This window comes from Calonectris borealis, chromosome 1 (assembly GCF_964195595.1).
Source record: "Calonectris borealis chromosome 1, bCalBor7.hap1.2, whole genome shotgun sequence".
NCBI classification, from domain to species: domain Eukaryota; kingdom Metazoa; phylum Chordata; class Aves; order Procellariiformes; family Procellariidae; genus Calonectris; species Calonectris borealis.
The window spans coordinates 201,756,626-201,900,804 of NC_134312.1; the positions used below are offsets into that span (position 1 = coordinate 201,756,626).

The 144,179-nt window shown below is 45.1% G+C and overlaps 1 protein-coding gene across 11 annotated transcripts; it reads right to left on the reverse strand.

The window, feature by feature from the left end:
- Positions 1–41,407: 41,407 nt before the first annotated feature.
- LOC142077820 (E3 ubiquitin-protein ligase rnf213-alpha-like) lies at positions 41,408–107,506 on the reverse strand. Of its 11 annotated transcripts, none has more exons than XM_075140013.1 (69): positions 107,398–107,506; positions 106,181–106,358; positions 104,977–105,059; positions 104,501–104,597; positions 103,912–104,039; positions 102,168–102,231; positions 101,542–101,581; positions 101,143–101,211; positions 100,853–101,029; positions 100,010–100,224; positions 99,041–99,315; positions 96,877–97,082; positions 95,861–96,034; positions 94,475–94,673; positions 93,560–93,624; positions 92,969–93,164; positions 92,486–92,605; positions 92,290–92,388; positions 91,940–92,068; positions 91,530–91,734; positions 90,556–90,735; positions 88,859–88,990; positions 87,411–87,988; positions 86,226–86,391; positions 85,812–86,029; positions 85,105–85,242; positions 84,397–84,576; positions 81,999–83,469; positions 81,019–81,212; positions 80,195–80,350; positions 75,831–79,400; positions 74,797–74,930; positions 74,557–74,652; positions 73,132–73,247; positions 71,441–71,569; positions 70,714–70,778; positions 70,112–70,262; positions 67,303–67,444; positions 66,906–67,079; positions 66,108–66,241; positions 65,739–65,896; positions 65,268–65,471; positions 63,942–64,132; positions 62,919–63,039; positions 62,409–62,509; positions 61,689–61,862; positions 60,990–61,165; positions 60,814–60,910; positions 60,614–60,728; positions 59,793–59,976; positions 58,397–58,608; positions 57,696–57,797; positions 57,278–57,493; positions 55,816–55,897; positions 55,375–55,409; positions 55,181–55,275; positions 54,653–54,803; positions 54,336–54,501; positions 54,078–54,169; positions 53,401–53,655; positions 53,058–53,193; positions 51,897–51,980; positions 51,473–51,641; positions 51,144–51,339; positions 48,315–48,392; positions 47,572–47,772; positions 47,280–47,369; positions 46,712–46,872; positions 41,408–44,219 (listed from the first exon to the last, which is right to left on the reverse strand). In XM_075140013.1, the coding sequence occupies exons 2-69, from the start codon at positions 106,284–106,286 to the stop codon at positions 44,042–44,044; spliced, it is 14,991 nt and encodes a 4,996-aa protein (XP_074996114.1). In that variant the 5' UTR covers positions 106,287–106,358; positions 107,398–107,506; the 3' UTR covers positions 41,408–44,041. The 11 variants fall into 11 exon arrangements, 10 of the variants coding, with proteins under 10 accessions (XP_074996114.1, XP_074996117.1, XP_074996115.1 ...); XM_075140016.1 differs by having other exon boundaries at positions 102,168–102,225; positions 104,977–105,062; positions 107,398–107,489; XM_075140014.1 differs by having other exon boundaries at positions 87,411–87,985; positions 104,977–105,062; positions 107,398–107,489.
- Positions 107,507–144,179: the final 36,673 nt, after the last annotated feature.

The window sequence follows — 144,179 nt, forward strand, 5'->3', positions numbered from 1 at the left end:
GGACTGTGGGAGAATGCACGAGTACCTGCAAATAGTGTTTGTAGTAAATCCATACCACTTTGATCATACCTTGATTTTATTAGCATTATGATACTAATAACGACCATAATGCACATGTAAGCTGGGACTCTGGATTTCACATGAATATCACTGGTTTAGAAAAATCATCACATTTTGAAAGATAGAAAGCAAGATAGAAGACAGAAAATTTACTTCATACACTGTTGCCACTGTTTGTTCATCTAGAAACGTCATATTTAGGTCCTGCTGCTTTGATGTTCTGGGTTCAAAATCATCTGAGAGGAAAGATAGGACATTCTCTTCTCTGTGGAGGCAGAGCTGAATTAGATTTTCAAGTCTGAACTGTTCTTGCAGCTCCACATCCTCAGGGCAGGGCCCACTGGAGGCTTGGAGTGGGCTTTTTCATCAGTTGTTTTGATGCAGAGCCGAGATCCTGGGTGGGTCCCAGCTATGGCATGTGACCTGACACACGGACTGAAGGCTTTTATGTTGGAAACCTTGTGAGAATTGATTGGGTTTGTGATTCTGAAATTGAAGACCAATCAACATCTTGATTGGATACCCTCTGCTTTATAATACTGTCTAATAATATGTAAGATTTTCCACTCGCACCATATATTGCAAAGTGCTTTGAATTCACATTATTATTCCTTAATAATTCTCTCCCACAGTATTTTCTTACTATTGTTACTGCTACCTGATATAGTTTTAAAATTAAGTTATTGGCAAATCTGTATCAGTTTATTGTGATGTACTGACTGCTTCTGTGTTTCTCCGTGTGTTTCTCTTTTGGTGTGAGTTTTGTCTTTATAGAGCTTTACATTGTTCAGGACTTGCTGACATAAAGGACAATCTGCTTCTTCTATTTATTCAATTATTATTTATTGTTTGTATTATTGTTACACTAAAAGGCTTATTAGTAGTAGATTGAGGACTTATTCTAGGTGTTGTACAAACATAGAATGAAAAGAGGATCTGTGTCCCCTCCATAGCACCTAACACAGAACAAGAGAAGATAGATGGATGCCACAGTCAGAGGCATGTGATCAGAACAGCCATTGGTTTTGGAGATATGAAATGAGATATTTCAAGATTTATATGTAGACAATTCCATTTTTCTCATTTGAAAGTGACTTTTCTACTGAAACTGTATGGTGAAAAAACCAAAATCATCAAAACCGAATTGAAATCTCTTTTTAAACCCAAGTCATTTCATCTTTTTTTTTTTTTTTAAATTGACATGAACACTTCTTATCCTGATTTGGAGTGGAGAATTTCTTTCAGTTCTTGAAAATTTTCCCCAGGTGGGAAAATTATTTCCAATCTGCCTCTTCCCCAGAGGACAGTGAGACGAGGGAAGGCTCGTCGGGTCTTGTGGCACAGCCTGCACTGACACAGGGTTGCGTACAGTAAACTGTACAGCTCACTTTTCATAAACATCAAGCAATTTTATAGTCAATCTCCCTGATTTTGACTTCTTCCAAGTAATACTTCATAGCAATTACTAAGCATGCCACTAGTGCTTTTCAAAATTTAGAGTTAACCACGTTGTAGGTGACCTGTCTTAAAGGACAGCTTCTCTCTAGAAGTACCGTGAGAAGCAATGTTATGAACAAACTGAAACCGTGGCTCACTGTGTAGCATTTGAGAGGTAGGATGTGGAAAAAGCCCTGACACTGGTTCTCTTTTTCTCTTGTCAAATGTCAGGTTAATTTTAGTTACCACTATTGCTTTTACATGGTGTTTGTTCTGTCTGTAGTTGGTCTGAATTTCTTAAGCACTGTAGACTTGAATCTAAGGCAGAGTTGACACTAAGTAGGGTTGATTCTGTGTTGGCAGAAGATTTGTCATTGTTTAGACATACTGTTGTGGGGTGAAATCTCACCATCTATTTAAAAGTGACAGTGTGAAAAGATTAACGTGTTAAAGAGGCATAATGATTTCCGATTTGATGTTTTAGTATGTCCTATTGCAAAATTTGCTAGCTTGATTGCTGTGTGTGCAATTTGCCAAAATTATGTATACAAAACATGTTATGAAAGGGTGGCATCTTAGGTAAAGGTGAAAAGACAGCTCAGAAATGCTTTCCTAACCCAAATATATATGCCCCATGCTAGATCTACCCTAAAAAGGGATGATTAATCTTTTAAATGTGTTGAAGTCCCCAAAAGTATTGCTGTGTTTCACTGTCTGTACAACATATTAACTACAATATATTGTGATCGCCACCCTGGTTCAAGTAAAAATAATACTGCAATTTTTTATTACAATCCAAAATGAATTTAGTGCAGGTCTAGAGGAATGTACATATGCCAGATGGAAAGCTGCTTCTCTGTCAGCAGCAGCATGTGGGTTTTCAGTAAACGAGGACATTTGGTGATGTTTCAGCTTTCACAGGTGAAAGGTAAGAAAGATTTACATTTATACATAAACATGCACAGCATGGGGGAGGCTCGTCTGCCTCACTGCTTGCGGCAAGTGTTCAAGCGAAAATGAACACTTGTTAAGAGTACTATTTTGGGAAGTGCTAAAAGTCTGTGCTGATCACTGCACCAATGGCCCCAAGAGCAATACACCTTAGATGTATGCCACAACACGGTCTGGCTAACAAGTGTATCCTCAGCTTCAAAGGGTTATGGAGTTCAGTGAATTGCTTATTGATCAAACATGAAAGAGCTCAGCAGCTAATGGTGGAGGTTCCACCATATACCAGAAACATCCATACTGTGTCCTAGGGAGAGACACAGGTTGATAATGAAACAACATTAGTGCAATTACTAACCCAGCAGGAGGTAGGGAGGTGGGAAGAGTCTGGGCCGTGTATTCTTGGTACCAGAGCACTTGTGTTTCTGCTTTTAATGAAATCCTGTCCAATTTGGGATAGGCATCTATTGCAAAATCCTCAATGAATTTGTCTTACTGGAGGCAAATCTGTCTCGGTGTTTGCTGAGGGGGTGAGTGCAGAGCCACTTTCTTTCTGGGATAGATGGGAGAAATAGTGAGCTGCTTGGTGTCCCAGATCCACGTGATGCTATAGGATCCTTATTGTTGGGGATGGCAGGAATTGCTTGATGGCAACATTAAACAGCTTTGATTTTAACTTGTGTCCATTTGTGGGTCTTGCGCCTGCTAACAGTCCTGTGTAGCGGGTGTGTTCAGGGTTCTGTACCTAGGTGTTCTGCATGAGGTTTATGTTCTCTTTGTATCCTTGGGTAGTTTCTCTCCACTGGGATTTTGGTTGGCAAAGAACCAAACTGTGTGTCCTGGTTTTGGCTGGGATAGGGTTAAATTTCTTCCTAGTGCTGTGTTTTGGATTTAGTATGAGAAGAATGTTGATAACACACTGATGTTTTCAGTTGTTGCTAAGTGCCGTCCTAGTCCAAGGACAGCTCCCGTGCCTACTGACTGAGCTAGGTACACAAGATGGGAGGGAACATAATCAGGACAGCCAGCCCAGCTGGCCAATGGGGTATTCCATACCATGCGACGTCATGCTCAGTATATGAAGGGTAGGCGTGATCCAGGAAGTACCGATCGCTACTTGGTTATCGGTCAGCACGGGTGGTGAGCAATTGCATTGTGCATCACTCATTTTGTATATTCTATCACTATTTATTATCATTATTCTCCCTTTTCTGTTCTATTAAACTGTCTTTATCTCAACCCACGAGTTTCTCTCACTCTTACGCTTCCGATTCTCTCCCCGTCCCGCTGGGGTGGGGGGAGTGAGTGAGCGGCTGCGTGGTGTTTGGCTGCCTGCCAGGTTAAACCACGACACTGTGCCAGTTTGTTGAGCGGAGGAATGGTTCCCTACCATGGAAAAAACAAATCCCCAGGCTGCTTCTTAGAGCTGTAACCTGTTAGAGACAGAGCTGGGTGTTCCTGGCACAATCTAATGTCATGTTACAGGGAACCAAGAGAGTACTGAAAAGAAATCACGAGGCTCCTGTCTTTGCTTCTCTAAATCTTACTCAAAAGAGAATCACTTGTTCTCACATTTGCTGCTTTTATTAGGTAGCAGAGAAACTTCAACGTAAGAGACAGTTGCCTGACATCAGTCAGGCCATGAATTTAGTCTTACCTCTTTCTGCAAGAGGCGTTGCTAACCAAAGATTAGAACCTTGCAGCTTGGGCTTGGCTTAGCTGTCTTGATAACAGTTTACAAGCATCTTGCCAAAATATTAGCATAATATGTACCAGGACTGGCTCTAGGCATATCGCTGCATGAACCAAGCCTCTTTGTACGCTTCTCCAAACGTGTTGCTGAAGGCTACAGTTGCGGGAGGATGATGCTCCAGTAATGGTTTGCATGAGCTTAAGTTTGTATCCTGCTACCTGAACAGAGCTCACAGCAAGCCTGAATGAAACTTGCTGTTCTTGCCTCATTTTCTGTTAACATGTTTTCAGGATCATCTGCTAGTATTACTGCATGTATATTTGCATCACACTTAATCAGTATGATTAATCTGCTATTTTCACACAGGTGACAATCTTCTATATTAGGAAAATGCCAGGTCCTTGTCTTAGATGTCGCAACAACTCTCCCCGTATCAGTCCTTATTTTAAGGATTAATTAAATTTCATTGAAATGATGTCATACCCTGGGATTAACCCTCTTTTTATTTGAGAGTAGATTAATGTTTCCTTCTTTAATATGATTTATTGCTTAGCTGGGTGAGAGTTATGTGTCCGGAAGAAGGCTAAAGTTTAAAACAACAAATAAAAATGCAGCCTTCTGGTCAAGGGCAGAAATTTGTAAGATACCCAGTTTAGCGCTCTCTAACCATATTAAGACCGTGACTTCATTCTAGCTAACAGTGGTGTGTCTGAGCTGGTTTAAAACTAGATTGCTTAAGTACCACTGGCAGTTTCAATGTGCCAGCGTGGTACCCCGCATGACCTGTGAAACCTGACGGCATGACTTTGGGGAAGTTCTAGTGATTCAGAGAGTTTCCCCGCTGCTCTGTTGCATGCCACCGACACTCGGCACCAGTCTGACTGCTCAGGCGTGTTTCTCAGCCCACTCGTGGATACCTAAACTATCTACTAGGGCTCCAAGGAGTCTGAGAGAGAATTGGTCTTCTTCCGGATCACCACTAGTTCTGGTGTATTTTTGTCTCTACTTTTCCAGCTACCCTAAAATCACTCATAGCACTATGAGTATTAGTACTTTGAGAACTGCATTTTTAAAAATAAAAATTAAAAAAACTATATTACACTAAAGCAGAAGATGTGAGAAAGTCATTGCTTTAAGGTCAAATACACAGGAATATGTGAGGTTTGTTCCTTTTCATTCAGCTACAAAGCTCTGAGGTTGCTCACTGAATCCAGTTCTTCAATGAGTCTCACCCTCAAATTTGCTTCTGATTAGTTTTCAAACTTACGTCACCATTTTTCTCCAGAACCCTTCAAGGAAGATATCAAGGAAGCCCTCAACTGAACCTCCATAAAGCTCTTTGGTCTTTTGGAGTACAGTTTACAACTTGGTATGTAACCCTTCATAAAGTAGACACTGAAAATGAAATTTTATATCAACATATTAGTTGTGTATCACTTCCAAGACAGAATGTTTATAAAAGGGGGAAAAATGTAAGTGCTGCTGCTTTATATAGAATAGTTACGAAGATACCAAAATGAATCTAGGAGCAATAGCACATGGGTGTTAAATGACTCCTCTCTTTCCCTGTGGTCCCACAGGTCTTCCTTTCTGACACTGGGATAGCATGATGTGTGCCAGAAAGCTGATAAAACCTCAAACAGTTAGTTCTGTGCTGTTGGCCACCTCACTGATCACTGCACGTGAAATAGCATTTTACACTGAGCAGATGCTGTTGCCAAATCTTTACTTTGGAGGTGCCTGGTTCAGCTGAGAAAGCGACTTCTCACTATTCATTCCTGGCCCGATGGCACTTGTACTTCACTGCTCTGTTGTGGGGAATGCGTAGGAAACTGAGCCTTTGGGAGGCTTTGTTATTGTAAACCACAATAACTCCGGCTGGTACTGGAGTAAAGATATCTTACGCGTGCTCATATATTTTTAAGAGCTCCAGCTAATGCTTGGGGGAGGTTTTATATATATATTTACATATATATACTTATATATATAAAAATATAAAATTAAATACTTTCTGCATATTCATTTGTGAACTCCTTGTTTTATTCAGTGAGTAACAATCAAATGAGGTATGTTTTTAAATGTCTTTTTTTTTCACTGGACCCTGACATCCATGTATTATCAGGGAGGGCGGCATTAATTACCCATACTGTGTGATGTTCTGCACCTATTGCATGTGCTATTTATTGCTTTTGATTCTCAAGAAGTGCAGTACTTAACAGATATCTTGAAAAATTGTTTCATCTTGCCAGATTTTTCCCCCTATTTGATGAATGTGGTTTCGACAGGAAAGATTTTGATAGAGGGTTCTTTTCCCCCCCTGCTTGCTGATTTTGTGCCAGGCTTTATGAAATGCTGATCTGTTTTTCTGTCCAGAGAAAGCATTCAACGATGGTATCAACATTTAAGGGAAAAATGATTGCTCACAGAGGTTATGCACTGGTGTTCACTTCAAATGCTTCAACTGCTAATGGGTTTTGCATTAAACTAAAAAAACGTTATCGCAGGCTTATTGCACTAACTTGCAAACCAGCCAGGGTCATGTTTCTGTTAATTCTGCACCCGCACTCATTGCAGAAGACTGTTGCTATAACTGGTGTTCATCACAGGAGCTCCGAGGTGTGTTGCTTTTGGATAAAGTATCCTCAAATGCTGACACTTTTGGCAGCATGGGTGTCTGCGGGCGACCACTCCGAGGAGCTGCGGTGCAGGGCTGAGGGTGCCTGGCTCTGTGTGCAGCCCCGTCCAGGAAGCGGGTGCTCCCAAATGGCAGCTCAGAGTGCTCAGAGTGACTGTCCCACCATCACCTCTGTTTGTGCCGAGTTCGTAGCGCACCCCGCACATGGTTTTGGTCCAGGCCAGCTCGTCCAACCAGGCCAGTTGGACAAAGCCTGGTTTAGCACAGGCCTGGGACTATTCCCTGCAGGCAGCTTGGATGAGGCCACTCTGTTTTAGTGGATGGAGGGTATCTACACGGATGTGAGCAGTACTGCGCCAGTTGGTCAGATAAGAGTCCCTGGCATGTTTTATTTACTTGTACAGATGTGATGTAATGGATAGTCAAATGGGCCTCACTATCTGTATTTTAATTATCCCTCTGTCATATGGGTTTAGAAAGTATTACAGAAGTGCTGTGAGAATAAATACATTGAGAAAACGCTGTGAGATGCTCAGAAAATGTGGCTACCAGGACTACTTAAGCACTATTGATCAAACTGGAGCACTGTATTTAATGAATCTCTGCCATTTCTTTTCCTACTTTAATGTTCTTGCATGCTCAGCATAGATGACACTTAAAAAGCATGGAGAAGTAAATGTATATAAGCCAGCTTCCCCAAAGTAAATGACAGGAGAAAAATAACCGTGCATACAAGGGCATGTATTACTATATTGCAAAGCATGTGAATGTTTTAATTGCTGTTGGGAGTGAGTGAGCCTCTTGTTGTTCCTACCTGTTGTTCCTCTTTGTTCCCCTGTTTGACATAAGGAAAAGCATTTATAAGGCCCTCTTAAAAAACAGTGTTACCATCCAAAAAGCAGCTCTTTCTGCATCCAAGGAGTCCTTTTGGTCTCTCCTGCAGTACTTTTAACACATAGCCTGACTGGAAGAATACAACGCGCTGGTCCATCCCTGCTGGCCCAAAGGCTGCCCCGATCATGTAGACACAGACTGAGCTGTGATGTGCCATACACTGGAGCTCTTACAGCTTCATTATTATAACTTATTAGGTCTCAATCAGCTTAAAAACAACAACACTTGATTGTGCCAAGTGACAATGTGTTTGCTTCACGACTGTGCTCTGCTCTGTATTGTCTCCCCTCCCAGTACAGTGCCTGGTTCACGGACAATGTCCCCTCAAAGCCCTTTCTGACCCTGGCCTCAGCTTCCTGGGCCTCCGCTGGTCCTGGTGTGGTGTGCGATGGAAGATGTCCTCTGCTGGAGAACATCCTGGACTCATGAGGCCCTGAAGGGCCATTGCCGTAGCCAGGCGTACTCCAGCTCCCTCAAGGTCAAAGGCAGTACCGTGGTCTGAGAGAGGAATATTTAGAGCCCTGAATGTGCTGGAGCTTGTTTAATGTCAGAGGAACTCTCACACACTAGCAGCTAAACAAATACCAAACTAACTGCAGACTCACAAACGTGGAAAGCCCTTCCAAGCTGAGGTTTTAGTTAAGAATCGCCATTCCCAAAATATCCATCTAGCTTGTCCCATGGGTCACCCCAGCTATCTACTGTATTAAAGAGACCAGGAATTACTGTCTTTTCCAAGTGAAAATATGTGGCGGTGTCAGCATCCTTTCTGAGGTAGAAGGCCAGGCTGAATGTTTCCTTTCCAAATTAAAGGTCAAATGTGCCAGCAGAGAATTGCAGGAGCCAGAGCAAGATGCCGCTAATCAGAGATCTGAAGCATCTTGGCTCAGGGTGAAGCGCGGGCCAGAGGAACAGCGATCTGAAGCCCTTCTCTCTCCTGTCCTGCAAGATGTCACGGCCCTGAGCTCCAGCTCCTGCGCAGCACGCGGGCTCTGCCCGTGGGCCTCCCTTGGTCTCTGCGCAGCAGATTGCCCATCCCTCGTACTCAGCAGGGACGAGCTGCTAGGAGCCCTTTTTAAGTGATTATTTTGAAGGGCAGCTGCTCAAGGGAGGTGGGGTGGGAATATGGTTGGGAAATATGTTCACAAAATTACCAGATTCAGTTGTTGAAAAGTTGTGACTCAGATTGCCCTCCCAAATTGGTGCTGTTTTCTTTAAAACACCGATATTTTTCTTTTCTGGCCCTCCCTCCCCACTCCCTGGCCATGTCTCCGTACTTTATTCCCCCATGGCAAGAGTTAAAGAGTCGATTAATTTGCACTAAAGGCCAAGCTCCTCACCGGTCCGCTGGCCCCGGGCTTTGAGCCAGGAATGGGCAGGAGCCAGGATAACAGCGGGGCAGGTGACACTGGGGACTTCAGCCGCAACCGAGGGTGGAGAGTCCACTCCCAGACCTTTAGGCGAGTTCAGAGGGCAGAGGGAAAAAGCAAAAGCAGGCAGCAAAGTCTGTTTTAGCAGGCTCAGAGGAGCAGGGCTGAGGATGAGGGACTCAACGATCAGTTTTGTAGCTCTGTGCAAATCTGAGGAGGCATTAAGGAGCGTCAAGGTGTTTGTGATATCTCCTCCTTCCTGACTCACTAGTGGGATTGCCTGTGGCAAGCACTCACCTTACTTTCAAAATTGGTCCAGGACTGGGATTTTTTTTCCTGAGAATAATTAAGATGCCCAGAAAAATATGTTTTTTCTCATGTCTTTGCTGATGAGTGCCGTCAGTCTGTTGCAGACATTTTGTCTTGTCTATGTCAGGATTAGACCTGCTGTTAGTTGGTGTCATGCATGGGCTTGCTCCGAGTCCACTTTATACTGCATCTTGCTAGCTAGACCTGAAACACCATTCAGATAAACTCCAAATGAATTTAGGAGAGTGCAGTGCCTTGAAGGGGACGCTGGTGACTGGAGCCAATGCTGTCAGGACATTTCTTTTCCACTAACCCTATTAGTGAATAAAACCAGTGCTCATCACTCATCTTCTGCAAAACATGCCCCTTAAAGATGTCAAAAATTGGTACATAAAATCAGATTTTTAAAATTTGGACTATCATTTATTATTTCTTTAGTTTTTTTGGCTAAGAGGATTGTGAAAAAGAAATGGAAAATGGGTGAGCCCTAAAAACTGAATAAAAATCTTTTTTTCCCCCATAGGAAATGTAGCTTTTCCATTAGCTGAACTCCTTTCCTGGTGGGTCAGTTCCAGCAGCAGGGCTGAACTCTACTTGCATTTAACATCTCTGAATGCTCCTGTGGTCGTTATTTGCAGTGATACCCAGATCTAATTTGTAGAAACAGTAGGCAAGAGAGGGGAAATTCAGTCTGAACATTTTGTCCTTGAAATTATGGGCACAAACTTAATAACATAGCTAAAACCTTAATTAATGTTATTTTCAATCCCCTTTCTGAACCAGAACTATTGACATCTCCGGTGTAATCTTCTGAATGCAACCCCACAAAAGCCTTCGCCCACATACCCGGTTGTAGGAACCAGAGCACCTGAATACATCCTTGTTTGTTGTCCTGTTCAATCAACCTTAAATACCAGTAGCTTTGCCTCAGCAGCAGTGCCTTGGGCACAATTCATCATGCTCTGTGCACTGACTCAGTACTCTGTACTTTGCCATGAATCTAACCTTCCCTTTTCTTTCTTCAAAGCCCTTAAGGGCGAAAAGCAATTTGCTAGTAGTAGTTCTGCTTTTTTATGGATGGAGAAAATATTCTATTTATTTCTAGAGATGTACATTTACCTTTCATGTCCTTTTCCTTTTCTTGTTAGCTGAGAAGCTATTGCAAGAATTTCTTTTTCCCTCAGTGGATTTTTCCACATAATTAGTGAGAAATGGCAATTGCAGTGTTCACCATGTTTTGTGCTGTGGACAAATCACATTCAAGCACTGCAAAAAATGTAGTGTCATTTCCCACCGAACATAATGAGCAATATCATATCACCTAGATGGCAATCTGTAAAGTACTGACTTGCTTAGGAGCTGATGCAGAATGACAATTTAGTGGTTGATGTTCTCTGTTTAGCCACAAAGCCTAAATAATATAAATTTGTAGTCCACAAGATGATGTATAGGGCTTAATCTTTATTTCACAGAGTCCTTCTGGAGGGGCTGTGATGGTTTTGGTCTGTCTGAAAAGGTGGCTATCAAACAACCTCAGGAGTGATGGCTATACAGGGCAAACGTGGGCTAGCTTTAGCCAGCCGTCTCAGGTACTAGTAGCAGGCCAGCCATGATGCTTGTCGTGTGCCGCCCGTTTGCACTTTGTGCCAGCCTGCTGATTGAAGCTGGCAGCTTTTGGGATGCAGATAAATTCCCATTAATAGTGGAACTCGGATCAGAAACCTAGTCATTTCTAAAATTACTGCATCTTGAGAGGACTGAGATAAATGGGCATCTTGGAGGATAAAAAGTCCTCAACCCCTTCAGTTAAGCCTTCCAGCGAACACACCTATGCTTTTGTTGAGATAAAGCAGCAAAACACTCACTGCCCTGTTTACTGTCTCCCCAAGCCAATCAGGTAAAGCTGAGGACTCAAAGTAAAGGAAGGTCATTAATTACCATACAAAATCCTGGTCCCCCCACTGAGCAGTGTCCCTTAAACAAAGCAACAATTCATTGCTGCTACACCATGCAACATTTCCTCATTCAGTTGGTATGCAAGGGCATGTGTCGCATGGCAGCAATGAAATAGGATGCAAAGGTGAAAAAAAAAATTCTCAGTCATTTACTGTTATCTGTCTGACAGCCCTAATAACAGTAATTTAATAAATGATTCAGTATTTTTTACAAGAGGCAGTAAAAGGTCAATTCTTCACTGTTAAGAGAACGAGACTTGTATCCCAGATGTCCAGTGTGCAGTACATGTACTATGTGCAACATCCCGAGTATAAAATCTGAGTTTAACTCTCCTGGCCAGATTCTGACTCAGGAAGGGTACGAAGGCCTGATCTCACGGTCCTTCAAAAACAAGGAAATGAGTCCAGTGGACTTACGTCTAATACAGATAAAGTTCTAACATGGATTAGTTAGGTTAACTTCAACCTCTGTTGAAGTCAATGAAATTGCTAAATATTTACCTGAGTATAGCAGAATAGGAAATCCAGCAGGTTATTTCTGCAGCGTCCCTTAGTTCTCAAGTCTGCAAACTCTGGTCATAGGAGGTGCTCCTTGCTATGTATTTAGAAATCAGTACAACAGAGCTTGCTTTCTACTCGTGCCTTTCATTGTAAATCAACTGTGATATTTAACAGCCAAAGAAAACTTCGACGCCTTTATTGAAGAAGCCACTTAAACAATTACTTGTTAGGTTATATGAAATAGCATAGGAAGTCAACTGCTGTTTGTTTAAATGGAAACAGAATCAGTATCTTTTAAACAGATGTTTTTCCTAGCAGTGTCAAAGCTGTGGATGTCACGGGACATGCAGTACTCCTAACTCCTAGATGGGAACCCAGGTGTGATATCGGACACACTGGCCCCTTTTCTTGTGCTGTTTCCTACAGAGCTGATAATTATAGCTGGAAAAAACAGGGCTGGATGGCTCCTTACAGGTCACCTACAGTTGTCCTTTTACCCAAGGAAAAATGAACTGTAACTATGCCATCCCTGAGACATGTTTCTCCAATATGTTCTTAAAGACGATGAGATGGGCAGGGGTCAGCTGAGGCCTTGTGCTCTGAGCAGGTTGTGGGTATCTTCCACAGCTTTCCTGCCCGCTCACCTCCGGTTTATTCATTCCCAGGCTTATCTGTGTCTTTTTGCAAGAGTTTGGCTTCTCTTCATCCTGTGCTTCTCTCTAACCGTACCCTTTCCTGAGCAGTGCTTCATCTTCCTTTCTCATATGTGTGTCTGTAAATGGGAATTTTGGAAGTATGGAAGTATATCCATTATGCTAAGGAAAACCAGAAATGTTTTTTCTGATTTTATTGGGTTTTTTTTCTGTTCCTGTTTTTGTTGTCTTTGTTGAAATGTGTTTCAACACAGGAGTTTGGGAAAGAAGGGCAGCGCTTTTCATCTTGGTTTGGCTAATTCATAGCAAAGTCCCCAGCTGTACTAATTCAAAGCCATTATCATGCCTCTCGGTTGTCTGTTTCTTCTCTTCAGCAAGATAGAAAAAGACAAGACATAATTGTCCAGCATTCAGGGCAGGACTCAGTTTGAGATTACGAAACCTGAATGTACGGGACTGAGAGCTCTAGTGCCAAGGATCCCACTGTGAGCAATGGCATCCCAGCTGAGACATCCCTGGGGTGGAGGGAGCTGCTCAGCGGCCAGGTGCTAGAGACCTGCATGCCTGGTTGGGTGCCTGCACATAGTGTCATTTAAGGTGCTTGGCCTCCAGCAGGCCATGGTCCCTGTAGGTCATGGGGCTGTCTGCCAGCTCCGCAGGAAGTCTCGGGTGTCCCATGGCATCCCAAACAGCACTAAATCCTCATGTATGGAAAACCGACTCAAGCAGTAGGTAAATATGTCAGGGTGAACTGAATGATTCTCTGGGGTCTGCTGGCTGTACTTCCTCAGGATTCAATCCAGTTGTCTGCACATAGGTGCCTAGTGCGGATCGAGATGTCCTGGAGTATCCAAGACATCCATGTGGGCTGGTGCATGTGGCACAGGACCTATAGGAGACTAATGCCCTCTGTAGTAGCAGCTGGGGAACAGATATGTCAGATGGCACTCAAAACTTATCTGAACAGAGTCCTATATCCCCACTGACCACAGTGGGCCCTAGGTGCCTAACTCACATGTAGACATCTCTAATGTCTACATGTAGACAGAGCCTAAATGTACATGGGTGCTCTGCAGCTGCTTGCTACCCTGGGTTAACTACCCTTATCTCCTTAGCTAACCATATCTTGAGACAGGGGCATCAGCTGGTAAACCCAGAAGGCACTTTCACTAAATGAACCCTGTTGTGACTGCAGGGTACATCCTTACATTTGAACAAAGGAGGCAAATATAATAGAATTATGGACCAGAATTTTTAGTCTTTACTTAGGCAAAACAACGTTCAGGGTTGTTGGCAGTGCTGGTGAAAAGCACTACTTCACATTGAATAATTATTTAATACTGTGTAATCATGCTAAGATATTGCAGTCATTTCCCAGGAACTAGTCTCTAACCACAGAGAATGATAAATTGACTGACATCCATTGATTTGTTTATGACAGTGTTTAAAAAGTAGAAGTTATTAAAGCACTGTTTTGATCAACAGGACTTCACTGATTATATACCTCATCTATCTCGCTAGGTTGACTTCCCTCTACATTATTAACTCTGAAACTTGGCTTCTTCTAAACAAAGAGTTATTTCTAACTCTAGTATTTCCATTACGCAGTTAATTCCATCTGTTTTCTCCACATGTGCTGGTTACAGCTGAAAAGTCAGTGTTGGCAACACAGTATTATGTGAAGTGCTGAATATGGGAGATGAGGTACCCAAAACTGCTGACTGATTAGTGGCAGACTCCCCTCATATACTGCAGTGGAGAAATAAATGTCACCAGGGCACAAGGTCACCTGGGACATTTTCTCCACGCCTCTGAGACCCCCTCTGTGGGATCTGTGCCGGTGGGACATCGAGGGCAGGGCAGGCAGACTTCACTTCACCTAACTTCAGTCATCTAGAAGTAAGGTCCAGGCTAAGGTTGTGAAATAGCCTCCATCAATAGCCAGAGAGGCAGAGGAAGGCATTTCAAAGGGAGATTCACTTCCCTCATTGACTAGTTCCCTCAAACTTAATGATTAACTGAGGCTGGATATCTAACTTTTAGACAGCTGAAGTTATGTGACACGAATACCTCCAAAGTCCTAAATCTGTAGGAACATTTGCAACAGCTCTGGAGCCTTTTGCTCGGTACTTGGAAAATTGCGGCATCTGCTGTGATTTTAAGTAAAGGCCTATTGTCAGTAAAATTGAGGCTTCAGTAATAAGCCTGACATTTAAAATTGTGTTAATGAATTGAAAGACCTGGAGAGACCATTTAAAATTACATGCCTTTCTATCTGTGCACTGAGTCTGGTTACTAATTTCTGCGTAGTTTAGCAGGATACTCAGCCTATTATCTTACTCATTTCATCTGGAGCAGAAATCAAGACTGACACGTGCCACTGCACATATCATTATCAACCACTGCCACTCTTTCTGCAGTTGCCTTAATTGTACTTCATTACTTGTATCAGTATCTTGTATTCCAGGATTTAAATAAAATTATCCTAGTTTTAAAGGTAGTAGTGCAGAGGCTAGTTTGGACTTTGGTTTCTCTGGAGACTGTTTAATGGTGAAAACAGATTGCCAAATGCAGAAAGCTTAAAATTTTTTCTTCTATCTGGTATTAACTTTTTCTAAGTGTGATTTTAACATTTGTTTTCCAATCCAATGAATCATACGTAATGGATTGTATTTGGATCATCACCTCTGATTTTAGAGATTTTAGAGTTAGGTTTGAATATCCTAAAAGGATGTTGTTTTTCAGTCATATGAGCCTCCGGCTTCTTTTCGATGGCACCAAGAACCTTAATTTTCCTCTTTGGGTTCCCTTTACAAATACAGGGTCATTGGTTTAAATAAGAAAACAACAGAAGTTCTAAGAAATGGACAATTGTTACCAGCTGTGCCCTACATTTCATTATGGTTACAAAGCATTTTAGGAGTCTATGGAATGATCAAATACTAAAATGCAAATCTTGGCCAATACCTTTCAAAGCTGACAAATCGTTTGGGACATCTTATTTCTTAAGTACACACTGTGACACCTTGACTAAAATTGCTGGATTTGACAAATGTGCCAACTCTCAACCTCTAAAAATCAATTCCTTTCATTCAGTTGAATTAAAACTCCAGAAACATTGACTGCTAAATGTACTGTTCTTATGTTTAGGAGGCAAAAGGCATGCTTCTTCCTTCCCATGCTATTTTTTCTATCAATCAGATTAATGAGCAATCTTCGTTTAGATAGAGATTTTCTGTACAAGTTTTCTTTTGACCTTGAATATTAAATTGGGCTCTGGCAAGCAACACCGGTAAGGATTTAAATATACATATTTGGGATTTCAAGGTTTATTTTTGTATTTGTTCCTTTTATCTGGTGCCAAGAAGTCTTTTATTGCAGAATGATTTCTCAACTCCTTTCCAATGAATATTTAAAATTCTACCTATGGTAGGGAACGATCTCTCTTTTGATAGGTATGTTTCCAATATCTTCTGCCCATTTCCCCTTCACATCCCAGTTGTAGTGGCATAATTTTGCACTTACGATCAACAACAAAAATTCCAATTTTCAACTGCCATGTTAAGAATCTGATTATCTCAAAGCAGAAGAAACAGGTGGCTCATCTTCACAAACTGTGCATTATCAAGTTCAGAGAATAGAGTTGTGATATTAAGTTGATTAAGGCTGCTTATGATTTAATCTCATATCCAGGGCTTAAGTTTTTCTTCAATGAGAGGAAGAAGAAATCCACCACCCATGACTCCAAAAAGTATTTCTTAGCAGAAAGACCTGTTACTGGAAAGACATACGGCCTATTATTCTTCTTATTTTGATGTGTAAGTCTGAGCGCTCCGTCAGACACTGCTTCTTTTCAACACATCTTTCTGTTTCCCTGTTGCTGCTAGTAGCTGATGGGAACTTCACCTTCTGATGCCAAGCTCTGTTTGTGGTGGGAGGACTTTTTTCCTCCTTTGATTATGAGTGAGCCTCAGCTTCAAAGCCTGTGGCTGGCCACTATTGGCTCTACGACTGAAAGCAGCAGCATTCCCCTTATATGCCATTCCCTTGCATACCTGAGGTGATGGCTGATGGGCCTTTTTGGTGCAGAACAGCTTGGTGGGGAGGGCAGACATGGCAATGTTCTTGCCCTCCAGCATGAGGCAACTCTGCTGTGTCCTGAGTGAACAGAGCTTGAAAGGGTTGATGAGATTTGGGAGATTGTGAGAGACTTTATGGGCTGGTAGGTAAAAGCAGGCCACTCTCTCTCTTTCCTCTTGAGCTTTCCTGCTTTTTCCCACTGCCCTGTAACCCATCCTGGAATAAAAGTGACAGTGCAGGAACAGTCAGTCAGAAATAGCTACTCTTGGATTAGTCTCCCATCAGGAAAATCAAGAATAATTTTTTCTGATTTTTGGAGCAGGAGGCTTTGTGCCATCTGCAGATCAGGTCCTGTATCCAGTTTCAGGTCCAGTTTCTTAAGTTGGCCCTCCGATTCTGAGGTCACCAGAATCAGTGACTGCTCTTTAAAATGTGGACATTAATCCCAAATGCTTCACACTGAGAATAGAGTACGCACAACTGAGGTTCAGTGGAAGAGACATGAATATTAAGAGATTAAAAGAGATGACTTAGTGGATTTGTCTGCCGTTACTCAGAGTGCATCACTAAAGTGGACCTATAGTTTCAGCTTAGTTGTGGAATTTGCATCGTGATGTGAACGAAGAGGTCACAGACATGGTTTGCCAGACGTTGCAATGAGCACATCCCCTGGAAGCACATGTACAGGAACTGATTCGTTGACTCACTGAATTAAATTGTGTTTTAAGAATTAAACTGACAGCTGCTAAGCAGCTAAAAGAGAGATGCCTATTCTCAAGTGCTGATAGAAAGAATATAGTCATCATCTTTAAAAAATGTACCATTACAGCATACTTTGTGACAGGTTTCACTCCCTTACACTTCATGAATTATTAGCAAGTTTGACAGCGTAGGAAGCCTTTGATCAAACCACTCCAGTGCTTCAACATTGCCCCAAAATGGCAGACAGGAATTCCTGGAGAAAAATGAAACAACTTTCCTCCCTGCTTTGGACCACAGTGAGTGGGAGTGTAATTGCTGTTCCCACATAATTTTCAGCAATTTTCTGTTTGTAATAATGGAACCCTTTTTTCTCTTTTTTTTTTTTTTTTTTTTTTAAATCACAAAAGAACCAATACTACAGAGAAGATAGTTGTTTATAGGCATACTTTTTGTACAGGCTGACAAGGAGCCAGGCTCTAGCTGCCGAAGTCAGTGCAAAGCCTCCCATTGAGCCTGATGTCCCGCACTGGCAGACGAGCATGAGCCCCGGTGTTGCCCTGGGGTGACAAGTGCCTTGCCAGCAGGCACCCACCAGAGACACTCCTGCAGCTTTTTTGTTATTATCAGAGGCTTTGATCATGGAGATGAACTTCCCAAACTCAACACATCCTGGCAGCGTCTTAACAAGATAATGGGTCTGTCTGCCCGTTAGGTCCTAGGTAGGTTTTTTCTACTCATTTTCACAATGCTTTACAATAATTGTGCCTCTTCCCTTCTCTCCCCTCTCATTTCTTTGGTGAAGTAACAGGGTCTGTAGCTGTCTGTTTGAAGAAAGCCCCTTCCCTGCTTCTGAAGACAAGGAGACGGTATTTTGGGATAACTTTCCAGTGTTAAACCCTAGTCTGAAGGAGCTTATGATTCACAGGACACGTAAAATGCTACCCACTGTTCACCACCTCTCACTGTTATACAATCTCTCAAATCTGATAAACACTTCTAGGGCTTTGTCATATTCTCTTTGTTCAGGTACGTGAATAGTCTTCTGTAGGATAACACGTAAATTGATATAGCTTGACTCTCATTGTACTGCGGATTTAAATCCCCATGGAGGATCCTAGTTTATCAGAGGTGAGAAGTCTTCCATTTGGGAAAAAAAGGGCTCAGTTCAGTACAAACTGCTCTCTAGTGAGGCTAAAGGAAAACAAGAAAACTATTTTAATGAAAAACTAAAACTGGGAATAAAGAAAAAGGTTCGTCATCAAGACTTTGAGGCAAATAATAGAAAAATCTCACTTCTAGGCCAGCAGACCCAGGTTGCTGCAGGAGAAAACAGTTTAATGGCAGAAAGGCAGCAAGCTATCAGAAGGGGCAGTTATCCTGTAGGTAAACCCCTTCTAGCCAGTGCGGACTCTGTACCCACTTGCACTGGAGATACTCCCTTTGGGAGTGCCATGGGGAATTTCTCCCCATGGATGGGAAGAGGCAAGCTAAAATGGAAGATTCTTTGGCTCTCAAGCATGTAGATAACTGGGTTTGTGATGCCTGCTGGACGCAACACTGGGAGATCTCCTAGATCCCTACAGAGACCTGTAGGGAGTACCTGCACGATGGTCTGCCTTTTCCCAGTATGCCCCAAGAGTCTCCCTAGAGGTCTGCGGGATGTGCCACCACTGCACCCAGCAAGCATCATGAGCCCAGTTATGAAGGAGGGGTAGAAGCATTGGAGGTGAAATGGAAGCTGTTAGGTGGGAGGTCAAGCACCAGGACCCCATGGCCATCTTAGCTGAAATGCTCCCAGTGCCACATGATGGTTCAGAAAGACCGAAAATCAGTCTCAGGTTGTGATTTAGGAAATGGGAAAAATAAGTGATGTAGAGTTCACACTCGTTGGAAACTTTTGAAAGAGAGGTATCCTGTTTAGGAAATGTGGTCCTACATTTAGAAATGTTAGAAATGGATGGTGGCATTGAAAATTGAAAAAGTTGTATAGGAGATTAATAAAGATCTGTGAGAAAGCAAAGAAGTATAGCATCTGGAAAGGCATGTCCTCCTGGGTGAAGGCATGAAAAACTCTACATCTTCAGCTGAGTGATAGTGTAGAGACTGATAACCCAGGAGAGAAACAGTGAAGATCAGTCTGAAGAAAAAAGTCCTATTTAAACAAGGTGCATGCACACACACGCGCGTGCACACACACACACGTTACTCTATCAAGGGGTCTGCGCTTCCATTGAAAGCTGAAATCAGGGAACGGGTATATTTGCTTTTAAATTTGGAAGTTGACATAGCAGACACCTCAGAACTGGAAAGGAAAAAATTATCATCTTTGGGACATTGTAACACCTAGGAAAAAATTATTAAAAAAAAAAAAAAGGGTGTCTGCCCAGCTCTAACAGTGGTGCTACATGTTAAGGAAGACATGCAATCAAATCAGATAAATAAGTTAAGTGTGTGACTCAAAACACAAAGTCACCATGGATAAAAACTCCAGATCTAGACAGCAAAAACACAGGGTTATGAGTATACTTCAGACCAGGATGGATGGAGAGAATGACTGTAATGTACTAATAGAAATTAGAGAGATGACAAGTGCAGAAAACCCAGTAAGAATGAGATACGTGAGTTGCTTTATTTAAATTAAGTACCTGCAGTGTGATTGCAACCTGATGCTGGGAATACATTTGTGGACTGCACCATAGAGGAGCTAGTCAGGGAAAAGACAGGTAAAGCAGCAGCTCTCCAATGAATCTGGAGCTGTGCACAGGCCTGGTTTTAAAATATTACTGTCAAAGCCACAATGTTCAATTTAAAAAAAACCAACAACAATATAAATATGATTATATTTGTAAAGAAACAGACAAAAGAGTGAGATGTTCACAGGTGACATAAGAATTGTCTGAAAATACCAGAGACTTGAGCAAATGCATGATCCCTCTTAATAGCATCTGTAGGAAAACCACCAAAAAAACCCACCATCAAAGTATTGTGGTTCAAGAGCAGGGTAAGTAAGGCATCCTTAAAAAATTGAACTTAGTGAAAAAGAAAAGTAGAAATAGACATTAACTCTGGAAAGCAAAATATAAAATCATGGTAAAACAGGCCAAAAAGAAACACAGGGCGTAAGGCATAAAAATGAAGATACCCTTTCTTAAAAACACATGAAACAAGAAACCTACCAGAGAGTCTATAAACACTCAAACTGCTGAAAGAGTATGGGTCTGTAACAGAAGAAGAGTATGAATTATTATTTGCATTTTTTGTTTTAGTGGGGGAGGTTGGTGTTTCTTTAAGGGCATGAATGTTGGAGGATCACTCTTAAACCAGACCACCTCAGGATCACAGGATGGCTCAGGCTGGGAAGGACCTCAGGAGGTCTCTGGTCGAACCTCCTGCTTATGGCAGGGTCAGGCCTGAGGTCAGACCAGGCTGCTCAGGGCTTCATCTACTCTAAGATTAGTAGAGAAAGTTTTACAACTTAAATGCTTAAATCAGTGGAAGCAGCTTAGTGTTTGTGAAAGAATTTAAAGGGCATTTTGAAGTTGCTAAATAATAAGTTGTTATGAATGCCCTGTTGATTAAAGCTGCCTTAGGGACAGAGAACCAGAAGGTGACAAATGTGGCTCTGATTTTCCACCTGGATTTTCCAGGTGGTATCAGAGATCTGTGGGCCGCCTTCAGCAAACTGAAGGGTAGTGAGGAGGATCAGCAGATACATGGACAAACATGGACTCGGGAAGGACCCGCAGATCTTCTGTAGAGTTCATGGCTAAAAGCCAGCGAGCACGGGAGCTAAGGCAATCTTGTTCATGTATTTGGGTTTCCAGAAGGCTTTCAGGAAGATCCATCACTAAAGACTCAAAGATTCAAAGCTGCCAAGGATTAAGGAACACATTTGCTCATGGATTAATAATTCATTAAAAGATGGGGAAAAATGAAGCCATGGATATAGAGGTATTGCAAAGACTTCTGAAACCTTTGTGGGAGTTATTAAATCTCTTGCTGGAGGTGGGGAAGTATCAGATAAGTATTTTGGGGAAGGTCATAGCTGTACTTTCATTTAATAGCATTTCCTTCTTGAGTGACACATGACAAATGAAACAAATGTCTCTTAGTTGCATAAAAGCAGTAGTACATCAGGACCTCACAGGATTTCATTCAGTTTCTTCTTTTCCAGTTTTGGTCCAGTCAAGTCTTTCGGTGAAATTGATTCTGAACTGTGAAGACTGGTATTTCTACTCTGCCATCTAAAAACTTTACTTCATTCCTTTTTTTTTCCAATGTACTTGGCTAATTAACTGATTAAAGAGGCTTTTCTTTTGAAAAAAGAAACTCTTTTCATAGAATCATTTAGGTTGGAAAAGACCCTTAAAATCATCGAGTCTGTAAACAACACTGCCAACTCCACCACTAACCATGTCCCTAAGCGCCACATCTACACATCGTTTAAATACCTCCAGGGATGGTGACTCAACCGCTTCCCTGGGCAGCCTGTTCCAAGGCTTGACAATCCTTTCAGTGAAGAAATTTTTCCTAATATCCAACCTAAACCTCCCCTGGTGCAACTTGAGGCCATTTCCTCCTGTCCTATCGCTTGTTACTTGGGAGAAGAGACAACACCCACCCACCTCACTACAACCTCCTTTCAGGTAGTTGTAGAGTGCGATGAGGTCTCCCCTCAGCTTCCTCTTCTCCAGGCTAAACAACCCCAGTTCCCTCAGCCGCTCCTCATAAGGCTTGTGCTCCAGGCCCTTCACCAGCTTCGTTGCCTTTCTCTGGACACGCTCCAGCACCTCAGTGTCCTTCTTGTAGTGAGGGGCCCAGAACTGAACACAGTATTCGAGGTGCGGCCTCACCAGTGCCGAGTACAGGGGCACGATCGCCTCCCTGCTCCTGCTGGCCACACTATTTCTGATACAGGCCAGGATGCTGTTGGCCCTCTTTGCCACCTGGGCATACCGCTGGCTCATGTTCAGCCGGCTGTCAATCAGCACCCCCAGGTCCTTTTCCTCCGGGCAGCTTTCCAGCCACTCTTCCCCAAGCCTGTAGCATTGCCTGGGGTTGTTGTGACCCAAGTGCAGGACCCGGCACTTGGCCTTGTTGAACCTCATACAGTTGGCCTCGGTCCATCGATCCAGCCTGTCCAGGTGCCTCTGCAGAGCCTTCCTACCCTCGAGCAGATCAACACTCCCGCCCAACTTGGTGTTGTCTGCAAACTTACTGCAAACTTACTCGATCCCCTCGTCCAGATCATTGATAAAGATATTAAACACAACTGGCCCCAAAACTGAGCCCTGGGGAACACCGCTCATGACCGGCCGCCAACTGGATTTAACTCCATTCACCACAACTCTCTGGGCTCGGCCGTCCAGCCAGTTTTTTACCCAGTGAAGAGTACGCCTGTCCAAGCCATGAGCAGCCAGCTTCTCCAGGAGAATGCTCTGGGAAACGGTGTCAAAGGCTTTACTAAAGTCAAGGTAGACAACATCCACAGCCTTTCCCTCATCCACCAAGTGGGTCATCTTGTCATAGAAGGAGATCAGGCTGGTCAAGCAGGACCTGCCTTTCATAAACCCATGCTGACTGGGCCTAATCACCTGGTTGTCCTGTACGTGCTGTGTGATGGCACTCAGGATGACCTGGTCCATAACCTTCCCTGGCAGTGAGGTCAGACTGACAGGCTTGTAGTTCCCCAGATCCTCCTTCCGGCCCTTCTTATAGGTGGGTGTCACATTTGCTAATTTCCAGTCAACTGGGACCTCCCTGGTTAGCCAGAACTGCTGATAAATTATTTTTCTTCTAGTTAGGCTCCTGAAGGTAAATACGATAATTCTAAAAGTTGACCTGGCTGGGGATCACAGTAACAAGCATGCATTGGTATGTCCCATATCTCAAGACAGGAAAGTGCCCTACAAGACAGCCCCTGGAGCTGTAGAGCACCATCACCTCTGCAGCTCCGCTCGAGGCGGAGGTCTGTGCTGCAAGCTTCTCTGGTGGCCTCCACCCCTTTGCATGAAGCGTCCCTGGGTCCTAATGTCTCCCACGGCCTGCATTGATCTCCCAGAGACAGCGTCCAACATGTTGGTGTACATGGGATTTAGAAGTTGCTGTGATGGGCATCCCACTGCGGGCCAGTTGTGCCCCAGTCGCTATGGGGACATGGTGCAGAGACCCCTGGTGCTGAGGTCTGATTGGCCACATCCTGATGCCTCAGGGCCCACGGGACAAGCACTCATGCATGGACCCAGGCTGTCCTCCAGCTGTGGGAGGAGTGGCAGGAAGCCACTGATTTGGGTATTCGGGACCCATTGGGCTGGCTGGTGGTGCAATGCTCAGAAATACCATTGGCCCTCTTCCACAGCTTGAAACAGGGGTTTCAAACTCTGCTTCAGGTCCAGAAAAGGTGAGGGCAAGGGACCAAAGTTATCTCCTCGGCACTGAGGAGGCTGCAGTGGGAAGCAGAAGAGCTCAGGCTCCACTGACTTCCTCACTGCGAGCTGCAATGAATGCAAACTGATCATCTTCCAATGAAAATTTTAAGAATGATTAAAAAAAACCCTGATACATGTTTTGTTATTAAAATAAACCCATGAAAAATTAAAGTAGGTCGTGACGAAAACTTTCGAAATGTGTTTTCTTTTTTTGTGCAGTCTACATCATGAAGCTAAAAATGATACTTATATTTCAGTGTTGCTGTGGTTACTGATACTATTCTTCTGAGTCTTCAGAGGAAATGAATTTATTGTATTAAGGAGGAGACTGTATATAGAAGATATCCTCTGACCTTCACGATGGTTTCATCTTTATTGGTCTAACTTCAAAGTTTCATGGCCTAATCTGCACTTAGCTGAAGTAGCTGTAGTTTCATTTTTCTGTCTTTGTACAGATAAGTTTAAATTCTAACAGACAAGGTTGAAGGTTTTAGCCTGAACTCCCAGAAGACAGAATTTGTTGTTAATTTACTATTGTTTCCCAATCTCCGTGAGATAAATACCTTGTTGAATGTCCTGGTAGACTTTCCCATTTAATTTGATGAATTCCATATATTTAAGAATGCAGAAGGATTTTTTGTAGTAAGGATGATCTTACAACCAAAAATATTTGTTCTTTGAAGGCTTTTTCCATCCCCTTTCTCTCAAGCCCACACTGACTCCGTGTGCTATTTGCTGTGAATCACAGCACCACAGGATAGCTCAGGCTGGAAGGGACCTCAGGAGGCCTCTGGTCCAACCTCCTGCTAATAGCACCGTCAGCTCTGAGGTCAGACCAGGCTGCTCAGGGCTTCATCCAGTTGCGGCTTGAAAATCTCTGAGGATGAAGTGTTGGTTCCTGCCCCAAAACACCTGTGACTTCCATGTACAGGAGAGACAAAAAGGCAGAAGAGGAGCCAAGTCACAGGAGGGGATTAGAGGCATACGGAGAGCTGGTGGCAGAGCCAGGAGCAAAGGCCTGATCTCTGGTACTCAAGTCCAGTCAACAGAAGTCAACAAACTCTTCTATAGACACTGATTTTATGTAGTTTCCAATTTCTCCAGAAGCAACACAGCTGTGCAGCCCTTCACTGTAGGCAGGCCTCTCTCTGGGGTGGTGTCTGTCATCGGGGCATGCAGTCATGCGGCAGTTGAGAAGACCATCTCATAGCTTTGGTGCCAAGACCACTCAGGCACATTTAGGCTCCCTGTGCTGGGAGTGGCTGAGTCCGTTAAAGCAGACTTGGTTCTGTGTTAATCTTCCTACCTGGTGGTGCTGGATGGAGTGGCTTCTGGCTGTTAGTGTGTGATGGTGGAGCAATGCCCCAGGGGAGGAAAGATAAGAGGTGCTGCTGCTTGACAATAATGCCTTTCAGCAATGGACTGCAAGCGGTTTGGTGTCAGTATGTGGATGATTTAAAATAAGGAGACATGCAGAATTGGCCTTGTTCTCAGTACGTTTGGCTGTAATCGCGCTGCGCTGATGACACTTAGTTTAAGCTAACGCGTTAGCTGCGTTCGGAGCCTACTCGTGGCAGCTTAGAGCTAACGCACGTCTTGTCCTACAGTCTCACTAATGAGACCATTTGTTTCTCAGCTGGAGAAGGTGAAAGCATATGCAGTGATTTAAGACTAGCACAATATTGTAGGGACAGCTCAACTTTGTCTAAACTTAGTTTAGCTTAAATCAAATGGGTAGTTGTTTGAATTCACACACACAATGCTTGTGTTGTTTTCATTAACTCTGTTTGGAAATCACTCTAGCTAAATCAGGGCATCCCCTGGTGTGATATAATGAGGTCTCTCCTCAGATGAGTTACACTGATATAAAGAAGCTATACAAGAATGGTCGATGCAGCATAAAACTGTCTGTAAACAAGCCTTAAGGCACAGCAGATTAAGATGGCCAGCTCAGGGATTTGCACTGGTTTAATTAATTCGGTCTGTTAATTGAATTCCATTAAAATACAGAAAGTTTCGATTTTAGACAAAGTCTCGCGCCCTGATCTTCCATTCAGGCCTGTCAGTAGTGCTGGTTAAACTGCTTTTGGTGAATGCTTCATTTGCAACAGCACAGTGTTGGTCATCGCCAGACTATTAGGGAGTATGACCCAATTTGCCAAATGCTTTCCCTGAAAAGCACTTTTGGGGACTGATGATGAGGTGGTCTCCTATTTATGATCTCTGAGCTCAGTAGCTATGGCATGACTCAGGGTGTGTAAGACCCAAGTTCACTTTGAATCCTCTGTCCAAGGGGATGTGAACTGATAGCTCCTTGGCTGAGCAAAAAGCTTCCTCCTCCTCCGCCTCAAGAGCCGTCTGCCCTGTGCTCACCACAGTAATGCCATTTCTTGTGGGGTTGGTTCATGCAGCAGCTTGGAGTATCCTGGTTGTGGCTGCTCTGAGACCAAGGAAAATTAGAAGGAGGGAGTGGGAAAGCAAGATGAACATATTGGCTGAAGTCAGGAAACACAGGTTTGTCAGTGCCCCTCCTGTTAGTTAGGTGGCCGTGCCTTGTCTGAGCAACAGCTGCGGGCTATGCTGGCTCCTCCTTAGACATGGGGTGATGCTGAAATGTGGACTGGAAGAGCCATAAAAGGGGCTTTTCTCTAGAAACTAATGTGAAGGTCTGGTGTGGAGAGACAACCTCATGTTCTAACTCATTGGGTCACTGTGTTTCCACCGCTGTTTACTCGTGCCATGTTAAAAAATCAACCAACCAACAACCAAACAAAAACCTAGGAGTTTTAGGCAATGGGGTAAGTCACTGTAACTGGGATGGGTGTGTGGTACAGAGCACAGCAGTTATTTCTGTGAAATGTCTACTTATAAAAATGTAGGAAAGGACCTTTACACCATGGACAAGCATATACATTTAATGTAACTTGATTAAGCTTCATGTGAATGGTACACATTTTCTTATATGTTCAAGTTCAAATACGAGCAAAAAGAAATAACCTGATGAGTAAACTGCAGCATCTCCAAGGAAATGCTGCTGTGTGCTAGCTCCCTAATTCTTGCTCCAGTAGGTTTTGCTGGCAGTGATGATGGCGCATCTTCTGAGGGTCTAGAAATTCAGCTGAACAACCATTTCTTTTGTTTTGTTTTGTTTTTTTTTTTTTGTTTATTTCACCCTTCCCTCCCCACCCTGAACTTTTTTGTTCCAAAACTTTGCCTGAGGCACATTACGTGTGCCTCACAGGAGTAGAAATTTGGGTGACTAACCCTTCCATTTTCCTTCTCAGGTGGTGCTCTCTGGCTAAGTGACGATTTCCCAGGGCAGCACATCTCCTGGGATGCCTCGTGGCGGTGGCACAGCTGCTTGCCATCGAGAAAGAGATGTGATACATCCCGGGAAACACAGCCTCCCCGAACAGCCTGGCTCAGGGAGAAGGGAGCAGAGGGTCTTCATCTGGGGCAAGGTTGTGTTACATCTTAGAGTGCCTGTTTGGTGCAAAGTGGGAAATACCTGGTGTGGAGCGGTTGATAACCATGTTTCATGGGCTTGCAGCTCTGAGGTGCTGCCAGGAGGAGGTGAGACCCTTTCCCTGCCTTGGAGCCAGACCCTGCGTGAGGGGCGAGAGCCCTTTGTTTCACCAGTTGAAGGAGAGATGGGATAAGATGCCAGGAGGTGTGTAGCAGACAGACATATCTCCTCACACTGCTGGTGCTGGCTGGCTTCCCCTGTGTCAAGGGCTGGGCTGCACGTGGGGCTGAGGTCCGCTGAGGTCCGCTGAGCTCCGCAGCCTCCAAGGGGTTTGCACTCTGCTGGCTTTGGCACGGGATGTGCTCGCAGCTGCGGTATGCAGGCACAGCCAGGCAAGAAAATACAGCAGCACTTCCTTGGAAATTCTGCAGTTTACTCATCGGTTATTCCTTTTTGCTTGTAGTTGGCACTCTGTAAGAAAGCACGAACCCAGCTGCACCCATATGCTGTTGCACGGGACCAGCGTTGCTGCTGGGGCACCCCGGGATCCCTGGGCCTGCTGGGGTGGGCGCTGGGGCATTTCTGCAGCTGGGCAGGTCTCACGGGTGGGTGTTCGGGTGGCATCTCTGGGGATCTCCGGCCAAAGGGGCGGCAAGGCGGGTTCTCCTGCGGCCCCGGGCATTGTTCCCGCTGCTCAGCGGCGGCTCTGCTGCGCACACGCCGGGCATCTCGCAGAAAAAGCAGAAAAAGCAGATTCGGCGTCTAACAGGGTTTTTTCTTCAGCTTTTAGGACGGCACCGTCTAGCGGGCTGTGTGAGTATTACTGACTGCCGGAGGAGATCCCGTCCAACGCATCCTTTCTCACAGCCGGCGGTGGAGGACAGGCAGCGCTGCAGCATCTCCCGCACCCGCTGCGGTCCGGCCCCGGGGGCGCTGCGGTCCGGCCCCCGGGACGCTGAGGTCCGGCCCCGGGGGTGCTGCGGTCCGGCCCGGGGGTGTTGCGGTCCAGACCGGGGGTGTTGCGGTCCAGACCGGGGGTGCTGCGGTCCGGCTCGGCGGCTTCATGGCCTCAAACCCAGCTAATGGTCTCAGCGCAAGCACTGTTCCCCAGCCTGCTGCAGGGCTCACTGCTCTTTGTATCCCATATCCTCAGGGAAAGGATGGGGATTGTAATCCATCATTCAAACTGGCATGGGGTAATATTAATAATTCTCCCTAGTCATGCTTTTTTCTTTTTTTCGATCCTGGTGGCTTTCTAGTGCTACTTCTTACTCACCCCAGCCTCAGATAGTATTTTGCTCAGGTTTTTAAGCTCTCCCTAGTCCCCAGAACGCATGGAGAGGAGAGGAAGAGGGAAAAGGCGAGGAGAAGCTGAAATCGTTGAGATGTGCCAATGCAGATACTGCAGATGGAGGGGAAGGAGAGTGCTAAAGTCCAGAGGCTCATGCAGTGCCCCTGTGCCTGCAGAGGTGTTAGGCGAAATGTGGAATAGTAATTTCAGGATCATAGGACAGAAGAGACAAGAATTACTCACTGAAAAATGCAAACTCTGAAAGCCCTGAGCCACCTAATGTTATTTTGAAGTTGTCTCTGCTTTGAGTGGACACTGGACTACATGACCAGCAGAGGTCCGTTGCAGTCTAAGTTGTTCTGTGATTCTACAATTTTGCTCTATGTCTGCATTTTAAAACAACAAAATTCTTCTTTGATGACATATGGTCTTTTGGGAATTATATTACTGGCATTAGCCTCATAAAACTGACCAGTTACTTGTCTAAAGTACTGACACATCTGTCTGCAGCATGGGCAGATTTCAAATGTTACTGGGGTCATCTCCCTTCCTTGGAATTACAAGACATTTTCTGACAGCTTTGGAAAAGAAAAGAAAACTACACTGCAGAGTCCAGCTGTCAAATTAGGGCCTTGTACATTGACTGCATTCTTGAAACTATATTTTAAGTAGAGAAACCTATTTCCTGATCACCAAACAAACTCCACGCAGGGCAGAAATGAAACGTTTTAGATTTGAGGGAGAAGGACACAATGGATATTTCCTGGCTCTGCAGAGTTCGTAGCAGCAGTGCTCTTCCATACAAGCAGGAAGAAGATCTACAGATTTCCAGAAAGACAGCAAGTGCATGTTCCAGGTACAGTTAAAGGGAGTAATAGTTGAATTTCCAAAGAAAAACTGAAGGTCAGAAGGCTAACAGTGCCTTCTGTTAGCACAAGCAGCATGCAGAGGAAAATCAGTTAACTTTTGAAATCAGTTGGACTCAAGAGCAAAAATTGGGGGTGACATTGTTTGTCTCCCCTCCCTGCTGGAGAAGCAATCCTGCCGGTGATTTTGTCTCCTGGCAAGGGTTCAGGGTTACACACGGGTTTTTTGAAGGTGCAGTGACCAAAGAGCTATCAGTGCAAGCAGATGAGATTGAATGGCAGAGCTGGGCCATGTTGCACAGCTCAGGATGCTCTGCTCGGTCCCGCTGTCCTCTTCTGTGCCTGCAGTGGGTATGGGGTTTACTGCTTCCCCCCCATTTCACAGGCATGATTTGGAATAGCTGCATATGCTTATGTTTATAGAATATCAGAAAAAAGCACCGTTGTGCTTATTCTGCATAACCAAGATATACAGAGTGGGGAGAGGGAAGAGAAATCCCTAGAGGAAGACCATGTCTGTAGCTGTCTGCAGCATTACACAGCTGTGGCACTCCCTGCTCACTAAAAGCAGATTTGCCCTTCAGTAGTTTCCGCATTATAAATGCTTAGGAAGAAAAGGATGAGCTTTGCAGAGATTCATGTGATTTGGGGCAAAGCAGGTGCCCAGACGTGAGACCACACCAAGTATCAAGGCAGGACGGCACCGGACCCCTCAGACCCACTGGCTCTGTCCTGTCTCCAGCAGCCTGCTTTTCCCTGGGGTGACATGCCCCCCACAGCATCGCCCTGTGTGCCCCCCAGGGCAGAGCAGCCCCCTGAGAAGGGGGTCAGGGAAGGGGCTGGCGTGAGGTGGCAGACGGTACGTGGTTCCCAGTGCCAGCGGCAGTGCTGGACCCGCTGCCGCACAGGCCATGGTCCCGCATCCTCTGCGTGCTGCTGAACAGAAAGCTTGAGAAGAAACAAAATTACTGAATTAAAAAAAATAAATCCCCTCACAAGCAATATAAAGGAAAGGATTTGTACTCCCCCGTGCCTTCTAATATAACCATGAAGCGGAGCAGTTTTGAGTATTTATACTCTTACTCTCCAGGCACCTGCTGAATATTTATTACTGTAACGTCTCTTGTGTCTTTCTGTCTGTTCATAAACAGCTCAATACCAGTGATTTGAGCATTCATCGCTTTAAACTGAAGCCAATAGTTACTGAACGATAGTGCTTATTCCACACAAGTTCCCCACACCTTCTGCAGAAAAGGTGATTAAGGGACAACTGTAACTCAGGGGCTCTAGAATGTGATAATGATGCCCTGCCTTTGGGAATGAACCACAATTAATTACCTGCCTTGGAGTGACTTGATTGTTGCTGGCGGGTTTCAGACAAGCCAGCTCCCAGGTGCAGATCTCCTTTTCCTCGTAAGAGGGGAAGCGTCTGCGTAGTCGAACACAGCATTTCACAGCTGGGGATCCTGGAGCTCTGCCGGTCTGTAAGGCATCAGCAAGTGCTCTGCAAGTTAAGAACAAGGACTTTACATGTTTGCATGTAGGCAAGGAAAGAAACCAAATGAGTGGATATAAAAAAATAGTAAATAAACATTCAAAGCTGAAGCTTTTTTTTTTTTCATTTTCAGTTTAGTAGTGGGGAGACCCAACCCAGACCACCTCCAGTCACTTGGCAGCGGGGCACTGGTTTGAACACTGAGTCCTGATCTCTGCTGCAGTTCATGGATGGGTGCTTGGGGCAGTAGGGATTTAGAAGAAGGTCTGGTCCCACTGCTTGAACAGGGATGGTCGATGCCTGGGCCAGCAATGCCTTCACCACCTTGTGGGAGAGACCACTGGACCCTCACAAGGTGGCTGGATGTTGCAATCTTGGCCCAGCCACCCCACCACAGATGTGGTCCGTGGTGGTGACATGGCGCACGGGTTGGCTGTACCCATTTTTCTTAGAAGGGGGATGGAGCAAGTGGTGGGAGAGTGTCTTTCTGTGCTCCAGAGGGGATCGTCCAGTGGGATGTGGTGTCTGCTATTGCAGAAACAGAAATAGTGCACCAAGCTTTTAATACTATCACCATGTTCAGAAAAATGGGGTAGGGTTTAAATATGATGTTCATCTTCTTTTGCATCAAGCTGGGTGCAGTGCTGAGCCAGATGGGTGCAGTCTGTATTGACAAGAGCATTCGCTTTCTAAGAAGGAGTTTTGTTCATCTATCCATCTGCTTCGTATCCATGCAACAGTGAAATGGAGCAGCTTTTGCATATTTATACCCTTGTTCAGCCTGCAGCACTATGAGAAACAAATGACACGATCACAGGGAAGTTTGCCCACTTAGAAACACTCCAGCAACCATAGCAGAATAAATGCGAAATGAATGTTATCATTTAATTATTTTTAATCAATAGTAGAGCTTGGCAAATTCTGCAAAGAGGTATTCACCAGTGCAAGCTCAAACAAAAATTGCGCTTTTGCTTTGGTATTCACTCCCCTTTTTAATGGTGTTCTGAGAATGTGCATACAAATGATTTGTGCTCGGCTAAATGCAAGTGCGGTGCGGAGAGGCCGTTCTTCAAAAGGGAGGGTGGCCTTGTGATTAAAGTGCCTCGTCTCAGGACCTCGGGGACAGGTACTTCGTGCTGTTGCAAACTTTCTTTGTGACCTTGAGTGAGTCATTTAGGGGAAGCGTTTTAGAGCATGTACTGGATCAGGCACTTGGCCATCAGTTAGAATTTGGGTGCTGGATCCTACCTCGTGCCTTTGAAAAATCTTGCCCTATATGTATCTAAATAACTTCAATTCCCCTTGTGCAAAATTTGGATAATCATATTTCCTTCTTATCATCTGTAATTTGTCTTGTCTACTATAGACTGTTGCAGGCAGGGGCTGTCTCTACCTCTGCACTTCTGGGGCTCACAGAGCAACTCTGAGACCTCTGGAGCCACAGCTGCAGAAATCAATTCATGCAGAGTGAAAAACCTTACTGAGGTTCCTGAAATGGCCATCTTCAGACTGCTTTGATTTCCTTCTAGCCGTGTGTCGTTCTGGGTAGGGAGCAGAGAGCAAGGGAGCATGCCCTGCCAGGTCTGTGTTGGCTCCTCCTGGGCTGTGACACCTCAGGCACCATCTCCAGAGTTTGAATCCACCATGGCTAGAAGGTCTGAAATCCTGGAGGTCAAGAAAGATCAAAGCACCTGGCACAGTGGTTTTTTTGTCCCACTTAGATACAAGAAGAAGCTCCCACACCGTATTGAAGAGGAAAGGACAAGACTAGGCTTAAGGCAGGACAGCCTTTGGCAGGGTGAGAGCGACTGTGAACAGCTCACCAACAGCACAGAGGTGGCCAGGGATAGTCTTGGGGCTTTTGAACTGTTTCCATTAAGTGACAGATTAAAATCACTTCTGTGAATAATTCCCAGACATAGGAAAGGGCTGTCGTAACCTGCTAAAATATTAGCTACTGGCCACTATTGCGTAAAGGAACACCATAGCTAACTGGATAGTGTCTTTTCTTCATGCTGCAGTGGGATACATATAACACACCTTCGTATATGCCCAAGATATATGCCCATATACATGTTCAAAAGAGGTTATGTTGGACAGAGCAAAGCGAACACGGTGTGTAGAGGCAGAAATGGCACATTTCTTTGGAACTTCTGTATTCTCAAAAAAAATTTCCAGAACTATCTCCCAATTCAAACAAAATCTGTAACCTCTCCTTTTCGCTGCAGGTTCAAAGGGCAGTGCAAGTCAAGGCTGAATTAAGGTCACACACTCTCAACACACTCTCAAGACCAGCTCTCCTGTGCCATGAAGGACAGGGGACCTGGGCTTGAACGTGAGAGCGACCTCAGCCCAACTGCTGCTTCTGCTGGCTGCTGTCACTATCCTTCCAGCTCACCCTGTTTGGGCAGCTTTTGGCACATGTGAAAAGAGGCTGCAAACAGGACATACGCAGCTCCATACTGTTCCATGTTGGGGTTTTCCCCCTAGCCTTTGAGCAGGTAGTGATGCCATCTCACCCACCCTACCTCTGCTTGCGGTGTCACCTTTGTGTCCTTGCCAGGCTCTGCTCTGCAAATGTCTCATGGCTTCTCCTGATGACTGCAATGGCCATGGCATCCTGAGCTGCTGCTGTGCAACCACAAGGGCTGTATCAGAGCTGGGCTTTGGGACCTCAGGTGCAGGCGGTTGGCCTTGGCCAGGGATAAGGAGGTGACAGCCAGGGTTGCGGACGGAGGTTGCAGCTCCCATTGTCAATGGCCTGATAGCATTTGATCGCGGATACCGTCACCACCTGATATCATTTGACCATGGATGCCAGCCCCATCCGTGGTATTGGGGCTTGGTACCAGGCTGAGCCTCCGCTTGCACTTCTGCCTAACGGGCTGCAGCCACTGGCTGGGATAAGGGTCTCTGCAGGTCCGCAGGAGCCAGCTTTGCCCCGCTCCCTTGTCCGTGCAGGGCGTGATGCTGCTCTGCTCCCAGGCCTGGAGCTGCACTGTCAATGTCGTGCTCTCTGCAGCAGCCAGTGGTACGAGCAGCTGCTGCAGTGTTCGAGGAACTGCCACATGGTGGATGATGGTGCCGAAAGTCGCGTTAGCTGTTTGGGGGCTGTTTACAAAACCTGACAGTGTTTCTTTACCTGACAGTGCAACCTTATTGCTAGCAATGTGAAGACATCCGCTGTGAATCTTTTTCTCCAGCTTGAATGTATACAAATCAAAGTATGCATATCGCAAAGCATTATACTGCATAACAACTTTAGACATATAAAAGTGGGTTTCACTGGTGTTTAATACTTGCTCTTCAGTGACAGCAACGTTCATATTTGTGTATTTTCTACTAGATATATAAAATATATTTGTCTCACCTTGTTATAATCTATGCAAATGTCAGCAATCTATATAAACTCCAGTAGCTTGTAATGACAGGGAATGGCATCAGAACTGATCATCCATAGAGCGAGTTATTCTATTGTAAGTTAATTAATGCAGCAAAGCAAATATCTTATTCTAATTTATTAGCTAATATTCCAGCCCACAAGGCACTATTTCTCTGTGATCTTTCAAATGCTTTTGTTCTTTATTTGCTTGATATCCATCAGTTCCATCTTTTTCCACTAGTAAACAAATTTTCTTTATAATTGGCATAAATAAGCAAGCAGTAATGCCAGGGTGACATTCTAGTGCAGCAGAACACAGCTACTGAACTCTTGTGTTTTCTAGGCATGGTCAGTCTTACTGCAGAGGTCTTTTAACATTGCTCCTTAATGCTTTGTTGCAGCTTGGTTGGAAAAAGAGATTTTTAGTGGCTAGAGTGTTCAATACTATTAAAAATTGGTGCCTTTACCTTTCTTTCTTTCCCTCTAAAAGAGATGTTGATTTAAAACTGATTAAGGATTAAGTTTATCAGTTAACCATCTGCATTTGAACCATTACAGACATTGCCTTGGTTAAGCCCAGGTTACTAGAAAGGTATAATTTCCTCTAATAGCTATCTGTACAATCTGAGATTGTTACTTCTGTCCGAATTCAATCACAGTATTTTATTATTTATTACTCACCTGTCCTAGATTCTTTCCATACTTACACACTTGCTTGACAGGACTTACTGGAGTCAAGAGTAATGTCACTAAGTTGAGCTGCTTCGAGTTCTCATCCCATAGTGGACCACACTGTAACACAACCCAACAAAACCCATCAAGATGGTTATTATATTTTTGAGCACATTTTCCCAAAGCTTGAACTAAGATTGATGAAAGTTCATCTTCCAAGATGGGTTTGCTCTTTGTTTTGGTATTTCTGTGTGCTACACTGGAGGGCTGACAATTTCCACGTTTACAGCTGGATCTTGCCCTTTCCTGGAAAGCCCCTGTGGGGTTTCCTTGAAGTGCTGGCACACAGCCTGCCCTCCTGCTTTGCACTGTTTGTAGTTTTGAGACTTTCCAAGTCCCCTGCCTTTTTTTCTTTTTTCTTTTTTTTTTGTTAAGTTGCAGCCTAGCTTGATAGTTATCTTCTGATTTTTTTTTCTTTTTACAATTTGTTTTATTTGATATGTAGCTATTGAATACTTAATATTCATCTGGTACTTCATTGTCAATGCACTATGACTGAGGTGTCTTATTTCTTGGCCAGTCATTGCCAAATGAGAAGAGGATCCATGTACGACAGGGACAGAACATAAACCATTAGAGTGACTGGAATTTTCTCATCCCAGTCTTTTCCTGTGCTGCTAGCCATCTTTCCCAAGGCTTCCTTCAATGTTCAGTTTGCTCTGCCCACTGAGTGGGAGCTTTGGGAATGTCCTTTTATGTGAAATCATTGCTTGACTCCTAAAACATTGTTCCATTTTGGAGCAGCTTCTCTGTCCCTGTGTCTCTGTGTACTCCACGGCTCTTAGTGCTGCAGCCTTTGCTAGTGCATCCACTTTGTTACCTCAGTCCCCTCTTTTTGTCTGATTTTTGGTGGGCTTTCACATGCATTACTGGTTTATCACCATTTCTTTTCCTTAGGGTTTGGGCCACTTTTTCCCAGAGAGCAACATGTATATTAGCTTGCCACCTCCTGAACATGTCCCTTTGTTTTCCCATGGTGGCAGCCAGACAGCAATAGCTTGGCAAATCTATGAAAATAGCAAGTAGTTTCTCCCAGTCCTCATTTTGTAGTATTTCTTTAGCAGCCCAAGTTTCAGCTGCTTGAGCTGAATGGAGGAGTACTTTCATTTTTGTGTATGTTTTTGTGCTTATCCAAATAGCTGCAAATAGGTCTCTACAGCTACCTGAAAGGAGGTTGTAGCGAGGTGGGGGTTGGTCTCTTCTGCCAAGTAACAAGTGATAGGACAAGAGGAAAAGGCCTCAAGTTGCGCCAGGGGAGGTTTAGATTGGATATTAGGAAAAATTTCTTCACTGAAAGGATTGTCAAGCCTTGGAAGAGGCTGCCCAGGGAACTGGTTGAGTCACCATCCCTGGAGGTATTTAAAAGACGTGTAGATGTGGTGCTTAGGGACATGGTGTAGTGGTGGACTTGGCAGTGCTAGGTTAAGGGTTAGATCTGATGGTCTTAAAGCTCTTTGCCAACCTAAGCGATCCTATGATTCCATGATTCTATGAAATCCTCTTTCAGGTTCCCCATATTTACAGTAACTGGATCCATCAGTAAAACAGTATTAGCCATTTTTCTTCCCTAATTTTTTTTTAAGTCTGAGTCTGGATTTAACAGCAAAATTTGCTTCCTGATATTTTCATGTTCAGATCCTTATATTTGGTAGAGGTGCAAAAACCTTTCCTCTTCCCAGTGGTTTCCCCTGACTCATTAAGGCTGGCATCTGCAGCACTAGCTGTGGTTTGCTACCCGCCGTTTCGAGCTTTCCCAGCGCTGTGTGTTTTCTGGGTCTGTGCCAGGGGTGACTTCCCTGTGTCCCCTGGCCCATGTGTGCTCCTCCGTGCGATGCGAGAACTGGCTGCAGGGCTGTCAAAACTCTTGTCCCACACATAGTTTTTCCTTTTGCGTCAAGTGGTGGGTCCCTGAATATGCAACAGGTCTCCTCTGCTCAGGCATGCCAGTGCAGGAGCCTGAGCAAAATCTTCCTTCAGCTGCCTTAGTGCCCCTGCCTGGTCTGGGCCCCATGGCCACCATCTGTTCTGCTTGAGGGACACGGTCAGCATCCAGCTTTTGCCTGCTAACGTTGGAATAAAACTTCTGGAAAGTTAAATATTCTTTGCAAAGCCCATAATCCTGATATGATTGGGCGTGCGTGTGTGTGTGTGTTTCAATGAGCTCTACCTGTTGTTGATCAGCAACCGGTCCTCTTGAGCTAAAACTGTGCTCAGCTCTTTAAGTTCCCACTGTACCAGTTTGGTCATCTAAACTGAAACCCAGTTTCCTCTGTCACCTGTAGCATTATGTCTTTATTTGCTCTCATGGCCAAACAAGAAGGCCCATGGATCAAAATACTATCTGCAGAAGGTGTAACTGAAGCTTGGCTGTTTTACAAGAACTTCTCCACATTTCCATAACACACACAGGGCAGGTTGCCGGAGTGTTAGGATCCCTAAAGCACTGGCTGCCCCATCTGAGTATGAAACAATCCTAAAACCTGTGTTTCGACTTCATGTCCAGTATAGGTCATGGCAGCTTTGCTTGGTGGCTCTCTGGGGTCCCCAAGGAGCTCTTGCATTGAGCCAGCTGAGGCTCCTGCACCTGTTAGCATTTTGAGACTATGTGTATTCACTTCCTTGTGATCAGCGCTCTAGTTGCCGGTTTCTCCTGTAAAGTATGGACCAGTCTGGGCAGAAGCAGCTGGAGGTTTTGAGGAGGTGGACATCCCTACTGTGCAGAATCAAGTCTTTCTGGGTCAGGCTTTACCGCTTGTTCCAGCTCTTGTGTTTTAGTTAATTTGGGTTGTTGTTCTTAAAAGGCACTAGAGGTTGCCTCTCTCCCAGCACCTCCTTCAGTCCTCAGCTCCATGACCTGTTGAAATTCATTCTTCCGTCTCTGTCTCTGGTACTCCAGCAAAATCACTGGCCTTTGCCTCAACTTTGAAATACTGGCTTTTCTCTGTTAACTTTTTTTTCCTATGGAGCAAACAATTAGTGGCAAGTGTTACTGCCTGGACTGTTTCACAGACCTTCTTCTTCTTTCTCTTTACATTTTCTATCTATTCGTGCCTGGTAAAATTGTTCTGCCTGAATGACTTTCCTCTTAAGCTAGAGCTGAGTCAAATGCTGTTGATTTACGGGTTCAGTAATTGCCCTAGCAGCTGGTGCCCATCCATCCATCATTGCAAGTTTAATATTGAACCTCAGTGTTAGGTTGCTGTCTTGGTCCCTCTTGCATGAAATCTGATCTTGTATTCAGTACCTGCTTTCTTGATTAAAAAAAACCCCACTGGTCCTTCTCAGCTTTCTCTTCTTCCAAACCGAGCAACTGCACCACGGTAAGGGGAGCAGCAATCCTCTGCACAGGCCCTGGCGTTCTCCCCCAGCTTCTTCCCCTGGTGCTGCTGACACTGAGGTTGGATGAGGTTGGACGGTGCTGCGGGGGGGTTATGATCACTCATGGCCATTCCTGGAGCTCCTGTGAGTCCCACCACCCCTGTAGAGCAGTATCCACGCAGGGTCCTAGCAGCTGTCATACAGTGCTGACTTGTTCCAGGCTCTGACTCAGGTCTGGCTCAAACCCACTCCTGCATCCCTTGGTCAGCAGCTGTGTGCCAGCGGTGACTGGGGACACGAGGAGGGTCGGGGGCCCAGCGCCTTGCTGAGGAGCGGTCAGCGGGGAGGGGCGGGTGTTGACCAAGTAACCTGGTGACTCCGCATGAGCCAGCCTGGTATCAGACCAGCCAGCCCCCTCCCCAGCCCAGGGTCAATATCTCCCCTCAGGAACCCCTCTTGGAGGGCTGCAGCCACAGCCTGCTGCTGCTCGGCTCTTCCAAAGACTCAGTCATCCTCTGGCAAATCGAAGCATCAGACGTTGAGTCTCTTTTGCCATTGTCCTCACAGGTGCCCTTTGCCAATCTGGATCCTGATCTCAAGTTTCTGCTGTGTTATCTCTTGTAAGCCATCCCTCGCATCCTGCCTGGGCTCGCTTCGCCACTGGTGTGGGTGGCAGGCTCTCTGCTGCAGAGGCACATGCATTTCTGCCTCAGTTCCTTCAGTAATTCAGTCTTTTATTTTAAATCCATCTGCCCATTTTATAGACCTGCAATTTTCTCTCCAGGCCCTCCCTTTACCACTTTTAGTAGACTAGTCAACATAGCTGCAACTTTCCACAAAGCCCATAGCCAGCAACCTTAATAAAACTTGATTTTAGTGCCCTCCTGGCAGACTGTAAATGCTTTCCCTGCCTCCCCTAGACCACTTTCACCCATGCAGTTCAGCAGCTGCCATGGCTGGGCTCATACTGCATGACCCAGATCCTAAACTTTGCTGTGGATGGGAGAGTCTGTCTTTCCCCCTGCGAGCAGTCTTGTTTGTATCTGAGTTGTGGTGCTTAGCGCAGGAGCCCGAGTGAGATCTGAGCCTCCCCCCGGGGTCACTCTGTTTGGGCACCCTTCAGCACATGTCAGAAGGTGCTGCAAGTATGACACACACAGCTCCGAATTAAAAAAAAAGCCTTTTAGAACTTAATATATTAGCACAATTATGGCAAATTCCAGGCAGAAGTCTACTGACTCCTGGGAAATTCCCAAGCATTGCTACCCCTGCCTACCTGGCGCCGAGGTGCACTTGGTGATGGGGCAGGCGCAGATCTGCACTCATCTCTGGAGGGCAGCAAGGTGTCAGGAGAGGTGATTACTGCAAGCCAGCTTCTGGTGGAGAAAATCAGCGATCACTGTGGCCCAATGCATTTGAGAGAAAACAAATTGCATTCTTCTGAATGCATACAGATGAAGAATTTGCATTCTTTGCAGATAATTTTCACTCGATACGTTGCAAAGTGGTTTATTGGTACCCACTGAATTACTGGGTCTGCTTGGATTTCTTGCTGAAATCAACCACTTTATCTTTTGAATTTTAGGTATGACCGTAGATAAGGTTTGGTGCTCTGTCACCGTGTGGGAGTCCTGCGGAGTCTCCTACTATTGTTTTGGAAAACACACACAGGATAGCTGGGGCTTAACAAGCTACCCAGCTGAGCACAGGGAGCTCACCACCCCCATACAGCACCCCAGCGCCGTTGCTGGCTGCACGGGCACCACCTCAGAGGGAGAAGAGTTGGCTACATCCTCAATGGTGCTGACTTGCCCTATTTCACCTCCCTGTTTGCTTCTTGAGGGTTTTATACCTTCCCACAATGTTTTTTGTCTGATGAATCCTTGAGCCGGTAGTGATGCCATCTCAACCACCCTATCTCTGCCTGTGATGTCACCTTGTGTCCTTTTCTGGCTCTGCTCTACAGATGTCTCATGGCTCCTCCTGACGACTGTGCAATGCCTGCAGCAGCCTAAGCCAGGCTGGCACATCGCTTTTGTAGCCACAAATCAAGTCCGCCTCTATAATTTACTTTCTTCTCTTATCGTCTCCCTTTATTAAGTTAAATCAATCATCCCACTGCTCTGTGATTTATGGCTTTATGTTTTGCTGGGAATGTGTCACAAAAGTGAAAAGAGGAAGTTTTGATGTATTAGTAAAACTTGTCTGCCTAGGGTGAGATTAGAAGAATTTAGTTTCCTCTTGGGTGAATTCTGACAGATGATATGAATTTCCATCCTTCCCTCTTCTTCCTCCTCCTCCTCCTCAACCCACATCTGGCTGCAAAGAAAGGCCTTGAAATAGGTGGTGGCCAAGGCTCAGCCATTTCCCAACCTGCCAGCCTGTCCTGGCTCACTTTGACCTGCACCCTGCAATAACTGTGGCACTTTAGGGCTCTGTGGCAGCTCTGCATGAAGCCATGGATGGATGGATGCATGAAGCTGAAGAACTCAGCCCCATCCCAGGTTGCCCTGATGGCCTCCAACAGCGGAGCGTGGTTGACATTGGCCTTGGCCAACTGAGGGTTCAATGACTCTAAGGATGGAGATGCCATCAGCTAGCTGTCTGGACAACATTATGTGATATGGTCAGTCTTTGTCTTCACCAAAGTTCATCTAAGGAGAATCTGACCAATATGGGAGACCTTGTGCTGGGAGGGAATGGAAAAGGAGTTTCCCATTCAAGTGGAGGGGGAAAAGGCTGGTCAAATGGCAAGGCCACAGTCTGGGGAGCGCTGCAGTCCAAAGATGCTGGCTTACCCACCACCCCATGTGCTCTCCAATCCAAACCTGGACATAAAGCTTTATTTTTATGTTGAAGGAAAAGGCAGAGGGGCAGGTATGGCCCTACTGCGGCACTTTCAAAAATGGAGACATTGTCTCTCCCCATCACATCCCTTTAACTGTGCTGAGCAGCTCTATCACCACTGCTCTCTCCATTATGCCATGGGGTATGTGTGGCCACAGGCCCTTGGAAGCCCCGTGTGAAGGGTTTACACCTCCCTAGACATATTAAAACCCCTTTTTCCCTGAGGGAAGGTCCACTGTGTGTCTAAATCACCTCTCCTTGTCTCCTGTTTTTCCCAAGAGTGGAAAGCAGCTACTCCCCAAGTCCAACTCTTCTCCTTTTGATTCGAGGCTTGAGAGGTAGTAGACTGAGATGGTAATGTTGTTTATTAATTAAGCAAAACACACCTCTAAAAAGCTTGTAACACCTTACCTACCTTATAAACACACCACTTTTAGCATAATTCACAATTATGTCACTGCAAGTAATACAGAGTGACAATTCTATTGCTTATTACTAGTATTAATACTGATACATAATTATATTACTACAAAGAAATGTTATAAATCAAGCACTTACTAAGCTGCAATTCTATTGCCTTTCTTCCTGCACTTAGTATTAAGGCATGAAGTCTATCCTTCCTCATAAGTTTATGTACTTTTACTGCACCCTCCCACACCAAGTCTTGTGGACCAACCTGGCAGAGAGGCCAGCGTGTTCTCCAAGGGGGGTTCCGTCTAGCATCCCTGGTGTTGTTGGGTCCACAGCTCAGCTTTGGCATCTGCACTCCTTCCATCAGAAGCTTCTCGCCCTTCTTTGTTCTGCACCTGATCTTATATTTCATTGCCCATTTTTCTCCTTTTCCTGAATCCACATTTTTGCCTCCCTTGCACCTCTTTTTTGCCCTTTGGACTCCTCCCCAGTAAACAATCCTTAATTACTCATTGGCCTCAACTCTGTTACATTCATACCCAAATTCAGTGTTTCTGACACTGTTACTTGGCATTTTAGACCTATTATGGTATTACTGATAGAATTCTTTAGATGAAGGATGTCTTACATTGCAAGACTCCCTCCTGACTATGTGGTCCACTGGTAGCATTTGATTTACATTTTATGCTTTTGGGGGCAGAATTACCTTACTTTAGCCCTACTCACCTACCTAAGTTTAATTAAGCAAAAGAGTTTTTCATGTCAGGTGCAGAGTTTGCATACCACAGATGCACAGTATTTGTGCATTTTATTCTCATATCCCATCTCTGTACTAGAACCGTTTTCAGCACGCTTCTGGTTCCCATCAGAGGTCTTGGCCAGTTTTGGAGCCTGGTGCCCCAGTAGGGCCCCTGGCTCTCATCAACCTCCAGCCCTGTGGCAGACCCCACGTCCAAGTCTCCACAGAGCTGCTCGAAGAAGACATCACTGTGGATGAGCCCAGCTTGTTTTATTGAGCACAGGCCTGGCTCACCTCCCTGTGTCATCCTCCACTGGCTTGGTAGAAGGAAATGAACCAGTTGTTCTACTTCTTGTTGCTCAACTGCAAAGTTACAGTGGGGAGGTTTTGCTTTGCACCAGGGCCAGGAGGACCCATCTCTTCCTTCCTTTCTCCATGAGCTTATAGCATCTAAACTTGTCTGAGCTTTAGTGCTGTACAACCGTGCTCTACCATTACAATAGTTTTTGTGTGTGCATGTGTGTATATATATTTATACATGTGCATGTATGTGTGTATATATAAATATATACATGCATATATACATATGTACATATACATCTATATTTCTGTGTATATGGGACATGGTTTAGGGGGTTGATGGTTGGACTCGATGATCTTGGAGGTCTTTTCCAACCTTAATGATTCTATGATTCTATTCTATGATTCTATATACAAACACACACATATATAGTGACTAACACTAGTAATAAGTAGTTACTATATGCAGAATAATGTATGTATGACCCTAGAATAAAAATGCAAAGAGGAGTACAGGCATGGGATGAGAGAGGAGGCCTTGAAAATACAGGTACAAGACGATATTTGAAGCCCCAGGGCTGTAAACTACTCACCATTCATCAATCACTCATCACCAGAGGAATTCAATTTTGGGAACTGGGATCAATTTTGGGGATACCAAAGAAAACAAAGTCGGGATCAATAAGGAAGGACAGCATGTACTTCTAGGTCAGGATGACCAAAACTGAAGACCTGATCTGGGCCAATGGAAGGAGTGACTTATCATCTCTTTCAAGGTGCAGAGTCCCCAAATATGGGTATAAAATGGGTCTTCACTGCAGTTGTGAAGTGTATCTTTATTGTGGAAGTACCACTGCTGATCCATGTTGCAGTGCTGCAGCTGCTGTAAGTTTCTTGCTTTTGCTTTTATTTCTAAGTGTATTTTTGCTTACATTGCTTTTGCTGCCTTGAATATGCTACCACAGCTATTAGGAAAAAGCACAAATAGAGTACTAAGCATTAAAATGAAGTTCCCTTTCCCTCCCCTTTTCCAGTTGATTGTTTTTTGGTAACCTGCTCGGAAACTTCGATGCAATAAATTGGCAACAAACTGAATTGTTGGCGGGGAGATTTTTGTCAGGGAGCAGCAGGCATGGGGCTGTTCCACACAGGAAAACAAGTTGGGAGCAGAGGGTGACCCCAGCAGAGGCAAGACAGTGTCCCTATTGACCAGGAACAGTCCCACAGAACCTGGGCAGAGCCAGATTCTATTGACTGCCCAGTGATCATCAAACAAGGTGAGGTGATGAGACAGGTCCAAGGTCAATGCAGGAAGACTAGAGAGCAAATCAGGATTGTCAGGGCACAGGGCTGCACCTACAACATAGCTCAGGCAGGGACAGAAGGCCCAGGCTCCTGGACCAGTGAACAGTGGGTGCATGGGTGGAAATCCTGGGTGAGGTTGGTCAGGACAATTAAGGCACTCAGGGCACTGACAACTGGGTTGGAGAAGCGGCAGGTGAGTTAATTCCTGGGGGACTTAGCAAGAGTTAGACTGGTCTCTCCTGGCTGTAAGTAGGGCTATGATGTTTGCTGGTCCTCACAGCTGTCTTCCAGATGGAAACAACATCCTTCAGTAGTAAGTCTGGACTCAAAGTGCCTGTCAGGTTTGCAATGGAGTCATCATCTTGTCTGTCTTCCAGGAAGGATCTGAAAGTTTCCTGTAGCCTGTGGGTGAGACAGATCATAATTTTAAGTATCTGGAGGACTGCTGGGTTTCCAAATGCCCTGACCTTCGGCTGGCAGTGCTGGCAGTCAATGATACTCCATGCTGGTACATCTGAGATGGCCTTGCAGCTGGAAGCCAGGCAGTATTCTCCAGGGTATCTCTGGTGGTATTGGACAACAATGTGTGCAACTGTTGGTCAACTTTGTCAATAGCACTCAAATAGAGGTTGTGGCCTCCTGAAAGCTGAGCTCTCTCAGCTTCACTGACTGCCTCTCCCATCTCAAGTATAACATAGCATGCTGAATCTATCTGTACTCAACTAGACATATTCCCAGCTCCCTCCTTCATGGGGTCTGTCATGCTGTCACTGTGGCATTAGGAGACCTTTCTCATGCAAGAAATAGGGAAAGGGAGATGGTGTGGCCATATCCTCACACTGGGGTTTCTCATTGGTCCTGTATAGGGGGCACCTTTTTTGTTCCTTTACATGATCCCCCTTTTTTTTTTTCCCCAAGGCCAAACACAAACTGAACTGTATTAACAAGAATGTAGCCAGCTGGTTAAGGAAAGTGATTCTTCTGCACTTGTGAAATCATATCTGGAGGATTGTGTCTGATTTTGTGCTCCCAGTACAAGAAAAACAGAGACCTTTTGGAGTGAGTTCTGTGGAGCGCAACCAGTATGATTGGAGATCTGGAGCACAGGACATATGAAAAGAAGGTAGAGGACTGGGTTATTCAGCCTTCAGCAGAGAAGGTAAAGGGGGACTCTAAATGCATCTTTACGTAGTGGGAGGATATCAAGAAGATGAAGCCAAACTCTTCTTGGAGTGCTCAGTGAAAAGACAAGAATTAACAAGCACAAGATGCAACAGTGGAAATCCTGACTAAACATAAAGAAAGAAATATTCTCCACATGGGTGGTTGTCCTGGTTTCAACTGGGATAGAGTTAAATTTCTTCCTAGTGCTGTGTTTTGGATTTAGTATGAGAAGAATGTTGATAACACACTGATGTTTTCAGTTGTTGCTAAGTACCCTGCTAGTCAAGGACAGCTTCCATGCTCTGCCAAATGCACGAGAGGCTGGGAGGGAGCATAGCCATGACAGCTGGGCCAGCTGGCCCATGGGGTATTCCGTACCATGTGTGCTCAGTATATGAATGATAGGCGTGTTCCAGGAAGTAGCGATCGCTACTTGGTTATCGGTCAGCGCGGGTGGCGAGCAATTGCATTGTGCATCACTCATTTTGTATATTCTATCATTATCATTATTTTTTTCCCCCCTTCCTTTTCTGTTCCATTAAACTGTCTTTATCCCAACCCAGGAGTTTTTCTCACTCTTACCCTTCTGATTCTCTCCCCGTCCCACTGCGGGGGTGGGGGGTGGGAGGGTGGGGAGTGAGCGAGTGGCTGCGTGGTGTTTGGCTGCCTGCCGGGTTAAACCACGACAGTCCTTTTTAGCACCCAACGTGGGCCACGAAGAGTTGAGATAATGACATATCTGACCTGAACAGGTTAAAACAGATTTGTTACAAGCATTCATGATATCAATTTAGTAGTCGCTGGTCACAATGTTGGTTTATTTGCTCTCAGAGTTGTTGGATCTGTTCCTGGAGTTTTGGTATGTAGCACCTTACTGGCTGTATATACTACTGATTGTCAGTATTTATGTGGGATTTATCATCTCTGGGAAATGGAGTAAGGTTATCGCTTTGCTATACCGGGTAACACTGGCTTATGTTATGATAAAATTATTGGTCAGGAGACTGTACTCAGCACTGCTGTCATTCCTGTTCTTTGGGAGCTATCGCTTGGAAACTATTAATAATTACACTTTTTACCTCCTCTCAGAGAGCCAGTTTATGGAGGAGACAGCTTCCTTCACCTTCCCCTTCTCCTCCAGGCTGATTACAATATCTTTTGAGGTATTGTAACAACTGAAAACATCAGTGTGTTATCAACATTCTGTTCATACTAAATCAAAAACATAGCACTAGGAAGAAACTTAACTCTATCCCAGCCAAACCCAGGACAGTCGTGCAGCCTTGGGGCAACGCAGAGTGGTGATGGTGCTATCCTTGGAGGTAGTCAGAACACAACTGGACAAGACCTGGAACAGTCTGTTGTAGCTTTGAAGTCAGACCTGCTTGAACCAAAGGGGTGGACTACAGACCTCCAGAGGGCCCTCCCAACCTAAGTCTCCGTGATGGTATGATTTTTAGTGGTTCTCTTGCTTCCCTATGACATGCCAGATGAATTGAAGGTGCTGGGGTTTCTGCTGTATTTTACTTCCACTTCTCTTTATCTGGGCATCACAAAAAGACTTGATGATGCTCATCACAGCCACAGTAACTCCCACTTTTGGAAGGCATGGCCCTTCTCTCCAGCAAGCTTCAAGAGCCCACCTAAAAAGAGACTTCAAGACCCCTTCCATCTGGGTCTAAAGAGTTGGTATCTACCCCTGGAACAAACCAGGAAAAATCTGCTCTTACCTCCACTGTGGATCAAAGCTATCCAGAGGCACAATGATCATCTCATGGAGCTCAATGAGGAACAAGTCCAGGTTAACTGTGGAGAGTGCAGTAGTCAGAGCCTTTTCCTTCTCTGCACTCAACTCCTCATGGTACTGCTCAGAAACCAGGCAGAAGGGATTCTGCAATGACAAACATCAGCAAGAGGATGGCCTGGGACTCCCCGCAAAGACCATCTTGGGGCTACATCTGATGGAAGAGGTAGAACTGGTATCCTCTTTTTTCCTGGCTCTTATGGCAGGGCCACCAGAGTCCACAGCACCAGCTGCTGATGTGACCCATGCCAGAAAGCACTACTGCTTCTAGCACAAAATCTTGTGGGTGGCCCTTTTCCAAGGGTCTTATGTGACTTAAGTAGATGAATATTGCTTGGCTCTTGCTGAATGGTAAGATATTAAAATCACATAATTTTCCTCTTTTTTACCCTAAAAATTTACAAAGTTTTCCACAGAAAATCAACTTTGCCAGAAAGTTTCTCTCTTCCCCCAGATCTTGTAGATAGTTTTGTGAACTGGGCTGTCTCCCTCACCTGATTCATCTGCACCAGCAGCACAGATCTCTTTGCTGACAATGTCTGCCACAGAGACAGGATGTGCTTCAGCTGAGTGTCTGGTACCACCTGGAGGAGGAGAAAACAGATGGGCAATCAGTCAGCCAGTTCCTGCTCTTCAGAAGGGCCGTGGCTGAGTTGCCGTGTTTTGGGTTAGCTCACAAAAAAGTGTGTGACTTAAAAGGTGATGTCTTATTCCTTAGGGAAGAGCATGGGGGATGGAAAGGTTCAGCCAATTTCCCATTCAGTACAAGCAAAGCGCCTTGCTTACCGGCATGTCTCTGAACTGTTCTACGCTTGCATCCATCTTCAGCTCATTTTTTACATACTCAGACAACTGGCGCTCTGGGTCCCCACCGGTCACGGCCAGGAACTCGGCAGCCACTTTCAAGGTGGCAAGCGTTTGGGAAATAGCATTCACTGATCGGGCTTCTTCCATGATCCGTTTCAGCTGGTTCACACTCAGTGATTCCTATCAATAGGAGAAATATAGCCAGACTGTGACTCTGACATATGAGGTCTGGGTCCTGCAAGTGTGTCTGTACAGCAAAGTGACTGATAACCTTTGGCATCAGCTCTGCCCCCTTCTCAGAGGGAGAGTTAGAAATACCTGGGTGACGTCCAGGGTTTACATGGGAAAGACACAGACTCTACAAGGACGTGGGTTCCCCAGCCTAGTTGCAAGCAGGAACAATAACCCTACAGTTGCCACTTGTGCTGATCCACCATGCCAGTGCATAGCGTGCTGTTGTCACCATATCACCTTGGTTTAGACACTTGTACAGATGAGTCCATCTGAGTGAGTTGCCTAAATTCCCTTTACAGCCAGCAAAGAAAATTGGCTCCTTATGAGGCTCCAGCCATCTGCCTGATTTGGACTTGGACCTTTTTACACATCCTGCAGGTGCCATATTCTCTATTGAGCTCTCTGTCTCCTGGGGTGGCTTATTAATAAGCATTACAAGGCAGAAGAAAGCTTGGATGAAGAAAAAGGATGGTAAGCTCTTTTCGTACCTGTTGCAGCTGTTCTCTCACTTTTGTTTTTGTGTACTGCAGGGTCTTCGTGTTGTTCAGTGCAAAGGATGGAGCCGTCTGGAAAGCAAATGAGTGGCTATGAAGACACAAAGTATCACTTGGCACAGGCCAGACGGGAAACCCATGACCACCCAGCAGGACACAGCTACCCATGTCTTGGCTGCAGGGCCGGTGGCAGTGACAGCCTAGTGTAGGAGGTATAGGGGAGGCAGAAACAGGGAGGGGCTACCCAAGTGGAATATAGAGACATTGCTTGGGCATGGATGCAAGCAAGGATGGAGTTAGGAAAGACAAAGCTCATCTGGAGTTGAAACTGCTGAGGGATGTGAAGGCCAACAAGAAGGGCTTCTACATCAGTACATCAGTAGCAAAAGGAAGACCAGATAAAAAATGGGCCCACTGCTCAACAGGGAAGGGGACCTACTGACAAAGGACATGGAAAAGGTACTCATTGAGATACTTGGTGCCTCACTTTTTACTGTAAAGGTCGTCTTTCAGTCCTCTGTGTTTACTGGCAAAGTTTAAAGGCATGTCACAAAAAAAAGAGGACCAAATTAGGGACTACTGAGATAAGTTGCTGTTGTGGCAGCTAAGCACCACAGCGCTGCTCACTCACTTCCCTCCCCTCCTTACCCCCAGTGGGATGGCAAAAGAGGAAAGGAAGAATAAAGGTGAGAAACCAAAACAAGCGATGATGCAAAGGCAATCACTCACCACCTCCCACAGGTAGACTGATTCCCAGCCACTTCCTGTGCAAAAGATGGCTAACCTCCCTGAAACCCATTTTATTGCAGAGCACGATGTTATATGGCATGGAATACCTCTTTGGTTAGTTTGGGTCATCTGCCTGGCTGTGTCCCCTCCCAACCTCTTGCACATCCCCAATCTATTCACTGGGGGTGGAGCAGAATGAGAAATGGAGGCGGCCTTTGATGCTGTGCAAACACTGTTCAGCAATAGCTGAAAACATTAGTGTGTTACCAGCACTGTTTTGGTCACAAATCTAAAACACAGCACCATATGAGCTGCTATAATGAAAATTAACTCCATCTCAGCCAGACCCAGTACAGCTGGATGTAGACAGGTCCATGGGACCAGATGGAACGCAACCAATGGTGCTGAGGGAGCTGGCTGATGTCATTAAGATACTTCAGCAACAATTGACATGACATGACAGCAAGTTTGTGGATGATACCAAATTGGGGAAAGGAGCTGGTACACCGGAGGGCATGGCTGCCATTCAGAGGGGTCTCAACACACTGGAGAAATGGGCCAACAGGAACCTCATGAAGTTCAACAAAGGCAAATGCAAAATCCTGCATCTGGGATGGAACAATCATATGCAACAGTATAGGCTGAGAGAAGACCAGCTCTGGAGCAGCTTTGCAGAAAAGACCTGTGTGTCCTGGTGGACAGGTTGAACATGAGTCAGCAGTGTGCTCTTATGGTGAAAAAGGCCATGTGTACACCAGGCTATGTTAGCAGAAGTGTAGCCAGCAGGATGAGGGAAGTGATTCTTTCTATCTGTTCAGCATTTATGAGATTACATTTGAGTACTGTGTCCAATTTGGGGTTCTTCAGTACAAGAGACATTGACAAATTGAAGTGAGTCCAACAGAGACCAACAAGATCTCTGCAGAGGAGCTGCAGAACAGGATGCAGGGCATTGTTCACCCTGTAAAAGAGAACTCTATAGGCAGAATCTAATTGCTCTCCCACTACTAAAAAGGGGATCACAGTGAAGGCAATAAGGACAAGGGACAACCAGGAATCTCCTACTTAAGCACGCAGAAAACATTTTCACGGTGAGGGTGCTAGAACATCGAACAGAGGGGCAGAGAGGTGGTGAATCTCTATCCTCGGAGATTGCCAAAATTAAATTCTACAATACCCTGATCAATCTGCTCTTGCATTGAAGTTAGCCTTACTTGGAGAAAATGGTTGGACCAGAGACATCCAGAGGTCCCTCCAGCCAAACTCTTTCAGTTTCTCTGTGACCCTGTGTCAGTTACTCTGCTTATCCTTCTCTACTACTAGACAAGCATGTGGACCTGAATCACTACATGACAGCCCTTGAACCCCTTTTTCCCACTCCCTTGTGGCTGGATTTTCACATTTCACAAATCCAAACACCCTCTGACATAGGAAATAGCTGAGGCAACCAGCAGTCATAGGAGTGCCCCAGGCAAAGTTTACACAACTTATGGGAAGTTTTAAAGGGGTTGAAGGGACTTAGGTACCTAAATTCATTGCTGTCCCACAAGATTTAATTTTTGAGGTATGTATCTCTGGCCTGCCTTTTCAGATGGGAATAACCATTTGCAAATCTGGTTCCCTGAGAGCTTCTGGAGGAAGCCAAAGGCTAATGTGAGTAAGTGAAGATGAGTATCACAGCAGAAGACCGGCTTCTCCAACACAGTTCAGAGACCCACGTTAGACTCCAGCCCTATACTATGCCCGGGAACTCAACTCTCTTGAGTCTTTTTAGATGGTGGCTGACTCCTCCTTGGTTATAAGAAAATCCAGGCCAACCTCCCCTTCAGGCTTTGAACAGAAAGGCTTACGTTGCCTTTCACAAGACCAAGGTTTGCTGAGCACAGCGTAGTTTTTGACCACACAACTGTTACAATCCAAGGAATGCAGGTAGATGCAGAGTGATGGGCTGCCAAATGTATAAGCACCTTTATGTGTGTTTGCTCCAGCTCTGGAGAGGTGAGTACCAGGTGCTGGAAATAAAATCCTACATCCTCTGCTGGCCTGAAGCACTGCAACTTGGCTTGTGCTAAAAGTGCATCGTGCTAAGCTCACCTGAGCTTTGATGACAGGTTTCCCACTGATAAAACATTGGATCACTTGTCGCTGCAGTGTCTGGAAGTCAAAATGGGTTGTCTTGGTGCCATCTTCCTCTATCACATACTGGGAGTTGGCCAGCATCGCAGTGATCAGATCATTCTCCGTTATCTTCAGCACCGACGATGGCTTCACTTCTTCTGCAGAGATGATCCTGGGAGAGAAGTTGTTACCCTTTGCTGTTAAAGATAGCAGCTTGCTTCTTACCTCATCTCACTTTGCAAACAGTGACAGATGCAGCTCTAGGTAAGTCCTGATTTGGTCCAGAGGGATGGTTTGAAACGTACCGTTGCTTTTCCTTTGTGATCTGTGTAGCTATGTCCACACAACTGTTCTGGAGCTGTATGAGGAGCCTCGTCACAAGGTAACCAATAGAAAGCGGTGTTGGGAGGAGTTTCAGGGCAGCCGTGTTGACATTGATGTCCTTTGGCAACAGGTCTGGGGGGACTCTGATATCTGTAACAAAATGGAGGGTTTCTTTTCTGCCTCATGTGGTGTTAGGAAGAATTCTCCCAAGGGGGAAACTCAGGCTAGCTTCTGTTAAAATCTTTTTGGAGGGTTTTTTATATTAGGTTTTGTATTTTTGGAAGGGTTTTTAATTTGTTTTCAGCTAGAGGGTCAAAACAAAGCAAGCTCAGCAACTGGCACGGGTTCCAGCCTTCGACAATGGCTTAGGAAAGGGAAGTAACAATACCTGGGAAGTCAAAATACCTGAGCACAGTGGTTTCATTCTGATGTTGCTCCAGACTTTCTGGATGGTCCCTATAGCTCGGCAGAAAGTTGAACGCTGATCCACTTCAGGCACAGAGAGGGGAGAAAAACAGCAGTGTCAATGCATGCTCCCAAGAGAAAGCAATTAAAAAAAATTTATTTTTGTCTCCTTGAAAGATGTAGCTTATGGTGTGCAACTACTCAGTAAACTGTGTTAGGCTGGGCCTTGGTTGCCTTTCACAGCTGTGGCTCCAAGGTTAACTAGAGATAATTTTTTTCTAGCCCGTATTATACCATATCTGGCATTAAGGGGTGCCGAATCCCAGCTCACATGCGCCACAGTAATACATCTACTTACAGTCTTAAAAACCTCTCATGTATGTTGCCCATTCATGGGTGAAACAGCAGGAAAAGTCTACAGGTTTCTCAAATCCTGCTGGCTATACCTACTCTGAGGGTGGGAGGCAATCTGCCCAAGACTCATTCCAATGTTTCAGAGATCATTCTAATGTCTCAGAGACCTCTACCCTCTCCCCCAAACCCCAAAGATGGCCACGAAGGTGGAGATGATTGAGTCACCACTGTGAGCTTGTGTCAGGGCCCTGAGGGCACTAATGGGCCTTAATAGCCCTGAGCAGCGTGACCTGGGGACTCCACCTCACCCCTTCACCATGGGCCTAGGAGACACAGGTAAGCTCAGGCCAGTGCCCGAGTTGTGAGCAGCCCTGTCTCCTGCTCTCGTAACTTATTGTCTGGACTTCCTAGACTCCTCCTGGACTTATTACCTTGCCTTGTGTTATGATCGCTGAGCTGTTGACAGAACCTGGCTCTATCACTACCCTGGCCTTGCCCCAATACTGTGGGACTGCACCCTGGTCACTGCCTGGTCTGTGCTGTGGTCACCCTTAGCTCCTGGCTCATCTTCCCTCATGGAGCAGTCTTGTGTTTGCTGCTCCCTCACAGCTTGCAACAGAAATCATGGGTCCTGCTATAACATCAGAGTGGTTCCAAAGAATGTTTATCTATATGATGATAGGTGCTACATGAATATAAATAATATAAATATAAATATAAACATAAATATAAATTTACCACTTAAATGTGGGTGTTGAGGAGTAGTAGAGGCCAGTTTACTGGGATCGGAATAGGTCCATGTCATACCTGAAAGTTCATGTTGGTCTAGGAACTGTTGTACTGAGTATATTTCCCCTTCATGGCTGTTCTGGAAGAAGTGGATCAGGGCTTTCTGCAGACTGAAAATGTCAGGCAGGTGTTGGACATGCTGGATGTTTTGGAGCTGGAAGGGAAAATTCAGCATGACTTTGCTATTCATGCACTTATCTGAGGAACCAGGATTGTGTCTGGCATTGTGTGGTATTCAGAAGGGCACTGTACTGGGAAACAGGGAAATGAGTCAACTTAGTGCCCCACTGACACCAGGAATGGTGAATCCACATGGTGCCTGTCTCTGCTTTGAAGGAGGAGGAATGTTTCTACAACAAACCTTAGACATGAGCTCCAGAAGAACAGGGTAGCGGTTTCCTTCACCTTCTCTGTGTTCTTGCTGAAGGAGATGCATCAGGGTCTGGATGGAGATCTTCTGTTCAAATTTCCACATGTAGGACAGGCCAACCAGTCCAAGATTTGGCTGGTCTTCGAAAGGAGTCATCTGGTCATAAGCTATTTGCAGGAGCAGGTTTGAACCCTGAGGATCTCTCATTCTCTGCTGCCTGACAGAAGTAAGGCTCTGCTCCAAGGCCTGTGGAATTTGAAGGGTTGTTAGGAGCTGCCTTTTGTTACAAAAGGGTTTGGGAGGACTTACAAATCTTCTCATGAGGGAAGACAATGGTGGCTCTGCAGAAAGGGAAGAGACAGTAAAAACTTCCTGTTGAAGAACAAAGCTGGGACAAGAACAAAATTGCCCAAGAAGAAACGAACAGGGAATTTTCTTGCCCTCCAAGGCCTGGAGCCAATTTTTTTCTAAAGGGGATTTGAATCAGCATGTAAAAAGCATCTTAAAAAAGAGGTGATAAACCTGTTTATTGCATGTCGGAATGTCCCAGTTCATTGGATATGTCTGGGTATTCACCAGAGCCCATGTGGGCTCTGCACTTGATCCCTAACAAAGTGGTAGTTTGTATATGGGATACCCGGAAACACAGCGACCAGTCCCTCGCATACCTGGAAGAACGGCTGAGTCAGGGTTCTAAAGCAGGTTTCCCACTGCCTTCGGTCTTCTTGCCTAAGCAAAATGTTCAAGGCCATGTTTTGTCCTGTAGGAAATGCAAAGCAAAATAAGGACCCTCTCCCAGTAGACACTGGAGTCTGTGCAGAACAGCTGCAGTCATGGGATGAGAGCCACCAGTTCCAGTGACCGTGTGAAAACCAACCTGACGTAAGCCTGCTGGTACCCTCCCAATGCGTGGAATGTACCTTTACCTGTTGTACTGTTGCTCAAGTGCTGGAGAAACAGATGGACAGTCACTGTGGCATCCTCTGTGTTTCTGCTAAGTGCCTCTGCCAGGCATTCAATATCTTTTTCAAGGTGGTCCCAGAAGAATTTTGCCACATCCTTTGGCTTCTCTGTCATCAGACTCAGAATCGCCTGGAAGACAGGGTGGTTTCTTAATTTAGCTCTCAGGAAAGCTTCCTCCCAGAGTAGGGCAGAAACTATTCATCATGTGGAAGCTGCAGGCTAAGTTGGGTGGACAGAGAGAAGGAGGTAAGGGAGAGAAAAGAAGCAGGGACTGTTTCACCTGTTTATCTGTATAGATCCCCAGCAGCATGGATGAATGCAGCAGAGCTCTTGCAAGACAGACAGAGGCAGGCGACAAGTCCCTCTCCAATTCAATTCTCCGTATCGAAGGGCTCCCAAGGATGTATCCTTTTCCTGTTTTATCCTCTGTGCTGTGATAAGGAAATGTAATTCAGTTTACACTCTCAATGACTGGGCTCATGTCATGTAAGTTAACATTGACAGAGGCTTGGCCATCACTGGGTCAGAACAAGTGTGAACTTGGAGTGAGATGAGACTTTTGGAAGGGAAGAACTGCTGCTGAAAAAATGCCCTTTCCAGCTGTTTCACGCCACTCATGTTTTCTCTCCCCTCTGTTCCCCTCAGCAGGTATTTCCAAGATTTCCTTCTGCGATTGGACTCTGGATCACAAAGACCTTGCTTTGCCCAACTACAGTGTTTCCCCTGTGCCCAGAGAATGGAAAGTGGGACAAGTGGCCACAGCCCTCTTCATCTCTCTTTGGCTGTAGGGCAGGGAGCATCAACTTACATTTCCTTCCTCACAAAACCTCTCTCAGGTTTGTGATTAATTCCTCCAACTTTGGCACCACATAGGCATTGTTTGACTTCCCCAGGATGCCCACACTGTAGGTAAAGAAATGACAGCAGCATTAAGATGTAGGGCAGAAAACCTAACAGCAGACAGAAGACCCTCAGCATCACAAAAAGCCAAAAGACACTTACGTTGGTGACAATCCAGTATGATCCACACTGACAAGCTGTGTATGAAAGGGAATTAGATTAATCAGCCAATTGTCTCCCAATTACAAAATCCTCCATGATGTAAACATGGCCAGAAATTCACCTGGAGGGCAACAGCCCAGGCCTTTCCCAAGTAAGACCTTTTTCCCACCAACTGGGATCTGGTCTCACAACACGGTTCTCACAGAGTTTGCCATAAATGGACCTGGAGTTGCTGCAGCCAGAAGGAGACTGGTAAAGTACTCAACAGAAGCACAGGGGTATCATTAAAGAAAACCACCCTTCCCTCCATCCACCTGTTCCTCTTTTCCCTCCATCCCCTGGCCAGGCTGTCTCAGGGCACATTTCTAGCAAGTTCCCCATGTCTGCCATCCATATAGGAGCAGCTGGGCTGGACTGAAGCAAAATTTCCCCAGCACTTACCCCAGGGTGTATCATATTGACCAATTTTCCAGTTCTTCTGATCAAAAAGCAGGTCTCCAGGCATGGTGGGAAGGTAGGACCCCTTAGAAAGGAAACACAGGTGTAAAGAAGGATTTGAGGAATCATGTAACCATTTCCCTAATTTGCTTCTCATCTACTGGAGAAATAAGAGTTCCGGAGATAAACATATTAGGTGCAAATGGGTGTATGGAAAAACTTGACTAAGTGTAATGGTTTAACACAGCAGGCAGCCAAACACCACGCAGCCGCTTGCTCACCCACCCACCCCCCCCCAACCCCAGTGGGAAGGGGAGAGCATCAGAAGGGTAAGAGTGAGAAAAACTCGTGGGTTGAGAAAAAGACAGTTTAATAGAACAGAAAAGGAAGGGAAAATAATAACAACAACAACAACAACAATAATAATAATAACAATGATAGAATATACAAAATGATGCACAATGCAATTGCTCACCACCCGCCGAACAACACCCCAAAGGAAAAAAAAAAAGAGTGATCCCCACTTCCTGGAACGCCTACCATTCATATACTGAGCATGACGTCACATGGTATGGAATACCCCATGGGCCAGCTGGGCCAGCTGTCCTGGCTATGCTCCCTCCCAGCCTCTTGTGCATTTGGCAGAGCATGGAAGCTGAATGTCCTTGGACTAGGAGGGTACTTAGCAACAACTGAAAACATCAGTGTGCTATCAACATTCTTCTCATACTAAATCCAAAACACAGCACTAGGAAGAAATTTAACTCTATCCCAGCTGAAACCAGGACACTAAGACATAGACCAAGGGACACAGCATTATATCAACTGGGGATACATTGGGGATGGCTGGGCTTACAAGAACAGAGATACTCAAGTTAGCATCTTTGTCACTTCTTTGGTATCTGCCTACCAACTTGAGGATTCAGAGGGAAGGAGCAGGATCGGGACACTGCCATTGTCTTCACAGCCAAGAGATGGGCAATGCACAACTCGACTGCTTTCTGCACTCCTCAAATAACAGGAACAATTTATGCATCATTAGATGCAAAGGGGGGCCTAGCCTAGTAAAAAGTTTATCTTTACCTGACAGCTGGCATATTTGTGGTCAGAATGAAGAAGTTTGGGCTAGGATTTGAGCATATAAGCTCAGTCAACAACTAATATTTGGCAGGCCCCCAGGCTCCCTTAGACTTGCTGGAGAGAGATGGTCATCTCCAGCAGGCTGTGTCCCCCACTTTGAATACAGATAGTGCTGGACAGTGTCAGTTTGCTCTCAGCAGACTGTCCGGAAGGGAGCAGAAAAACTAGAAGGCTCCATATGTTGTTTGCAACAACCCAGAAAGCTGCAAACTGACCCAAACCAAATCTGGCTGTAAGCTGACAGAGCTGACTGTGTAAAAGCAGATCCCACCCCTGACAGTGTTCTCATGAAGGGAAGTATCTGTGTCCCTACATCTTGACTTACCTTCACCACATGAGGCTTAAAGCAGATATTTCTGAAAAGTTGAGCGAGGGGACTTTGAGATAGGGCCAGAGTAAATGCAGTGTGAAACACCACCTCCATCAAGACCTTGTTTTTGTGTCTGCACAGAGAATCCATGATCATCTTCATCTTGTTTTCCAGAGGCTCTTCTGCGAGCAATGGTGTTTGGAGGATGTTTTCCATTTGTTTTATGACAGGCTAGAAAAGAAATTGAACAAACCAGATGGAATCTAAGGAGACCCATAAGGCACCTCTTGACGAGGTGCCTGCTAGTAGGCTTCAAAAGTAGTGTTTTATATAAATGTGATGATCCTTTTGTCTCCAACTTAGGAGGAAATTCCTATAGCTTTCTACAAACACCCCATAGAAATCTTCTGTAGGATACACAACAGATACTCACCATCAGTTTCTGGACTTCCTGGGGATCTTTGGTTTTTATTTGATTTTCTGCTCTGTCCAGCACCGAAAACATTAGTGTTATATTTGACCAGGCACCCATATGCTGTGAAATACAGATGTAAGTTACATCATCATAATGAAGATACCACCAGCGTGTAGAAGGCTATCTCAAACCCACTGAAGCATTCAGGTGGACCCCTCACAAATGATCATGTTATTTGTGTTTTGTGAATATTACAAACTGGTTTTGTATCTTTCAAAATTTGTATTTGTATCATGGGAGCAAACTTGGGGTGCTGTAGAGATATGGGGCCTGAAATCTGTTCTGCTTCAATTTTACTGTGCAATTGTTTCATTTGTGCAATCTTCCAAATACACGAATAGGTGCCTCCAGGGGAACAGTCACGTGCTAAGCAGGTATGAAGGAAGGGTGAATCGTTCTCTAGAGGAGCTTGTATCTCTCCCCAGACTGGAAGAAAACCCCCAAGAAGAAATTTTTCATTACTTAAGTTGGGTGATTCCTATCCCATCAGCTCTGGTAAGACACACAGGCTACAATACAAGATTTATTTCACCAGGCAGGGCTCAAGTTAGCCAGCTGTACACCCTCAGAGCTGACTGCAAAGAAAAGCCCGTGTGCATCTGTGTGCTTGGGTGGCACAGCTTCAGTAACCTGTAGATGGGCTTTTGGAAGACACTCACCTGTGGAATTTCAACCCCTCTGGGTAAAATCCATGTTTCTGCTTGAAGGATCTTCTGCATTGGGATGAACCCATAGTTGTTATAGAGATTTCTAATGAGGAATATTTGAGGCCATGGTGTCGGTGCATTTGCCACCAGCTTCTTCATTGCATTCACCAGGTCTTGCTCTTCTTGCTTGTTCCCACCAGGAGATGGTATGTTTGGATCTGCAACTTCCAGTGAGATTTCTCATTAGGCTCACTCCCAGGCAGTCATATATCATAGATCCTTTTTGCAAGCACACCACCTGCTTAGGTTGCAACAACACTTTTTCCTCAAGAGTAGGAATATAGCCTACAACCATAGTATCCTGGGCTTCTTAATACCTACAGCATGCAGGGAAGTAGAATACTAGGCAGTGAATATGTGGACTGAATGGCCTAATGTTTTCCCATTTTTGGCCCTTATAGGATCTTGGCCAGGTAATCTTCTCTAGCATCTATCTTAGGTCAGAGAGGAAAGCTCTCAAAGGCTGTCCAGACTGTAGAGAGCAATCCTGTGGCTCCGTTCTAGGTAGCTGAGAGAAGTGGGAATCCTCTGGCCTATTTTACATCTTGGCCTTGTAAAGGGTGTCCTGTGGATTATATGGGTTGAGGTAAGATTGTGTCGGTCTCTTTACTCAGACTTTACTTGGACACGCTTCAAAGCTGACAAAGATGTAAGGAAGTGAGTCAACAAAGTTTAAGGTGCAATACATCCTCTTCTAAACCGAAAGACTCACATGTGTTCAGTGTGAACTCCATTGACTCTGCCTGTCATTCTCAACAGAATAATGGGAGAACAGAGTACCAGCACATGCACTTACCTGTAGACACCTAAATGATTATCGTGATACACTTCTGCGCACTACCCCTTAAGTCTGGTGAACTATTTATTGAGGGGAAATGCCAATATTCAGGTTTCTTTTAACTCTGAACAAAAATTATATGTTTCAATACTGAGAAAATAATCCAGAAAAATGAAAACGGTTTCAGAGCAAGTTCTAGGTAATATATACATTTTGGGTGCAACACACACATCTTTGGATGCAACCTGTTTACATACAAAATTTAGCAACTTTAACCCTATTCAGTTTCAATATTGCCAAAAAATAGTTTTCTAGTATCAGGACAAGAGGGTTAAAAAATTATCTACATTTAAAAGAAATAAATTAGCCCTTCTGATCCTGAATCACCTCTTGAAAATTAATCTGTTAAGCCCCTTAAATTTAGAGAAAACTTTGTCTTTTTTTCTCTTTTTTCCTTTTCTTTTTCCTCCCAGAAGAAACCTCCTATACTAGCAAATGTTTGGCTTGTTGTAAACCTGCTTATGAGGAAACACAAATCTCGTGCTCTCTGCTGCTAGCAGAAGGACTCACCGCAGAGCACCTGACTGCCAAGCACAGTGGCCACGTGGCTGATGGAGAATCGGAGACGGGCTATGAACTGGAGGGTGTCAATTTTGGAAGCCTTGCATGAATGGAAAGAAGAAAGGTCTGCAGTAGAGAGGCAGCTTTCAGCAAGCTGGTTGACATCATCTTGGGAAGAAGGATACATAAAATCCTGTTCAACAGAAAAAGAGGGAGAGGGAAAGTTAAGAGTCTGAAGTTGCCACAGGTTCTGGGTAGCCCCTTCTTCTTTCCTAAGCCTTTTCACCAGGTGCAGAGCTCATTTCTGCTGTGATGCTGTACTCTGTGAATCTCAAGGGAATCTCAAGCAATGACCTGCTTTGCAGGTGGACTATTTTTCATCATGTTTGAGGGTAGCCCCAACTCTGCTTCTGTGCCTTCCTTCTTGATTCACTTCATGGAGAATCACACGTTGAACAGATGTGCTTGTGCATCTCTATAGTGCACAAGTTCAAAGTGGAACAGAGACCAGGGACAGTTCTGCTCAGAGTATCAGCTGTGCTCAAGGGAGGCTCTCGTGGCTTACAAATCAGGCCATGGGCACCCCTGGACTCCAGGAACTCCAGCTCCGAAATTCAGACTGTACATTGGAACTTATTAATTCAGGCCTGGGTTCTTCCAGACTATGCTTAGGCACTTAACCAAGGGAGGTCAGCAGCCTGTTCCAGACAGCCTCAGGAGCCAGTGAGGGGAAAGAGAGAGGAAGAGTGTGATCTGCAAAGGGCAGGACAGGAGGTGATGGTTAGTTTGAGTACAGATTCCAGGAACGTCTCAAGGATATTTGCACTTACTTCCAGACAATGCACCACCATGAAGTAGAAATGGTCCCAGTTCCTTTTGTTGAAGGTTATCCTTTCCTCCATCTCAGAAAGGTATTTTTCCAGGTGAGCCTTTATGTTGTTGAACCTATGACAAAAAAAAGACATAGGATATGAGCATCCATGTAACCCATGTGGCTCAGTGATCAGGCTGGGAGCTAGCTCATGCTAACCCATGTCGCAGGAGCAGTTTCAAGAGGGAGGACTTGATTGTTGGACTGGTGTCTATGCACTCTTCAAAGGGTGACAGCTCACTTTTTGACTTGCACACTAAAAATGAAGGATAACATTCATTATTTTTCTTCAGTAGAAGACCAGGTTAGGGTCCCCGGTGAAGTCAGGCTCTTACCCCTTTTTACTGCCTGGTGCTCAGGGCTGGATGGCTTGCAGGCCACAAACTGGATCAGCTGAGTGATGACTTCTGGGGATGGTGTGCCTCTGTCTCCCAAGACAGAGGAGGTGACAAACTCCACAAAGAAGGAGTTACATTTCCTCCTGAATTTGTTGTGACATGCAACAGCTTCCCTGTAGGGAGGAATAAAATCAAGGTCTACCATCAAAACGTAACAAAGCAAAGAAACAGCTTCTCTTTTCTGCCTCTCTGTGACCAGGAGACCAGGTACACCTAGACTGTGGAGAAGAAATACACTTTTTAAATAGAGAGGGGAATAGAGAGGGGAAAACCCACTACAGCATTTTTTATTGAATACTGAGGGCAAACTTTTTTCTTCCCCTGTACTCTAACTCTCTCCTATCTCCACTGAAGATAGCTTGAGAACAAAGAAAAATGGATTCTCATGTAGTATGTATGCCTGGATAGACTGCATGTTGAGACGGAGGTAGAAGGGCTGGAATTGACCCCAGATCACTTCACGTGAATCCTTTCACCACCAAGGGTTTGCTACACATGGTAAATACTGACATTTCCATGGAGCTCATGTGTTAATGACATTTGTGTAGCCTCTGCTCTGGTAACTATTCCAGTATTTTATACAAAGTGATAGAGACTGAAACAACAAAACTAATTGTTTTACTAGTTACAGGATACCTTGTGGCCGCTGTAGCTGTGGGTGTGTAATCCTCTGGGAAATTATCCTTGCAGATCTTACACTGCTTGCTTCTCCACTCACGGATGCACTGTGAGCAGAAAATGTGGCCACAGGGCAGCTCTGCTGGGTCAGTGATCTCCAGTAGACAGCTCTTGCAGTCCTTCACACCCTTCCTGAAAGATGCCACCAAAGGAAGACACAACTCAGGGCTGATTTTACACTGGTGCCAGGCTTGAGGGTGGGCATGGGATTCCCATGCCCAACATTTGCTGTAGGCATCAAAACTGGATGGTCATTTTTGACTCGCCTTACTGGTGAGCAGAGAATAAGGGCAACATCTGCTAGTTTAATAAGGGGGTGACTCCATCAAGGACCAATCCATCTAGGAGATGTGGCCCATCATGTTAAGCGTGGCTGGGTGAGGGGGATGGGCCTTGTTCACAGTCTCACTAGGCCTGTGAGTACCTACATCAGTTACACCACATTCAGTTCCAGGGTTGTCTCTGTCACCAGCCAGGCACAACAATGCATGGGGAAGACTTTGCCTCATGACCTTCTGAGGTTGGGCATTACGTGCCCTGGCATTAGGAGACTCCAGGAGTTGGCCTGAGGAGATTCATCCCCATTGACTAGTGATGATCTTACCCCACCCCTTACAAAAATTGGTTTTGAAGCAAAATGTCCCCAGAACAGCTTTTTTATTTTTGGCTTGGACTTACACAAGGTACACAGTGTCAGCATTTTGGTTGCATTTCTTGAGCACTTTTGTCACCAACTCAAAAGTTTTAGCTGGCTCAAAATTTTGCGTTTCAGTCAGGCGCTGTAGGAAAGAAAGGATGGTGAAAGCTCAATGGAAATATCTTCTTGACATATGGAAGAGCAACAATATGGGATGTCAGCACCACAAAATTACACAATAAAACACCAAAATCAAACAGACCCACCAAGTATCTTTCCTCATGTAATGCCAGGGATAATTGGCCTGAAATATGTTTTAAGCTTTCAAGGAAACCTTCCTTTAAATAAAATTCTGATTTTGGGGGGCTTTCATGATGATCCTGTGTTTTTTGCACTGGATGGTGTTTCCACCCTTTTCCCACCCTCTTCCCATTTCTATGCCCTCCCTCAAGCTGGGATCAGAGGAAGCCCTAGAAGATAAGGCTCCTTCCAAACTCTGCTCATCTTCAAGGTTATAAATTGTCCAGGCAAGCACTACACTGAACACATACATTCCAGGTAAAGATGAACTGCTTCACAACAAGTCTCAGAAGCTTCTCATCTATTTGTGTCTCATTGTGCAGCAGGTGGTCAAAGAACATGTAGACAATGTTCGTGCAGGTCCACTGGTGTCTGGAAAACACACACACATGGATGTTGAACAAAGCTTCAAGACTTGCCAGAGAAAGCCACAGGTGACCTACTCTACATTGGCAATGGTGCAATTTTAAGTGGGAGACTGGCCTACAGACCTCTGAGGTCCCTTCCAACCAAGATTTCTATGGCAGGTCCCAGGTGCTGTAAGATGATTTGAGGACACAAGACCTCCTGGGCTAGCTTTGGAGGACTAGAGTAAGCAAGGAGAGAAAAATATGGCATGGTCCTGTCTACCTCACTTGTTGGAGTGTCCCCAGACCAAACCGAGTTATTGAATCGTTACTGGGTTTTGTCTATGGAGATACCTATTCTACTACAGCAAGCATCCCGGGCATGATCAAGCATGCAGTCAGATGTTCAGGAATGCAGGTCTTATTGTCAAGGAATGATGGGCGCGTAACCATGACCAAAATGCACAGTTCTTAACACAGATCTTTGGAGTGATTTTGCCAATGTTTTTGTGATAATCAGACAACAGAATGAGGAAAGCATTAAGAAGGAGCAAACAGTTTCAGGGATCAAGGTTCTCAAACTAATCACTATGGTTTCCCAAGGAAAGGATGGATTAAGCTCACAGTGTAGACACCTAGCTCATAGAAGAGGTGAGATAAGGCCCCATATATTTGCCTGAAGTCTTTCAATTCATTGAAACACTGGATTAGGAACTCCAGGGAAAAAGGGTAGACTATGAGCAATCGTTCTCCACAGACTGTATTTTTAAGCTTCAAGCATTTTAGTTTTCTAATCTTTTGGTGAGAGCTGGCAGAATCTTTTGGTGAGCACATGCCAACAATTTGAAGGAAAAAATTTGGCTCGTGTGAAAGAGGACCTGTTACTTGAAAAACGAAGATAGGGCTGTTGAGAAAGATTGGACTTACAACACAGTCCTCAGGAGTTCCCTTTTTTTCTGGTAAAGATGAATCTGGTAATTGTCCATACTGATCCACCCCATCCAGGGCTTAATGGACTTGACCTTTCTAAGCCATTCTGTACAGGCCTCAAATGACAGTAGATTATCTGTGGGCTGCACCTTCTTCAGGAGAATGTTCAAGGTGTCAAGAGCGACAAACTGAAATTATATTTAAAAAGAGAGAGGAAGAAATTAGCTTTATAGCTGACCTAGCCCCATTGCACCTTGGTGGGAAAAAAAAAAGCTTTGGAGGCTGTGATGGGGAATTCTCTGAAAACCTTAGCTTGGTGCAACAAATACCATAGTAGGAATTTATTAGGTAGGGAAGTGAGAACAGTACAGAAACCATAATTGTACCATAGTGTAACTCTGTGTTGCACTTGTGTTTTGAATACTGTTTGAATACCTGAACCAGAGCACTGGTTTCCCTCCACAGGGAAACTTTCAGTTCTAAGCTTCTAAGCTTGTTGCCTTCAGTCCCTTTGACGTTCAGGAGGGAGAAATAGGTATTTCCAAAGAAGAGTTCTTCCATTTCTCAGAGAGATGTTTAAGATTGTTGAATGAGTTGTTCTTTGGAAAGACTTAGGTGTTTGGGTGGGATCCAGTTGCCCTATCCGGTTGCCCTATATGGAGCTGGCAGATAAGGCACAGGATCTACAGGAGACTCATGCCCTACTGCAGCAGGAGCTGGAGGCCAAACAGCATCTGAAATGTCAGTAGAGGACTACTTGTGGACAACTGAACTGCACCTTCAGTCTTGAGTCACTCTCCAGTGTCTCTGTAGCCCATGTTTTCTCTCAAGCAATCACAGGAGATCAGATTACCATTGCAAATGTAGACACATCCCTGTAGACATGTAAGCTACAGTGTCTCAATCCAGACTTGGACCCCACCCCAGAAGTTAAATACTATGACTGTCACCTATAAGGTCTGAGTGTTTAAGAAGAGATGAATGTCATACCCAGAATAACACAAGCAAAAGGATGTGTAATATTTTTCTACATAGTGCAGATTAAATTATAGAAGTTTTGAAGACCAAAAAGTATAAATGGAATTAAAAAATGGTTAGAGGAGGATGAAGGAGAGGTCCTTTGTGGGGAATGAGCTGGATATCAGTGCTAGCTCAGAAACTCCCTAAGACTTACTGGAAGCTGGAAAATATTTCCAAGGAAAGATCCCCTGAAGTCTTGACTCTTTTCTTACACACTTTCACTGATAATTTCTTAGTGACCATTGTTAGAAACAGGCTGTGCCACTTTGCTCTGCGAAACACCAGCTGTTCCCTTTTGCTCACCATTTCTGGCGGGTCCTTCTCGTACATTTTTTGCAGCTCGCTTGTTACAGTCTCATCACTTTTTACCAAGTCAACAAAGAGTTGATACTCCTCTCGTAGGTAGAAATATTCCATATGAAGCCAAATGGGGGAAAAGCTTATCTCCTCCTGCCCCACAGAGGAGCAGAGCTGTTTTGCATTGGCTAGGAGAGCTTTTGACAGAATCTGCAGATAAAATAACAGGTGTTATTTCTGCTCCAAACAAACAGCAGGGGACTCAGGATTCAGCATTGCTGAAGAGTCCAGTCAAGCTTCTCCACCAAAAAAGCTCTTCTTAAGGTAGAATTAAGACTGAGCACCAACAGTTGTTGGGAAGTGTGCAGAACAGGAGAAGCTAATTTTTTTCCCCAGTTCTTGGAACCATAGATATCAGTAGCCCTGTGACTCAAGCCAGTGCCATTTAAAGCTTGTACTCCACCAAACCCCGTTTACCTCATAGACAGAAAGATCTTGCCCAGGAAAAGTCATCCTTAGAAAGTCATTGGTGTAACTCTGCATCATCTCTGGATTACTGCCATCTGGCATCAACACATTCTTGATCAGCTCTTGGAATAATTTGGCTGGTTCCTTCATAGGCACTTTTGGATGACCTAGAGGAAAGGACAGAGATGTCAGGTAACCAGAAAATAGAAGCTGACAGGAAAACAGGATTGCAAAACAGATGTTCTAGGTCATTATGGTTGTGTGGGGAACAGAACTGGTATGGTTGCTCCTACCACAACCTTTTGCTATTGTATGAAACTTTGGAGATCAGCTTCCCTGGGTTAAAGAACAATTCCTGCTTCAAAAATCTGATGTTACCTTTCATATTATCGACTCTTTCCCATAGTTCCTCCAGGTAGGCCTTCAAAACCCAACTGAACGGGAACTGGCAAAACACAGATGTGTTGGGGTCTTCAGTCATTGACAACACGGAAATCTTAGCATCTTGTTTCCTTAAACAGCACAGAATGAAGCAATCAGGTAATATGCTCTATGTGTACTGAACTGAAGCATCACAGAGAAATTTCTGACTGCCACTGGTATATGTTTTGCTTAAAAAGCACAGAAAGATATTTTGTAAAAAACTCAGCAACAGTGAAAACAAGGCAGGAGCAGAAAAAGTTCCTGTCACTGGGAGCTGAAGGCTAAAAAATACTGCAGCAGGGGAAAGGCAACTGAGTCAGACAACATCTGTCTCATCTCTGACCACAGCTGCTGTTCAGAGTAAGCTGACGGATCAATTAAAATGTGATAGTTGGACACTAAATGCATTTTGTGTTGGGGAGGGGATTCATCTGCTCTGATCTTAGGGAACTCAAATTCAAATTTCAAAATTCTGGACCTATTGGTTCCGACTTTACCCTGTATTAATTGCTATTCCAAGGAACTGGAGTTCCTTGCTAATGTTCCTGATTTGCTGAAGGTTTAAGAGAACAGGAAGGTTCTGATTCCAATGTTATGACACAAAGGACTTATCATGGACAAATTATGAGTTGTGTGAGATTATCTTACTTCAGACTTGTTGTTTTACCATTTCTTTCTGCAGAGGATTGCATTATGAAAGCAGGTTTTTATTCTCCTAATGTACACACTGTGTTTCCCCACCAAGTCTCTTACTTGCTGGTATATTTAATTCTCAAGAATGATTCTTCTTTGAACATCTGAAGCCACAGTTCTGAGAGTGGAGACAGTGGAAAGAGATGATCCAGGTTGTTGTTTGCATCCACCACTGCAAGAATTTGAGCAAGCAGATTGGCCACAATGTCTTCTAAATGCATCCAGAGCGCAAGCCTAGAAACGATAACATGACCTGTCAAGTGTCTTGCTTGTACCTGACCACCCCCCTCTATTCATCAGAAACTCATATCTACTTCTGTATACCAGATAGCAATATCTCTTCTGGTTGGCATATCTGAGCCACATTAAGTATTGTGCTTCACACACCACAGTGTTTTTAACACTCTCAGAAACAGACCTGTTAGAAATTTGGAACGGGCTGCACAGATAAAAGTACCTGAATGAAGTGTCTTCAAGGATGAACTCACTGGAGATCGCTCTGCGGAAAACCCACTCCCTTGGCTCAAGGCTTATTTTCTCACGTTCTTGTAGGAGGTGGCAAATTCTCCTTTTCAGCACACTCATAAAATGACTAGAAACTAATTATAAAACAATGTTTATTAAAACATTTGAATGAAAGGAGTTTCCATGCAAAGTATTCAGTTGCAGTAAGGCCAGTCATAGAAAGTGACCTCTATGAAAGTTCTTGGTTTTCCTCCACAATAAAATCCAGAGGCTTTATATTCTACGCTAGTCTCTTCCTTTTCCTCTTTATTTCTAGGGAGTTGATTTTGGGGGCAACGTTTATTAAAGACATGCCATTTTTGATGGAGGAAAGAAAATCCACTTCTTTCTGTCTCAGTCTTTTAAAAATAATTGTGTGAATTAGGTTATTTGGTGTATAAATAATCTGATATTAGTATTGATATGGAGAAATGCTTAGTATTGTATGTCACAAGAATAGTTACAGTGCTGCACAAGGGTTGACATCCTGTTCTTATCTGTATGATACTGGTATCAATATAAAATAAAACTGATGGGATTGTTTCAATTTCAGTACTGATATAACCACAAGCAAAATTCATTCTGCATTGCGCTGAGGAATGAAGGTATCACTATGCAATCACAAGAAAACATCTTTTCCTGAGGGACATTTTCTTATAGTCAAAATTTAGTACAGAATAAATTCTGATTTTGCTATATGACTACAAGGACTTCCCAGACCCACCACATCTTTGAAGTGGCGATATGGTCTCTTTTCTTTTTCAGTCATTAACAAACGAACTAGGTATCTGACAGGAACCTATTGCACAAAAAAGAGCAAGTCATACGCCACAGTGACAAAGTCTTTCCATATGCAGGAAAGAATAATTTCCAAATGCACCTATAAGGATTTTTGTGCTTGGTTTCTGATGAAACCAGACTCTCTCCATTTTGCTGAAGCCACAGTTTTCTATCAAGACACCACATCACCTGCACAAATAATTTGTATCAATTCTGTGTAGAAATCAGTTGGGTAGCTTTGGACTCCAAAATAGTCATGGGGGTATAAAGTGACCTCTGCCTTAGGTTTTTCTACCAAGGTCTCCATCAAAGGTCATGTGAAAAGCTGGATGTTTCAGTACAGACTCTGAGAACACACAACATTGGGTGCATGGAGAGCACAAGAGGCCCTGAGGAAATCTAGTCCTCTCTCCTTTGGGACCTCCCCCCATGCTGGCCTAGATGGGCACCAGGACAGATCATTAAACAGAATAGAATAGAATAGTTTGGGTTGGAAGGGACCTTTAAAGGTCATCTGGTCCAAGCCCCCTGCCCGTGGGCAGGGACATCTTCAACTAGATCAGGTTGCTCAGAGCCCCGTCCAACCTGACCTTGAATGTTCCCAGGGTTGGGGCATCTACCACCTCTCTGGGCAACCTGAGCCAGTGTTTCACCACCCTCATCATAAAAAATTTCTTCCCTTATATCTAGTCTGAATCTACCCTCTTTTAGTTTAAAACCATTCCCCCTTGTCCTGTCGCAACAGGCCCTGCTAAAAAGTTTGTCCCCATCTTTCTTATAAGGCCCCTTCAAGTACTGAAAGGCTGCAATAAGGTCTTCCCCGAAGCCTTCTCTTCTCCAGGCTGAACAACCCCAACTCTCTCAGCCTTTCTTCATAGGAGAGGCGTTCCAACCCCCCTGATCATTTTTGTGGCCCTCCTCTGGACCTCTGCTCCAACAGGTCCATGTCTTTCTTGTGCTGAGGGCTCCAGAGCTGGACGCAGGACTCCAGGTGGGGTCTCACCAGAGCTGAGTAGAGGGGCAGAATCACCTCCCTCGACCTGCTGGCCACGCTTCTTTTGATGCAGCCCAGGATATGGTTGGCTTTCTGGGCTGTGAGTGCACGTTGCCGGCTCGTGTCCAGCTTTCCATCCACCAGTACCCCCAAGTCCTTCTCTGCAGGGCTGCTCTCAATCCCTGCAACACCCAGCCTGTATTGATCCCAAGGGTTGTCCTAACCCAGGTGCAGGACCTTACACTTGGCCTTGTTGAACCTCATGAGGTTCACACAGGCCCACTTCTCGAGCTTGTCCAGGTCCCTCTGGATGGCATCCCGTCCCTCAGGTGTGTCGACTGCACCACTCAGCTTGGTGTCATCTGCAAATTTGGTGAGGGTGCACTCGATCCCACTGCCTATGTCATTGATGAAGATATTAAACAGTACTGGTCCACCAGTATGGACCCCTGCGGGACACCACTCATTACCGATCTCCATCTGGACATTGAGCCATTGACCACTACCCTCTGAATGCGTCCATCCAAGCAAATCCTCACCCACCGGACAGGCCACCCATCAAATCCATACCTCTCCAGTTTAGAGAGAAGGATGTTGTGGGGCACTGTGTCAAAGGCCTTACAGAGGTCCAAAGGCCTTACATTGGTAGCCCTTCCCATGTCCTCTGATGTAGTCACTCCATCACAGAAGGCTACTAGGTTGGTCAAGCAGGACTTGCCTTTGGTGAAGCCATGCTGGCTGTCTTGAATCACTTCCCTGTCCTCCATGTGCCTTAGCATAGCTTCCTGGAGGATCTTTTCCATGATCTCCCCAGGCACAGAGGTGAGACTGACTGGCCTGTAGTTCCCCGGGTCTTCCTTTTTTCCCTTTTTGAAAATTTTCCCTTTTTAAAATTTCATTCCTCCTGTTCCATGGTTTGCAATGTGCAAGGTGCAGTCATGCGTAAATAAAAAAATCCAACCCACTCTGGGCCTTGGTTTGTACTCACATGTGGTTCTACTATGATCCTGGAAAAGCAAGTTGTGAATGATCATGATTCTTCCAGTGGCACGCCGACTGTTGTCTGTCTTGTCTTCCAGCTGGATCACAGCTTTCTGGATGCTCTGTTTGATCATAGAGTCCATGCTGAGGAGCTGTGACTGGAAAAGATTGGAGGTCAGTATATTGCCTAACACTCCATTGCATTTGCTCTGTCAATTCCTACTTAACTTGACACAATGGGCTCCCAGGTATATGTCTACTTCACCATCCCATCCCTAGTAAATCAATCCCAACATTGCAGAGAAGTGCTAAAAGCCCTTGCAAGGGATGGAGAAATGGGGAAAGAGCTTTCACGCTTTGTCAAAGTTCACAAAAGGCTTAAATGTGCCTACTCTGGCCTTGTTCTGGTCTGTCATAGAGTGGGGACCACTTCACCCTCACTGTGTGACTCACAAGGACCTGCAACTACTTTTTCCTGTGGCAAATGTACTATCCGAACCAGGGACCAGCATAACTGGATCCCTAAATGCCTATGAAATCTATTGTTTCCTAAACCGGTTCCTGTGTAATGTCAGGCAGCTGAAATAAGAAAAAAGAAATAAATCATACATTTCCTTCTGGAAAAAGACTGGACTTGGTTGGATCTTCAAGAGCAGTAGATTCCTCTGGAGAACCTGAAATCACAATCACTCATAAGACTCCTTTGTAAAAAATGTAGAAACCTGAAAAATAGAGACCTCTATCCGAAGGAAGCATCTGAAGTCACTCAACAATCAACAAAGGGTTGCAAAGCTGTCAGTCTAAGACATTTCAACCTGGGCTTTGTTCTCTCTGGGGAGAATTGCCCAGTAATCAGATCTCAGTTTTGATTAGCACCTGGTAGGAAATATGGATGTGTCAGGACAGGAGGTGGAGTTCCTCTGCAACTGCTCCTGCCTCCCTTCGTCCATACATCCTGAAAACAATGGCAGAAATGTATTGAGTTGGCTTTGAACTCACTGGATCAGGAATATTTAGTGGTTTTATTTGGGCAAGGTGAGCAGAAAGACTTGCTGGGAATCAGAGTGCATAAGCGTGTGTCTACTGCACGCTGAATGCCACAGCAGTACAGCCAATTTGCTACTGCAACTGAAGAACTGCTACCCTACAGTCACAGCTTGCAGACCAGGAGGAAAAAAATGCAGTGCAAGTACAGTAAGTCCTGCTGAGACCCAGAGCCAGTGCCTTCACAGACAACTTGATCTAGCTGTACTTAAGGCTGTAGATGGAGCAAATGGAATACAGAGGAAGGGACAGAGCTGTGCGGGTAGTGGGTGAAAAGCAAATGGCTAGTTACCTGTTGTGAGGTGCCCCTGGAAAGTGGTCATGAAAATCTCAGCAATAGTCATTTTGGCAAGCTGGCCTAGATTGGCTGTAAAGTTGTCTGGGGGCATCAGATCATCCAAGTGGATCGACATCCATTCACCTGGGGAGGCAGTAAGCATGGCAGAAATAATAGTACTGGACATAACTATTGTGAATAACTGACCTGCTTTCCTTGGTGCACCACACCCATCCAGAAAAATCAATAAATTTTGGCTGCCCTGACCTACCAGCTGCCTGGATAATAAGATATTGAGATGTGGAAGATTTACCACCTCCTGTTTCTTTTTACTCTGAGGGAGGATGTGTTTCTCTCATATCATTCTGTTCCCCCCTCTCCATCTTCCCAGTACTAATGGGCACAAATACCCTTACTGTCATTCTCATCCATTAATTAGGGAAGAAAACGATCCTATAACCCAAAAGGTGTTTGACCACCTTCAACATAAAGAAGTTTTTTCTTGTGTTTGAATGGAATTTCTTGTATTTCAGTTTGTGCCCATTGCCTCTTGTCCTGTCATGAAGCGTCTGGCTCCATCTTCTTTATGCCCTCCCATCACGTATGTATACACAGTGATAAGATCCCACAAGCCTTCTCTTCTCCAGGCTGAACTGTCTCAGCTCTCTCAGCCTCTCCTCATATGAAAGATGCTCCAGCTCCTTAATCATCTTTGTGGCCCTTCACTGGGCTTGCTCCAGTATGTTCATGTCTCTTTTTTTCTGGGAAGCACAGAAATGCACACAGTAGTCCAGTGTGGCCTCACCAGTGCTAAGTAGAAGGGAAGGATCACCTTCCTCAACCTGCTGGCAGCACTCTGCCTAATGAAGGCTATGTTGGCCACCTTTGCCACAAGGACACGTTGCTAGCTCATGTTAAACTTGATGTCTGCCAGGACCACCAGGTCCTTCTCTGCAAAGCTGCTTTCCAGCTGGTCAGCATCCAGCTTATACTGGTGCCTGGGGTTATTCCTCAATGAATGCAGGACTTTTCACTTCCCTCTGTTGAACTTCATGAGGTTCCTGTCCAGGTCCCTTTGGATGGCAGCATGACCTTCTGGTGTATCAGCCACTCTTCCCAGTTTTGCATCATCAGCAAACTTACTGATGGTACATTCCGGGCACCTTCCGGGTCATGAAGGTACAATCCAGGTCATTAATGAAGATGTTAAATGGTACTGGCCCCAGTATCGAACCTTGAGGTAACACCACTAGTGACTGGTCTCCAGCTGGACTTCGTGCTGTTGAGCAAAACCTCCTAAGTACAGCAGTTCAGCTACTTGTCAGTTCAACTCACTGTCCATTTATCTAGTCTATACTTCATTAGTTTGTCAGTGAGGACGTTACGGTAGACAATGTCAAAAGCCTTACAAAAGTCAAGATAAACACCATCCACCATTCTCTCCTCATCCACCAGGCCAGTCATCTCATCGTAGAAGGCTATCATCAGGTTGGTCAGACTTGATTTCCCGTTCATAAATCCATGTTGACTTACTGCTTCTCATGTGGTTGGAAAACGTTTCCAGGATTATTTGCTGCATCATCTTTCCAGGGATCAATGTTAGGCTCTCTGGTCTGTAGTTCCCTGGATCCCTCTTCTTGCCCTTGCACAATCTCTCCTTTCCCTCCCACTCTCTCCCTGATCCAAAATAGCATTTTCAACCTTACCACTGTCAAATGCCAGGTAGCCACAGCCTCCCAGAACTCGCGGGATTTGAGTGGCCAGCACAACATGTGATGGGCCTGTGCCTGTTGATTTCCTTCTCTCATCTATGACACAGTACCTAAAATGAGGAAAGAGAGGCTAAAAAGTCCATTCTCTCTGTCAGTTGGGCAGAGAGTCTCCCAAAGCCACCCCAGGCCTTTCCAAGGCTCAGGCAGAGCTTTTGGAAAGACCAACAGCTTGAGATGTGGCTGCGCTGCAGTGGTAGAAAGGGAAGAGAGAAGCTCAGCTCAGCCCAGCCCTGCCCTGGCAAGGCTAAGAGCTAAGATGGTGTTGGGTATTACAAGACTCATGCTCATATATCTCCCCTACACCCTCTCCAAGCAATGATTCTGTCACATGCCTCAGCAAGCTCTTTCATGACAGATTTCCCTCCCTGCTGAACACTGAATCTTTATTTTAATCTGAATTTGTTTTGTTGTATGTATGGGTCTCTGTCCAATCATACGTTCTTTCTGGCAATCACGGGAATAACATTAGCAATATCTGCCACAAACATACAGACAAATTAGACAACAAAAGCCACAACACAGACCAATCCAGAACTTGCGGGGAAACAGGCCAAAACCCAGCATAGCTTTCATAGAAGTGGGACCTGAAAAGTTCAAGTCCCTCTCTAGAAAAGCACAAACCCACCTAGAACAAAGCATTTCAGGAGACAACGTTCACATTAGTTGAGATGGTGAAGAAAGGGTATGAACAGGAAATGTAGAAGAGTGATAAAGGGGGTAAGAGGGATCATATTGAGAGAGCATGTGTCTGGCTGGGGGGGATGCCACTAATGTACTTCAAGGGCTTGAGACCAACCTCATATAATGCTACTGTCAATGACTTAAGCCCTCGCTAGTGCCCAGAAGTCTCCCGAAGGCCTTGTGTCCTATCAGCCAGCCCTGAGAGATGCCTTGGATCCCTAGGATGTCTCAAATGGTACCAGATGTCAGCTTAAGTCCTTTGGTTTGATGACTAAGGAGAAAAAAGTCATCTGGTGTTAGGCCCTGTTTGGAGTAGTTTGTGCTGTGTGAGCCAACCATGCTTGGGGAAGGTGGTTTTAACGTAGGAAGGATGTATAGAGCATGCTCCCAGAATGAAGAAGATGCACTTTTAGACAAACGAAAGCTCAGATGTTAGGGATGTTTTATCTTAACATCTCAACAAACACAGGCTTGGAAATTTAAGCTACAGAACATAGGCATGAGCGCATACACACAGATATACAGATAAAGATATATGGGAACATCTGCAATGACTACTGAACAGGTCACTAAAATCAATGCTATATCCCATGGCTATTTGGCCACTGCATCTTCCCTTACCTTTGCACCCGACTAAAGAAACACAGAAGGAAAGAAGAAAGAAGGAAGGATGTTTACTTGGCACAAGCTAGAAGCCTTCTGCTGCTCTGTGGCTCATCAAAGTGGAACTGGATGAGGAGCAATTTCTCCTCTGATGATTGCGCAAAAAAATTCCTGCAGACAATGAAATGGTCTGTTATTGCTCTATTCATAAAACCACCTCTGTTCTCCGCTGTCCCTGCTCCCCCTCGCCCCCTTTCCCCAAAACCCGAATCTATAAAATTAACAAATAAAGGTGAGAAGGAAATCTCTCCTCACCTGAGTTCCTGGCGGAAAGTGTATTCGGTGTCAAACTGGCTTAGGAAGAGGCAGTGGATTTTATTTTGAAGGTTAAGTGTCTTCCTTATCTCTTCTAAATCTCTCTCATTTAGAAGTCTTGCATGTGTAGAAACCTGCAGTGAAAGGGAAGTATATTCCAGGGAAATGTTGTGTAGTTGTCGTATTACCATCCCTAATGGGTGGGAAAGTTGAAGTGATCCCCTTATGGACCTTTTCATGTGCTTCCTAAAGGCAAGACTCAGAAACGTGCCCTGATTCCTCATGCTAGAAGAGACTTAGACTTGAGCTGCATCCTTAGGAATGAGATGCTGTGAGGCAGTGACTCCAAAGGAATCCTGCTGGGAGATGTACGTGAGCACTTCAAACTTTGAGGGATGGAAAAGCCTCTCCATGCAACATTATGGGCCTAGCACAATAGTCCCCACATGTGACTCTACTGGGCTGACTCTCTCCCAAGGCTGTGGGCTCCCTGTACTGGGGATTCAGCTGCTATCCTTTTAGGTGTTTCTACCAACACAAATTCCCGAGCTCCTGTGATGGTTACTGGAGAACTGATTAGGATGCTTTCTTTGGCATGGGCAACAACTCCTGAAAATAGATGTCAGGGGGCAGTGGGCATGATCCAGGACCTGCAGAATTGCCAGAACCACCTAGAGTCCTGCTGGAGGTTTGGTGGGATCCCCACGACATCATCAGTGGTGCTTGTCACTTGTCTGCAGGCAATGAATGATGCCCTGGGTATCTTAACCTTGATCCTCCAGAGCCTTCAGAGTTAGGAGCTGGCACCCACTGCCTGTCTGTTAGCAGATCCACCACATCCAGGTCAAGAAGAAAAGCAGAGCCCAGGCCCATGTGTGATACAACTGATGGGGCAGGAGACAAAGAGGACAGATAGAAGCCCATCACTGTTCAACAATGGATCTTATCCAGTGGGTTAATGGAGGTTGTGTGGCAACATCCCTCATCTGGAAAATAAAGACCAGTCTCATTGCTTTACAGTGAAGTACACGTACCTGCAGGCAGAGCCCAGCAGTCCTCTCCTTCCTTGGCTGCCAGTTAACTGTCTCTCCCAAAACACTAACAAGGCTGTTGTGCTTCTGCTTGTGGAAGTACAAGTCTTGGATCTGCTCAGCATCATCTAGGAGGGAGTATTTAAGGCGCAGGATGGAGTCAGGGGTTGCACACTGAACAAGCTTCCTTTTGGCAATAGAGAGCACTGGCTCTTCATAGGGCTCAAGGTCTCCCCAGGACCTGCTCTGAGTGCTCTCCAAAGCAACAGCTGCACATGTGTCATAGCTGAAACCGATGAAGACATCCTGTTCCTTGGGGCTGAGCTTGGTGGACCAAACATTGGAGAATCTGCTGCTGTCAATGGAGACAAACAGCCCGGCCCAGGTCTGCAGGTCCTGCTTCAGCTGTTGCTGCTGCCAGTTCAGAACAGTGTTCATGTCCAAGCAGTGCTTCTCCAGCCTGTTCAGCAGCGGGGTGGGGAACTGGGTGTAGACTACATTCTTCTCCTCTATCACAATGAGTCTGAACTTGTCCTTCACACGGCTCTTCACTTTGTGAGTGCCAAGACCCAGGTCAACATAGTAATTTCCCCCAAGCTCTACGAAGCACTGGTTGAGTGCATCGTAAAGGCTCTCATAAAGGTTGTGTATATTTAAAAGAACAACAGGCCTGCCTGTCTCCATGCAGATCTTCACTCTGTTGACAGACCGGCATACCTGGGAATAATCTTGGTCCTGTGGAAAACCAGAGCCAAATATGATTTCACAGTTCTCAGTATCTATAAGCCGTGTCATCTGGATGATGTGGAAAGCTGCGTGGTTGGTTGTCAGCAGCAGGAGGTATCGAGACCTGAGTCCTGCCTGCTGTTTGCCCATATTTTCCTTCAGCAAAAGAAATGTGTGGCTGGTTTCCAAGTCAGGGGGAAGATACACCTCACTGATGCAGTTTCGGAAGAGCTCGACAGGATTGATATCACTGCAGCCTCCAAAGTTTCTCTGAATGGCCTTTATAATGATCTCCTCTTGAGACATGCACTTCTTGTCCTGGGTGTAGGACAGTATCATTTTGATCAAGCTGTAGAAATCACGGAGCCCAAAGAACTCAATTTTTTGTGTTTTTAGCACCTTGCAGTAGAATTCTGCCAGCAAAGGGAACAAATACTCAATGCTTTCAAGGTGAGGCTGTGCAGCACAGATACCCTTTGCAGTTTTAACTAGCTCTTCTTTACTAGGGTCAGTTCGAAATACAAGAAGACCCCTGTTCATTTTGGCAGGGTCTAGGGCCCAGTTTGAAATGCCCACAAAGCCAACTTTTTGGTAAGATTCTGGGTTTTCATCATCAACACATCCATCTTCAAGAATAGGGTGGAGTGTCTTCAGTGGCATTTCTGGTGAGTCTTCTGCAAGGCCGATCTCATCCAGGAGGACCACGGACGCAAACTCATCCAGATTCTTCCCCTTCTGGAACTGTGCACATTGTCGGAAAGTGGAGATGATCCCTTCTGGCTTTGAATGGGGACTGCACTGAAAAGACATCAGATGGATCTCCTTGCATCTTTTGAACAACTGGCTATTGGACCACCTGCCTTCCATGGCATGCACAGCAATAGTTTTAGACAGGGATTTTGAGCTTCCTGGCTTCCCAACCAGAAAGAGTGGAACTCGTAGGTCCATGCATACAACTATCATGAAGGTGTTTTCCCTCAAAGCATCATTGCGGGCTGTTGCCTCAGGAACAGAGAGGTTATCAAGAAATACCTCTTGGCAAAGCTCAATCTCTTGCTGCAGCAGGGATGCAGGGACAGAAAAGCATTTTGCGACCTCCTCCAGGTAATCTTTGCGGCTCTCCAGAGACACATAATAGCAAGCTCCCACTGAAAGGACCAAGGCCCTTTGTGCATCATTTAAGATTGGCTCCTGTTCTTTTTGGTACTTCTTCTCATCAATCTGAGGAAATAGCAGGTCTCTTAATTTATAAAACCAGAGCGCAATGCTCACACAGCGCTCTATATCGCGAAGACTGGCAACTCTGCATTCGTCTTTCTTCTTCCTGAGGAACTTCTGGGAGGCTGAAATGACACTGGTAAAGATGTCCAAATTTCCAATGGCGATCTTGTTCTTCATGGTGGACTTTACAATCTCTCTGATGTACAGACTCTGTGTCTTTTCATTCAGCTCTCCAAAATCCCAGACAAGAGGCAATAAGCTAGGTGGAAGGGGCTTGACCCGATACACCAGCTGCCGCAAAGGAATGTAGCCCAGTTTCTCCAGTGTGTCTTCACTCCGGACTCGGTACCCCAAGCCAGCTTTTTCAAGTTTCTCTATGGTTTCCTTGGTGTGCCTTTTGTAAGGGTTGCAAGCAGTTACTACTTTTAAACGGTCAGTGAGAATCTTCTCTCCATTTACACTGCGATCACACAGCACTTCTTTGATTGCAAAGATAGCTTCTGATGTGTTGGCTTCATCAAAAAAGAGTACAGTGTCCACTTGGTGCCTTTCTTCATTGATGCGTGCCAGCTCAATTGCCTGCCTAACTTTCTTGTGGATGGTCTTGGAGGTAGTGCCACCATGGACGCGTACCACCACCATGTTCCGAATGTTCCTGCCTGCCCTTTGCAGGCTGCACATGAACTGCACAAGCTTTGTCTTCCCACAACCTGTTTCACCCATGATGATTACAGGGATCCCACACTGAAACCGCAGGTGAATGGCAAGCATCTTCATGGTGTTATCCAGTGTCAGCTGGTATGATTCATCTGGATCTTGGGTGTAGCTCACACCAAAAACTCTGCAGAGAGCCTCCAGCTGCATTGTTCTGGGCAAGTATTCAAACTTCTTATTGAAAGGAACATGCTGGGCTTTCAAAGTGTGGTATAATTTACCTTTAATAACATTCCTTTCCAAAACAGCTTGAGAATAGGCATCAACAGAATCCAAGTTATTGCTGATGTGGAAACCCAAGAACTCCATGGAGTCATTGTCTGCATGAAAGACTATATAGGGGTGGGACTCTTGTTCCCATTTTCGTCTTAGCTGGTACTGTCTCATAATGCTGTTTTCCTCATTATCATTTTCTGCACTTGGCACACTTTCATCAGAGATGTCAAGAGACGGCACGGCAAAGTCCTTGGACATAGTGATCATGAATTTTACCACAAATGTTTTAAACCCCTGGAAATCCTCTCCGACTGCAGGGCTACAGAAAACCGATTTCTCACACTTGCTTAGCTGGAAGTTTAGGAAATGAGTGAAGTTGCTAAGCTCAGTCCAGGAAGGGTTGTGTCTCCCACAGAACTCCAGTAAGAGCTTCAGGCACTCTTTCTCTGACCCTTCAGTCCTTTCAGGGATGAAAAGGAAATGGTCAAGGTCTTCCCCCCTCTTGTATCTGCTGAGGTATTGGTAAGACCTCTGGAAAGCTTCACTCTTTAACTTGTCTTGGTCAAACTGCTCCTCTTTCATTTCAGAAAGACGACCAGAGTTGGGGTGTTCCAGCAAGTCAAGTACCCGCATTGGTGATACACATTTCACTGCAGGAAAAAGATCCAGGAACTTTTCTTCTGTTTCACTGGACACCTAAAACAAAGTCAATACGGAGTGCACAGATTAAAATATGAGGACAGTTGCCCAAACTTCTGCATTTGCCTACAGTTCAAGAGCTTTTTTTTCTGCACACGAATAGATCAGGAAGCTGAAAAAACATATGTAGATCAAATTTGTCCAAGCCTGCATGCATACTCTTAGGTGGATATGTATTGACATGCCCATAACTTGTAAGGTTCTGATGCTGAATGAATGTCCAATGAAAAGCTAGAATAGACCAAGCATGTCAAAGGGAGCACACACAGCCCCCTTTGGCAAGGACCCTCACAGGTTTATGACCCATACGATGAAGAATCACCCCTTTTTCATTTATTCTAAGCTGATCTTGTTGACATTGTTTGATGCTCCTGGTTCTTGTGTTGGAAGAGATGGTGGATGCTTGCTCCCCTTTCACCCTCTCCAGGCCACTCAGGATGTTCTGTCTGTCACATCCCTAATTTCCTCTTTTATAGTGTCCTCCCTCATTTCTCATATGGGAGACTTCTATTATTTTTTGAACATGTGGGATGTCTATGCTACACCAGGAATGAACTGAAAAAAACCCAAACCCTGCACAGCCCCTTATATTTCCTTTCCAGAGTAGACACGTGCTGGGACTGCTTGTTTCTATGTAGATAAGCCATCACTCCACTGGAGCGACAGACCCTAAATTATGCTTTAAAAGAGACTTTGGATTTTAGCAGATTTACTGCAGGTGCAGACCTAGTTATGTTAACATCCTCCCTTACTATTCCTCTGACCTGAGCACACTATCGTCAAAGCAATACCTCTTGTTTCCTTGTTCTGCTAACACCTTTCCCTTTTGCCAGGTACTCAATCAAGTAAAGATGAGAGGATTTGCACTTCCAGACCAAGCCGTTGGGACTCTGGATGTGTCTTAGGATGCATAGCTCAACCAGCAGCCGGTAGAGACCTGTTGACACCTGACGGGGAAGAAACATTTGAAAATTTGTGAAAGAAATGTCTGTCAAAACACACTTACTCCACTAACTATGGCAGGTAGTAGTACCTGCAGCCAGGCTACAGCTTTGCTCCCATTCTTGTGCAGGATTCCTATTCTAGCAGACACTGAGACAGCTGTAACTGTTAATATGATCAGATGCTTGGTGCTCTGCAGCCTTCTGAGGTAGGACTAGGTTGTCTGGATTCACGTTCTGCCCTAAGCCCACTACCTTCTGTTTAAATAAAGCCCCTTCCAGAGGGGTACCAGACTAGATGTGAGATGGAGAATCCACCCTTTCTCGTCCCTATGTATGGGGGCTTCTATGTCTGATCACTCGGTTTGAATTTTGCCACCCTCCAGTGCCCTACACTCTATTGATAACACTGTAGGAGGAAAGACTGCTTTTATGAAATGGGACCCACTTCACACAACTTCCCCACCTGTGGGCATGAAACAAAGCAAATGCAGGCACCCGAGCTTCCAAACTGTACCTAGAACTCTTGTTGTTCACTTTAACTTTTAAGCACCTGCTGCTACTACTGTAGATGAGAATAAGCCAGCACAAGATACTGTGCAAATACCCGCCTCTAAAAAAGCCTATGAGGTCTTGGACATTCTATGTTCAACCACCAAGACAAAGTCTCTCACCGCTGGTGACACATCAATATGGAAGACGGTGGGCTGAGTTTCAGTCGGGAATTCCTCAACAGAGAGTAGCTCCCCCAGAAGGAACTGGAAATCAATCTCTGACTCCATCAGCCTAATCGTTTTGTGAACCACTGGTAAATCACCCATCTGGGCACGGATCTTTTGGAGGGTATTGTCCACGAAGAGAGACTTCCCTAAGGAACAGAAGAGAGGGCCGAGGTTCACCCTCAGAGTCAGTGTGCCCTTTCACATGCATGGGACAGTCTTTCTCCAGACATCTGAACTCCCTCCAAACTGAGTGGCCACCTCTCAACAGCCTCTTTAGAACAATACCTGGGACCTGATCCCAGTCACATGAGGATCCAAGTCTGTGCTCACAGTTTTAGCAGTATGGCCCATTGCAAGACAGAACTCATGCCCCTACTCCAGCCCCGTTGAGGTTACCAATACAGACATAGCCAGAAGGCCTGGATCCTGACCAACTTGCCTCAGATGTGCCCTACAAAATGTCAGAAAACCTTACTGTCTAAAGAGACATGTCTTGAAAGGTTTCAGAAATGGTAGGAAGCATGAGACATCCTGCTGAGGCTTGCAAAGGGCCTTACAGAACACTTGTTCCATTCTGGAATGGCAGGTGGAAGCCAGTTAGGCTAGCCTGCGGTCTTTCAGAGGACATCTGGACTTATTTAGGCAACTGATTCCCATCTCTATGATCTAGCTTATCCTATAGAGAGAGTCTTGTTTCTTGCTCTTTCCCAGAGCGTTATCTGTTTCTCTTTAGATTAGGCAACTATAGCTCCCTCAAAGCTCATATTTTCTAGACTGCATTGTCATTCCCCTTTGGACTCTTTCGAGGTGGCCTATTACTACCCAAAGCTAAACACATGTGAGGAGAGTGGAGGGCTCTCCGTTGCATGCCACGTTCCTCTCAAGGCCGCCTGGTTTGAGACATGACTCACAGTAGGACTACTAACACCTACCCATTCCTGCTTGATTTGAGAATACAAACTTCACATTCTGCTGATAGGGCTCTTCGAAGGCCTGAGCAACAGGGGCTGTCCCAGAAGGCACTTTGAGATGTGTGCTCAGGTATGCCTGGATTTCTGTCTGAGAGTAGCATGGGATAGTAACTTTGTAGGTTTCGAAGGCTGTGATAACATAAGAATTGTGAGCTTTGGCATTGCAAAAGATAATGAACCTGTAGTCAGGGACTGTAGAAGATTGCAGCAAGCGGAAGAAGTGGGACTCCAGTTGTTTGGAAACTTTGTACACTAATTTCTCAGCACCCAGCAAGCAGTAGATTTTCTGGTTTTGAGAATCAGATGAAAGAGCTCTCCTAACAATCAGCTCCACTTCTTCCTCCTCTGTGTCAGGTGTGCACACCAGGACCTCATCATACGTTGGGAGAGGTGCTGTCTTGGTGTGTCTGTAAACAGAGAGCATGTAGAGTAACATTTCCTCTTCTTTACACATGATGAAAGAAGGTTTCCTGGCTTCAAGGCCTACTGGTAAACTTCTCTTGATACATGTAGTTTCAAGAGCTGCTAGTTGCTTCAGTGTTTCACCGAAGACATCCAGGCTGATGTATTTGTCTGACACAAGGCCAGTGAATTTCTTACAGTAAGCATCCCAGAGCAGATTCACCTTGTCACAGATGGACGGCAAACTCTCAAAGGACGTGGCCAGTTCATCCTCTGCAAGGGTGCTAAAAGTTGCCTGGTCAACATCTCTCTTTTTGTTTTTAAACTTCCTTGACTTCTTCAGAAAGGCTTCTCGCTGCTCATCATATAATTTGCTCAGATTTTCAACCTCCTCTTTGTCATCGCCTCGTTCGAAGGCAAAATTCATGAGCTTCTGCTCTGTAATGTCAGAGTTTGGAAGGCAGCTCTGCAGGGCTGCCTTTGCCACTGATGTATCATAGCCAGATTCAGCCAGGCTTTTGATGAGCTGGGGAAAACGAATGACATAGTCATGCCACGTAACAGACTCCTTGTCTCCTGCTGATGTGTTGACAGAGTCGAGTGGAGTCATGAGGGCTTGCTCCAGGGCTTTTCTAATATCTTCTGCTTTAATGTCATGCTTTATGACAGAAAGCATATTAAGAATCTGTGGCTCTATTACGCTATTGTGGGTTTTGGCCAGGTGGCTACATAAATAGAAGAGCTGGTGTGCAGTGAACAGGTTGAGGTGATAGTAGGTGTCCCTTTGAGTCTCCAGATATTTCTTCCACTCTACTAGGCAGTGATCCATTGCTTTGAAAAGGCCGTCCAGCTCCTCCAGGACAGGTCTGGTGCTCTGAACAAGGATGCCAGCAATTCCAAATTCTGTGTAAACTTTTACTCTGTGTTGGGGATTGCAGTAGATGTCAGCCTTCCAGTCTATGAAGAGGATATTGCCAACACTGAGAAGCTGCAGGTACAACTTTCCAACCATTTGAACTTTTTCCAGGATCTGTAACATGCCACAGACAAAATAGGGAAATGAATTATCATGTGTTTTCAACAACTACTGAATACTTCTCATGTTACATTTTCTTCCAAAGATCTATTAAAACCTGTTAAAAAAAAAAAAAAGTATTTGGCTCAATTTTTATGTACAGCTTCTTCTCAGGATACATTCCTTGGCCAAGAACATGCTATAGAAGTCCATGTTTTCCTGGAAGACTTCTACTGCTCTTCAGAAATACTGGTTCCATGGTAACTAGCACGTGTATACTGGGGGAAGGAGGTCCATGAAGGAAGGACAACTCCATTGTCCCAGGTAGCACGCAAATTCCACCCCTAAAAATTATGATGAGCTGTATCCCACCCTCAGAATCACCACCTTTGAGATATCTGACCCTTGGGAGGTTTCTTCATCTCTAACTGAAGCACTGCACTGCCTACAATTGATCAGACAGCAAGCAGTTGAGGTGGTTCCTCAGGTATGTAAGAGAACACCTCACTTCAAACACCTTCTGAATAAACAACTTGTATAGGAAATAAGGAAAAGGAATTTTTTGTATGTGAAGCATCTGGCTTGCGGTGGATGCCCACATTGGGATGACCTCCATTACACCCTGGAGTTTCCTGTTTCTCTTCATTCACTGCGGCAGGAGCTTAGATGGCTTGCTTGGGTGGAGATATCCACATCATTAACATGCAGGTGAGGCCAAGACCTCAGAGAGTCGGACTTCTGCACACTCCACCATCACCTTGCAAGGGAATGGCTGTATTATAATTTGCCTTACATGTGAGATCTGGGAGTCTGCTACTTCTGTTCCTGAAGAGTCAGAGCTGAAGGTCAAGGATGAGTCTCCATGAAAGAATTCTAGCAAAAAACCCCAAGTCTTATGGACACTATTTTCCAAGCACATATTGGTGTTGCACTGTGGCTTACCTCCAGGAAGCGGTTTACTTCCTCTCTGCTTTGCTCAGCTTTTGTGGTGATCAACATAAGCTTGTTCTGGAGCTCTGTGAGCTGAGCTAGGCTGTATCCTTTAGCCTTCTGATCTGTCTGAGATGCTTCCTCTGTGGTGTCCTTCAGCAGTAGCACTGAAACACAGTCCTCAAGGGCAGCCTGGAAAGCAGGTAAGAGGATCAGCCCTGCTCTGCCTCTTCCCTGTGTAATTCCCCATCCTTGTGCCAAGGGCCTTTAAGAATAGCAGTAGTACATCCCTGCATATCACAGCCAAACATCAAGTTTTCCCATGTCTTAAGATGTGGATCATTCCTTCCCTCTTCTATTGTGCAGGGCTCACTCTTTCAGGGTATGCTGCAAGCACCACTCTCCTTGAACAATGGAGTGGCAGTTTTCATTTTAAATCTTTCCCTTTCCTTTTTTTACTTTCTCAGTGATCAGGTGAGTTCTTTTTTGTATTAAAATATTGCTTCCTTGCCTCTCTGGGGACAAAAAAAAGCCTGTTTTGCCTTGAAAACAACGAAGGCTTAATGGAAAATGTGACGTAAGATTGTGCTTCTTTCAAACCTGACTAGAGGTATATTGGCTACCTGACATACTCCTTGAAAATGGTTTTCAAGAATGTTAATTTCTTTGGGCAGAAACAACCCCCTGGAAAACACTCTTCAAAGTGTGGAGAACCATTACCTTGAATTTTTGAGGTGCTGAGATGATAAACATCCCTCTGCTGTTGATGTCTCTGGCTTGAGAAATTGAGGAACTCTTGATGGAGCCATGAAATTCATGAACCATCTGCAACCACTCTTTGTTATCACATGAATCTTTCTGTTAAAGAAAAAACCCAACACAACAGAATGAAACCTAGTAACCAGTTGGCAGCTCTGTAAGGACGATTTTGGTAAGAGTGGGGTTTCTTGTGCCTGCTGTGCCTGAAGAGACAAAGCACAGCTGTTGCACTCAAATCTGCATCTATCTTACCAGCTTTCTGAAAGCCAAAGCCAGTGAATAAGTATTTTGTGAAGTTGCTGTGCTCTGCCAGTCTTTGGCAATTTGGAGGAAAGGTGTCAGCTAAATGGTACCCTGAGTAGGATGTTATAGTTTCTGGAGAGGATTAAGCAAGACAGTGCTAAACTAGACTTTCCTAAACCACAGAGCGTTGGATTCACTTTCTTCTACATTAGGTGGGGTCTCCTCCATTTGCCTTCACATAGGAATGTGAGGTCTTGTAACTGGACTTCAGTCCCAGACAGCACAGATTTCTCATAGGTCTTACGTCACATCTGCTGCGCCCACTTGGATGTCTTAACTCCCCTAGGGCATGGCACCAAACTTTGACAATTCATTCTTCTAGTACAAGTCCAAGTAATTTTTGAACAAGGGATTTGTAGACTCACCAACTTCTTGGGCAGATTGTTGTCTTTTGCAGTGGCTTCGCTGATGAATGACAGGGCTGCAGAGAACTGTTCAAATCCAGATGTGGGTCTCAGGTCAAATATAATGGGTGCTGAAGCAGCTATGGCATCACGGAAGAATCGCACTTTGTCAATATCTATATCATTTTCACCTGCAGAAATTAATGCCAGCTCCACAAATACAGGGATTTCCGTTTTGTCTGGAAAAAAAAAGAACAAATAAAAAATTCAAAAATGAAACACATTGTTGAGGAGTTTCATGCTTGACTCATAGCTGAGGAGTTCACATAGTTGACTCATACAATGTCTCTGGCTGTTGTGAGAAGTAGGGACTAACTGATCCCTTTCTATTGTCTCTCTTATCTGATGACTCTGTTACACCCCAGTACAACTCACCTTTTATTATGGTTTTGATCCAGGAGACAAAGCCTTTCCTTGTGCATTCAAGAAGTTCCCTCAAAAAGTCCAGCGTCTCTTCTGGAAGGTTGCTCAAACTATTTTTCACCTTCATTAAGTCCTGGGTCATATAATCAAGTCTCTTATTCCTGAATTCTGCCTCTTCCTGCAAAAAAAACCCCAAGACGTACTGATGAGTGTCGCTTGGTAAGAGAAGAAGGAAGGTAAGCTCTGCCTCTGCCCTGCACATCAAAGTTTTGTCAGCCACTCAGGGTCTTTTCCAAAGGGGCAGCTCCCCAGAGACTTCTATTCCTCTCATTCAATCCATTTCATAAACCCAGTCTGGTTATTTCAGTACAAGTGCCTGCAGCAGAGGCACAGAGTCATGATATAAAACTTCTCTGACATCCTCATTGAAGTCCTGATCACTAAAAGGACCTTTTCACAAAATTTACAAGGTCTGCTCCAATTTTAAATTTCTGGGGAAACCTGTCCAAAACATGGAAAACTCTCCAGAGTACAAAAAGCTACAGAACATCCAGCTGCTCCTTGGGAGCTACCCATGCAGTGTCCCATCATTGCTACCATAATAGAAAGGTTATGACAATATAACATTTTAGCTTTTACAGTATTGGAGCAACCAGGCTTGGAGATCTGCAAAAAAGAACATGTGGAAGCCAAATGAAGAATTGCTGGAGTTGGTAGAGAATATTAGGTTGGGATCTGTTATTTAACTCCTGGAGTTTTTAACTCCTCGTTCTACCAGAAACTTTCCATGGAGGTTGGGGAAGATAATACTCCCCTGTCTATTCCAAATCACTTGATGCAGAATTTGGTTGCTGACACACGCTGATGCCTGCATCCATTGGCCTCACACAGTTGCCTCAGATGCCCATGAGCATCTCTAATGGCACTGGGAGCTCATTCGCGGACAACCAGGATTCTGTTAAGGGTGAGCTGAATCACGTTCCTGACTCCACTTACTTCACTATAAAGGCGTCAGGCTAGAAGAGAGACTAAAAGAGTGAAATTTATATTCAGAAGAAAAATTCCATCCACTGTGTCCAGTATGATTTAGTTAGAAGTTAAGACACAAAAAAGCAGAGATTGCCCATTCACATCTGCCAACACAGAAGCCACAAGAGCACTCAGTATAAGCCAGATATCCATGTGTGTCCTACATACATGTTTTGTTAGGTCACTGAGAATCTGAAAATTTCCATTAAGCTCGAGTGTCTTCCGCAGCTCATCAATCATCTTGGCAGTGTTCACCACTGTAGACAGGGTCACGTAGTTTTTAATCTTCTCCACTGCAGCATCTACCCAGGCAGTTTTTCCATTCCCTTTCCCTTCGCTCATCTCCATAATTTTAAACTCCTTTGTGAGTTGACTCTCATTTGCTAACTGCTTCTCAAAATGGCTCTGCACAGTCCCAAGAGTGATGGAAAAGTCTTTGAGGGCCAGATAGGTACTCTGAAAGTCAGCAATGGCTGGCTTATAAATGTTTTCTTGCACATCTTCTATCAAGAGAATTTTCTCTTCAGGGATTGTGGCTTTGATTTGTTTTGCTTTTTGCCTGCACAGTCTCCGAAAATAATTGCTTTCCTCTAAGATATGAATTTTTTTCAACATGTCACTGTATTTAGCCAGGAGGTGCAATTTAGGAATTTCCTTCTCGCCATTCACAGAAAATTGGCTTACAGACGTCTGATCCTTAAAACTTGCTCTGTTTCCGATGCTTTTCTCCACAGCACTTCTATCTACTAAACAAGGTGGAAACAAAAAATTTAGTGCATTTCTCCAGGTAGAAAGACACTTACCTTCTAAGCTTGGAAATATTCTGAACCTGACTGCAACACCAAAGAGGGAGGGGGTGTGTGGGTGTGTGTGTTTGTTTGTGGCAAAGTTCTCAGGGAAAAACTGAATCCAAGATCAACACCAAAACAAATGATGGGCAAAATCAATTGCTTCATGGTGAGGTAGGGGGCCTTCAAACCATGGCCTTGAAACTCTGGTAGTGTCTGTACTGTTAGAAAACTACTTGGCCCTGAAGTAACGGTTGAGGGGACTTACTCCACCATTTGGCCCACCCCAGCTGGAGAATCACTTCTGTTAATTCTTGCACCCAATCCAAGAACTTCAACGCTGAGATGTGTACATTCCACTGTCCAGCAGGAAGAGCTCACTGGGTGAGCCTTCCCAACCAATATACATTTCTGCTCCCTTTTGCTAGCTCTGTCTTTCTCTTTTCAGATCCCAGATCTTGTCTGATATTGTTTGTCCTGTCTGAAATGCACTTTCCTCCTACAAACATTTGTCAAAGCAGGTAATCCAAACTTATATGTCTCTTAGAAAAATGAAATATCTGGCACCGTTTAATCTTCCCCCATGAGACAGATTTTCCCACTATTCTGAACTCCTTCCATATATAAACCCTTACCAGACTTCCCCCATTCCTTTTTTCCTTAAAGAGCTCCCCATTTACTCTCTCCTCCTAGCTACTGCTTGCCACTAGACAGTCATGCATCACCATTTTCTGGAGGATTTGCTACCAGCTCTTTATTTTAGGAGGCAGCTCCCCATTCAAGAACCACATAGGCAATGCCATCCTCTCAAGTAGAATGGGATGGTACCTCTTATCACATCCTCTATGCTGCTGCATAGATGCAGAAATGAGCATCTCTGCTTCTTCTGCTCTTCCAATTGCTCATATTCCTCCCTTCTGACTTTCAGCACTGTTGCTATACAGCTGGAGACAGAGGAATCTGGGGAAAGAAACAAACAAAAAACCCATGCCCAGACCCCAGATATAAAGGATTTTTGAGAAAATCACTTGGAGAGAGAGAAGAGCTACTGGAAACAAAACTACTGCCATTAAAAAACACATGCTTGAATTTGCACAAAGGCTGTGTCACTTGATCAGTAGTATCAACCCAGAGCTGTTCTGATGTCATCACTGCCAAAGTCTAAAACACTCTGAGACACATGGATGAAGTTTATTATTCAAGAAGAATTTGAAATAAATTTCTTCCAGGTTTTGGTAAAATTTAGGTGGATTTTGAAACTGACCTGTGACCTTGAAGATTATTCTGTAACCAGCATAAATAGCAACAGGAAAACAAAAGTTAAAAACACTAAACTAAGCTAAGCTGAGTGGTGCAGTCGACACGCCTGAGGGACGGGATGCCATCCAGAGGGACCTGGACAAGCTCGAGAAGTGGGCCTGTGTGAACCTCATGAGGTTCAACAAGGCCAAGTGCAAGGTCCTGCACCTGGGTCAGGGCAACCCCCAGGATCAAAACAGGCTGGGGGATGCAGGGATTGAGAGCAGCCCTGCCGAGAAGGACTTGGGAGTACTGGTGGATGGAAAGCTGGACAGGAGCCAGCAATGTGTGCTCACAGCCCAGAAGGCCAACCGTATCCTGGGCTGCATCAGAAGAAGCGTGGCCAGCAGGTCGAGGGAGGTGATTCTGCCCCTCTACTCTGCTCTGGTGAGACCCCACCTGGAGTCCTGCGTCCAGCTCTGGAGCCCTCAGCACAGGAAAGACATGGACCTGTTGGAGCGGGTCCAGAGGAGGGCCACAAAAATGATCAGGGGGGTTGGAACGCCTCTCCTATGAAGAAAGGCTGAGAGAGTTGGGGTTGTTCAGCCTGGAGAAGAGGCTTCGGGGAGACCTTATTGCAGCCTTTCAGTACTGAAAGGGGGCTTATAAAAAAGATGGGGACAAACTTTTTAGCAGGGCCTGTTGCGACAGGACAAGGGGGAATGGTTTTAAACTAAAAGAGGGTAGATTTAGACTAGATATAAGGAAGAAATTTTTTACAATGCGGGTGGTGAAACACTGGCTCAGGTTGCCCAGAGAGGTGGTAGATGCCCCAACCCTGGAAACATTCAAGGTCATGTTGGACAGGGCTCTGAGCAATCTGATCTAGTTGAAGATGTCCCTGCCCACGGCAGGGGGCTTGGACCAGATGACCTTTAAAGGTCCCTTCCAACCCAAACCATTTTATGATTCTATGATTCGAAAAACACAAATACAATTCTACAAATAAATCGTAAGAACACTGCGATATTTTAATTGCTATCCATTGTACAAAAGAAGAGTATTGTTTTCTGTCCTTCGGAGTGTTAACAGGGCTTAAAATATTGCCTGTTTTCAACTTTTATATTTTTTACCTTTGTGTTTGTTCTCTTGCAGAGAATTTTTTGTTTTCTTTGTATTTTAAATACCTTTCCAATAGATATATATTCTATTTGCCCCATTGCATAGGAAAACACACCACATGCAACTACTGTTTTGGGAAATAAATTTGGAAACTGTGAGCTTACCGCAGATGCACAGTATATTCTGAAATAGCTCTTGATGCTGCAAGATGGTGGACAGTATGTTGCAGGGGATGTCTCCTGAGAAAACTCGTTGCCTCAAAAAGCAGAAGAAATTGGACAACCGGGAAAGCAGGTTTTTTGCTTTTTCATTGATCTGATTTTGAAACTTGTGCCCTGAATTTGCTGTAAAATAGATGAAATCTAGTGATAGAGCAGTGCTTTCAAAAGAAGCAGTTTCCCCACCGGATTTCTTTTTAACATACATCCTCAGGAAGAGTTAACAGCTTCGCAGCACCCTGCCTCCAAGCCATGAATAGCAAGGGGATCTGTTACAGCCACCTTTGTGGACTGCACAGATTTGGTTGTTTTCCAATTAAGTGGCCAACACCAGCATATGGGAAAAATTTTGCTTTGTTCCCAGTCAATGTAAAATAATATTTTTCAATTGTTTCAGGTACATGAAAAACGAAATGTATCTTTAGAGAACCCTGGCGTAGTTTTGGTTATAATCCTCCTTCACGCAGGAGACAAACCTCTGGGGTGCTTCACAATTAGCATTTCTGGGTTTTTTTTTCATTTTCAGAGAGTATTTTTTTTAAATATCTTTCATTTAAAAAATTAAACACTTCCTATGAATGTGTGACAAAACACCATTTCAACTGGAAAAAGAAATTGAGATGCTTCTTAGTTTCTGAAATGAAACATAATTTTTTCAGGATATGTGAATATTTTGTCTCTCACATTTTGTGTTGGCAACAAACTTGGCAGATGTTTGAACAGAGCTGGTGAAACATCATATTCCCTTCTAGCAAAAGAAAGGATTTGATTGCAAACTTCACCCAGCTCCATGGCTGAACTTTTGTTTGGTGTGGGATTTTAGTGATACGTGCATCAGATGTTGCTTGGCTTTCAGAGCCCATCAAAGCTCACTTCCAAAACAAGAATTTTTTAAAAAAGCCACTCTATGGGAAACTCACTGATAGTGGAGAGGAGATCATAGACCACAGAAGAGCTGAGCACCTCTACAAGAACCGGGCCCGTGCTGTCAACAAATCTGTCTACTTTTTCCAACGTGCTTATCTTGTCTGAGTATATTTTCTCAACAACAGCAGAAAGCATTTTCCCGGCAGTTGACCTGTCTGTCTTGAGGACTTTAGAAACCATGTTTCCTAACATGGGCTCCTGTAAGGACAAGAAATTTCTCCTCTTAGTTGTAAATAGGCTTTGCAGAACCTGTACCTTTACAGAAAATTCCTCTTCCACTCCATTAACCCACCACAGGCCAAATAAACACAAAACTAGCAAAGTGGGTCAGCTCGGTGTAGCAGGAGGTAGAAACTCCAGCTGTGCAAGAAGGGATGGTGGCATTTACACAGAAACTCTGTACCTCACTTTTCTCAAAGTGTTTAATCTTTTGAATGACACAATCTGTAAAGCAGATCTCCAGAGCTGTATTCCAACACTTGTCCTTCTTCATGAATTCCAAGTAGAAGTCCAGAAGTTTTCTGCCATCTACCTGCAGGAAGGAAATGCTTAAGCTGCAGTTGTTTTCTGGGGCCTTGCCAAATATCATTGGGTTCTCACAGTGGGGGGGAGGTATGTCCCTCTACATCAGCAGGGAGCTGGCTGCTTCAGTTCCCATCATCCAAAGACTGACTAGAACAAAACAGAGCATCCTGGGGTCAGGAGAAGTCTGAGCATCACCCCCGTGCTTGGAGTTAAGTAACCATAACTTACTTTCTCCAGCCACCTTTCAACCATGCTGTATATCAGGCTTTGCCATTTCTGGGTCCATTCCACACAGAGGATCTCAAAAAAGAACAGCCTGTGCCACACCTGTGGCAGAAAAGCAAAGCTGGTCAACTGGGCCTTAAGGTATAGACAGACCTTCCAGGGTGGGTGGTTATCCCTTGTGTGGGTTCTTGCTACTCACATTGATGTTTTCCAGGAACTGTCTATTTTCCATGGGTGGCCTGGGCAAGGATTTTTCCAGCCACTCCTTGACGTTACCTGCAAACTCATTGAACCTTTCTGAGATAAATTGCTGAAATTCCTTGGGAAATAAGAAAAGGAGAGAATTGGCAAGGACAGCCAGATTTTCCCTCTGGCTTTTGGTCCTTAACTGCTGTGTACAGAGTGAAAATGAAGTCCTTTCCACAACTATCAAGGGCCTCCGAGAAAAGAAATAAGCTGGCACACTCTGAGATGCTACCAGCTTTGTTTGCACCTCTCTGTCCATGCAAACCCTCCTCATCCACCCCAGCACAAATTCTGACAAGGTTAGAATAAGAAACATGCTCTGTTGTCACTCCTATAGTTGGCCACGTTTGAATGAAGCAAACCTGAACTCCTGGCCTTTCTCAGCTAAAACGTCATGGGTATATGTTTTCATGAAAGCTATGGGTATTGTTTTTACCTGATTTGCTTGCAACACATCTGATTTTGCAGCAAACATGTCAAATATCTGTAGCAGTGACATTATCAAGCTAAATGGCATTGCATGCCAATGCTTTAAGGAAAATGAAAGCAATGCATATGTTGAATTCAGACACGGCAAGGCATCCTCCTTATTTGTGGGCTTTGTCAGATGCTCCATACCCCCTGGCAGGCACCTGTGGACACAGAAAAGCACTGTACTCCTCCTGGGCTAATTCTAACAATAGCATTTAAAAAACAGTCAACACAACCTTGAGCTTAAGTGTCCATCATTTGGTGGACAATGCTATGCAATCTCAGCCAACCAGAGCCACTTATGTGTCTGAATTCAGAGCTGAATCCCACAACATGAGATGGAGGTAGACTGTCTGACAGGACAGATTCCCCTGTGGACCTCCTTTCCATATGATACTCCTCAGCCCCAGAGGGGTTTAGAAGGTTATGACATACAACTAACAATGAAAATTACTACAAACTCCCTGGTTCTGCTCCACCACAAGTCTAGCCATTGCTTCCCACCTCCTCCACAGAGCTGTCCTAGTATGTCTCCTCTCAAGAGGTTAGCACTTACAAGTCCTTGAACCAGAATGCCATCCTTTCAGCAATATTGGTCAAAACTCCATTCAAATCCTTTTCCTGAATAGAAAGTAAAAACATACACTGAAAACAACTGTGAAAACACATCTATTCTTAGCGTTGAGGCGTTCTCTTATGAAAACTGATAAGTGTGAAACCTTCAGAGAATTTTTTTCTGCCAATGTTTGATTAAAAAAAACCCTCAGCGCTTCCAGATGGAAAGGCAGTCCTAGCTCCTATTAAAACCATCACTTCAAATCCCACAGAAGCCAACTATCTCCAAGATCTTTGGAGTTCAGAGGATGGTGTGGGAGGCCTTTGCTCAGATTTTTTCAAGTACAAATCAGAGTGTGTTGCGGGTAAACCCTAATAAGCACCAAGAAGTAGATTTTAAGTGGAATTCCTCTCCAAGGTCTCAGAGGATTTTACAGCAGTCTATTTAAAAGGTAAGTGAGAATGGCAGAAAATAGGTTCCTACAAACAAGTCCAATTTTGGTTTAAAAGTAATCACAAGAAAATGCAAGTTAGAACTTTAACTTCCTTCTTTTACCCTTTCCAGCTTTAAACAAAGTTCCAATTGCTTGATCCCTACAGTGTTCACTTTGGGTACTGCTTTTAAATGTAAAAATTGCTTAAAGATTCTGATTAAAATTCACTCGAAAGAGCATTTGCTAGTCATTTTCCAACCAGGCCAAAAAACAATGAGATCCCCTTGCCTTTCCTTTTCTGCCACTTCTCTCAGAACATGGGTATTTAGCTCTCACTCCAGATGGATTTGTTGAAAATTTCTTCAGGAGCCAGGGAGACTTTTTGGCTGACCTGTACAAAATTGTACAACTTTCCATAATCTAGGAAAGAAACACGAACAAGAAATAGATCTATTACTGTGTGTATTGTTTGATTGCCTTACATGCACTTGGGATGGTTTACAGATGACTTTAACGATGCGTTGATACACGGTGTCCAGGAGGAGCTGAGGTGGAAGCTTGATTTGGAGCAGGGAGTCCTTGGTCAAATTCTTCAGTGTCAACATCTCCAAGACAGTCTTTGCCAATGGAGAGCAGCTTTCAATGAATGACTTGTGAATCTTTATCATCGCCAGGACTTTCCTATGAAAATGGACCATCAACAGCAGATGCATTTTGGAGCATCAGGAGGCACTTTATGCCATCGTATGTGCTCCTGTGCCTGAAAAATGTGGCACTGGACTTAAAGAGGAGGTTGTTGGACACTGAATGGGATTTTATAACTAGTGAATTTACACAGTAAGACTTTTTTTTTGAGGTTCCCTGTCCAGTTTTCCTGCAGACAGGATATTCTGGAGTAAGTCCACCTTTCTCCCCATGAAACAACGCCCAAATGAGGATCTAGGGGTAGTTCTCTCCCTAAGGCCACTCCCAACAGGCTGTCTGAATGAGACTGCACAATCATAGAATCATAGAATCATTAAGGTTGGAAAAGACCTCTAAGATCATCGTGTCCAACCGTCAACCCAACACACCATGCCCACTACACCATGTCCCTAAGGGCCTCATCTACACGTCTTTGAAATACTTCCAGGGATGGTGACTCCACCACTTCCCTGGGCAGCCTGTTCCAAGGCCTGATCACTCTTTCAGCAAAGAAATTTCTCCTAATGTCCAATCTAAACCTCCCTTGGTGCAACTTGAGGCCATTTCCTCTCGTCCTATCGCTAGTTACTTGGGAGAAGAGACCAACACCCACCTCACTACAACCTCCTTTCAGGTAGTTGTAGAGCGCGATGAGGTCTCCCCTCAGCCTCCTCTTCTCCAGACTAAACAACCCCAGTTCCCTCAGCCGCTCCTCATAAGACTTGTGCTCCAGGCCCTTCACCAGCTTCGTTGCCCTTCTCTGGACACGCTCCAGCACCTCCATGTCCTTCTTGTAGTGAGGGGCCCAGAACTGAACACAGTATTCGAGGTGCGGCCTCACTAGTGCCGAGTACAGGGGCACGATCACCTCCCTACTCCTGCTGGCCACACTATTCCTAATACAGGCCAGGATGCCGTTGGCCTTCTTGGCCAAATAAAAGGGCAGGGCTCAGCTCAGTCTTCCCCTTCCTCCAATTTGCCTTCAAACACCCTCCTGTTCTCCTAGTTAGAGCCCAGGGCAGGAGTAGGATGTATGAGAAAGGCAATGGTTTGCATCCCAGGGAAGAAACACAAAGTTTCTAGTGGTTGGAAGTTCACAAGCAAAAGCAATGAAAAATTATTCTAACAGTAGAACAGCTTATTTCCCTGACCCAGCCTTGGTGCTCTCTCCCTTTCAAACCTACCTTTGCTGCTCTTCTTCATTTCTCAGCTGCAACAAGTGTTGTAAGGGAATGGTTTGTGGAAAAAAGGGGTCCTCCATCTTCTCTGTGATTGCATACAGCAATGGAATCAGCCAAATCCACAAGGTGTTGCCTTTATTACTTAAGCACATTTCCTTCACAGCTGAAACGTAGTTGCTGAAAAGAAAGAGAACCACCAAAAATCTCCCACCTCCTAGGATGGCAGTGGGAGCTGTGTGCTTTCCCCTCAACCTAATGGCATTCATCTTGTCAACATGTAGATGCATGAAGGTGTGTGAGAGAGAGCGAGAACTTGGTTCTGGAGACCTTTTCAGCAGACATTAATGTGCAACAAATGAATACTACCTCAGCTTCCCCAAATTTGTCTTCTTCTGTAAGTTTTATGTACCAAAGGAAGATCAAAAGAAAAATAACTCAAATGCTATAGGTTATATCAAAGCAGCATGACAGGATACAATAATCTGATTTTGTGACCTAATATATCTATTTTTGTAGGGCTCAATTCAGCTCTCTACACAAAAGTGTCTAATTCTCTTTGAGAAGTCTGGGACATCCAAGACAGACCTGCAGGGTTTTCAGATATGAACCAGAACTTCTGGGAGATATTAATCCTTTCAAATTGTCAGCAGAAGGCTTGGTGAGACAGCACATGGCATCTAAAATGACATTGATGCCTAGCTGAGATCTCCAAATATTTTAACAAGCCCAGACACCTACAGTTGTGCATAAATGTAAGGGTCTGAATCTCAAACCAATCCCTGCCAAAAATAGGACCTGTGACTCTCCTTCCATCGGAGACCTGGCAGAGGTAACAGGCCACAGGTCGTGGCAGCCAGTGGCAGAAATACAGAAGCATTGAAGTGAAGGGGAAAGAGTGTTGGGGGACCACATTCTACCTCTATCTTCACATAATTGCTCCATAGAGAAAATGTCCCAATGAACTGAATGACTACAGAAGGATCTATAACTCAAGAAAGTAGGATGACACTTCTAATTACCTCTTTCCTCTCAGATGCTTGAATTTGCCTTGAAATGGGCCGATGTCCTGGAAGAGTTTTTCAGCCTTGATGATTACCTCTTTGCTTAGTGGGATGTTATAACAAAATGAGGTGTGTAAGGCAAAAAGCAGCCCATCATCTTTATGCTCCTCTGTCTCCAGGTATCCAATGATCTTGTCCATGAACTTTATCATGTTATAGTGCAACTGGACAATGAGAATAAGGAAGGTGAGTTTCACCAAGATAGACAAAGACAATTTTACTTCAAGAGCTGGGAATGGTTCAGGAAGGAGGATGGAAGATGGAAGTTGCTAAGAATCATTATTTGGAGGCAAAAGCCTTGCAGTTAGACCACTTACTTAAAGACAGGTTCCTGTCTTTGCAACGGCTAACAGATTTCTTAGCTTCCGATGTGTCTCACTGCCCTGGCACTACCCCAGGGAGAATGTTTTCCTGGCTGCCACAAGTTTACCAAACAGTTCTTATGTGTTGAATCCACAGCAGCACCAGGAGCTACTAGCCACCCATTCTAGGATGCTCAAGCCCTACAACAGATGAAGTATAGGTAAACAGATCTTCAGTCTCCCAGCTGAGCTGCAAAATCAGAGGGAATCAAAAGGAATAGTGGAGATTCTCTCAGAGGCCTAGTTTAATATAGGAGTATGACTCCATGACTGAGAAACCCAAAGGGCAGACAAACAACTTTCACCTAAACAGAGATGCAGCACCTATCACTTAATTTCTCACATTAGGATTTCCCTACAGATGACTTGCAAGGCATTGCTCTGCATCCTGTGTAGCCCAGGTGTATTTCATACTTTCCACTATGTGTGACCTCTTAGGATACATTCACAATGAAGGCCAGCATCCCCACCTAGCTGTTTGTAACCTAGGTACCCAGTCCTCTTCTGGATATACCCTGCTGACTCCCTCTGAGGCAAGCCCCAGACCATGCCAGGTGGATGTGGCACCTCAGCTCCAACAGGGCTTCCATTAAACAGCACGGGTAGCTTGAGCGCAGCCAACAGCCAAGCACCCATCAGGCCTCTCACTTAATCTCTTTCCTGTGGGCCAGGATGAAAACAGAAGGAAGTTGAGAAGACCCATGAACTGAGATAATGACAGTTAAATAGGGAAAGCAAAAGCCGAGCATGTAAACAAAGCAAAAAGAAGAATTCATACACTACTATTCATTGGCTGGCAGATGTCCAGCCCCTTCCTGTGTGGCAGGGCCTCAGCATGCATAAGAGTTGCTTGGGAAGACAAACGCCAAAACTGCGAACATCCCTCTTTCCTCCTCATTTCTCTGAGCTATTATTGCTGAGGACAACATCATATGGTATGGAATATCCCTTTGGTCAATCTGGGTCAGCTGTCTTGGCTATGTCCCCTCCGAACCTCTTGTCCACCACCAGCATACTCACTGTGGGGAGCTGGGGGAGAGAGAAAGCCTTGATGCTGTACAAGCACTGTTCAGCAATAGCCAAAACATTCGTTATCAATGCTGGTTTAGCCACAAATGCAAGACACAGCACCATATGTGATGAAGAAAGTTAACTCCATCCCAGCCAGACAGAAGACATGCTGGGAGTGGACATCAGTGGTCTCCTTTAGATTTTGCCTTTTTATTGCATTTCCAGGATAAGGATTCACTTCCATGAACCATGAGAATATTGGCTTCAACCTTTCTTCCAGGATTACTGCTCAATCCATGGCAAGGGATGAATGTGTCCAGGGCAAAATTCCACCTGTCCACCTTAGGATAAGACAAATATCCTCTCCTTTGTCCCTTACAGATGGATCTCTGCTGGTAAGAAAGGGAGCTGGTGAGGGGGGACTTTCTCAGGTGGACCTGTTCACACTGAAAGTAGTATGCAGCTCAGGAAAGTAAACACCCAAAAAAAGCAATTTCAGCCCAGAGACGATCCATCATTGCAGTCGATAAGGACTCATAAGCCATTCTTCTGACCAAACATCAGTGCCTACTGAGTGGTTGTCTCTCTCTCCAATCCTTCAATGACACTGTGGAACTACTTCTCAGCACCTACAACAGGAGCTAAGACATTCAGCATGTATGCACCTGGTTATTTTTCAGTATGCCAATTTTATTTTAGGTGTCTGCAACGTTAAACAGCATCCTACCTTTGGCTTGGTGTATACTTACCACTTCCTCAGAAAGATTAGTTGGAGAATAGGGTTTGCCTTTTGCAGCATCCCCGAGATAGATTTTGAAGCTCTCTGTGTAGATCTTCAGTTTCCTTTCTATGTTCTTAAAGCCCTTCTGGAGCCTGATGGGCCGGAGAAATTCATCTGCAAGATGTTCTATGATACCACAGTTGACTGACTTTTGGGGCACTGTTGTTGAAGACCAGAATTTGAAGTAATTTTTTTTTTTTCCATGAAAATAGCACTTCATGTTTTCAAAAATGGTCCATGTTCCTGGGGAGGAATCAGGGTTTGTGAATGAACCTTCAAATCTATAAAGGATGAGTCTTAAACTGGCCCTGAGCTAACGATACCAATCGCTTTATATGAATGCCAAGCCCAGCTGAGCCGTAAATGAGCCACTAATGCACAAAACTCACTATGCATATTTAAATTAAGCCCTAGATATCTCACCTGCACTTCAGATGGGCCTGGTGTGCATAGTCTATGGCTGATTCAATTGCCCCAACAATAAGTGTCTACTACTTTTTGAGTCATCCTGGCATATTCAATACATCTATACCGGGTGGCAGATCTGACACTGGACCTCCAGCTCATCTGCACCCTGCTGGAATGGCAACTGAAGGCCTGATGGTAGTTGCAAAGGTGATTTAAGACTTCATCACACACTCTCCCTTGCCCAGCAATGAAAAGTCTGAGTTTATTCTGAGAAAAAGCAAAATAACTTAAACACTCCTTCCAGAATAGTTTGTGTTTGTGTTATATAAAGAATTTGTTTGTGTTAAATAAATAGCCCATAAGCCTATGTGTCACTAATGTCCACAATAACAATGCTTCTCTTGTAGGAAGCAGGTGCTGCCCCACTGCGAAGCAAAACAAGGGAGAGTTTATATTAGTCTGCTGCCTGCAAGGATTTGTTGCTCATACTTCACCTCAGTCCTACCTTTGAAGAAAGTACAACACTTACCATCTGCTTTGATCTCTTCCTTGGGAATGTTTATGACTCGATGTAATTGACTCTCTGTATTCTTGGAATCCATTCCATAAATATGCTCTAAATCACATATTCTTATTTCACAGTCAGTTGAGAGCCCATTGTTAAGGATAGCATATTTATAAAAAATTGGTCCTCTCTGTAGGTCAGAAATGGGGATCATTGCACGGCCCATGATCAGATCTTCTCTAGAATAGAATAAAGAAGAAGATGAATTAGTTACTACACCATAACCAGCTTCCATCAGGTTCACCCCAGATGGACCTTGGCTGTACAGAACAGTTCATGCAGCAAGAATGAGCAACCAATATTCACATTCAAAATGCAAAGTTCAACAAAATGCTTCTGGCCTTTATAATGGCAGATAAAATCTTGATAATCTGACCTGAACTTGAAAGTTTATCAGACAGGAGAGAAATAAAAATAACTGGTAAGAAGTCTTGATATGAACAACCCTGGTCCTAGCCAAAGTTGTAGCTGCCTTGTAAAAAGAATGGGAAATACATCTAGAGATATTCCCGCTGAGTGCTGCAACTGTACCAGAATTAAGGTGACTCTATTCATTCCATCTTCTCTCATGCAAGGCATCTGGTGACATCTGAGAAGCTCTGTAATGTTTTAGACCTCCGTGCAGATCTGGCAGATCTGACGCAGGACCTACAGAAGTTAGACTTAACACTGCAACTCACTTCTACAGACACCTAAATTTAGGTGTCTTTGTCTGGAGCTGAAGCCCAGGCTGGGACCCTAAAGTTGGAGTGAGCTATATGCTTTCCAAAAATGTGACATCAACATACATTTAGGTATGATTTTTACCTTTTTCTCAGAACAGCAAATTCCTGGTATTGTCCAGGTTGCTTGTAAAAAGCAACACAGATCTTGGATGACTCTTCAGAAAACCTGGATTTTTTTGACATTACAGCAACAAACTCTAGGGTCATTGTTTCTTCTATTCGAAGTCTTTCATTGGACAGATACGGATTCTCCAGGCAGCTATTGGAAGGGAAAGAAATACTGTAAGGTCAACATCAAGCCCCCTTGCACCACTCTGCCACCATCTTCACCTGATCCACCTCAGGACTTCAGGGCAGCATTCAGACACTCACATGCATTTCTCCCAGCCTCTAGCTGCAGCTCCTGGAAGAGGAGTATCTTCTGCATCATTTCTTCCAGTCCTGTACAAATATCCTGATTACCATAAAGCATTTACAGTGGTCCCAGCTGCCTACATGCAAGTATCAAGCCACTGTGTGAATAACTCAGATACAGACAGCATGCTGTAGACCAAGGGGCATTGTAAAGAGACCAACTCCTGTCCTGGAGGGCCTCTACCTGTCTCCATCTCCATCTGCTAGTGGAGGAAGGAGTTTAAGGGTGGAGAAGCCTTACAGTACTAAGGCTACACCTCCTCCCAAACACAGCTCTTTTCCCAACAAGCTCCCAGATCTCAAGCTCCTCGAGGTCTGATGGGAAATCCCACAGCATAGATCTCCACATCAACAAACCTGCTATTGGGTCGTAGGTTTTCTTCACTTTCACGGTCATCTGCAAGTGAGGAGAATGCTTGGGTTAACGTCAGCAGAAGATGCACCAAGCCAAGAAAAACTAGAAGACAGTTGCATACTGGGAAAGGGAGAGAAGCTCTTGAAGTTAAAATCCTTACAGCTTGGATATGGTCCTCTGGGTCTTTGAACCAAGAATCCCAGCCCATTTGTTGTGTGACCTCCCACCTATCTTGCCAAGCTCCACCAATGCGTGGTACAGCTTTCCTGGGGATAGGGACATGGAGCAATCTGTGCTGCTGGGGGTAAGGGTGGGGGCAGGGAATGGGCTTAAGGACAATACTTAGCACACCCCACATTGGTGGAGTTATGGATGGGGGGGCAATGGGTGGAAGGATGACATGTACAATTACACTGAACAATCAACTTTGAGTCTTCTCTTACCGATTGCCTTTCTCCTCCATGGGTAGTTCATGGTAGCAAGCCAAGTATCTTTAGGCATTCAAACAATTTACGTGTGGCATTGCCAGGAGCCTCTGACTCCCAGCCAGACGTTGCTCTTCACAATAGTCAGCATCAGATTTGCATTAGAGCAGAGATGGGAATGCTAAAATACACTCGTCAGTTACCTCTTCTGTTGTAGTTTCTTTGCTCCACTTGTTCCTCTCTCCTCTGGTGACCCAGGATCTTTTTCTTGGAAAATGAAGTTTTAAAGTTAAAGAAAAAGAGACGCCCAGCAATGATTCAAACCCAAAAGCCCAAACGACACAAGAGGCACAGGGCCAGGGAGGGTGCAGACCTGAAGAAGCCATTCAGCCTTTCTTCCAATATTCCTTTTCATGGCTTCTACTTTGCACACAGCAAATTATGAATGCAAAGAGCAGAGCTGCGTCTCAGCATAACTGCAAGTGAACTCAGGGTGTCACCTTGCAAACTCCATGCTAGTCGCCCCCCATACCCAAAAGAACAATGCTATCCTGCATGATATAGGGGTGGAAAATACAACCCTCGTCCATTGTCTTCAGGGGTCCCCAAGGAGTTCAGCCATGACTGAGTTTGTTCTTTGACAGTTACAGTGTGATTCCCACTCAGAAGGCATTCTGGCTTCCTTGAATGCTGGGAGTCCTGCGTTTCTGATAGCCCCCCTTGATTGGAACCAGCACTCAAATCATGCTCCCTCTCTACTGACACAGCAGACTGCTGTTGGTATGCTGGGACTTGTTGGGCATAGGTCTGTTCCTGGGGTGGGACTGCTGGACTATAGAAAGGAGAAGAATATGTGTGCTAATGGCCATAATTAGAATTTCCCTCCTGTGTGCTGCATCACTCCAGGTCTCCATCAGTGTCAAAGGGCTTTTGGACGAACTCCAGGATTTGAGACCATGTCAAAGCAAAGCATGGCTGTGGCCGGGCCAGGAAATAACTCCTACCGGAGCAGGCAAGAAAAAGAGATAAACAGTGTAGGGTCTAATATTGTTTGTCTCAAAGCAGGAATACAGGCAGCACAGAAATCCCAGGCTCTTAGGATATTTTAGCCCAACCCAGTAATGCCCAAATGTTCACAGAGGTCCTGAAATTTGAAGGCGTACTTGCACTCAGAGTTTTTACCCTGCTCCTGGACTGTAATACATCAATACAGTCTGTTAGACCAGAACTTTCATAGTGTGGCAGTGGGGTTGATCAGCAGCAGAAGGAAGATAAATTCAGTGGGAAATCTTGAATTTTCAAGCAAAGATTTTACTTCTTACGTGAACAAAATCAAATGGTCTTTTGGCAGAAATTGATTTTCTCCAAACTGTTTTCTCACAATGGATTTCTTCCACGGGAAAGAAACAGGTCAGACCTCAGATTTTACATTTGTGTTTGTTTTATATGGATGAAGAAAAAGAAACAAGACACCTGATTTCATTTGCTATGATGATGGTGATAAAGAAGGCAAAGTCAAAGAAAAATTTTGCAGAACTATCCTGAAGACATAAACTAACCGGATATTGAGTGGACATGGCCACATGGAAATCTCTTCAGAGTACAAGCCGCTCTGTGGTATTGTCAGAGCCACCCTTTTATTTCTGCCTTTTCCACCTCAAAACATTCCCAGAGCCCAGTGCTGGGGCACAGCATCCCTTTGGGATCACGAGCTTGGAAGAGCAAGCAAGGACCATACTCAGGCTTCTTAAGGGGCCTTTTGAGTGAGACAGGAAGAGGCAAAACTTTTCTTTAGCATTAAATATCTCAGTTTAAGGGTTTCAGTCACCAATAATAGGAAAGTGCCCTAGGTAAAGCCAGATTTTCTCTCTGCATGACTGCTGTCACAAGTTTTTTGGCCTGAGGATGTTCATTTGACATCAGTGATAATCAATTAAAAACTCTCACCTCATTAGCTCTGGCAGAGGTGTTATCTGTGGACTTGGGGGATGATTTCTGTCCAGCACGGTGATCTCCCAAGAGTTCTGCACTTGTTGTGTGTGCCTGGAGTTTCTCTTCCTCCACAATATTTGGAGCTGAGCACAAAGGGAGGTCAAGGTTTCCACCTGATCCCATCATTAGTGCCCCCCCTCCCCTCTGAGATCTGAAGCCACCAGCTGGCCAGCAGAGAGGCACACAGGAAGCCTTGGGGCCCACAACACTGATTGCAGGGTGCTAAAACTAACTTGTCAGAGAACTGGGTAGAGCAAAGATTGTCCAGGAGGGGTCTCAACCAGGCCACATTTTAGGGGTTCTCCCTGGAAAGGACAAATCCCAGGGCTGGCCCCATCTTTTGCCGCACAGGGTCACTTCTTGGGAGCCAGGAAGTGAATTAATGATGCTGCAACACAGGCAGTGAGGGGAGCAGCAGCAAGGTAATGTATAGGAGAGAGTAGAAAAGCCCTTCTACTCCTCAAGATTGAATACTGACCTTCTTTTTGCCTGGGTTTTCCTAACCATTTCTGCTTCATCAAGATATTCCCCGGTCACACTGTACCTGAATTGGTGAACAGTATCTCCCAGGAGTTGCTGTCGTATGCAGTTGAGGGGTTGCTTCTCACGCATCCCAGCGATGAACTGGTATCACGGCCTCCCTTTGGAAATATTTCAGAAATCAGGATAGACTTCAGAGAAAGTCATGGAGGAGCAGGTTTCATAGGGAAGGACTATGAATTCCAGCTCTGGGGATCTAATGAATGTGGTTGTATCATTCCCGACTACTTTCCCCTGCCATAAGCCCCTTTTCAGCCAGCTGTGGTTAAGATAGTCTACAATCTGCAAGCATCCACTCATTTTGCCAGCTTCTCTGTGGGCACCAAATAGGGTGAAGGTCAGGTCCTACAGGGTGGGTCCCTGGGTTCCCCTGCAGTTCCAGATCCTGGCTAAGGTGATGCTCAGAAATCATGCAACGTGTCCACCCTGGACCTAGACAAACAGGGTTCCCACCTCAATGTTTGGTCCTAGAGCTTATACCTGGGATGCAAGCACGGTATCCGTCGGATGGTCTGTGCAAAGAGATTGCTGCTTGTTGCTTTTCAGTGCTGCAGGTTTCATTCCTGCTGCAAGAAAATGCATGTGTTGAGCACAATGTCTATTTTCACCATATCTGCTACAATGATGCTAAGCCCTCTCACTTTGCTCCTAATAATGAAGGAGCATCAATTGCTTTTGAAATGCTCCCCTTTTCCAGTTAGGATCTGCTGAAAGGTCTGAGCTGGGCCAGGAGTCACAGAGCCCAGATTTCCACCCTAGTGGGTAGACTCATCTGAGCCAGTTAAAAGCTGGCATATCTAATGCCAAGCCAGTTATCTAGATTTAGTAGAGACGAGTTAACAATAGCACAGGGAAAGAAAATGTCATTGAAAAGGATAAAAGAGAAGCACATGGAAAAGAAGACAAGAAGGACTGCTCTGGGGCAGGGCTTGCACCAAGTTTGATGAAGTCAGGAAGCTCTGACTCCTGCTGCTGAAATTCTGCTGCATTCTGCCCCTTCCAAGGAAAACCACCCAGGAACAAACTTGCCTGTGTCAAAATCGTGTGGTAAGAGCAGATTGTGCCTGCGATGTGATGCTTAGCCAGCCATCCAGCCTGCTGACAGCGCCGTAAAAACGCACACATCAGCGCTGCTTCTCCCCATTGCTTGGGACTAGCATACAAATGTAAAGGCAGGGTGTGTGTCCCCACTGGGGACAAAGTTTATTACAGGGCCTTTAGGACAAGTTGTGGCATCTTCTGCTTCTAGTTCTGTAGACTCCCTGATTAAATCCCTGGCATAGGAGGTAAGAGACTGGCTGTCACACAAGTATGACACGCTACTTCTTGCAGACAGCTTTTCTTTGGGCCTAGGGAGACTGGACAGAGTTTGCCATCTTTTTCGTATTTTTTTTTTTTTCAACCAAGTGAAACAGCCTTTTTTTTTCTGATAGCACTGATGGGAGATCAGCTTTATATACATTTATATACGTTTCTTTATAAATAACGTTCAGGTATTTTAAACACAGGATAAAGTTCACCTTCCTTTACAGGAGCTGGTAGTCTTCAATAGGCAAGTACCTTTTTATAGTCAGTTTTACTGGGCTTTCCCTTACTCTGTGAAGGAGGAAGTTGCTAGGTTAAAGACACCGGGCGTGGGTTGGTGGCTGTTTACATTGCCTCCACCCACAACATTTCCTGTTACCTTCTTCCTCACACAGCAGGTTGCTGCTGCCTTCCTGGACAGCTGGAGGCACAAGGTGAGGTTTCTCTCTGCTTTCACCCTCTCTGTCGCTCTCTGCACTCTCCATTGCGGCAGCTCAAACCTGGGCAGCCAAGGAGAAAACTTCAGCGACGAGACTTGCCGCTTCAAAACTGAAAGTCTAAAGGAAAGGTTAAAAGATCACAAAGATCAGCTTGAAAAGCCCAGGTCTGGTCATTTTACCTCCCCCCCCCCCCCCCCCCCACCATGTAATGAGGAGGAGAACCTCATTTAGTGGTTACAACCCCACTGGCTTCAAATCCCTCTTCAAGCCATATAGGAGTTTGCCAACACCTCTGAGAATGCTCAGGAGCATGGAAAAATTAGGTGTTTGTTACACCCTCTCCTGGATGTGCGACTTCATGGGCGCATTTTGAGGGACTTCTATGGACTGGGACTTTCCAGATGAACGCAGTTCAGGTCAGTCCAGCTCTGCTTTGTGAAAGCGAAGGAAAAAGACCTGAAGTTTCTGACCAGGAGTCTCCCTCTGGGCACTGCTTCACCTTTTTTCTGTTGTCCTCCCCTTCCTCCTCCCTGATACTGCTCTCAGCCATATTGTGCATTGCTCGTCTCTCTCTCTCTCTGCAACTTGGTCTCTAAAAGCTTAAAACCTGCTCAATCCCTTTCCCACGCTCACAGTTATGTTTTTTCCTCTGAAACAGCAAAACTAGAAGACAATACAGAAGACAATTAATTTTTCCCCTTTCTTGCCAAGCATTTTTCCTGCGATGCAGGAGGGGATGAGAGCAGCATATTTTGAACAGCCCTGTAAACCCTCCTGCTTCTGTGTCAGGGGAGACCAGGTGCCCTGTTCTGGCCTGGCCATGAATTAGGAGGGGGAAACCGAGGCAGCGACGGTCTCCCCTTGCCCTCACCCAGATGGGGAAGCTCCCTCGGCCCCGCTGGGTGCCTGGGCAGCCTGCAGACCAGAGGCTGGAGGTGGCATCTCGGGGCGGCCGAGGCTCTGCATGGCGAGCCCTGGGGCCAAGCCGGGTGGGAGAGAGCAGGTGAAGTCCCGGGAGAGATGTGGGGCTCCCTGGAGACCCTGTGGTGGAAAGCACCCACAGAAACATCCCCCCAAAGCCTCCCGCTCTCCTTGGATTTAAAGTCTGCAAACGCCTGAGCGAAACCCTGGGACAGGACCCTGCCCCAGCCCCTACCTTGTGCTGTGGCCGCCTCGGGTGCATCTCCCCACCGGGCTGGGCTGTCACTGCCTCTTATATCCGCCCGCATCCGCCGGCTGCCGTTTCTCGGAAATCAGTAGAAAGTGAAAGAAATGGTCAGGAGGTGGTGGAATGCTGCTCGTTTCCTATCAAAGGGTGGAGGAGGAAATTCTTCAACAAGAACAGAAGTCAGGGCCCCCAGGGGTGTGAGGGCCCCTGCCCGGGGTGTGTGGCCGCCCTGCCATGCTGTGGGGCAACCCTGGGCTTCCCTGACACGGGGGTCGTGTGGGGGTGCCTCAGCCCCATGGGTCTCCCTCTGCCCCAGAGATCCTGGGGTACATCGGCCCCACGGATCCCACCCCCCTCCCACAGACCCTTGGGTTCCCCAGTGATCCCACTGGTGCCTCTGCCCCACAGATCCTCCCATGGCCCCAGGGACTCTTACCCCACAGATATTCCCCCACCCCACATGCATATCCCTCTGTGCCCCAGGGATGCTCGGGGTGTCTCAGCCCTACAAATACCCTTGTGCCTCCAGGGACCTGGGGGCTTTCTCCCCCTCACCCCGCCTCCAGCTCTGGCTGTCCCCAGGATCATGAGATCCCTGCCAGAAGTCCCACGTGGTCCTTCTACACAAGCCCCCGATATCCTTGATGTGTCTTAGTCGCATAGATCCCCTCATGGCCCAGGGTTGCTCAGCCCCTCCCCGTCCCAATGGATGCTCTAGATCCCAGCCATGACCTTCTGTCCTTGCACATGGAGTCAAAAGCCAGAGCTCACTGCGCCACTATCCAGCACAGTGGAGCAGTGCCAGCTGAAGAACATGCCCAAGGCCACCAGCAAGGCTGCCATCAGGAGGGCAGTAGGCCCTTGGGCTGCTCAGGGGCGATCCTCAGTCTGCTCTGGGGAGCCCTATTCTGCAGCCTCCCCTGTGCATCCCTCAAGGTCCTGTCTGACAGCCCTGGACAGGTTCAGCGGGTGACCCAGCTCATCCTCACCCATGGTGAGTGACACGGTGTCTGGTATGCTCCACAGGGGACCCAGGTGTCTATTGAAATTAGACCTTTATAGCATTGTGTTTCGTCATACGAAGCTACGATTCAACATTGCCTCATGCTAAAAAGACAGAAGATACAATGTTTGTCCAGACCTTACCTCCCCACCCACAGTCTATGCCCCAGTCGTTGCAGTGCAAGGTTTACTTCATTCCCTCTTCCATGACTTGGAAAATAATAAAAGAAAATATGTCAGTACCTGAGAGAGAATAGCAGGTGAATTGAATACGAGGCATTTGTAAATTCAGCAGAGCGTAACAGCAGCTGGACCTCATCTGTCCAGGAGGAGCACCCTACCCATAGAAAGCGTGTTTGGAGCAAGAGGAAGAGCAGTGGGATGAAAGCTCAGCAGAGCAATAAGACTGCTGTCTCAGATGACAAGGGAGAGGCTGACATATCAATGAACCGAGGAGAGATGTGCAAACAGGGCCAAGAGCACTGCAGCTTGTGGGCAAGCGTTGACCATCCAGCACTTGCTCCCCCTCGCATGATAACAGAGATGTTGAGCTGTCGAAGAGTTGCTGGCCTGCGTCTTCCCCATTGCAGCCTTATCCAGCCTCGCTGAACAGGCAAACTGCCAAACTGCCACAGCCCTCAGCTCGGCTCATGCTTTGCCCCAGAGGGCCGACAGCTTGGACAGGACAGTTGGTCTCCATATTGTGTTCCTCAGGCTTCACCCCCAGCCTGGGGGGCTCCTCTGCACTTCTGAGCTTTGTACCCATGCGTGGGGTGGCTGGTGCCCAGCCCCGGACACCCAGGTGGTGAAAGGCATGTGCAGAGCTGGCTGCCGAGACCCACTCCTGGTCCCAGGATTCACAGGTGCCCTCTGGCAGAACAACCACCACTTCTAATACCTTCTGCCAGAATGGGATCTGCTGTACCTGCCAGCCAAACTCACAGAAAAGGCATTTCGAGGCTCTTTAGGAAAAGGACACAGGAGCTGCCAGTCTGTCACTGAAAACATCTTAAGAAACAGAGTTGAAAAACTGCCAGTATTGACTTTTTTTTCGATGTTTGCTACTTTATGCAGCTGCAAGTGTGAAAAAGGAAGAACACTGAGCCTGAAGCAAAACCAGAGCATTATAATGTTCTCTTTGAACATATGTCTGTGTTACTCTACTGAAGTTCTTGCTTGGTTTACGTTTTAGGGTTTACATTTTTCTGAAGCTTGTATTTTAAGACTCATTCTTTTCCTTTTCCTTTTCCTTTGTGTGGTAACGGATACAGATCAGCTGACTGAAATAGCACAGTTTCTTGAAATGGGGTCTTGGTTGGTGTCAGCCCTTAAAAAGTTTTCAGCTCTGCAGAAGTACAAGTAGAAGAAACTAGGTGCTTGACAGGCCCGTATCATTCGATGTAAGTGAATGAATGGTAGATAGGATGATATATGCAGCAGCTAGTTCTTTACCAAGAAAAGATTAAAGTGATTTTGTTTTTTAGAAAAATATCCCTCCTGAAGACATGCATTTCTGTAAAGTTACAATGCTTGGGTTTACTTAGGAGGATTGGTCTTGGGTAGCAACCAAGTGCAAGATCTAAGCTGTAAGATAATACTTCTATAATGTCAAAAAGTGCTGAAACTGGAATGATGTATGTGAGAGACATGGTGTGCTGGTTTTGGCTGGGATAGGTTAATTATTTTCTTCATAGTAGCTAGTATGAGGCTATGTTTTGGATTTGTGCTGAAAACAGTGTTGATAACACAGGGATGTTTTCATTCCTGCTGAGCAGTGCTTACACAGAGTCAAGGCCTTTTCTGCTCCTCACCCCACCCCACCAGAGAGGAGGCTGAGGGTGCACAAGAAGCTGGGAGGGGACACAGCTGGGACAGCTGACCCCAACTGACCAAAGGGATATTCCATACCATATGATGTCATACTCAGCATATAAAGCTGGGGGAAGAAGGAGGAAGCGGGGGGACATTCAGTGTGATGGCGTTTGTCTTCCCAAATAACCGTTACGCGTGATGGAGCCCTGCTTTCCTGGAGATGGCTGAACACCTGCCTGCCGATGGCAAGTAGTGAATGAATTCCTTGTTTTGCTTCATTGTGTGCGCGGCTTTTGCTTTACCTGTTAAACTGTCTTTATCGCAACCCACGAGTTTTCTCACTTTTACTCTTCTGATTCTCTTCCCCCCATCTCACTGTGGGGGGAGTGAGTGAGTGGCTGTGTGATGTTTAGTTGCCGGCTGAGATTAAACCATGACACGTGGTTAACCTGTAAAATTCAGATACTGTAGTGTAGAAAGAAAAACTAGATCAGGAAAGGCTTGAAAAAAATGAATGTGTAAAGATGAAAATGTATGTGTAGAAAGTAAAACAAATGTATATGTTTCTAAATCTTCCCCTTAGCTTGCCACTGCAATTAGCATCTTACTTTGCCATGCCATGTTAGAACGCTAAAGAGTACTAGCATGCCATGACAGGTCATGAGCTAAAGTCGATCTGGTGGCTATGTTTTATCCCTTGACGGAGACCAAGTGTTTTGACTTAGTAATCAAGAGGTATTAACTCATGTCTGTGTTCACTTTCTCTTGTGTGAACATAGGACTCCTGAATAAAAATTTGAGAGAGTTTGACAGGACAGAAATAACACAAAATACCTTGTTTAAACTTCCTGTAAAGTTTACCCTCTGCTCTCTTGAATAGCCCAGCTCTTGCCCCATGCACCACAGACATCTTAAATATTCCCTGTCCTCACCAGTCAGGAGTTGGGTCTAGAAAACATAATTCTCATGCCCCTCTTACTCCCACCAGTCTTTGAGAGGTTTGAGGAGTCACTACAGCCAACTGCTCGGCTTCCTTCCCTTTCCCTTCACTGTTGGTGATTTCAGATTTTTTCATACCTAAATATCATTGAGGATCTGGTCCCAAATCCCCAGATGCCTCTTGAAAATGAGCTTTTGAAACTGGTTTCAAGACATGTTTCAAGACATTGAAACATGCAGCAGGATAACCCTTCGTTTTCCTCATAAAAAATCAAATGTTTCTTGATTTGATATAAGTGTAGACTTCAAAATCATTGTGCTTTAAATCATGAGTTTGCACTTCTGCAAATCTGATGTCCCTTTTTTTTTCCCTGAGGTGGTTGATTTTGTTCCTTCCCCTCCTCACCCCTCCCCCCCACCTTTTCTTTTCTTATTTTACATTATCCGTTCTTATTTCAGAGAGTCTTAGTCCTGTTGCATTTTCTGGGGAGTGAATGTTCTGGTGTAGTAATGCTGCCTATAATGTCTGTACCAAAGCTTAAGCAAACCCAAACATTTGCATCTGAGATGTATGAGGCTCCTGATCTAGGGACTATTTTAATCACGGTGCTACTTTCACAATCATTTTACTAAACCATTAAGAGAGAGAAAGAATCCCTAAAACATTTTGCAAGGTACAACATTTGTTTTAAGTAAAAGGAAATCCTGCCATGGCAATACTGTGATTAAAATGCCATGAAAAGGCTTTAATAAACATCAGAGACATCATAGGTATCTCTTGCTTTAATGACTGCTGATTAATTATCATATGGAGCTTACGTTGAATGTTATTTGGACAAATTAGAAATTCTGCCTCAGGCCATCAGACACTGTACTGCTGGTGCTGCACAAAATGAATGTGTGCTAAACAATGACAGGGTGTGATTCAAAATACTGAAAGTGAGCCAAAGCAACTGCAGTTGCTTGCTCTGTAAATCATCCCAGGGGCTTCATCTGCAGGAGGAAATTACAGGTTTGCAATTGCCCCACAGCACAGCTGTACCAGTAGGTTGCATGAGTTACGTGGTAGTCACAGAGGGCACATTTTAATTCTAGAGCTTCTTGCCTCCTTTGGGTAAGGTTAGAGGATGGAGCTAAATATCCCTGTATCTGGTTTGTGGCACCTTGCTTTTGAGAGACCGACAGCACATGCAAGTAAGGCAGCAGTGCATACATTCGTGTGCACTAATGCACCTCTCAAGCAGTACAAGAGCTCAGAGAGACTTAGGCGCTGTTTCTGAAAGATCTTGTGTAGGCTGTGCTACGCAATTTTCATAGCTTGTTCTGAAGTTTATTTAATTCAGTATTTTCTCTCCTAATTTTTCACTGACATTGTGCTTTACATCACTACCTAAAGTTTTGCAAAATATTCAGAATGAAATCAGCAAAATTCATATGCCGAATCTACCCATTAATCTGATAAATTATGGGTGCAACTTATTTGTTTGTACATACAGAGACCAAAGCTATGCTTGGTCTATAGCCATGTAGATTTTTCCTCACTGTCATAAAACTTACAGAAGTCTCAAGTTCTAATTCTGCAAACCATTTTTTAGCCCTGTGAATACCAACACAATTTCTTCTGTTTTCTTACCATGCAGTTTTAATGAACAATAACCTTTAATTTTATTTTCAATGGGCAGAGTTCAAACTGTAGTTCTGTTCTCCCAAGTATTGTAGCAAAGGTTATTTTCTTAGTGTGGCATGCTCCCTTGGCTGCATCTCATCAGTAATCTTTCTTTCTTTCTTAAGGAAGAGAAATAAGCTCTTAACTCCTTCATGTAACTAAAGTCTCTCTTAAATCATTTTGGCATATTAAGAATAGATCAGGAGAACAGTGAAACTCCTTTTCCCCTCTCTTATGATCTTATGAATTATTCTATCTCTGCACATACCATTGGCCAATGTGCCTTTTCCTTCCCTTAGGGCGTTTTCGGTGTAGTCTCTGTGTGATGATCTTTTTCTGATGGCAAAAAGCAACACCTTTTCAAAGAACAGGTTACTTTGAGGGCACACGGGCTATGTTTATATTATTATCCTTGGGCACATTTTCCTTTTGCCATTGGGATTTACAGCACAGTTAATATTTCTCCATATTTAATCTTAAGTGAGTGCCCAAATCAACATTCCTGGCACCACTTTTCCCTGAAGAAGAGAGCAAATGGTTACGGCTGGTGCTGCCCAGCTCAGGTCCTTCTAGATGGTGTAAATCAGAGCTACGCAGCTGGTCCATAGGTAGCTCAGGACCTGCTCACCTTGTTTGTAGTCATGCTCACATACAAATAACAAATCCGACTGTTGCCTGAGGTTGCACTTTCTATGCGTTAACAGAGATTCCCCCACCCAGCAAATTGCTCACTTGCCAGGTAGTATCACTTCTACCACGACTGGGCAGGTGACCTGACTTACCCTGCTATGGCAAGATCCCAGGCCGCGGTGCCCTTCTCCTGAGAGGCATGAGATGCTCCTGACCCTGACCCCTCCAGGGTCCACTAGGCCTCTAGTGCCATTGGGCAGATAATGGCATCCCTTTAGTGATTTTCACCCCATGGTTTCAGACTGGGTAAGTAGAATGTTTTGTTAGCCCAAAAGCTCAGTAAGTTTTTCTGCAGGGAGGCATTAGCCTGCACAGATATAGATAGCACTGTCTCCCTCCTGCAGGTCGCCAAGAACAAGTGAGCGCTTGCTGATAAAGGACAGCAAGCAGGTTATCAGTTACTCAATAAGGACCAAAGCTTTCCTCATATGAGGACTTTAGAAGTTTCGTACAGGCACCTTATTCAAATATCACCAGCACTTCAGTGAGCATTGCTGAAAACACCTCTTCTGTCTGTGCCTCAGTCCAATGTACAGTCACAGGACAGCAGGGGAAGAACCTCTTTGTCAAAGCAACCACTACAGTCCAGCCTGTCCCTCTTTTGTGCCTGGGATATCTGATCACCTCAGATAATTTAATTTGTCTCTGTGAAGGTTATTTCTCACTTAGTGCAAGTTATCTTCAGGTGCATTGCAGGTGTACTCCTCTAATTTACTCATAATTACTTGTTTACTTATATAATGTTGCTAATAAAGGGAGGAGGGGGAGGATCCCATTTAGGTACCTAAATAAAAGCCAGGTGTTTGTCCATATTACTCTCACTAACTCCTGTTTGCACAGCTATAGAGGCTTTGGCTGTTGCTACCATAAGCTTTTTACTAAAACCCAGATGCTTAACGAGGTAGCTAAAAAAGTACTGAGCACTCCTAATGTGCTGGTTTTGCCTGGGATAGAGTTAAATTTCTTCATAGTAGCTTGTATGGGGCTATGTTTTAGACTTGTGCTGAAAACAGTGTTGATAACACAGGGATGTTTTCATTCCTGCTGAGCAGTGCTTACACAGAGTCAAGGCCTTTTCTGCTCCTCACCCCACCCCACCAGAGAGGAGGCTGAGGGTGCACAAGAAGCTGGGAGGGGACACAGCTGGGACAGCTGACCCCAACTGACCAAAGGGATGTCCCATACCATCTGACATCATGCTCAGCAATAAAAAGCTGGGGGAAGAAGAAGGGAGGAGAGGAGCTGGGGCTGGAGCCCCAGCCCCAGCCCCGCTTTTCTGGAGATGGCTGAACATCTGCTTGCCGATGGGAAGTAGCGAATGAATTCCTTATTTTGCTTTGCTTGGGTGCGTGGCTTTTGCTTTACCTATTAAACTGTCTTTATCTCAACCCACAAGTTTCTTTCACAATTCTACCCTTCTGATTCTCTCCCTCATCCCACCAGGGGGGTGGTGAGCAAGCGGCTGTGTGGTACTGAGCTGCCTACTGGGGTTAAACCATGACAGTCCTTTTTGGTGTCCAATGTGGGGCTTGAAGGGTTTGAGATAACGACAGGTTTGACTGGAGTGTGCTGGATTAAATTTGTAGCTGTTATGGCTGTTTAGCTATGGGCAGGCTCCTGGGCTTGCTTGCCTTATGGTATAATAGAGTCTAGTGCTTGTTAATGGCTGCTTTTTGCTTTTGCTGCTTGCTGTACTGCTTATCATCTGACCCTGCTGTGCCTGGGAACGTTCTGGTAACAGCAATGGCAATGTGCCTGGGCTGGCAGGTGGCCAGGGCATCGCTGCTGTTTCTGTGCTGCTGTGCTGGACAGGCCGGAATTCCAGTGTGAACTTGAGTTGAAGAGGCTATGATCTATGGATGAGCCCGCGTGAGAGCAGGACACCCCAAAGCAACTGTGGCTGTGGATGAGTCCATGCCAGAACAGGTATACCTCGAAGCGTTTGTGACTGTGGATATGTCTGTGCCACAACACATTTACCTCTAAAGAGACTGTACTCATAGGTAAGGCCGCACTGGAGCACGTACACCCCTAGGGGACTGTGGTGTGTAGATAAATCCAAGCTGGAGCAGGGGCAAGAGGAGAAGTTAGCTGCAATGTTAAACACCATAACCTGGCCCAAAGGGACCAGGGGTGGAGATTGTAATGGATATACCTTTAAATTGTCATAACTCATTATTTGAGCTGCATGTTACAGGAATTACTATAGCAGGAACCACCTGAACCAATGGAAGACAAGCCCCACAAGACGCAGTGCAAGTGCAGCGGTGACCTGACCTAAGCTGGCTTTGGTGCCCGGTAACTCCATGCGACACAGCACCTCTCCTGTCCTGAGTGACCGCCATAACAGATGGAGCCCAAAGTCACGGACATTTATGTACATTTTACAGACATTTTACAGGGGTGGTCCATGGACTACAGGAATGATATCTGTGTATATATCAAATGACGGGAAGCGACGGGTGGTTAATAAGGATGTATTGGATAGTGTGGGACCTGAGCATGACATAAGCGGTATGGAATAAGGGATGGAGAATGTGCTGATTTTAGCTGGGATAGAGTTAAATAGTAGCTTGTATGGGTATATGTTTTGGACTTGTGATGAAAACAGTGTTGATAACACACTGATGTTTTAGTTCATAGAATCATAGAATCATTAAGGTTGGAAAAGACCTCTAAGATCATCGTGTCCAACGTCAACCCAACACCACCATGCCCACTAAACCATGTCCCTAAGCGCCTCATCTACACGTCTTTGAAATACTTCCAGGGATGGTGACTCCACCACTTCCCTGGGCAGCCTGTTCCAAGGCCTGACCACTCTTTCAGTAAAGAAATTTCTCCTAACGTCCAGTCTAAACCTCCCCTGGCGCAACTTGAGGCCATTTCCTCTCGTCCTATCACTTGTTACTTGGGAGAAGAGACCAACACCCACCTCGCTACAACCTCCTTTCAGGTAGTTGTAGAGCGCGATGAGGTCTCCCCTCAGCCTCCTCTTCTCCAGGCTAAACAACCCCGGTTCCCTCAGCCGCTCCTTATAAGGCTTGTGCTCCAGGCCCTTCACCAGCTTCGTTGCCCTTCTCTGGACACGCTCCAGCACCTCCATGTCCTTCTTGTAGTGAGGGGCCCAAAACTGAACACAGTATTCGAGGTGCGGCCTCACCAGTGCCGAGTACAGGGGCACGATCACCTCCCTACTCCTGCTGGCCACACTACTTCTGATACAGGCCAGGATGCCATTGGCCTTCTTGGCCACCTGGGCACACTGCCGGCTCATGTTCAGCTGGCTGTCAACCAACACCCCCAGGTCCTTTTCCTCCGGGCAGCTTTCCACCACTCTTCCCCAAGCCTGTAGCATTGCCTGGGGTTGTTGTGACCCAAGTGCAGGACCCGGCACTTGGCCTTGTTGAACCTCATACAGTTGGCCTCGGCCCATCAATCCAGCCTGTCCAGGTGCCTCTGCAGAGCCTTCCTACCCTCGAGCAGATCAACACTCCCGCCCAACTTGGTGTCGTCTGCACACTTGCTGAGGGAGCACTCGATCCCCTCGTCCAGATCATTGATGAAGATATTGAACAGGACCAGCCCCAGTACTGAGCCCTGGGGAACACCGCTCGTGACCGGCCGCCAACTGGATTTAACTCCATTGACCACAACTCTCTGGGCCCGGCCGTCCAGACAGTTTTTTACCCAGCGAAAAAAAACGTCACTGAACAGTGCTTACACAAAGTCAAGGCCTTTTCTGCTTCTCACACTGCCCTGCCAGCGATTAGGCTGGGGGTGCAGAAGGAGTCGGGAAGGGACACAGCTGGGGCAGCTGACCCCAGCTGACCAAAGGGATGTCCCATACCATCTGACAACATGTTCAGCAATAAAAAGCTGGGGGAAGAAGAAGGAAAGAGGGGAACGTTTGGAGTTATGGCATTATGTGTGATGGACCCTTCCAATTCTCTCCCCCACCCACTCAGAAGGGAGTGAGCAAGTGGCTGTGTGGTGCTTAGTTGCCAGCTGGGGTGAAATCATGACACCTGGACACCTAGCTTGGATAGTATAGATCCCCTTTCCCCTTTATATTTTCATCAAGGCTTCGCCCTGTGAGAGTAATTGTTTGTTGCTGATGTGAACAGAGAGAGACGAAGCAGCTGTGATAATTGTTTTATTCCAAGTACTCAGACATACCAATCTACTGTTGGCTCAGCACACTGAGTGGGCAGAGCTGATGGCTGACCTGGTAGCTGCACAATTATGGACATAAAGAAACTGGAATCCCTGTATATAACTGTCAACAAACCTCTGGGTCTAATGTACAATCACTTTAGTGTTTAGCAGCACAGATGGACATAGAGTTGGTGCCTACTGCCAAACACCCAAGCAGAATTGCTGACTCTGCTGGAGGATGCTTGGGAGATGTAAATGATCATATAGCAGCATCTGCTGCCATGTTGCAGGCTCTTGTGTGGCCCACATGGCCCATGCAGAGCCACAGTGACACAAAGCTGTGGACTTACTGGACTGTGGTTGTACCATAACACATAGCAGGGAAATAAGTGTTCAGTGCTTTGGATTGACATGGAGCAGCAGATGATAATTGCCAGACAGCTGGTTAAGATCAGCAATGAATGGTTCACAGCTGAAGCTTGTACCTTTTCAACCAACACAGGCTGGGAAGTAGTAGCTTCCTTAGCATTATTGTTAGTGTTAGCCTTCCCAAGTGTACCCACCAAGGTGTCTGACTGCGTGGCCAGTGTCACCATCTCTGGGCAGGGGATAAGTGTTCAGCCAAGCTTTTCTTAAGCACTGGGCAGAAGACTGACTTCAGTAGTACTCGATTCCTGAGGGATTTGCTTCAGTGAATGTGACTTTGGTGACTTCAAAATCTGTACTGAAATGGCTTAAAGCCAGCACTTGACCTATGTAAAAATATGCTAGTCTAGCCAGTATCTTTAGGGCTCTAAATGTATTCAGATTTTTTTTTTAAACTAAACTCTCCAGAACATCAAAATATATGTAAATCTATTACTTTACAAGTGCATTCACCAGGTTAGCTCAGTGTTTTCTCCCAAAACTCCTCTTCCATGGGTCAAAAGGGAATAGAGACCTCTGTAGCTGTAAGAAACTGAGAAAAAAGATCAATACTTTGAATATCCTACTTTTCTACAACATTTCCATAGTCTGTAGTGTTTATGCTTTAATATTTGTTCACTGCCACTTTGTAATCTTGGGTTATTGCATTAAAGACTATGCTCTTCTCTTCTCAAAGGTGAGCTACTGCTGTTTAGCCGTTGTTTTTTGGTGAGATTTATTCAGGTAGTCAGTGACCTTTCCTATTGATTGTCTCGAATGGCTCGGCCTGACAAGGTGAAAATAGTTACAGTGTTTTATTGTTTCTAGTACTTTTTATTTACCCGGTTATGCAATGCACTTAGAGACTGGCTGGCTGATTGATTTAGTGCTGCTTTGTACTGCTGCCGGCGTCCTTCTGGGCAACAGGACTGGAAAAGGACTTTCCGCAGCTGAGAGCTTGTGCCAGTGTCCATGCATTAACAAACTCTATGTAAGTCATTATAGTCAAAACCATCCCTTGTAAGCCATGGCTGTCCATTTGCCCAGGGTTTGTGACTGCAAATCTACGCTTATACGTGCTGTAAGACTGCCAGCTGGCAGTGCAGCGAGTTACCGCTGAGACAGGCTTGTGTCAAAAGCAATATAAATGAAACAGGGAAAATGTATTGTAAAACATAGTAAAAGAGCCACTCTAACTTCTGTCACCACTATGTAACAACCTCCCAAAGAGCAAAGTGGACACAGGACAAAACCATGTCTTCCTCCAGCAATGCTTGTTTCTGGGATTATTCTGCAGAGGCCTAGAAGAGAGATCTCAGCTAACTGGACAGAGTGGGAATCTATTGCCAAAGTATGACTGCAAAGTGTGAATGAATGGGGGAGACCTTATGTTGCCCTGGCGATCCAAGGATAAACCAGTTACGATGATCAAGAAACCACAACATGGTTTTTCACCTCTGCAGCTAACTTGGGACAGCTGTCCCATGTGAGCGGCATGAATCCTTCGTCAAGAGGTGAGTGAAGGTGAGGTCTGGGCTGCCACAGGGCAACAGGCCAGTCAAACACTGTTGTACAGCATGGTCTTCCACAGTCCCTGGTGTTCAGGAGCAGATGATGGCCACTGGATAAGCAGAGACCCATAATGGAACAAAGGAAAAGGAAGGTGAGGAATAGTTAGATTTGGAATCTGGGGAGCGGGCAGTACTAAGTTTAGAGATGCTTATGTTCTTCTCTTAGGTCAGATGTCTTTTCTCATACTTTTAGGCAAAAAGTTATCAACTGACCGCTCATGAAAGAATAAACTTTCTCCTAGTGACCCAGTCACCGTGATACTCTGAAACATATGTACAGGCACTGACCCACATCTCTTATCTGTCTCATAAACCAATAAACACTAACAATGCAAAGCTCTGGATGGTGTGCATGGAGGTACTATGTTACTCCCCTTAGCTGAAACTACCTGAGGTAGTTTCCCATGAGGGTAATTAAGCACAGCTGGGTAACATTGCATCTGGGATGAGTGATCCCCAAAATCATTCTTAAAGAGATAGATGATACCATTCCCTTAATGGTTGGGACTTGGAGGCTTGAAACACTCAAGGGAAAAGTTTCTTCTGTCTCTTAGTGTTAATAAGGAAAAGAGGAGAACACCTCAGAGGAAGAACTATATGCTACCGGAGGTGCCTAGTTCCATCAGAGAGAGTCAAAGCCACGGCATCTGTGGAAGAAACTGGTTTAGGATCACAGCTCAATCAGTGAAATCCAAGCAAGGACAATCCAAGTACAGGACTTCTGAAAAATGGAGAAGAAACGTACTGGAATGATTTTTGTGGGTCACAAGGAAAGTTATGGCTTCTTGATCAAAAGAAAGAAGCCTAAGGTGGAGCTAAGGGTGCAAACTATTTAACAAAGTTAGTGACAAATGGACAGTCTGTATCCAGAAGACCTGGAAGCACAGCAGAATGTTCAGGTGGAGAAAAGGGGGTTTCTATCTGGACAGGTGAACGGAGTGGACTGCTCCATCTATCAGAACTGAGGAACGAATAGGAAAGAACTAAGAAAAAGGGGATGAGGAGGTCTTCAGAAGGTGGGAATGATAGCCCTTAATATTGGAACCATCCTTATTCAGAGCTGCAGTTCCACCGAGTTTCAGAAGAATCTCCACCTTCGCTACTGCTCAGGTATTTTCTCGTGCTCTTGTATATACACCACTTCTTAACAGGGACGTATAACACTTTTGCTCTGTGGCCCTATTTCAGCAGCTTTGGTTTCCAGTACTGGTGACAGTGCGCTTGGCTCCTTTCTCTGATGGATGAAATGCAGAGTGATTGCACCAAAATCAGACAAAATACCACTGGGAAAGGACACAGTCTTCCAGTGCCCTCTTTGACACTTCTTCCCTAAGACGTCTGTGTACTCATCCCTGTAAAAGTGGCTTTACAGCTGTCTTTCAAGGTCCAAACAACACTGAGGCAGGAAATGCCTCATTTTCTGGCAGGATATAAATCTGAAGCCCGGCTAACTTCAACATGGTCTGAGGGGCATGTCTTCTGTGGGCAGCTCGGCTTGGTTCAGGGAGAAGCGAATTGGCATAGCAACCTGCACAATGCTGCCAACACCAGAAAGGAGACAGACCGTCAAGTATCTACCAAAAATAGATATGATTCATCAAAGATAGGAATACAAGTTGTGCTGGGATAGGTTCACGTTTAGGGAGAACTCATCTGTTTTGGACCATTGTCGATATCATCCACACCTGATTCAGTGGCAAGTTGCAGGTTATCACTAGGCCATCTTTCTTTCCTTTTTCTCATGGAGATGCCCTTTTTCTTTTCATAGTCTGACTTAGACTCTACCCAGAAACAGTTTTGTATAAAGAAGTCATAACACTTTTTTGCACCATTTTTTTTGCGAACAGTATTTGTACTATTACGCTCCATATCTGCAGCCTACACTCCCCCTGCTCAGTCAGCTGAATGCCCCTAAAAAAGTGAAATACGCTGCTTGCACTTCTTAAAGAATGAAGCTAGGACTCCTGCTCTGCATCGCCGACGTGATGTTTTCCATTTTCCTTCAATCTGAATCTGTAAAAGTGCATGCGCTTTTACAGTGTTCACAGAGTTAGGCTAGGCTGGATTTAAGAGTAAGTCATCAAAACGGGCATGACTTATATACCAGAAGTCCTGAGCCTATTTCCTGTGGGCTTCTGAACTTTTGGCCTTTGCTGTCAATATGGGTCCTAAAATCCATTCAACACACATGGAACAGCAGCTGGTGTCCCCCACAGTTACTCTCCTCACACCTAGGAAAGCATCAGCGAAAAGATGAGCCTTTTGATTAAGAGATGTGGGTGGAACTAGGCTGGAAAAGACTCCTACTTAAAGCACACCTCTGGCTGATGTGTGGGAAAGGTGGTCTCTAAAGGGTCCACCTTTTAAAAGATTTTAGCCTATCTGAAAGGCACATCAGTTGTTGGGAATGGGACCTAACCATTAATTTTTTGGCCGTGTATGGACTCTTAATACCTCACAGGTTCTGCCTGAGGTGCCCAGTTCCTTCCTTCCTTCCTCACAGTGTTGCCTGCTTCTCTCACACTGGCAGCATGACAGGATGGCCTCTTCCTCATTGCTGGGCACAGTAGGTCACAGTGTGATGAGCCCATCAGCTATGTGGAAATGGGAAAACCTAGGGAGAGAGGCTACAGTGCTCAGTCAAGGACTGTGCCTGGTGGCAGGGACCTGCATGCAGGGGGCCCCTGTGATGAGGCATCCTCAACACAAAGACTTTCACACAAGACATTGGACCAGGCACACATGAATTCATCACGTGTCACTATGTTTCTGTGTATAGTGGATGTGCTCCAGCCAGGCATCCCAATGCATAAAGTTTCATGCTAAGAGGAGAATAACTTGAGAGACCTCCAGTTACTGTAGATACTAAATACCTAGACGCCCACCCATATGCATTTTTGTGCCAATTGATCTCAATCAGCATCTGAAATTCAAAAAAACCCTCATCTCTTGGTTCTTCCCTGCACTTCAATCTTCAGACTGTGCATGGTCACAACAAGTCTGGCAGTGCGGTCATGGCTGCAGAATATGCGCTAGAGGTATGGGTCACCTGCGACTTCTCAAGCATGTGCCTTTGCAGTGCCACTTCCAGTCTTTCAACACTGGGTGGCACCAACAATATAAAGAATCAAGGCCATGTCTCTAGCCTTTCCCTCTTCAAAGGGAGTTGTGAACCTAGGAGAGGTGAGGTGCTATATTTTATTTGTTTATAGTCTTGACGCAGTGAATGTAAGAAAAACATTATTCTAGCAAGAGACCTCAGGTAATGATAGGATTAGGAGCAAGTGAGGATATAAGATAGGAAGAACTGTCTGTAAAGTTTGATTACTTCCACTGTGGAACAATTTCAGCCAAAAAAACCCCCACCTGTGATTAAAGATTTTTTAGCTTGTTGTCACGAATAAACCCTCTCCTCAGGCACAAAAAAGAAAAAGAGACAGAAAAGCAGTGGAGAGCTAGGGTGAGTCCCAGGCTCTGTGCCAGTGTTGTCTCAGAGGCTGCTGGAGCCAGGAGTGGCCCTTGCAGCTCCCCTGCTCCCTCCATCTTTGGCCACATTGTCCTGTGCACCAGCCAGCAAAGCAGGACCTGAGCGAGAGGCAGAGTCCCTCCAACAGCAAGTTGCTCTTTCTCACACCTCATCTAACATCTATCCCTTCAGCAGATAAGGACAAGTTCTTCAGGAAAAATACTCTACATGCAATTTTTATGAGGGAGCTTAGAGACAGAAGTTTCTAGATGCCGAACTGGAGGAAAGCCATGTGCTCGTTATTGATTTCTCATTGCCGGCTATGATAAATTCCAAGAGTGTAGCAACACAGAGCAGAAAGTCGTGGAGGAGTTGCTGTCTTACGGGGTACTTTGTATGCCTTCCTTAACATCTGTCATTTGTGACCAATGCCACTGAATGCAGTTATCCAATAAGATGCCAAACTGTCAGCATTTCATTAAAATACGCTGCAGGGAGTAGTTCAGTAAACTACTTAGCATGCCAAATGCATAGAATGTGCCAACATATTTATCGTATAATGTTCTTAAGAGCTGCAAACCTCTGTTCATTGGGAATAATCAATTCCATCTTCATATGCAGTGGACCTTGAACCCTGCTCTGCACTCACATTGCAACAATTTAATTTTTTCAAGGGACGATCAGATGCAGTACCTCTACCAGGAGCTTTGGCAGTAAGCTTTATTGATATTCTGGGCTAAAAAAACCCCACAGATCTCTGCACACTGTGGGAAGGATCTAAAAATACATAATAAAAGCATGATTAGTACAGCATGCAACAAGGTCAGGAGTACATGCTGCTGAACAGAAATAAAGTCTTGTCAATGTAAAAGCAACAAAGCCAAACAAAGTAATTCAGCAACAAGAGTATTAAGCTCAGCCTTGTTGCAATATGAAATAAAGGACAGTTATGTTTTTCGTGGAGCTGAAAGAATCTACCCCAGTGACTGGTAATAACAGTTCAAGGAGACCTTCAGTCCCGTGTTCAGCCTTCGGATTGCCTCATTAGACATTGTCGGTTTCTGGGACATGCAAATCCTGTGCGTCAAGAAGCACTGGTTTTCATACACTCAGTGACCTTTCTCATCTCTTGTATCCCTTTTTTCCTTTCTGTCCGACTACCGCAAAGCGCTTACAGAGACTGTTCCCAGGCAGTTACTTGTTGGGCAGCTCTCCCACAGCTGAAATAGGGTCTCTCCTCTGATACTGAAAGTTAGGCAGCACTTCGTTAAGCCAGGACTTGTGCACGTGTTCAGCAATCCTCCATGACCTCTCTCCATGGGAAGCCTGGCTCCTGAACCTTGGGGTTTTCATCTTTACTCGGTATAAGGTGCTGCCAAATAGCTGTAGTCAAACCCTGAGGCCAGCAAAGGGGCATCAGCATGTTCCTGAGCCTTGTGCCCCTAACCCTTCCCACCCCTGGCAATGGGCTCCAGCGCCCTGTTGCCCACATCTCTTGCTAGGGCAGACAGAAAATTTCTGTGAGATCACATATCTCTTTAAATCCTAAAATGCCACTCTGGCTTTATAGCAACACTAACAGGCATCATTTGGTTTTTTATAACTGGGAGGCTCACAGAGGCCCTACTGCAGTGTTTTGCAGCTACAGTTAAACAATTCAAACCTAGAAATGAGTCTGAGGTAAAATCTCATCCGTTACACCTCTGCTCCCAGACCATGCTTCTGGGGGCTTTATTTCAGATCTCAGTGAGATCTATAGAGAGCTTCACAACCTTGAAATTCAGATTGCATATTAGGATCCCGCAAAAGAGGATGTGGAAACCCAGCTCTAAGCTTCAAAAATCAATAAAAGAGGACATGTAGAACACATCGACACACCGAGACTTGCAGAGACTGTGTATACATACAAACATCCTCATAAAATCAGACAAGGGTTTTTCCCCAAAATAGGTGTCTCCTCAGGACAAGCTTGCTGAAGGGGAAGGTGTGGGGAGGAGTGGAAGGAAAGATGGAAGGGAGCACAGGAATGAATTCAATTTAAGTGTGCACAGAAGGAACAAGGAAACCCGTAAACATATCCAGAGTGATAAAAGGTAGCTGAAGCAGAGGGCTTTTAAAGATGTGAAACCCACCTGCTCTGTCAAGCAGAGGTGAAGATGAATAAAGACTTACGATCCAGGTGAGACAGTTTGCTGCGGGCTTGTCCCTCCCGGCACTGTTGTCTATTCCCCTGAGGCAAATGGGCTTGTTTGCAGCTGTAGGAAAGATATTGGCCTGGAGTGCTACCTGAAAAGCGGCTCCTGTGCTGCTGCATAACCCTGATGTATATGGAATAAAAGGTGCTCTGCAACTGTACACAGGGCTCAAGATAGCCAGACTGCATGCACCAGGCCAGATGCTCACAGTATTTACTGCTTTGCCCACGTTTACCACATCCAAGCCCAAATCGCAGGTATTTATTGTGCCCTTTCTCCCTCTCTTGACCCTATGTTTTGGATGCGCTGGCCTGGCCCTGCACCCAGAGGATACACGGCAGTGATACTTCCTGGGTCAGCAAGGCACCACGGCCCCTTCCCCGAGCTGAGAGTGCAGGCTCAGACCTTGGTTGTTCGGGGGAGAATATTTCAGCGGTCAGCTCAGTCTTAATCGCAGCAGAAACGTAATGAATAAATTCTTCTCCTTCTGCATTATGTAAATCGTTTTCTGGGCTGTGTCAGCTCTTCTGCACGTGAGAGCTTGTTTTAGTCACTCGAGAGAGGATCTGACTGACACAGAGGCAGATCTGCTGAATATAGGAGTGCGTAGTCTGGTAGAGTTGCTTTTCAGAGCAAAGTTTTCAGACTTTTTCTTTTATTTCCACCTGCTATTTTGTTTCATACCTTCAACACAGTGGACGTGACAAAGAGTCAATTTGGATGGAGAAGGAAAGGCTGCATCAGACTAAGAATACATCTGAAGGGCTGTGTTTACTTCACACATATTACAGGACCACAGTGAGACTTTGGTCTTACACTTCCTGGAAGGGGAACTGATGCTTGGCAGTTACATTTAACTGGTAAATTTTTGCTGTTAATCATAGAACCTGTTAGGGCAATAGCTTGCTTATAATCATGCTGCTTAGTGCTGTATCTATGACACTGTAGAACACACAGTTCCTATGTCTTTAGTACAGTAATACATTCCTTCTTCCTTCTTTTCTTTCCTCCTCTCCTCCCTCCCTCCCTCTCTTTCCTCCCTTTTTTCCCTTCCTCCTCCCTTCCTCCTCCCTTCCTCCCTTCCTTTCTTCCTCCCTTCCTCCCTCCCTCCCTCCCTTCTTTCTTTCCTTCCTCCTTCCCTTCCTTCTTTCCTTCCTTCCTTCTTTCCTTCTTCCCTTCCCTCCTTCCTTCCTCCCTTCCCTCCTCCCTTCCCTCCTCCCTTCCTCCTCCCTTCCTTCCTCTCTTCCTTCCTTCCTCTCTTCCTTCCTTCCTTCCTTCCTTCCTTCCTTCCTTCCTTCCTTCCTTCCTTCCTTCCTTTCCTGTTGCCTCTCTCCCTCTGCCCCTGTGGTGTGCTGACGCAGGTACCCATCGCTGGTGGCCCACAGTGAGCTGACCAACTTTGTGAGTTTGGCTTCATTTTATGTGTTGCTACTGGAATGGCATCCAAAGACTGGTGATACGCTCTCCTCCCTTTTTAAACTGCTTTCCCTGTTAGCAATGGCTACAGTTGCCAGTTGGCTATAGTGCAGTCAGAAAGGGAAGAGCAATCATGGTGCAGCTGGGAATGTCTCCATGTCTTGCTTCACACTTGCAGAAACATTGGTCCCAGAAGAAAAGACAGGGTCTAGCAACTTATTTGAGTTTGTCAACTACAATTTCTGATGGGTAGGACTTGAAAATGTATACAAATTTTGGCAAAAAAAAAGAAGAAAAGGTCCATGCTTTTGCAGCGAGATTTTGTGGCACGCCCCTTCTCCTGTTGCTTTTTGAAATAGTTTTGCTTCTACGCAGCAAGGGGGGTAATGAGACCCTCTTTCTTTCTGTTTGGTTTTCTGGTTTTTTTTTCAGATTGTGCCTATCGTCAGTGCAGGAAACAATTTGCTATGCTCTTCTTTTTTCTTCTTCTTTTTTTTTGTAGCTCTTACCAGTTTCACAGGCTCTGACTTTTTTCCAGCTACACTTTTCATGGCCTGGGGAAGTTAGACGTGAGAGAAGAACACAACTGGCCCCGGTGGGGCTGGTAGTGGCATGTAGTGAGGGACAGTCTCTGAAACTCTGTGGCTACTCTGGTCCAGCCAACAAGGCCTGCATGACATTTGTTCACCACCTAGCAATGTTTCAATAGCTTGCACTGAATTTATTTACTGGCGGGTGTCCCAGGGAGGCAGACATGGCATTTATCAGGTGCCAGTTAGCAAACTCTCCTACCTTTGCCAGTAAATTGAAGAGCCACTGCTGTATTAGGAAAAAGATATTATATAGAGAGCACCTATTAATAGTCTTATCTCCGTCTACAGTGAATTGGTGTGAAATGCTCAGGCTTCTACTCAAAAAGCAAATTCAAAATGCTGTTCGAGTTGAGCAGACCACAGGGCAGAAAGCCAGTTTCATGCAAGCTCCTAATGCAATGTAACTGTGCAGCTACCCACGCTGAAGCTCCAGGTGATAAAGATTGCTCCTAAACACATCCATCAGCCTCCACACTGCCTGACATTGCTGTCCTTGTCCAAGCAATGGCTGTTCCCTTTTCATTGGTTTTCTCCCCTATATCACAGGTTGGAGAATATGGCTGTTCCCCAGGAGGTGGTTTTTGCTCTCCTACTGACAGATGCTGCCTGTGCCCTTCTCTGACCCAAACCTCCTTCCTACCTGCTTTGTATTCCAGTTCAATCACCAGTGTTAGTGGCACTAAATGCTGTCTAGCTATCCATCACAAGACATTCAGGGCATCCATTATGATATGATTCATTTGAGCAATCTATGTTCATTATTAATCTTCCCTTACTGCAGGCTAAAGTAACCCTGGCTTGTAAGGTCTCTGTTCTTTTCAAAGCTGGCTTTACTATCATTGCATTTTCTGCTGCATCTCCTTGCTTGCTTGCTTCCTAGTGCTTTGCAGGGTGTTATCTCTCTTCATAACTTCTGAACTGTGCCATTCGTCCTGGAAAATGGTTATTGGGGATTAATATGCAGTCAATCGCTGTTGTGCTCTCAGCTTCTGAAAGTCTGCTTTGGAGTATAGTTCATCCCTTCACCAGGCTGAAGGTGTTAAATACACAAATCTTTTTCTTCTTTCCTAAGTTCTTGCTCTCCTGCCACCAAAAAAAGAAATTTGGATCCTTAAAAGAACAGGGACAGGCTGTGGTTTTTCAGCCTTGTGCTTTTTGGTGTTAAGCTAATCAAATTCCACCTGGTTTCCCCGCTGACCATCCGAACACTGCAGGGTGAGCGTGTGCGCAGCTCTTGAATGCGTTTGTGCACCCTTGCAGGTTATCCATTCTTCAGGGTTGGTTCCTTTTTCCCCCTCAGATACAGCAGGAGATTTAATGAGATTAAATCACATCTGTGCCCAGCCAGTGCACTGGGGAGGGACAAGGTGCAGGAAGCCTCTATTTCCAGCCCAGGTATTGTTAGTAAGGAGGGGACAACAAAAATACGTGATGGCACTCTAAGAACAGGACAAGGAGATGAGCTGACCCTAGGCAGCACATGGAACCCTTCTGAGTCAGGGACATCAAATCCTGGCCATTGGCTGGGATCCCCAGTTGCACCCTAGGAGTAACAGAGGATGAATATGCCACCAAACAGTCCTGGATCTGCTACCAAGCCCTGCTTGCTTCCTCCCCAGCAAGGAAGACACATTTGCCCAGCACCTCTCAGACCTGCCAAAGTGAAATGGCTCTGGGAGCCCCTGCTCAAACTGCATTCCCCTTCCCGTACAGAACAGCTCTAATTCATGCTCCTAAGCAGTTACAGTAAGGGATGGACAAGCCCACATCATCTCTGCTTTGTTAGGAAAAACCTTTGGATTTTTTTTTTTTTCTTAAAGCGGGGCGGAATAGCCAAAGGCCAGTACATTCAGTTGTATTCAGGATTAAATCACTCCAACGCTGGTTTGATTTAGCTACTGACAACTAACTTACAAATATGGCCAAATGTCAACAAGCAGTAATTTTTTTATAGGGCATTTATATTCTGTATGGGGAGAATTTGGCAAAAAAATCTTGATAACGAGTGATCCCAAATATTTCAATAACTGTGTGATTTGTTTTGGTTATTGAGAGCTAGGTTGTCCCCTCCCTGCAATGCAGAATCAGTGCTGTGGCATTTTTATCCGCCCAGGAGCAGAAGGAACATTAGCTCCCTTTGCCTCCATCACACTGAAAGCAACTGCACTTTACGTTTTAGAGAAGAGGTGCAAGCTGCAACAACAGAACTGAAAGCAAAGGAGCTGGGAATAAAAGGCAAGTACCTCTCAGGAGAAAAGGCAGAAGGAATACACAGAAAACTTCTGCTTGGCTGCTCTGATGCTCCTCTCCCCAGCAGTGTCCTTTCTAATCACAGCACACTGTGCATGCTCACACTGCTTTCCTCACCAACAATTTCATTCAGGCTGTCAAATTAGCCAGGAGAGGCAGCGTGGGTAAACGAATAGCAACCAGATTGCTTGGTAAGTGTTGGCTCTGCCACAAACTCACTGCTCATCTCCTATCTGCTTCCTTTCCCATCTTTGTCATCTTTGTTTCTGGGGTACTGCCTAGGGTCCAGATGCTTGTTTAGGCATCTGTAATTCACATCCTTGAGATTGCCACCGCAAGGTACAGTTTTTCACACAACATAGCCATGCGTCTGGACACACTATCGTTCAGGTCATCACTGTCCCCAGCCACCACCCTTGCACACCAGGTCTTCACTTGAGAGGTCATCTAGTCCATCCTCTCACCCCAGCCAAATTGTTCTTCAACATCTTGGACTACATATGTGCAGAGTGTAATGTAGGGGAAAGCTGGTCTGGATTGGACCCAATGGATGCTGCTCCCTGGAAGTGGTAAACAATAATGATGAGACTACTGTTGACATGCCAGGGTTAAATAAACAGACGAGAATATTTGGTTTCTGTTACTGTTGTAAGTCAAGTTGTGTATTTAGGTATATAAACTTAGGCACTCTTTGAATGTTGTGGTTGTGAAAGCCAAGAATGAGCACAGCAGCTACCCCTTTTCAACTACTGCTACTTCAATCTCTTAAAAAGGGAAAAAAAAGAAAAAAGAAAAAAAGAAGAAAAATTGTAGCTTGAATATGACACAGCATTTAGCATTTTTCTTCCCCTTTTCAGTTGATTAAGTGGCCTCCTCTATTAAAAACCTCTTGATAAGACAATGAGAGCTATTAGCAACTCATGAGAATCTGGGGTTGGTAAATAGAACTACAACTCTGGGAAGAAATACTGCAGATATCATACAGTGAGTAAGTGGCATGGCAGAAGAAGTAGGTTAAAATACTTTGTTATTTTAGCAGGCGAATTCCTAGAAGATGATTGGGGAAGCTCTCACAACGTGATTGAGGTCATCACTGAGTGATACCTGCAGAAAGACAGTAATATATCACCTGTACAGGTGTAAAATCTGTAAGCAACTTCCTTGCATTTAATATGTTCTGACCTGAGCTCCAGCAATGCCCTGTTTAGGGTAGGCAGTGTGCCCTCTGTGTGTGACCGGCATCCTAGCTTGGAAAGGTTCCTCTTGTCTTCCATGGATGACAACCTCCATTCAAAAGGCACTAAGCTCACATTAATCTCCCCTTATTCTAGTGCCTGCTCCCTCGCATACTAAAATCCTCTTTTGGCTGCTTCAGTTGGTGATGAGAGCACGTCTTCCAGATGACAGTATCTGTAGCACACACAGAGCCCCCTCCGCCTCGAGAATGCTGAAATCAACTCAAGTGCCAGAGCTGCTCTTTAAAATATTAAGTACACAAATATTTTACAAATAGTATTTCAGCTGTGAATAATAACCTGGTAGTTCCTGGGAGAGGTAGACAATTTACATCCTCCCTTTCCATATGAGCTGTTTTGCTGTGACTTCCAGATGCCAAATAAATTATTAATCAAGTCTGAAAAATACACTGGAGCCTTCCTTCCTGAGAGGAAGGGTGATGCTAATCCCCAGATGGATTTGGCATGTAAGTCACATTGCCACTAAATAACTGATCAACATTTTTCACCACCATTTTATTGTGTTCAGAGCTTACGTGTCTAACTTGGAATACATGGCAGTTGTGCACTAATTCCTCCTTTTTCAGTGCCACCACTGGTGATGCACATTTGCCCCAGTATGGACATAGCGATGCATATGGACACAATCTACAGGGAGGATGGCAGAACTGCACAGCGTGCTGGTGGAGCATTAGAAAGCACAGGAGACAAATCCTGTGGATCTTTGTGTTTTGAGCTGGGTTTTTTTCCATTTGAGCTGTGACTAATGGCTGTGTCAGACATCATAAACTGAAGGATGCAGGTTGTGAACACCCCTGCATTGACTTCAGGACAAAGTAGTAGAGAAAAGGAGAAATTTCTGGTATTTTCATGACCTTTTCCCGGCTTACTTTCACAGTGTCATAGGCACTTGGTCAATGTATTTCTTTCTTAGCACAGGGTAGAGAACACAGAATAGGGGACAACACAGAATTCCACATCAGTTGGAATGTTCATGTATGCCCTAAGTTAGCTGAGGGCTTTCGTTTTCAAAAGAAGTGGACTCCAAGAGCCTCGCCATATAAGCAAATCCACCAGGAAAGGATGAAGACAGTGGTCAACCACTGTCAACTGCTGACAGTGTTACTATTGATAGTGGTCAACCAAGTGATCTTGTAAAAGTCTCTCCTAACACAAAGACAATTTGCATGTTTTGCTTTCCAGCTAGAGGCTAATACAGAAAAAAACCACTATTGTGTCTCAGGCGCTATTGGTTTTTGGGCCTTATCTTGTGCCCTAACATTTCCATTCAAAGCCTGATTGAGCCATAGCTGTAGAATTGGGTGCTCACATCTCCATGATCCTGGTCTCTACTCAGAAAGCCCAGGTTTTTAAAGCATGGCTGAGATAAGTACTGCTAAACGCAAACGGGCCTTTGGTGATCTCCAGAAACACGACCCTGGAGTTCCTCTGCTGCTAGTCCGGCGTCAAAGGGAGCAAAGGCTACGACAGTTGTGCACAGATCGCTCTTCTGTGGTACAGAGAGGGAGAGAGGAAGAAACCAAGTGCTTTCCCTGCTGATTCTGCTGCTGCTTTCTTTTAAAACACATTTAGATTTTAAGCTTCCAATTCTACCCTGAGTATTTTGTATCAAATACTGCAAGCAGAATGCACACCAGACAACCCACAAATACATTCACACACAACATATCTTGAGATGCAGAATACTATTTCTTCCTCTTCTGTACATCCCCAGCTTCCAGTGTGTCAGAATCACCTCTTGGCACCCTGCTTAGAGGTAATAAATCAGGCTCAGCTGCTATGATTCAGAGCCAGTGAGCATCCTTGGTACATACCTTGCTGCCAACCCATCCTCTATTAATCCAAGGGTTCACATGTGTGTGTGTATTCGTAGTGCCTCATTTCCTAATGAAGTGAGTCATTAGGAAGTCAGACAGATGAAATCCCAGCAAAACAGGACCAATTAATTTTCCTGCCCCTTTTTCCAATCGGAGTGTGGTATCGTGCACCTTTCTTCAGTGTGACCATCACCTCGTTGTGTTAGGTACTGTATAAAAGCAAGTATGAAAAGCCTTTGTCTCAAACAAATAACAACCTATGTATAAATTAAGAGGCAACACACGGTAGAGCGAAATGGCAATATCAGGCTGTCAGGAAGGGATCTTGGTGCACGGCTGCCTGCTCGTTGTCAAGATTTCTGTGGCATAACAGCAAAAGAGACATTTATACAATATATCATTTACAGCATAAATATAAATAGTTAGTGATGATGAAAGAACCCCAGAGACCTTGTAAACTAAATCACACTGAAAAAGACCCTCCATGAAGACCATAAGCTGGCAAAAGCTTATGCCATGTATTTTGATCCCTTTCTTTAAACAGAAAAATATCTTCCTAATTAATGACTGATGGCATTAATATAATGAAAGACTTTTATATCTTCGAACTCAATTCTGCCCAGAAGGCTTTCATACATAGGAGTATATATCCAGACCGACACATGCTTTTACAGTGAGTGAAGACACCAGATCTCTCTCTTGTATACAAGTGTCTGCTGGTTTGATCATTACCCCCAGGAAGTAGCCAAGCAGTCAGAGCCAGTTCCTAGCAATGGAAGAAATATTAGAAAGAAGGCAACATAAATCACTAGAAGACAAACGAAGATGGAAAGTTTGGGTTTTCCCTTTATCTTTCTCCTCTGTTTTTTCTTTCACACACTTTATTTCAGGGAAGTGAGAAAGAGAAGATTTCATCAGCCAAACAGAAGTGCTCTGGTGCTTGCAAAGACGCTGTGGGTCACAGCAGCTGGTGGGCCATCCCCTTCAGGAAGTGCAAGGGTAGCTGAACACAGGGAAGGCTCTTCATCCTGTGTTCATGTCTGTCGTCCACCCTGTTTGCTATGGGCATGTTATCATGTTCTGTATAATCCCCAATGATCTTTCAAGAGATACTGTCCTTTGTCATAGAAGACATAAAGGACATCCATTTTTCATGTGATTAGAAGCACAAAAACAACATTCAAAATGGATCATGAGACATCTATTTGTGAAATTAATGCTAGCATGTCATTCAAATTTTTATTTTGTTTAGGTGATTAATTTGCCTATGTTACATGGTATACAGGTACGATAAACAATGGGTTCTCTCTCTTGCAATATTATTTTCCGATCATGATATTTTCTGAGAAGTCTATAGACCAGCATATATGACATATAAATGTGCTTCCAGAGATAGACAGAGGGAGAGACTTCCTGAACAGAAACTTCTTGGCCATTCCTATTTCATGGAATATGACACTCCAAAAAGCTGATCCTTGAACCTGATTGAGAATGCTTAAAAAAAAAAAAAAAAGAGGAGAGACAAATTCAAGTTTTCAGGCATTTCAAAGACCATGGAAGTGAGTCTTAAGAACAGGACTCGATGCGATCTTGAAGAGGCTCTAGTTATGTGCTGACCTTGCTGACTAACAAGCAAGGTAAAAGTTGCAAGGTGCAAGATTGGCATTTTGTTATGATGACTTTTATTTTGTACGGTATAAAACAATTCTGGGAAATATTCTGACAAATAGCAGCATAATAGTGAGCAAATACTTCCTGTAACTCCTCACACAAACACAGAATAGCAATCTTGTGGAAGCTGCAAAGAAAATACATGGCAGCATTTTTCAGAACAGCTGGGTTTGGAAGAATTTAACTACAAATGCAGTACACAAGGATGAATTAGGGGGTCTTCAACCTCACCTACTACCTTCCTCTTCCCTTTCTCCCCTAGCACTGCTTGCCTGTGTGAGCTTACTCTGGATCAGGGCACATGGCCAGCCCTCCTCCCTTTCAGTGGCTCTCAGTGCACATGATAAATGGGCTTTGGCTCATTGAAGCAAATGGAAAAACTCTCATTTCAAGGTGATTTGGACTGAGTCCCTTGATTATCTTTGCCACAGAGTTCTCCTTGAAGAGGCTGACAAGGAAATGGTATCTGTCATTGCCTCTCTGCTCTTATCTGCCTCTTGAACCAAATTTCAGTAATGTGTAGACACGCACTCTCGGAAGCCTCCATATGCAAGTTTTACAAGGAAATGCAGTCCTGTGCACTCCACAGACTTGCCAACTTGCCTACAGGTTTTGAGCAGAATTGATTCAGATCTAAACTGAAGGCTCTCCCTGTGCCTATTAATCACCTTTCCTCACGCAGTGTTTTTGCAGCTGCCACCACATACACTCCTTGGGCACCGATCCACTGTTTCGCACCTCCCAAAGTCGCGCCGTAATCAGTAGCACTGAATTTCTATCCTAGGTAGTAAGACAAATCTTCTAGGGCAGCTATAAATGATAACTAACTTACATAATTATCCTGACACTTCACTGCACTCTTAGTCAGTTGACTACTGATTCAGATTATAATGATGCTTTAGCAATATTCACATCAATCAACTTTCTGTCCAAGATATTATTTATATCTTTTCATAGACAATAAAACCAGAAGAAGCCACTGTGATCATCTATTGTGGCCACTGCAGAAGGCTCTGGGTCAAGACCTGAGCCCCAGAAGAACTACACCATATTTTGTACAAAACCATTCTTTGTTTGCAGTGATGGAAACTTAACCGCAAGCCTTGGGAATCTGCTCCAATGTTACTCTGGCTAAGATCAGATGGTTTTGTGTGAAAAAAATCCTTTTGAATTTGTAACTGCTATGTAATTTGAAACATCTGTAAAAAGAAAGATAAAAGAGAAGCATTCACATGCACAGGGAGTAGCGTACGAAGAATGCAGGTTTCCTTTTATATCCCTATTAGTGTGTTTGATCCTCTTCAGCTTCTATAATTGCCCTCCGTGCAATTATCTTCAGCACAATACAACGATTTTTAAGTCAGTGCAGACTAAAATTGTATTGTAATACAGTGGCTGCTTTGTCTCCAGTAGATCTTTAGCAAATTTGTGGTCAGCAGCAGCGCTATTTGGTAAATAATACAAACCCATGACAGGTTTGCTCAAAGAAGGAAAAGCCTCAGGGTGACTGAGGTGTAAGAAACAGCTCTGAATGAGCAATTCAAATGGAGGAGGAATTTAAATAATTAACTTCCTTTTGATAGGATTTTCCTGCTGCAGTGGCAGAAAGGATAAACAATTAACAACTGAAACATTCTTTCTTTCCTGAGCTGTCCCTGACTGTATGAAATAATGGGCTTTACTCCAGAAGGGGAACAGCACTTGGACTATCCTGATAGCTGAAGAAGACCTTCCTTTATAAAGGAGGAGGAAAGGGGAGGTAAAGGGGCCGTAGGCTCCGTGCACAGGAGGGTGTGGGGCGAATTGGCCTGTTTTCCTGCTGCTTCCTAGTTCTCCTTGGTGCTGAGGCAGAAGTGGCAGTGCCCCACGGGACCGCTGTGGGCAGAGGGAACCCATGCAGGCAGGTACCGCCACTGCGGATGGGGTGACACCACGGCACCTTCACCACCTGTGAGCTGACGCCTGCCCGTGCCAGCCATGGTGCTCAGCCTCTGCTGCGCTGCTTCCAGACCACCCCTGGGCAGTTGATGTCTTCCAGGAGCAGGGCTGGGGTAAGGGCCAGAGATCCTTCAGACAGATCAATAAAATAGATGGAAATGAAAAGGGAGGGAGAGGTAGGTGGATGGCTCAGCCGCAGTGTGAACACACTTCACAAAACTTACCCAGTGCAACCGATAATAACTGGCAGCAGCAGCAGTCTCCAAGCCGGCCTGCTTATCTAGCCGGTCGCGATGCACCTGGGAGTCAGTCACACCTCTGCTGCAGAAGTCCACGTACATCAGACAGCGTTCCCTTATGCAAATAGGAAATATCCGTCCCCTTTAAATACGAATTGTGTGAAACTGTAGGATATCATCCAAAAATAGGATAAGCCCAAAAACTGTCTTTTGAATTGTCTTCTGCTTGATTTGAAACTGGGGGAGGAGCAGCAGGCTGCACAGCAAATGCCTTTTGCTGCAGAGACCTACAGAAAAACCATTCCATGACCCATTTATACAAATCAAACCACATGGCAATACCCAGCATTTTCTCCTCTTCTTTGTTAATTAAGAAACTGTTTTGACCATTCACTGGGTACCACTTCAAAAAATAATCCTCGTCTCTTATAAATGCCAAGCTGAGAACTATTAATATCTTCAGTTTACTGCTGCTACCTAACTCAATTTCATCCTTATCATTTGCTTTTGGGGATTTGCTTAAAAAAAAGCAGGAAAATAACAAAGCATATTGAGGCACATGGTTGGGAATAAGGCTAAGAAAACATAATAAAAAGTATTGATGAGAAATGCAGACCACGTATGCGTTTGCAGTCGAATGCCTAGCAGTATATAACTGAATGGTAGTCCTGGTTTCTTTAATACTGCATTTACAGCAGTCATTACAGAAAAGAAAACACATGCACAAACATACACATACACACACACTCACACACACGCACTGCAAAATCACCTCTGAAAATCAGCCCAATCTGAAAGAACTGGAGCTAAAGGGAGGGGGGAAATCCAAGAGAAGAGGAACCGTAGGAACTGACTGAGCTTGCCAAATCTTGTGGTGCTTTTCTGGCCCTAAGTCTCTGGTCTCTGACTATGGCAGAATACTTTTTCAACGGTGTTTCCCATTTCTTCCACAACTTCAAAGAGGATGTTCTGGGCAAAAATGCACAGAAATCTACTTTGTTGTCTGTGAAATCTGTAAGACTGTAAATCTGAAAGGGGAAATATTTTGGGGCATCTTTCAGGAGAGGGACATACTTAGCTCAGCCCTGCCCAAGAGACCTTTATATGCTTAGGACTGAATCCTTCCCCAAAGAGGAAGAGAAGAAGCAGAACCAGGGTCTAAAGACCCAGAAAGGATGCCACACATGGCCGTGGGCAAGGAAGGGGTGATGGGTTGTTCAGGTCTGGGGAGGAGGAAGAAGGCAGGGAGAGAAGGTAGGTCTCCGTGCCAGGGAAAAGAGATGGAGGAAGTGGAGGAGACAGAGGTGTCAGGTGGGACCCCCGGCGGTCACACAGCCCCTTTTGCACAGCAAAGAGAGCAGACGTCAGCAGTCGGTGAACAGGCAAGACACAGAGTTTTGTGGCACAGGGACTAGTGGCCCAAAGGACAGGGTAGGACAGGCTGCGGGGTTTCACTGCAATGGGTGGTGCGGATGAACTCACACAGTTCCCCCCTTGGCAAAATCGTGGGGGTACTCACAAAGCCCAGCCTTGGCAGAATGGCCTGGTTAAGAGCAGCTGCTAAGATAGTGAGTGCATACAGCATGTGGGAGCAGAATACGCAGAACTGCCTTCGTTTGCCCAAAACTGAGCATGTTAAAGAAGACAGCGGCAATTAGCTGGATTGAACCATGACCAGGGAATTCCAGAGACAGTTCTAAACAAAGAAGATGACAGATTAAGAAGGCTTATAAGTGACGTATAAAAAATTGTAGCAGCAGGGAGAGACCTTGGAGTGGGAACAGCAGCAATCAAAACTTGGTGTGACGCTGCCAGAAGTACCACCAGCATCCCAACCTCTGCTGAGACAGCTGCCCCGATGGACACCGCGAGGAGCCGGCATCCAGCTCGTGGGGTGACAGCACGGGGTGCCGCAGTGGAGACACACACTGGGGTGCCTGTATGTGAGCCTAGGGGACCTTTGTCACTGGTGTGTGCGTGGGGAGCACCCACATCTCACAGGAGGGGTGTGCGAGTAGGGGAGCCCCCTTGCCAGGAGCGTGGTGAGTGCTGGGGGCCCACGTGGCCTCTGAAGAGGTGATGTGCACATAACTGTGCACACTGTGGGATTAGAGCTTTGGGGGATTAGTTATGAAGGCTGTTTTGAAATTTGTAGGTGTTTATTAACATTTCATAGGCATCTAGTGCTGTAGTTTGTCTGTCACTGACATTGATCCTGCATGTACAGTTCACTGATTGCCAGTTAATTATATGTCATTAAAAAATCTAAAAATTGCTTTGATCCTGATTTGATTTAAACCACATGAGCTGAGCAGCTTTTCCCTGTGACAGAGATAGAGGAGCTCTCACAGAAAACAGAAAGGACACAAGCTGCCCCAGTGCGGGCCCAGCTCTCACGCAGGGCTCGGCAGGGGCAGCAACGCTGAGCTCCTTGAGCCAGAGGCGATCCACGAGCAGCGCGAGGGCAGATCCCGGGCTGGGGGGATGTTAGACAAGTTGGGGTGAGGCTGCGAGAGGGAGAGAGCCATCATGGCTCACTGGGGCTGGCTGGGACCAGCTACACGCCCGCAGCTCCCTCCCAGGAACCGCTCTGGGAGTCCCCTTGGAGGAGTGTGGTGTGGACCTCGCAGCTCTTGCATGCATGCAGAAATTTGTGTCTCAGACCCGCAGCTTGCAACACGCTTGTGATCTGCACCAGGGCAGGACAGACAGCCGCGCTGGGGGAAACATTTCTTTCACCATGTGCACTGTGCTGTGCTCTGTTGAAGAGAAATATGGACCATTCCAGCTCCCCTGGTCCAGGTGGGCTCTGCCTCTCATCCTGTGATGGGGTGATGTGGGTAAGAAGACACTTGCTTTGCAATCACACCCATGATCCAGATAGTGGTCCATTTAGATCAGCCAGGGGATTTTATCTCCTCCTTGGGCCCATATGCAGCCCTCTAGTCCAGATTGCAACCCTAGTAAGACTAATTCCCTTCTCATGAAGGAAGAGGCACCCGTAATGTGCTCAAACTGGCTTCATGGTAGGTTTTAGTCAGAGCATGAAGCAAGCTTGCAGGCACACACTGAAGCATGCAGAGTTCAATGAGATAAAAAGATAGATGCCATTCCAGGGGTTGTGCTTGCAGCTCTCTTTGCAGACATTCATCACTGGAGGCATCACCAGATAAGTTGTCTCCTTTCTCTGCTGAAATGAGCGAACGTGATGAGCAATTCTGCCCACACTGTGCCTGAGAGAAGCTTTTCAGTAAACTCTACCCTGTGCTGACAGGACACGACTGAAGAGGCCACTGCATGAGCTGGCACTGCTCCTCCTGTGCACCTTCTGCAAGCAGCTGCAGGGATGCTATGAAGTGAGCAGTCATTTAAAAGGAGGTAAGAAACACATTTCCCTCTGGTTTCTGCAGGTTCCCTGAGTCCTCGGGCTAGGAGCACTGCAGCTGGCAAACTGGGTCCTTGTGCACTGCTCTGACAGCAAGGGCATGGACAGCTAAACAGCAGAGCAACCACCAACAGCTCCTTGAAAACTTGCAGTGTCTGGGAGGGAAAGCTCAAAGGAGTTTGTGTCTATCAAGTGTTTTCTGCCCATTTCATTTTAGTCTGTCACAGCTTGAAAGGCGAAGTCTGTGCTGTGGTTTGCATGTCATGAAGCACTGCCTTCACTTTTTCCTTGGGACAAATCTTCGGTCAGGGCAAAACAGCCAGGCTACACCACATTACAGAGGACCTGAGTTGCTGCACCACCTCCACAGCCTCATAACTCACACTTCACCTTGCTTTTGTCCTACAGCTTTATTTCTGTGAAGCACTTACATGCAGATTACAAGCTGACGTTTATAAGACTACAAGTAAAACACACGTCTATGTGTCTTTGAATGCAAACACTGCTTCCCCCAGCCCCCCACTGACCTGAACCAGTGCTCGGCATTAGAAAGGACAGGAGTTTCAGAAGCATCCCATGCAAACCAAGAGCTGAGGAAGGAAGAGAGACAGACAGACAAAAGCCCAAGAGCAGCCACATGCAGAAGGGCATAATGGAAATGTTTGTGACAGTTGGATAATAATAACTAAGCCTTTGGAAAAAAAAACATTTTTACAAGTTGGATGTGAAAATGGCCTCAGCAATATTTTCTCCTCAGATAAATCACTCAGTGCCTTGGGGTGAGTAGCAGTTACGCTCACTTCTTACCACGCCAAGGGAAATGGCATAAGGAGGATGCCCTGCTCACCGGGCGAGGGGCAGGGGAGCGGATAACGCCACAGAGAGCTGAGACAAGGTGAACAGCACTTGTTATAGACAGACTTTGAAAAGTAAATTGTAAATGATCAGGGAGAGCAATAAAGGCAACATGTAACTCCTGCAGGTAGGTACTCCTGTCCACAAACGTGGCTTAGCTTCTGCAAGCCTGACGCCTTCAGTGTTGAACAAACACTTGAACCTAGTGATGATTACATGGAGACAGAGAAGGCTTTTGGGCAGCTGTCATCTATCACACACTTCAGACAAGGGTGGGCGAAACACAGAAACTATTAGCTGAGCAATAATGACTTTTTCTGCTAAGACAGTTCCATCTCAGTGGTAATGACTGTGGCAAATATGTAAAAAGATTGATTTGCAAACAGCAAAGCCTGCAGGGTAGATCAACAGTAGCTCCGCTTAAATGGAGTTAGTCCCTCAAGAGAGATGCTACAGGCTCTCCTGTAGCTTCCTTGTCCCCTGCGGTGTGGGGATACTCCCATGGACACACAGGGGTCAGTGGTGTTGGGACCACTGAGGCCACACAGTTTTATGGGATCAACAATTGATATCCACAAAGCAGGAGTGGGTGTCTCTGATCTGGTCTCCATACAGCCAACAGAGAGAAACAGGGGCCACAGGGATGCAATTTGTCCTGTCTGTACCTTTTAGAAAGGGTAAAATGAGTCCCTGTGCTCTCTGATTTCTCTCATCAGGTAAGAACCCACTGAGCTCCAAAGGGGGCGGGGGTTGCAGTCTCCTGCCCTGTAGACATACAGGCTTAGGGAAAATGAATCTTTTCCTCTTGTCTTGCCTTCCTTTTGAGCTGTAAGAGGGAGCAGGACTCAGTGCAACTGTCAGTATGTCACCTTGTACAAGATGCTGTGAAGAAGCAGCTACCCAAAGCTCCTGACACCTAGACAGGCAAGACGAAGAGGAGGAGCAGTGCTGGGACCTGTCCATAGAGCTGCCCTGTGGTAGACTGGCACTAGGAATTTCAAGTCAGTGCCTTCTTGATCTTATCCCGTACTCTACCCCATAAGGTACATGTGGCTCGCAGGCCTTTTCCCACACTTCAGCAAGTACAGACAGGGCATGCAATGTTGCAGGTGCCTTCCTGGTTGCAAACATGTGAAGCCCATAACTCCAAGATACTTCCACCTGGGACTGCAGGGTGCAGCCCTGTCCTAAAGCTTCTTTCATTGAGGGGATGAAGAATTCAGCTTTAATACCAATAACTGCAAATAGTCTAAAGTCAACCCCTGAGCTTATAAAAGTATCTGAATAAATACCATTTATTAGAGAGCACAAGCTTCCAGTACCGCCACAAGACATTTGGAAGAGCACAGCCCCTCTCCTGCCTGACGCCTTCCCAGAAGCAACAAAAGCACAGCTCAGCTGCAGACACCAAACAGAAGCTGCCGCTGCCCCATCCGTCCCTGGGGACTGACAAGCAGGGCCACCTCAGACGCGATCTGCCTCTGAAGAAAGTGTTTTTATTTAAATGTTATTCAGGATGTGATTCAGTTGTCTATGCCTAGGCATCTGATGTAATTTTGGGCTTCTGTACAGAAATATCTTTTGGGATCCCATACATAAAACAAAATGGAGGAGCCATGCACACCGTGCATTGCATGTTCATGTCATCCACCTGGCTCATACAAGACAGCTGCAGCATCTCCACCTTGGAACAACACCTGCAGCTGTGCCTGTTCCTCCTTACGGGTAGTCATCTGAAAATCCCTGGGGACAGAGAGGAGGAGTGAGGGGGAAGAGGGAGATAATAATAGTTGAATAATTTATTCAATGAAATTCATGGAATTTGGGCACTAATACATTCTATGAGTAATATTTTCATTATTTTCCCAACTCCAGCGCTAACAGAAGACATGAATAATGATTGGAGCAAACACTTCATTATATGACAGTGCTATTGAACTTCGGAAGCATATATTACATGAAGTGAAGGGACTCTAGTTCTGCCTGTCGCCAGTTTGATGTAGATGTTCTCAAAAATGGTGAAATACGTATTTGACACTTCGGCCTTTCCTCACAGAAAGTTTGCACTCAGATTACCTGACAATAAGAATCAATCAATAACTTGCATGCTGTTTCTCTCCCAGAAAATTGCTAACAATTGCTTTCTTTCAGCACTTCAGAAATTACATCCCTAGAGATGGCAGACCTCTCATCTTTACAGTCCCCTCTCTCCACAGGGTGGCATGTCCTTGTGTCCAGGGAAAACTCATTCCTCAGGGGCACTGCAACCTGCCGCTGCCCTGCAGCAGCAAGCGCAGACAGCCCCCGACGTTGCAGCAGCTCGCTCTGCAGCAGTTGCAGCCAGATCGTAGGGGGATGCCGGCCAGCCTCTTCCCACGTCTCATCCCTCCCAAAACCTTCTCACCATTGGAGCTGCCTGATAAATGTGGACTCTAGACACAAGGGCAAAAGGGGGATTAACTGGTCCCTGTGAAGTTAGGCCATGAAATCCAAGCTGCAGTCAGATCTGCTCGTACAGGGTTTCTGCTGCTGTTCCCTGGCCGTCAATGGCCAGCACCACCGACTTCAGCATGCGGTAGCTAAGGGTCTGTTTCCAAACTGCATGAAGAAGTACTCCCTAATAAAATCAAAACAATCTAAGACTTTATTACTTGGGTAGATTTTAGCCCTAAATGAATTATAATATCCTCCTACCTTTGGCTTAACAGAGGAGCTGGAGAGTCAACGGACATTTCCCATCCAGCCTAAGAAGTTGTGGTTGAACAATAAGATGTCTGTTATATTACTACTCAGAGCAGATTTAATGACTCCAAACAACATGGGACCTACTGCATCTCCTGCTTTACTGTGAATAAGGTTCATTTCTGAAACTAAAAGATGACATGAATTCCTGGTATCAGTTCACTGACAGCAAATGCACAACACCCTTTGACATCAGTTGTGAAAGATCACGCTAAAGAAAAAGAAAAACAACCAATAATTTCCACCCTCCAAAATTCATAATCTAACTGATAACTGAGCTTGCTGCAAGGGACTGACTGTCATTCATCAGCTAAATGTCGAATTCATTGGTTCCTGGAGGGCCTCTACTCAGTCAGAAATGAACATTGTTCATACACATATTTCATTCTAACTTTGAAAGTAGAGAGGAATTTAACAGAACATTAGAGAGTGATGAATAAATTATAATGGCATTAATGAGGCCGATGCTTATATCTAAAGGGAAAAGTCCCAGAGGGTTCAGGGAGCTGCAAAGTTACTAATAACTTATTAATTTTGGAGTTGATAGTAGATAACAAATTAAACATGCTAAATATGAGTATGCACTGTGATTTCTGCTGCGGAAGACAAAATCTTTTGGCATATTATACTGTAGGGTATCATTTATAAGACCAGAGAAGTAATTATTCTTTTTTATATGTCTTTAGGAAAGATTACAGCTGGAT

Bases quoted from the DNA above. Each gene is read 5' to 3' on its own strand.
- LOC142077820 (XM_075140012.1), bottom strand. From the start codon at position 106,286: ATGGAGAGTGCAGAGAGCGACAGAGAGGGTGAAAGCAGAGAGAAACCT. The intron at 104,040-104,500 runs GTACAGTGTGAC...CTTTGTGCTCAG, and splicing joins GATACTGTTCACCAATTCAG to CTCCAAATATTGTGGAGGAA. The intron at 60,729-60,813 runs GTTAGCATGAGC...TTTTTGTCATAG, and splicing joins AAACTGCTCCTGCGACATGG to GTTCAACAACATAAAGGCTC.